This window comes from Rousettus aegyptiacus, unplaced genomic scaffold (assembly GCF_014176215.1).
Source record: "Rousettus aegyptiacus isolate mRouAeg1 unplaced genomic scaffold, mRouAeg1.p scaffold_m13_p_11, whole genome shotgun sequence".
NCBI lineage: Eukaryota > Metazoa > Chordata > Mammalia > Chiroptera > Pteropodidae > Rousettus > Rousettus aegyptiacus.
Genome location: NW_023416286.1, coordinates 37,273,589 through 37,417,767, shown reverse-complemented (window position 1 = coordinate 37,417,767; position 144,179 = coordinate 37,273,589). Strand labels below are relative to the sequence as shown.

At 35.0% G+C, this 144,179-nt stretch overlaps 2 protein-coding genes and 1 pseudogene across 3 annotated transcripts; 2 read left to right on the top strand and 1 right to left on the bottom strand.

Moving 5' to 3' along the window:
- Nucleotides 1–28,576: 28,576 nt before the first annotated feature.
- TEX15 (testis expressed 15, meiosis and synapsis associated) lies at nucleotides 28,577–92,976 on the top strand. 2 transcript variants are annotated; one of them, XM_016136150.2, is made up of 11 exons: nucleotides 28,577–28,688; nucleotides 40,581–40,656; nucleotides 51,047–51,197; nucleotides 57,212–57,377; nucleotides 70,543–70,780; nucleotides 72,802–72,948; nucleotides 74,466–74,628; nucleotides 77,906–85,266; nucleotides 87,032–87,090; nucleotides 89,102–90,363; nucleotides 92,832–92,976. In XM_016136150.2, exons 3-11 carry the CDS (start codon nucleotides 51,059–51,061, stop codon nucleotides 92,870–92,872), a joined length of 9,576 nt encoding a protein of 3,191 aa, XP_015991636.2. In that variant the 5' UTR covers nucleotides 28,577–28,688; nucleotides 40,581–40,656; nucleotides 51,047–51,058; the 3' UTR covers nucleotides 92,873–92,976. The 2 variants fall into 2 exon arrangements, with proteins under 2 accessions (XP_015991636.2, XP_015991637.2); XM_016136151.2 differs by lacking the exon at nucleotides 28,577–28,688 and adding an exon at nucleotides 29,370–29,465.
- A 2,955-nt stretch (nucleotides 92,977–95,931) lies between these two features.
- On the bottom strand, nucleotides 95,932–96,051 carry LOC118609782 (annotated as a pseudogene).
- A 12,417-nt stretch (nucleotides 96,052–108,468) lies between these two features.
- On the top strand, nucleotides 108,469–141,200 carry PPP2CB (protein phosphatase 2 catalytic subunit beta). The gene is made up of 7 exons (XM_016136149.2): nucleotides 108,469–108,916; nucleotides 124,632–124,841; nucleotides 126,514–126,687; nucleotides 133,977–134,066; nucleotides 134,171–134,332; nucleotides 136,016–136,134; nucleotides 140,543–141,200. Exons 1-7 carry the CDS (start codon nucleotides 108,815–108,817, stop codon nucleotides 140,613–140,615), a joined length of 930 nt encoding a protein of 309 aa, XP_015991635.1. The 5' UTR covers nucleotides 108,469–108,814; the 3' UTR covers nucleotides 140,616–141,200.
- Nucleotides 141,201–144,179: the final 2,979 nt, after the last annotated feature.

The following is a 144,179-nucleotide window of genomic DNA, read 5'->3' as shown; positions in this document are numbered from 1 at the left end:
GTACAGCTGTAAAGCATGTTCATATGATCCCAATTATATTACTGATGACCTAGGCCTATAATATTACAATTACTTTTGCATGTTACCATAATTTTTCTCTCCCAAAATTTAGCTGGAGAGAACAGGAAAGTGTTTGTAAAGGAGGTTGCTCCCTATCTGTCCCTGTTCCCCCAGCATCTTGCTACAAAAGCAAATAAATACTTGTTGGTGGTGATTGCAATAGCTCCTCCAAGAGTTAACATGTAGTTAAGTTGTCTTCTCCTCTTTGTCATAATCAAGGCTATGTGATTGAGTTGTATTCTCCTTTGTGTCATAATCAAGGCTTGGGAGGCTGTCAGAAGTAGATGCAACAAAATATTCCCACCACATCTCAGGTAAGGGAGAAACCAGAGACTGTGTGCTTCTACGTCTATAATTTTTAATCATGATATTCCTGAGGCTGAAGCATACTCTACCAGCTTTATTCTATATCTTGTTTTAACCTGTATATTTCTACAACCAGCACAACTATATATTATATATGTATATGTTCACATTATGTAACTATATACTGGTATGCTTTTTCCACTAATTTATAAGCTCAAAGAGGATCGTGTCTTATGTATCATTGTATGTTTCTCCCCTAATAAAATACCTGACCTATAATAGGTGTGCAACATATATTTGCTGAATAAATGAATGTCACTTAGTTAACCTTGCTCTGTTCCTAAAAGTTCTCATTCTGGATAACTTCTAAGAGTTGAATATTTTTTAAACCTATGGTTATGTGTGCAACTATCTCAGGTGCCTATAAATCAGGCTTTAAACTGGTGCTCATTAATTCTCAGATCTATATCTACTATTCTATTTGTCTTGTGTTTCTATAAATAGACATGATATGGAAGTTTATCCACAGTGAAGCAAAAGACAGGAATATCTATACCCTTCTTATATACCACTAATATTAGAATATGGACACATTAAACCTGCTGGCAATTAAATAGTAAAGAATACAGCATGTGTCAGAAGACGCCTGCCACCACTGAGGAGTCACATACCACAAAACACGCGCGCATGCACACACACAAGAGAGAACATTCTCATCACTCCAATTCAATAACAAAGACACAACGCAAAGACCTACTGGCTTGGTCCCGCTGTTGTCCAAATGCCTGTGGTTTGCTCTCCTCCCTCACCCAGTGATCCAACTATTCACATAATCAAGAAAGTCTCTTGGAATAGCTGAAATATCACTGTGCCTCTTTGATCAGCGTAATGAACATTTTGTGGGGCTCCACCAAGATCCCTTCAGGTTCTTTTTACTGTTCCTGAGGGCCCTCCCCCCAGCTTGTGTGTTTTTCTTTTAACAGCCTATGCCAGTGACCCTCTTCAGAGTACTGCCCAAGCACTACCAGAGCCGATCTGCCCATACTTACAGGGAGGCAGAACTGCCTAGGAGTTTGCCTCTCCTGGAGGGACTCTTAGGCAACAGCTGACTTGTATGAGTACAGGAAGCCCATCTCTCTTGTCTCCAGTGAGTCTAACTTCAAGGGCAATCTACAGTTCAGAGGTACCAACAGGACTTGCTGAAGTTAACACTTTGCACACTTGCTTCACCCTCCTGCTTTCTTCATTCATTTCCAGAAGTTTCTCCTAGAAGCACCTCATTATCAAACCACATATTCACAAATCCTTGCCTTGGTGATTGATTTTGGGGAACTGAGCCTAAGATAGTCAGTTCTGAAAGGGGTCCTGGGAAGCTCACTCTAAGAAAGAACCTCTAGAGTTGAGTCACTTGCCAGCTAGAAGGCAACCAGGACTTCCTCACTGGCATGAGTGAAGTACTGATAGCCCTAGTCATGCTGTGGAATTGCAATCACTAAGACTTTCACCTGTGGTGAATCTGGATAGGACACAATAAAAGGAAAGGCAGTGACTTGTGCAATTTCTCGGAGAAGCAGGAAGGAAATGGTAATGATAAGAACTGTGAAATTGGTTATTTTTGGGCATCGCTGATGCATTGAAGAGAAAATGACAGGCTCAGGTATAAAAGTCAAAAGGCCTCCTTAGCAACACTTAAGACACTTTGAATTCCAGAAACCAAAAGACATAGCATGTTAAAGAACAGACCAAGACCTAGTGTGAGAGTAGCAGAACTTCAGAGAAGGCTGAATTTACAGTCTCCTAGACCAGAGTCTAAAGCCTTGTTGGGGAAGGGATGTGAACCTGAGACTTGTAATGGTTATAACTAGATAGACGCACTAGAGAACTGGAAGCCTTTGAGTCTGCTGAAATGGCCTTTTGCTCCTGGCTAGAATTGAAAACTACATAAGGCCTCAAGTGAGGAAATGCCTTGTTCTCCTCAAGACATATTTGCCCTCTTCAAGTTTGGCAACCTTCTCCACTCCTGGCCACTAGACCAACAACAAGAGACAATTCTCACTGTGGCCTGATTACTGCCCTTGCCATGAAGAGAGTATTCACTAAAGGAGCTTCAAGCCCTGGCTAACAAGTCTAGGATTTGATCTTGAGGGTGCCGGACCTGATTTGGGGATAGTATAGTGGGTGAAGGAGAGTTTGTTAATATGAGAGCACTATCCTATCTGTCAGGATTTAAAGTCTTTCCAATAGAACCAGACGTAATGTGCTGTTGAGATGGCTTTCAGGAGTTTGTGGAGAGAAATGACCCACATTAATAGAAGTGGTGAGTCAAAAATGCTTTGGCAAAGAGTTAAGAATGGTATTTAAAGGCTTAGAGATAAGAACATGTCAGAATGAATCAATTATTCAAGACTCAAGGACCCACTATGTTCCTGGTGAGGGCCCAGAGGACACTCCTTTTACTTACAAAATAAGGAAAGTACTAATGAAGGGGACACAGCACCCGAGACATTTAGTTGTGGGGTCATCCATTGCCCAGAGACACTGGTTCCAGATGGTATTATGGAACCGTTCTCCTTAATGACAATGGGAATGGTAGGATTCCGGAATAGTAGAGGCTATGTGGCAGATCTTAGTAACCAGAGACAAGGTGAACTTAATTATTATAATATTTGATGAGGCTGGAATGGTTCATGGACGTCAATTTATTGGAGAGAGCCACAGATGAAGTGGGCTGCGCTACAGCCCCATGCAGGAGTTCTTAAAAGACAGTGGTGAGGGAAAATCCTCCTAGTGGGCTGAGTTTCAGGCGGCACACCTAATCATCCATTTGTCTGAAGAAAAAAAAAGATCTGGAGTAAGGATATCATGGACTGTTAGGCAGATCATGTTGGGAGATACCACATTGCAGGGAGGACCAGTTAAATCAGTCACAGTGATCATTAAAAATGAGATTAGGCATTTTTATTATTTGTAAATTCTCTACAGACAACACATACTCCTCTTGCCTGCCCAGGAGTGGACCAGTTCTGCCGCTGTCCCCCTAGTCCATCATTGCTTATAAGCTGTGATGAATGATTAGATTAGTTGGTCAGAGATCTATGAGGAGTAAAACTGGGGAAGTGACAGTTGGGGGGGCCGATAAGAGTGGGCCTAATTGTGAGGATCTTTGTATCTCCTGTGAATGTCCACCAGAGTGGATCCACTACAGAAGAGGCATTAAATGCTAAGGATTTGTCCAAAATGTCAGATTTTTAATGCCAGCTACCTAAACAAATATGGCCAAGACGGATGCTATGTAAGGCCCCATAGCATAGACTCTCTCTCACTGGGCTAATTTAGCTATTGTTGCTAAATGTCTGGTCTGTTACTAGCAGGCACTGACACTTAGCCCTCAATATGGCACTTTCCCTCAAGGAGGCCAATCAGCCCCATAGTGGCAAGCTGATTGCATTGAATTTCTGCCTCCTCGGAAGGAGCAGTGATTGATCTAGACTGGGATCAATATGTTTTCTTAGTCTGACTTCCTTGCCCACAATATATTGGGGTCCTGCATAACAAAGCCTCACTTTGCATAACAAAAGGAACCAATTAAGAGCAAAGGAGTCACAGCATAGGCCGATGACCACAAGATTAACTGGTCATAATACAGACTGCAGCACCCAGTCCCAGCTTGTCTGCCTGCTAGAGAGCTGGAGTGATCTTAAAAATGCTTTTAAAGATGCAGCTATGGCACTAGTTTAGAGATGACTCTCTGCAAGTTCAGGCCACTGTCCTTCAGGATGTTACACCAGTGGCCTTTATACAGTGCCGTGCCCTTCATAAATAGAACACAGGGGCCCAGAAACCAAGGAATGGAAATAGAAATGGCACCATTCATTGTCATTTCTAGTGACCCACTTGGAGAATTTATCCTTCTTGTCTCCGTAAGTATAGGTTCCGTGAGTCTACAGATCTTGATTGCCAGAGAAATGCTTCTACCATAGTGCACCTTAAGAGTACTAACAGACTTAAAGCTACAGCTGCTACATAGTCATTTAGGGTTCTTCTTGCCAGTAGAATGAAAGGCAAAGAAGAGTTACCACTCAGCTGAGGCAATTTACACCGTTCATTATGGAGACAGAGCTGATGCTACAGAATGGAACAGGAAAAATGCTCTTGGGACTCAAGGGATCTGCTGAAGCAAGTCTTCTCGTGCCCAGTTTTAACTCTAAATGGAAAAATGAAACAAAATGGCATGATAAGGATCTGGTAACCAGGGGCTCAGACTCCTCAAGGATGAGGGTCTGGGTCCCTTCATAAAGTAAGCCATCTTATTTTGACCTCAAGACTAACTGCAGCAACGGGACTTGAATGGATGATCTTGCCAATGTTCCTTTGGTAACTTTACCCTGAGAAATGGAACCAACCACCATCTTGAAGGAAGCTGACAGGATATAGTAAACTTAAAATGAGACTCAAGTAGATCTGAGTGTTAGAATGAGTGGACGATAGTGACTCCTGTTGGAACTATACTAGGATCGCTTACAATTCTTTAATTCTTTCTGTGCGCCCTTTCTTATTTTCCATGCCCTCTTGTTTTTAATGGCTTGTACATGCAACTTTCTTCATATGACTGCTTGAGAGCTACTCGGGCCTCTGCCCATACTTTCCGAGAGCCCAAAATACCTGAGAGTTTACATCCCATGGAAAGGCCTTTAACCAGTGACCGAAAGGTGAAAGAATATGAAAGTCAAGCTTCCTTGCCTCAAGTTTCCGCATACTCTGATGTAATTTATACTCCAAAGCTCCCCACAGAATCATGCTGAGTCTAGTAACATACCTGTGGTAGGCAGAAATCTGTGAAGGCCACCAATGACCCTCGCTCTTGTATAATTGCTTCTCTTTGCGTGTATTACAGGACCTGCGTCTATGCTGAAATATCTCCCCCACTCCCCCCACCGTGATTATGTTGCTTTATATGGCAAAGGTGAAGGGATTCTGCAGTTGTAATTAAGGTCCCTAATCAATTGGCTTCAAATTAATAAAAAAGGTTATCTGAGGTGGCCCTGGCCTAATCAGGTAAGCTTTTCAAAGAGAATTTAGGCCTTTCCTGAGAAATAGAGCCCAGTGAGGAAGTGACCACAGTGGGCCAGGCAGGAGGTGATGGCAGCTGGACCCTAGAAAAGGGCTAGGAGAAAGTGATCAGATTGCAGGAAGACTTATGGTCAGAGCTGACCAGCTTGCTGACAGCTTAGACAGGAAGTCCCTCAGTAGCATCCCTCACAAATCTCCGGACAACTTCAATTCGACTAACACTTAAGTGAGAAAAAATTTGTTTTTGAACAGCTTGAATTAACAGAACCTTCTTTTCTTTGGTGACCTAAGTCAACCTCATTTGACTCTGCCATTTGATCCTAATACCAGTGTAGAGTAAGCCACTGACAGTTGGTCTTTTTGATTGCAATGTAAGTGCCTTACATTAAGTTTCTGATTGCTGAGGCATCCACTTCAAAGCATCCACTTCAAAGACTGTTATCACAAATAAACAGCATTGCCAGCTATGTGACTAGATGAATAACCAGGCCACACCCTGAAGTTTCCTCTGTTTTAAAGATCTCTGATTGACTTAGATAACTGACTCATTATTTCCCCCTTCCCGCTCTTATGTTTCAAATTGACCAATAAAGAGTAAACTTAAGAAACCCTAGGTACCCAACCCTTGACCTCATGCCATGTGCTCTGCACTGACCTGTGAGTGATAAACTTTCCAAGTACATTGATGGTTGTTGCTGAGGTGCATCTTGCAATCATAATAAGAATCACAAAGGCCAGTCCAGCAGCAACATTTGTTCCAAAGGGGATATGTCTGTGGGAGCTCATCTGGGCCCAGGTGAGTGCCCTGGGCATTTCAACCCAATAGGCTGAGACTGGCACAGAACATCCAGTCTCTGAAATAACTCTAAAAAAGGTTGTCCCCTGTTCCACTGGCCGAATGTCAGCCATTGTTTGCTCATGTCCTACACTTTACTTACTGGCTCAGCTCTACCCATTTTTCAATCCCATGAAAACCTAGTCTGGCAAGAAATAAGAAGCTCTCCCTAATAGTGAATGGGAGTATGGCTACAGAGACAGTCCTAACTTACAATGGTGCAAAAGTGATATGCATTCAGTAGAAAGCATACTTTGAATTTAAAATTTTTGTCTTTCCCAGGCTAACAATATGCAGTACAACAGAGATCTCCAACCCTGGACCACGAACCAGAGTTCATGGCCTGTTAGGAACTGGGCCACACAGCAGGAAGTGTATGGCAAGCAAGCTTCACCTGTATTCGCATCTGCTCCCCAGTGCTAACATCGCCACCTCAGCTCCACCTCAGACCATCAGGCATTAGATTCTCATAGGAACACTGGTTGCTGGTGTCAAAAAGTTTGGGGGCTACTGCAATATGATATTCTCTCATAATGCTGGGCAGCAGCAGCGAGCCACAGCTCCCAGTTAGCTACATGATCACAAAGGTAAACAACCAATACTCTACGGTGTAGTATTAAATGCACTTTTGATGTACAATGCTTTCAAGTTATCAGGGCATAACCCTATCATAAGTCAAATAACATCTGTAGTTAATATACTAAAAGTGCAGAGTGTCCTGGATGCCTGTGTGAGAACTGAGAGCATCCTGCCTATAATCTTCATGTCCAGCAAACAAACAGGTACCCTCCTACATGCTTACTGCTTCCAGGTATAATTAGTACGTCTGATTTGTCTACTTGAGTTCTCTTCCCCCATGCAGTTTCCCTGTTGGAAATAAAGCTTGGCTCTGAATCCCAGATTGGTAGACTATAACCCAAAAGCCCTTCACTGAGTTTATTCCACCTCCACCCCTCTGAGACTCTTAGTATTCCTTGTAATAACTCTATTCCGAGTCCTCCCTACTTAGGAAATCACTGCTGTCCAGAAATCCTGCACACAGTACTGTGCCCATTGCTCTAAGAATCAAATTTCCCCTTCTGGAGAGCACTGCTGACCTAGAATCACCTGGAGACTGCTGTATGCCCATGGACTTGTTGATACAATTGCACACATTTTTTTTTCAGGAGGAGTCAATGCCCCTGTTGGTTTCTCTTCATACTGCCACTTTCTGGCCCTGGTTTCCTGATCCTGCTGGTTAGAATGTCCCAGCATGCTATGCAGTTCTGAGTGTGAATTATGACATAAGATTTAACAGTGTTAGAACTCAAGGGAATCTTAAAGCATCTTATTCAGTGCTTCTCAAACTCTTCTCTAAACCACACCTCTGAGGGGAAAAACACAAATAATAGTGATATTTTCTCTTTATAGACAAATACAGAGGCTAAACACCTTGACAAAGGTCCTACAGCAAATTATGATTAAGAAAATAACCATCTAGTATGACATCTAGTAGACCATTTTATTTATCATTAAAAGTCACATTCATTTTTTTTTCTGTTAACTTGAATGTATTGCCAACCGATGAGAATTGAGAAGATTAATGTGTGCAAAATTAAAACTAACTTAAAAAACATCTATTGATCTACATCTATCTGGGATCATGATAGATATTGAAACAATATGTAAGACAGAATTCTTTAAATTATTTTTTCCAGCTTTATTAAGATAAATTTGACATAGCATTGTATAAATTTAAGGTGTACAATGTGATGACTTGATACATATATATACTGTGAGATGCTTATCACAGTAAGGTTAATACACCTTTATGACATCAGAAACAAGGCAGAGTGAGAGACGTCCGCAGAAACGTGACAGAGTGAGAGACGTCTCAAGATCTCTCCCTTTGAAACAACACTAAGCTGAACATCTAAAACTCAACAAAAAACACCCAAACTGCACACCAGCACATGTGAGTGTGAGATCTGTGCATAAGAGCTACCACAGGTCAGAACCTTGGGTGTCAGGTGGTGGACTGGTAGAAACAAAGAAGCTGCCTCTCATAGCCACCAGAGCTCCCTGTTGGAGGAAAGGGAGAGGAGAAGTTGCGCCAACTGTCCTGAACAGCCCTGTCTGGGAGTGCTGTGAGCTCCACGTGGCCGGTGGCAGTGCCCAGTCATCAGGGCAGAAGGCAAAGAAATGGGGATGGCAGAGAAGCTGGGACAGCAGAGAAACAACAGTTGATTTTTATCAGCCACGGTTGCAAAACCAAGGCTGAGCCACAGTCCCTATCCCCCAACCCAGAGGGCCCCTCCCACAAAACCCTCCAAGACAGAACACTCCGGAGCCCCGGAGGAATCTGAGCAAACACTACAAAATCTGTCACTAACACTGACAGGAACTGAAACTGAGGGTAGTAAGCATCATTAAACATCTGTAAGAAAAAAAGAGACATTATTAAGACTTTATATAAAGCAGAGATCCAAGAGACTTAGACACCAACTACTGGAAACCAAAAGAAAAACACCTTTGCAACAGGTACGGACCATTGTATAATAAATCTTCTTTCTGGAAAAAAAGTCAGAATACACTTCCATTAATGCCCAGGCAGAGAAATAGTCCATTAAACACCATGAACAACCAAGGTGACAAGGCATCTCAGAAAGAGTAAAATCTCCAGAAAATAAGCTTACAGATATAGAAATATGTGACTTAAATGACAGAGAATTCAGGATGGTGCTTCTGAAAAAAAACTCAGTGAGGTCCAAAATGAATCATATCAACAATTTCAGGAATTGAAAAAAACAACTAGATGAGCAGAATGAGTTCTTTAGCAAAGAGATTGAAACCCTCAAAAAGAACAGAATAGATCTTCTGGAGATAAAGAACACACTGCAAGAGTTGAAAACTGAAATAACAAGCTTGAGAAATAGAGTGGACCAAATGGAAGAAAGGATCGGTGATATCAAAGACAGAAATCTAGAAATAATTCAGAAGGAAGAAGAGAGAAACCAAAGAATGAAAAATAATGAAAGAGAAATACAAGAACTAGCTGATATCATCCGCAGAGGAAACATAAGAATAATGGGAATTCTCGAAGGGGAGGAAAAGGAGCAGGGTCTAGAAAGCATTTTCAGACAAATAGTTGACAGGAATTTCCCAAATCTAAGGAATGAGCTGGAGCTGGGAATTCAAGAAGTCAACAGAACAGCCAATTATCTGATCCCAAAAAGGCCTTCACCAAGACACATTGGATTAAAATTATCAAAAATCAATGACATAAACAGAATTCTCAGGGCAGCCATGAGAAGAAAATGGTAACTTACAAAGGAAAACCCATTAGATTGTCATCGGACTTCTCAGCACAAACCTTATGAATCAGAAAGGAGTGGAATCAAATATTTAAACTATTAGGTGAAAGGAATTACCAGCCTAGAATAAAGTATCCAGCTAAGCTCTCCCTTAGATATGAAGGAGAAATTAAGACCTTTCCAGACATACAAAACTTGAGGAAATTCTCCATTACAAGGCCTGTACTACAGAAAATACTGAAAGGGGTCAGTTCACCTAAAACAAAATGACAAAAAAAAAATACATAATTAAGAGTAAGGAGACTAGCAGGCAGATAGCAGAGGAGTGCAACCTTTACTAGGAACAGGACATTATAAGCTTAAAAATAAAAAGAGATTTCCTATAAAAAGAAAAAAATGAACATTGAGCATATCCAGGGACAAACTGAGATAACAATGACTGAAAAGGCAGGGATTCAAAGATCCAAATTCACAAAGGGGAATGGAGATAAGACACGCACAGAAGAAAATGGATGACCATATACATATATAACTATCCTTTACATATTCGTTATGGTAACCACACACCAAAGATTCAGAACTGAAGTTTATAACATAAAACAAGAGAACCAGAGGCAAAACCCACAAAAGCCAACCAAAATAAAGAAAACAGAAACAAAGGACAAGGAAGCAATGGAAACACCGAGCTACCAGAAAGAAAAAGATAAAATGGCTATAAGAAGACCTCATATTTGAATAATCACCCTAAGTATAAATGGACTGAACTCACCAATAAAAAAAGCACAGAGTTGCAGAATGGATCAAAAAGCATAACTCAACCATATGCTGCCTCCATGAGACACATCTCAGCTCCAAAGACAAATATAGACTCAAAATGAAAGGGTAGAAAATGATATTTCAAGCAAATGGCATTCAGAGAACAGCAGGAGTAGCAGTACTAATATCGGACAAAATAGACTTCAAAATAAAAAAGGTAAAGAAAGATACTGAGAGATACTTCATAATGATAAAGGGAATCATGTACCAAAAAGACATAACACTTATTAATTAATATCTATGCTCCCAATCGGGGAGCCCCGAAGTGCATAAAGCAATTACTATCAGAGCTAAAAGGAGAAACAGACCAAAACACTACCATAGTAGGGGACCTAAATACTCCACTGTTGGATATGGACAAATCATCCAAACAGAAAATCAATAAGGAAATAACATCCTTAACTGACACATTTGACCAACTGGACATAATTGACATTTATAGAGCCTTCCATCCCAAAACAGCTGCTTATCCATTCTTCTTTACTGTGCATGAAATATTCTAAAGAATCGACCACATAATGGGACACAGAGATAGCCTCAACAAATATAAGAGGATTGAAATCATATCAACCGTATTCTCTGATCATAATGCTTTGAAACCGGAGATCAACTGCAAAAAGAAATTGGGAAGAACCACAAATACATGGAGTTAAACAACATGCTACTAAAGAATAACTGGGTCAGAAAAGAAATAAAATAGAGATCAAGAGCTACATAGAAACAAATGATAATGATAATACAACATGTCAAAACTTTTGGGATGTGGCAAAAGCGGTCATAAGAGGAAAGTTCATATCATCACAGGCCTATCTCCAAAACCAAGAATGAGCCCGAAAAAACAACCTAACGATTCATCTTTAAAAAACTAGAAAAGGAAGAACAAATGAAGCCTAAAGTCAGCAGAAAGAAATAATAAAAATTAGAAGAGAAATAAATGAAATTGCAAACAAACAAAAAAATAGAAAAAAATAAATGCAACAAAGAGCTGATTCTTTGAGAAGGTTAATAAAATTGACAAACCCCTGGCAAGATACAATAAAGGAAAAAGAGAAAGGACACAAATAAACAAAATAAGGCATGAAAGAGGGGGAATTACCACAGACACTGCAGAAATACAAAGGATCATACAACAATACTATGAAAAAGTATATGACATCAAATTTAATAACCTAGAAGAAATGGATCAGTTCTTAGAAAAGTACTATCTTGGACTGAATCTAGAAGAGTGGGAAAATCTAAATAGACTGATCAGAAGTATGGAAATTAAAACAATCATCAAAAACCTACCAAAAAGTCAAAGTCCAGGACTAGATGTCTTCACCAATAAATTCTACCAAACATTCAAAGAAGATTTAATACCTGGTCTCCTCAAACTCTTCCAAAAAATTGAAGAGGAAGCAACATTTCCCAACTCATTTTATGAGACCAATATCACCCTGATACAAAAACCTGGTAAAGATAACACACAAAAAGAAAACTACAGACTAGTATCTCTCATGAACACAGATGCAAAAATTCTAAATAAGATACTAGCGAACCAAATACAGCAACATGTTAAAAAGATTATACACCACGACCAAATGGACTTCATCCTAGAGGCAAAAGGGTGGTTCAACATACGCAAATCAATTAATGTGATACACCACATAAACAAATTAAAGAATAAAAATCATATGATCATATCAATAGATGCAGAAAAAGCCTTCTACAAGATACAGCACCCATTTTCCTTTTATAGGTATAAAAGGAAAATACATTAATATAATAAAGGTGATATATGACAGGCCCTCAGACAACATTATACTTAATGGTGAAAAACTAAAAACCTTCCCTCTAAAATTAGAAATGAGACAAAGCTGTCCACTATCGCCACTGTTATTCAGTATAACATTGGAGGTCTTAGCGAGTGCAATCAGGCAAGAGGAAGATATAAAAGGCATCCAAAAAGAAAACGAAGAAGTCAAACTGTCACTATTTGTGGATGACACAATTCTCTATCTAGAAAACCCTAACACTCCACAAGAACACTACTAGAAACAATAAGCAAATAGAGTAAAGTTTCTGGGTACAAAATCAATGTTCAAAATTCATAGTGTTCCTCTACTCTAATAACAAGTGTCAGAAAAAGAAGTAGAAAAAATAATTCCTTTTGCAATTGCAACAAAAAGAATAAAATACCTAGGAATAAGTCTAACAAAACATGTGAAAGACCTATATAATGAAAACTATAAGGCCCTGTTAAAAGAAATCAAAGAACTTACTAAGAAATGTAAAGATATTCCATGTTCTTGGATTGGAACAATCAACATAGTTAAAATGACCATATTACCTGAAGCATTATACAGATTTAATGCAATCCCCATCAAAACCCCATTGGCATTTTTAAAGAAATCGAGCAAAAATCATAAGATTTGTATGGAAGCACAAAAGACTGAATTGCCAAAGCCCTCCTGAGAAAAAAGAACAAAGCTAGAGATATCAATCTGCCTGACTTCAAATTATACTACAGTGACAGTAATCAAAACAGTATGGCAATGGCAGAAAAACAGACACACGAACCAGTAGAACAGAATCAAGAGTCCAGAAGTAAACCCATAATTATATGGGCAAATAATTTTTGACAAAAAAGCCAAAAACATACAGTGGAGACAGGAAAGCCTCTTCAATAAATGGTGCTGTGAAAACTGGAAGGCCACCTGCAAAAGAATGAAACTAGACTGTTGTCTATCACCACACACCAAAATGAACTCCAAATGGATTAAGCACCTAAATATAAGACTGGAATCAATAAAATGCATAGAAGAAAACATAGGAACTAAACTCAAGGACCTTGGACTTGAAGAAGATTTTATGAATTTGACTTCAAAGGCAAGGGAAGTAAAAGCTAAAATTAATGAATGGGACTACATCAAACTAAAAAGCTGCTGCTCAGCAAAAGAAACCATCAACAACAATAAAAATATAATCCAATCAAAAAATAGGCAGAGGACCTGAACAGACACTTCTCTCTAGAAGACATACAAATGGCCAACAAACATGTGAAAAGATACTCAACATCACTAGCTATTAGGGAATTGCAAATCAAAACCACAATGAGATACCATCTCACACCTGTTAGAATAGCTATAATCAAAAAGACAAGTAATAACAAATGATGGAGAGGATGCAGAAAAATAGGAACCCGCATACACTGCTGGTAGGACTGCAAATTGGTATAGTCACTATGAAAAACAGTATGGAGTTTCCTCAAAAAACTAAGAATTGATCTACCATATGACCCAGCAATTCCTCTACTGGATATTTACTCCCAACAACTTGAAAACTCATATCTGAAAAGATATTTGCACACTGATGTTCATAACAACATTATTCACAGTGGCCAGGTCATGGAAGCAACAGAAGTGTCCTATTATAGATGACTGGCTAAAGAAGCTGTGGTACATATATACAATGGAATATTACTCAACCATAAGAAGAGATGAAATACTTGCAACAGCATGGATGGACCTTGATATAATCATATAAGCAAAATAAGCCAGACAGAAAAAGTTGAATATCACATGATATCACTTACATGTGGAATATAAACCTAAAAGCAACAAATGAACAGGATAAACAAACAGAGATTCATGGACATGGACAATGGATTAGTGGTTACCAGAGGGTAGGGGGGAGGTAGGAAGAGGGAGGTAGATGGGGGAAAAAAAATTTAAATCATTTCTTTAATTAAAAAGTAAATAAATAAATTGAATTGTAAAAGAAAAAATCTTTTCTTAAAACATCTTTTATCTCCCATAAATACTATTTGTTGTTGTTGTTATTGTGATATAAGACAGAATTCTTATGAGGTTTACAAAAAAAATGTTTAACAATTTTGCTTGAATAGAAATGGTAACTTCGATAAGCTGATAAGAAGGACCACCATTTTTCAAGTGGATTCAGATGAATTAAGTTAATATAGAGAGTATAAAGAAAATAATAAGAATGTGTATGGAAACGAAGGTAACCTGGCAATTTGTTTTAACCGAAGTGTATTTTTCTTAACTATTCTTTTTTTAAAAAAATCACGTTGTACTACATTTTCCTCAGTTTCTTATCTAAAGAGCAGAAGAGTACATTTTAATAAAAGCTTAGTAATACAAAAATGATAAGAAATGATTGAAAGAGAACAAGATTGAGAATAAAAGATAGAGATATGACTGGAAGGTTGAATAGAATTCCTTAAAAAAAGACAACAGGGGATCTTGATTGAATAAAAAAAGTCTTAAAGAAAGATATGAGGGCATTGTATTGGTCTGTCTGGCTGCTCTAATAGAGTATCAGAGACTAGATAGCTTGAACAACAGAAATTTATTATTTTACAGTTCTGGAGACCAGAAGTCCAAGATCAAGGTTTCGATCTTCAAATATATCATGAACAAAAGAAGGAGCTAGATGAAATGAGAACTGCAGAATATTGACAACTGTTGGAGCTGGATACATGAAGTTCCATTATTCTCTTTATTTGGGGCTTAAAAAAAATATTAGAAACATCTTTCAGAGTGAGTACAAAAAGATCTGATTATTTTTCATGATTTTGCAGTATTATACAATATAAATGTATTATACTTTTCTATATCCTACTAGTGATATTTAGTTTTTATTTCTTTTCTTCTTCTTACAAATTACACTGATTCATTTATTCATTTACCTATTCATTAATTCAAAAATATTTATTAAGAGCTTACAGAGTGTTAGGCTCTGGGATTTTCATTTATATTTTTCTGTATGTCCATGGAAATATTGCAGTCTTTACTCAATGAAGTATATTATTTAGTTTATATTTTGGTGCAATAGTAAGATAGATTCTCATTGGAAATACCACATAATCCAGGATTCCCACTTCTGGATACATATCCAAAAATAATTGAAATGAGGATCTCAAAGAGATATCTATACACTCACATTCACTGTAACATTATTCACAATAGCTAAGACACGGAAACAACCCAAATGTTCAATGACAAATGAATGGATAAAGAAAACATGGTACATACATACGACAATATTATTCAGTCTTAAAAAGTAGGAAATCCTACCATTTGTGACAACATGAATGAACCTGGAAGACATTATACTAAGTGAAATAAGTCAGTCACAGAAGGACAAATATTTATATGATTCCACTTACATATGCTACCTAAAATAGTCAAGCTTAAGAGGCAGAAAACTGAATGGTGATTGCCAAGAGATCAATCGTGTTGGATTTTCCAGATCTTTTAAAAATCTTTGTTCTGCCTGCTGTATTTGTTATTGTAGGGCCTATTCTACCTTGCAGGTCTAGTTCAAGGTCCATATAACCTCCCATCAAACTCTAGTCTGGACCCATTCAAATGGTCAAAAGACCATTCTCCACATCCCAGAGAATTTCATGTTTCTAAAAATGGAAAAATGTAAAGTAAGAGTTATTCTAAAGAGAGAGGAACCAGTAAGAATCAAATTACAGTAGTTCAGGTGAGACTGAGTAAGACCTGCTCTATGAATAGAGATAATGACTGGTGTGAGTGATCTCATAAGGATGGCCAAAGATGAGTTTTTCAGAATAAATGAAATTGTGTACAGATTAAAGGATCATACTCTCAATAAATAATAAATTATACAAAGAGAAAATCTCTGATGAACATAAAATAGAAGCTATCAATAAAAAGATAATTTTTTAAAAAAGCAATTGCCTGGTAATATTAAATGACACCTCTAAATTACACTTAGGTAAAAAAGAAATTAAAACTGAAATTAAGTAATAAAACTGGGGGAAAAAACCCTGAAATTACGGATTATTTAGAATATAGCAATAATGTTGCACTACTTATCAAAACGTTTGGGACATAGCTAAAACCATGTTCAGAGAAATGTTAAATGTTATAAATATTGATATTAAATAAATAAGAAATATTGATCAATTATATATTTATCTCAAGAAACAAAAAATCAAAAGTAAGTAAAATAAAGAAAAGTTCTAAGCAATACACTAAAATCAGAAGTCATAATGAAAAATAGTGACAAGTTTGACTATAAAACTTATTTTTAAACTTCTAAAGAAAAATAAGCCATAAGCAAAAATAAAAATTATAAATGACAAATTGGGAAAAATACATGCAACATGTGGCACAAATATAACTGATACACTTAGGATGTACAAATATCTTTTAAATCAATAAAAATAGATAAATATTTCATTAGGACAATAAGTGGAGATTTAGAAAATTCACAGAAACAGAAACCGAGAAGCTATTATACAGATGAAAAGGTACTAAATTCACTGACAAAGAAATATAAATAACGATAACAAATATTTTGAATCTATGAATCTAAGAAAAATTTAAAGGAGAGACTTTGCCAGCTGACATGGAAATGGGGAAACTGGCACTTTCGTTTACTGTTGATAAAAGTGTAAAATGGTGCAAATTTTATTTTGGAAGTTTGATTTTGTCAATATGTTTTGAAATTTAAAATCTGCATATTAACTTGCTCAAGATAGTGTCCTAAGCAAACACTTTATCTCTCATAGCTGCCAAAATCTCATCAAAGAAAATTGACATAATTCACATACCATAAAATTTACCCTTTTAAACCATACACTGAAACAGCTCTTCGTATATTCAATGTGTTGTGTAACTAGTACCAATATCCAATTCCAGAACATGTTTCAACAATCCCAAAGAAACTCTTAACCATTACCAACCTTCTTCTTCCCCAGGCCCTGGCAACCATTAATATACTTTCTATCTCTATAAATTTGTCTGTTCTGAGCATTTTATACAAATAGAATCATACAAATATGTGACCTTTTTGCATCTGGCTTCTTTTACCTAGTATGATGTTTTCCAGGTTCATCCATGTTGTAGCATGAATCAGAACATTACTTCCTTCTGTGCCTGAATAATATTCCATTGTATGCATATACTACACTTTGTTTATGCATTTATCGGTTGATGAATATTTGAGTTGTTTCCACTTTTTGGCTATTATGAGTAAGGCTGCTATGAACATTTGTGTACAGGTCTTTGCATAGACATATCTTTTTACTTCTTAGGTATATACCTAGCAGCGAAATTGCTAGATCAGATGCTAACTCTATATGTAACTTTTTGAGGAACCGACAGACCATTTTCCACAGCACCTGTACCATATTACACTCCCAACAACAATGTATGAGGGTTCTAATTTCTCCACATTCTTACCAACACTTATTTCCATTGTTTACCTAGAAATTTAACTTTACACATGTTGGATGAAAATTGAAGATGAAATCTGGAACTAGGACCATGCAAATGTTCTGCAGGTAGACACCACATTGCTCATGAAATGAGGTTTAGAAATAATGAACCCAAGCTGCTTAGAAGAGATTAGTTAACCCAATCTTCAAACTAACTTTGGAATTACTGGTCGTAACGAGAAAAATAACTTTTGAGAAAATAAGTTTTGAGAAAAGCATGTTTTTCTGAATTTCTGCCTACGCGTTTTATAGTAGGAAATGTACTTTATAGTAAGATAACCATGCTCACATCCAGAGTCTGGACATTAATAGGGCCTTGAATTTCCAATGCCCTCCATAAGTTCCCGCTTTGCTTTTAAAGGAGCACCTTTCAGAATTACCTCTTAAGAGTTAAGCCCACTGCCCAACCATCATGTACGTAATAGTGCTTGCTACCCAGCTCTCTACTGCCAGCTCATTCCGCTCCAGACCTGAAATGGAGGCCTGCCCTTCCCTTGCATGTCCCTCATTGTGCAACCTCCTCCTCTTCCCCTTTGTTTGGGGGTCTGTGAACAATAAGTCTTTGAACTCTACTCACTTTGTATGAGTATATTGAAACTGTGCCTTCAATCAAAACCACTCCATGGATTTTACTTCCCCAAAGTGGGAGCTCAAAGTTGGAGGGAGCTACTACTTCTGCATGTGTGTGGCTTGTGGCTCCTCATTGAGCAGGTCATAATCCGCATATTCTTAATTCAATATAACAGATCCAAAGACAAGGCTGTCCACTATCACCACTGTTATTCAATATAACATTGAAGTTCCTAGCAAGTGCAATCAGACAAGAGAAAGGTATAAAAGGTATTCAATAGGAAATGAAGAAGTCATACTGTCACTATTTATAGATGACACAATTCTCTATATAGAAAACCCTAAAGACTGCACAAGAACACTACTAGAAACAATAAACAAATACAATAAAGTTTCTGTATACAAAATCAATGTTCAAAAATCCAGAGCATTCCTATACTCTAATAACAAAGTGTCAGAAAAAGAAGTGGAAAAAATAATTCCTTTTGCAATTGTAACAAAAAGAATAAAATACCTAGGAATAAATCTCACAAAACATGTGAAGGACCTATATGATGAAAATTCTATGACCCTATTAAAAGAAATTGAATAAGATACAAAGAAATGTAAAGATATTCTGTGTTCTTGAATTGGAAGAATCAACATAGTTAAAATGACCTTATTACCTAAAGCATTATACAGATTTAATGCAATCTGCATCAAAATACAATCAGCATTTTTTAAAAAAATAGAATAAAAAATTATCAGATTTGTATGGAAACACAAAAGACCCCAAATCGCCAAAGCCATCCTGAAGAAAAAGAATGAGTCTGAAAGCATCACTCTGCCTGACTTCAAATTATACTACAAAGCAACAGTAATCAAAAAAGCATGGCATTGACAGAAAAACAGACAAACAGACCAGTGGAACAGAATTGACAGCCTAAGAGTAAACCCATGTTTAAACGGGCAAATAATTTTCAACAGAAGAGCCAGAAACATGTAGTGGAGAAAGGAAAGCTTCTTCAATAAATGGTGCTGGGAAACCTGGAAAGCCACCTGAAAAAAAAAAAATGAGACTAGACTACTGTCTATCACCAAAATTAACTCAAAATGGATTAAGGACCTGAATATAAGACCAGAAACAATAAATTATGTAGAAGAAAACATAGGAAACTACACTCATGGAGCTTGGACTTAAAGAGGATTTTATGAATTTGACCTCAAAAGCAAGGGAAGTAAAAGCTAAAATAAATGAATGGAACTACATCAAACTAAAAAGCTTCTGCTCAGCAAAAGAAACCATCAACAAGGTAAAGGGACAACCATCCTAATGGGAAAATATATTTGCAAGCAACACCTCCAATAAGGGTCTAATATCCAAAATATATAAAGAACTCATACAACTCAATAACAACAAAAACAAACAATCCAAATAAAAAATGGGTAGAGCACCTGAACAGATACTTCTCCCAAGAAGACATACAAATGGCCAACAAACATGTGAAAAGATACTCAACATCACTAGCTATTAGGGAAATGCAAATCAAAACCACAATAGGATGTCATCTCATACCTGTTAGAACAGCTATAATCAAAAGGACAAGTAATAACAATGTTGGAGAGGATGCAGAGAAATAGGAACTCACATACACTGCTGGTGGGACTGCAGATTGGTACAGCCACTATGAAAACCAGTATGGAGGTTTCTCAAAAAACTAATAATTGATCTACCATATGACCCAGCAATTCCTCTATTGGGTATTTACCTCGAAGACTTGAAAACCCATATCTGAAAAGGTATTTTCACAACGATGTTCATAGCAGCGCTATTCACGGTGGCCAGGACATGGAAGCAACCGAAGTATCCTACAGTAGATGACTGACTAAAGAAGCTGTGGTACATATATACAATAGAATATTACTCAGCCATAAGAAGATAGGAAATACTGCCCTTCGCAACAATATGGATGGACCTGAGGTAATCGTGCTAAGAGAAATAAGTCAGACAGAAACAGTTGAAAATCACATGATATCACTTATATGTGGGATATAAATCTAAAAGCAACAAACAAATAGGACAAACAAACAGAGACTCATGGATGTGGACAGTAGACTAGTGGTTACCAGAGGGGACGGGGAAGAAAGAAGAAAGGAGGTAAATGGGGTCAAATATGTGGTGACAGAAAGAAATCTAACTATAGGAGATGAACACACACAATGCAATATATATATGCCTTACTGTTAAATTGTACACCTGAAACTTACTGGATTTCTTAACCAATGTCACCAAAAAAATAAGAAGAAGAGAGGAGGGAGGGAGGAGGATGGAGGAGGGAGTAGGGAGGAGGAGGAGGTAGGGGAGTAGGAGGCTTATGGGCTTACGGTTGCTTCCTTCTCCTCGGCGCCTCCTCCGGCCTCCTCACTACGCCTCCGCCTGCCTCCTTCCGCCTACTCCCATGACTCCTCCTCCTCCCTCATCGTCCTCCTCTCCTCCTACTCCGCATCCTCCCATCCTCCTCCCTCCTCCTCCTCCTCGCTCATTCCTTCCGCCTCCTCCTCCTCCTCCTCCTCCATCCTCCCTCCTCCCTCCTCCTCCTACCGTCCTCTCTTCCTCTTAAGAAGAAGAAATTTTGAAAAAATACAAGTTCTGGCTTCTCAACACACAGGTCTGAATTTGAACTCTTTCTGTGATCTGAGGTAACTCTCTGAACCTCAATTTTACTTATCTATTATGATAATAATAATTCATATTTCCAGATGAGAGCAAGGATATGGGGTCCTGAATCTTACACTGTTTTGAGGGAAAGATTAAAAATTATAAATACAAAATTAGGTATGAATAAGGAAAAAATCATAACAAAGTACATATTTAAAGAAATACCAGGACATCACGAAATCCAGAAAAATAACAAAATATTTTATTAACTACCTGGTACACCTCTAATATTTTTCCCTCTGTATTCAGGCTTCATTATCTCTGAATGCCTCTTTGTGTGATGTAAATGTCGTACTACCATCTTCTATAATGAGAACAGGAAAATAATTTAGTCTTTCATCTTGGTTAGCTGAGTTTTTATTTTATTATCATAGCTGGGATATTAAAAATGTGAATTCATACATATGTATTTGCTGTTTGAAGCTCTATTACTGATTTGTGTTCTGCAAACACAGGAATTCTGATATTGGTGCTGGGCACGATAGGACACGTATAAACCACGATATAACTTCTCAACGAATATTATACACAAAAGTGACTATAAAACACAAAAACATGTCATGTTAACTCAAACTGAAGTACTCCCAATTCCAAGATCCCCACAGCCACATCCTAATTTGCCCACAGCACTTTCAACACCACTCTGGAGGTAAAGGTAAGTGAAAAGGGGAAATGACGTTGATTCAGTGGTCTTAACCAATTGTCATTAAAATATCTTACTTTGCAAATTTTAACCAAAACATATGGTCATGCAAAGACATACTGCAGCTCCTTTCAGGATCTTGGGATGGATCATGCGAGCGAAGATCCTGAAACTTAAGTTTCACTGGCTTCGTGGTAAACCAGCCCCTGCCTATTCTACAGAACAGCTGTGAAGGTTAATGAGATAACAGGTTAGCTATTCATTTTTGTTACGTGCAGTACTTTATATAGAGTTCCAGTCACACCAGAATACCCCCTTTTTATTGTCATAGAAATCATTGCATCTCGGTGGGTATGTCTTTTTCTTAATAGAAAAACAAGAGTAATCATACTTTTCCCACCCCCGTATACTTCATAAAACTATAATGGAAATCTAACACCATTTATGTATATGTTACTTCTATTTTTTTTCTTCAATAGGCAGCTTAGTATAAAATATAAGCCAAAAAATCATGTGGAAATAATATTTTAAAAGATTATATTACTGTTATATATTAAAGGGTGGTGGCAACACCTAGAATATTTAGAATTCTATATAAATGTATTGAATTACTCTTGTTTTTTTAAAAAAGAGATCCATTACATGGATTTTTTTTCAAATGTTTTCAGGTAAGAGAGTTTCGCATTTCTAAAGAGACCACAGATTGAGATTTTGATTGAACTTTTCGATAGAACGGTAAGTGCTGTGCAGTGTGTATGAGGCTTTCCCACAGACTGATCTTGATTCTGCATGGAATGGCCCAGGCATGGGTGGGGTGGGAGTGGCTGGCACTACTGTAATTAGAGAGCTGGAGGCATAGAATTTTTTTAATTTCCTAAGGCTGATTTGCTCAGCCCTGATGTATGGATTACTCAGTACAGTACTATGTGCACTGCTTCCCTCTACTGGATAAAATGACGATTTGCCCAAGTTCATTGAAACTGGAATTAATTTACCCAAGTATTCATTTAGCATTTAACAAATATGACTATTCCAGGTATTTGGTTGATCTTCAGGGATACAGGATGGGGAAAACACAGTGCCTTCTCTCAAATAGCTTACAGAAAATTGGAGGAGACATTAGAAAATTGTGTTTATAATAATATTAAGTGCTATATAATAGTGGTAAGCACAGATACTATTAGATTACAGAGAAAATACTATATAGTCTCACTTGGCTTGTTAATTAGTATGACCCCTTGTTTGAGACCTCATCTGACAAAATTATCCAGAAATTCTGTCATTTTTACCTTGGAGGTATGGTTGACAGATAAAAAAACAAGACACCCAGTTAAATTTGAATTTCAGATAATTATACAGAACATACTTACAATAAAAACATTTTGCTGTTTATTGAAATTCAAATTTAACTGGGCATCCCATATTTTTATTGTTTATTCTTTGCTAACTCTGACAACCTCCTCAACCGTGATTTGTCCAAGAACTCCAGGGACTTAGTAAATACAAAGAGGCCTTGAAAAATTTTACTTTGGAAAGGCTAAGTGGTAAAAGAATCGAGTGACCGTCCACTAGTGGACTGTTTGTTCTGCAGCCAATGCATCTGTCACTGCCAGTGCTGTTGCTGCCACTCCATTTTACTACTGAAACGGCTGTTCTGCATTTACCTTTGTACCCTTGCTTATTCCTGTAATGGATCTACCAATCATCTAGTTTCTTGCAGAGGCCTTATCGATTCCTCAAGAGAAAAAGGTTTTTTTATCCAGTTTTGTTCCAAGCTTGTGCTCCTAAGGTTACACAGCACCATAGATTATGCATACTGGAGTGGTTGGTTCAAACTCAGCCTATGCTAAGTACTGATGCTGGCCACTGTCACTACACTTTCCCTTCCTTCTTAAGTGTTGTTCCTGGGGCCTCCTTCAGGGAGATATCCTACTGGCATATCGCAGTGGGGACCATCTCAATTCATCAGAGTTTTATATTGACCCTAAAGTTTGTTCAGCCTGATGTATGGATTACAGTGCTGTACGCACAGCTTCCCTCGGCTGGAGAGAATGACAATTTGTCTCACTGACATTGTCATCAAGGCCTCCCTCTCTTTGCTCTCAGGAAGCTCATTGGTTTTAAAGTAAATTCTACATTTTTTCCCTAGTGACAGGATTTTCACACCAAGAGTGTACTGGGAGATGCAGCCATTTTTAACTCATGGCAAAGTTACCACTATACACTTTCCCTAGGCAACTGGGTGCATATTTGCCTTTCGATTACAAAACTGCTCAAGTGATTCTTTCTATATCATTTACTATATGGAGAAGATGTTGGAAACTTTTATTTTTTGTTTTATTTTTATTGAGGTAAAATTAGTGTATAACAATATATTAGTTTCAGGTGTACAGCATAATAATCCGATCTTTATATACACTACAAAATGCTCACCACAACATGTCCAGTTACCATCAGCCTCCACACAATTGACCCCCTTCACTCATTTTGACCACCCCCATTCCTCTCCCTCTGTGATAACTGCCAATCTGTTCTCTGTATCTATGAGTTTTGTTTAGTTTTGCTTTTTAAATTCCACACATAAGTGAAATTATATGGCGTTTGTCTTTTTCTGTCTGACTTATTTCACTTGGCATAATACCCTCAAGGTCCATTCATGTTGTCACAAATGGCAAGATTTTCTTTTTAATAGCGGAGTAGTGGTCTATTGTATATATGTACCACAATTTATTCATTCATCATTGATGGACACTTAGATTGTTTCCATATCTTGGCTATTGTAAATAATGCTGCAATGAACATTTGAGGGCATATTTCTTTTCAAATTGGTGGGATTTTTTTTTTCCAGATAAATACCCAGAAGTGGAATAGCTGGATCATGTGGTAGTTCTATTTTTAATTTTTTGAAGAACCTCCACACTGTTTTCAATAGTGGCTGAATCAATTTACATTCACACCAATAGTATTTGAGGGGTCTCTTTTCTCCACATCCTCTCCAACACTTGTTATTTCTTGCCTTTTTGATGATAGCCATTTTAACAGGTGTGAGGTGATTTCTCATTATGGTTTTGATTTGTATTTCCCTAGTAATCAGTGATATTGAACATCTTTTTATATATCTGTTGGCCATGTCTTCTTTGAATAAATGTCTCTTTAAATCCTCTGCTCATTTTAAAATAAGATTGTTTGGTGTTTTTCTGTGAGCTTTTTGAGTTCTTTATGCTTTGTTTTTGGAGCCAGATCCAAAAATTCAAGGCCAAGACATGCTGAGAGTTTACAGCCTATGTTTACCTCCAAAAGTTTTATGTTTCAGGTCTTACTTTAAGTCTTTAATCCATTTTGAGTTAATCTTTGTGTACGGTGTTAGATAGTGATCTAGTTTCATTCTTTTGCATGTGTCTGTCTAGCTTTCCCAACACCATTTATTGAAGAGACTATCCTTTCCCATTGCATATTCTTGGCTCCTTTGTCATAAATTAATTGACAGTGTGGGTGGGTGATGCTGGAAACTTTTAAATGGTTGCTTTCTTGCCAGTAAGTTAATTATTAACTAGTCATTCAATAGAAGACATCATTTACTTGGATTTACATCAATAGCATTTGTTGAGCAGCCCTTTCATGGGCTCAACACTGCTCAAAAAATGTCAAAGACCTGAACTTATGAAGGTTATGACATTGTTAGAAGCTTAAAACTTTGAAAAATAAACTATCTCTACATTTGAAATTCTGCAAGAAAATTGTTCTTTGCAAGCTTTCACTTAGTGTAGTACAGTAGAAAGGAAGTGGGTTTTAGAGCCAAAGCTCTTAGGTTTGAATTCTCTACTGCTTATTTGCTGTTTGTGCTTAGGAAATGATTTTATCTGAGCCTCAGATCCTCCAACTGTAAAATGAAATTACTGCCACTTTGCAGGATCATCGTGAGAATTAATTGAGAATATATGTAAAGGGCACAGTGTCTGGTAACATATACGAAGTGGTGGTGTCCCTCCAAAAACATTACTAAAGCCTTAAAGGGCTAGATAATATTCCACAGAAAATCATCTCAATTCAGTCTTTCAAAGTATCATGAATCAGTGTTATCTTTATGGTGGATAGAGATGGGGTGTGGGGGGAGGGAATAGAGGGAAAAGGGGAGGGGGGAGAGAGAGAGAGAGAGAGAGAGCAAGTGACAATATGTAGTGATCCAAGGATGTTTAGTGTTAAAACCTAGTTAGACAAACCAACCAACCATGAAATATATCCAGAAAATGATACTGTCTTTCTGTATAGAAAGAAACTGGTGCTTTCTGTGGCCCATTCCTCTTTGATCTCATTTCAAATGGAGTGCAATGTATGGAGAGTAAGGAATTTCTTAATAGGAAGAAAGAAATATGATTTACTTATAAATATTTAATCAAGCTATGTGACTTCAGGGAAGTTACTTAACATCTGTGGACCTCAGTTTCAGAAACTCTTAGGTTCTTACCAACTCTAAAACGTGGGACTTTAAATGCCTGGGTTGTAGATTACACTTAAAGTTCACTATTGTCTTAGTAAAATTCTGCTCTAATTTTAAATCCTATAATCTTTTGATAAAAAAAAAAAATGCATTCACATTGGTGGCACCTGGAGGCCAGTTACATTTAAGAACAGGTATCAGAGTTAATTAATTTTTTAAAGTGTCATATTTAAAATTAAAATTGAATTTTAGAGTAGACAAGATTTCCACATTTAAGATTAAAAGTATTGAATAAATAAAAACTGTCATTCCAGTAAAATGGGAGGAAGAATGAGTGGACAATTTTGAGAGTTCCAAGCCAGAGCAGCATACCAACTCAGGAAATACAAAGGCTATAGATTTCAGGGAGGACAAGTCAGACTGAGAGAAAACATGAAATTCTCACCAGTAACCAGTGAAATTCAAGCAGAAAAAATTCAACAGGATATGTGTTGCTTTGGAAACTAGCCAAGAAGATTTGCCAAAAGAGCAGTTTCATGAGATGAAAGATGAATGGCAGAACAAATTTGATGAAACAATTATCAACTGTCACTAAGTATTATGATTCTTAAAAAGAAAAATCAAGGCTCAAGAAGCAGATTGCTGCCTTTGAAATTATTAAGAGGTGAAGATGTAAACTAAAATGATTAGAAAAAGAGACATTAAAGGGAATCACCAAATATAAATTAGTGGAAAACACCAAATATCAATGGAAAACAAAAACTCCACAGGTGTCTAACATGTAACACAAAATGCATTGACTTTATGTCAATATATTATAGTATTGCTAATTTTACAACATAGTTTTTAAGTTATTGGTTATCAAGGAGAAGCGGAAACATCACTCAAGGACTTTACTTCCTTTTCAGGGAAAGGGATTAGTGCATTTTTTAATGTACACAGGATAGTTGTATCATCTTACATTTAATTACGACCTTGTTATTGTCTTTATTTGGAAATTAAGTATGGTTTAAGGAGAGGGGTACAGATGTCAAGTTGACAGGAAGTGGGGTTATAATGATTAATTTCATGTGTCGACCTTACTGGATCTCACTTGGTTCCTAGACATTTGATCAAACATTATTCTGGGTATGTCTGGGGGGGTGTTTTCAGATGATTTAACATTTTAATCAGTAGTCTGAGGAAAGCAGATTGTCCTCCCTAACATGGGTGGATCTCATAAATGCAAATGTAGACCTAAACAGAACAAAAAGGTGGAATAAGAGGGAATTTCTCCTGCTTGACTGCCTTGAGCTGGGACTTTTCCTGTCTTGGGACTGGAACTGAAACATCAGTTATTCTTGGTTCTTGAGCCTGCCTACTTTGAAACTGGAATTATATCATTGGCTCTTCTCAGTCTCCAACTTGCCGATTGCACATCTGGAGATTTTTAAGCCTCCATAATCATGAGTCAATTCCTTAGCATTTCTCTCTCTCTCTCTGTCTCTCTGTCTCTCTCTCTCTCATATATATATATATATATATATATATATATATATATATACACACACACATATATACATATATACACACACACATTATAGTATGTTTGCCAACATTCAGAACCAATTAATTCTACCCATCTCTATCAACATTCTCAGAAAGTAGTGATAACAGCAGAAGCAATGCGAAATGTATTTCTAATGACTTATAGCTTGTGTGTGACATGCAGGAATTTGAGAGGACAGGAAATATATCAACCTCATCTTCTATTTGAAGGTCATGACTTTAGAAAGGAAAGGAGGCTAAGAGAAGTGAGCACCTAGCTACGTTGGTGATGTTGAAGAAATGCATTTGCATTTCTGGACCAGTTCTAATGAGGGGGCTATTTTTATGATGACTTTATAATTTAATTTAAAAAGTTTTAGAAGAACTTTGTATGTTCCACAGCTAATGCCCAACTTCCTTATCTAAGGCTTGAGCTCAGATACAGCGAACATATCGCAACAATTTTGGGGATCTGAAAATCAAGATTTTAAAGATTCCTTGCATTCAGAAAATTAATTCTTTATAGTATGGTCTGTTACAGCCCAATTCAGAGGCTATGTAGATGATAGAATTGAGGTACTACGTTTCAGTCTTTTAATTTCACAGTTGCAGGTCTGAATTTGCCTTATAATAAGTGATTATCAGGAAATGGAATGGGGTATCATCTTTACCTATAAATAGTGAAAAATGCGTCAGGCCTTCAGCGTACCAGAATGCCCCCTTCATAAGAACTGAAGATTCCTGGAGGCTTACTTAAGCAAGGCCCACCCTGTTCGATTCAGGGAAGAAAACACAGGCTTCCATTTGAGTCAAAAGGATGCCATTAGCAAGTATATTCCATTCATTTAGTCATTCAATTAAAAGTTTGTCGAGGACATACTATGTGCAATTATAGCATGCACTGTACACACATTTCAAGTCCAGACATTGAACCGGAATACGAAGTCCATTCCTACCCAGCCCCGAATTTCCAAGCTTCGGGTCTCCCCCTGCAGGGCCTCTTGCTCCGCCCATTGCGCAGGCGCACATGTAACTCGCTCCTGGCACAAAAACCTCCGCCTGCGGTGGGCATCTGCCCCTTTGTTCCTGAAGTTTCTCTGGGAGCCCGTGGGCGAAGTTCTGTTTCATTGTGAAGATTTAGATTGAGGAACTAACTGGGCAAAGAAGACAGCTCAAGGTTTGTGGGGAATGGAGAGGATGAGGCGATTTAGAAGCTAGCAAGGTTCTCCATAAATTAAAAAGGGAAAGAATATTAATTATCAGGAAGTTCGGGGATTCTTAACTTAGGCCCAGAGGTGGGCTTTCAAGGGGCCTGGGCCCTCTAACACTGGATGTGAAATATTAGCTTTTCTCAGATGAGCTAGTTCCCATGCTCGCGCCCTCTCTACCTCGGTGCTGAGAGCCGCAGAAATAGCCTGACGCCTCTATTATCAACCGGGGACACTGAGGCACCAGGAGGGGAAAGCACTACAGGTTGGAAATGGCCTTGTAATAAGTGATTATCAGGAAATGGAATGGCCTGACCCCTCGATCCTCGGCTCTCAGTTGCCGAAGTTAGAAGGAGCGTTCTGAATCTTCCGTGTTTCCTGCACGGAGTAGGGCGCGTCGAGCGTTCGACTCGGGTTCGTTCCGGGCCGCGGACGCCTGGGCGCGTTTCCTTGGGGAGCCAAGGCTGCGGCCGCGCCTGCAGGGGGCGAAGACTGGGCGTGGCTTCGTCGGGGCTCCGCCCACTCCGGGCCGCCACTTGGGCGCGCGCGGGACCTGCGACTCAGGAGCGTGGAGGCGAGGAACGCCGCCCGGGTGACGGCAGCTTTCGTGGCACTGAGCCGCCCGGGCCACCCGGGGCGTCCGCGCGCCGCGTCGCCACCGAGCTGAGCCCGCGCTCGGACGATGCCCGCCGGCGCTGGCCGCCCGCTGTCTCGCTGCAGGAGCGGGTGGACGTGGGGACGCTCGGGTAGGCGAGGGCGGCTCGGGAGGGGGGCGTGAAGGGCGTTGGGTCCCCGACGCGGGGTGCCCGACGGCAGACTTGGCGGGCGGGTGAACTTAAGTCCCCGGGATGCGGCCGCCGCGTGTCCGTGGCGCTTTGGCCGTTGTAAGGCTGAGTGGAGGTTTTGCGGGACTGCTTCGCCTTCGTAGTTCTTGACTGCCTTTGAACGTATTGAAACTTTTTGGGTCCCACAGTGGTGTGGGTGCACAAAAAGGCTCCTGACGGTCAGGTAATTTAATATGAGCCACTTCCTAAGCCCATCCACACTTAGATCTTTTAAAGCAGTTTCCACCCTTACCATGCTTTTGGTTGAATTTATTCCATTTAATTGGAATGCTCAGTTTGAAGTACATGGCCACTGTGTGGTTGTGTGGAAAAAACTTTTTAATAATAACGTTACAGAAAGTGGAAAGACTGAGGATTATTGGTAACTCCAAAGCTTTAAAAAAATACCACAGTTCCCCTAAGTTTTAAAAATTGTGAGCTCCGAGTGAAATGTGAAGCAGCCCCACACCATAAATGCATTGTTTGCTTTTTGTGATGAGGAATGAATATGGGGCTATTTCAAAGTACAAAGTCGTGGTGACACAAAATTATAATTTGCTTATTTAAGTTTTTGAATTATCTTTTTGACAGTTACGTGTTAAATGTGTATGTAGAGAGGGAATAGAAGTGATACAAAGCTTAAGAAAAGTGTAATTGAGTTCACACTTAGAAAATTTTTATTTATTAGATATTCTAAAAAGGTTTTAGGCTTCATTCAAAATATATTATTGCTGAATGGGAAGGATGACATTCGAGGCCGAGGGAACTGGAAGAGTAAAATCAATATTTAGGGATATTTCAAGTGCTCTGTCATTACTACCTTCAAAGCTTCTAATTTTAAAAAAATTGTTTTTACCTTATTACCCAGATATTTAAAATTCTGAACCTTCTGTAATCAAAAAGATGTCAGTATTTTTGAGAATGTCTAAGCATCTTGACTACCAATGCACATTTTTCTTTTTAAAAATGAATTGGAGAATTCACATGACTAGGGAAAAATAAGGAATTATCTGTAGAGGTCAGTGTGGACCTTTACGAAGAATATCAAGAAACTTTTATATACATTTTCTGTAATTTCAACGCTAGACCAGTGGCTAGTGATACTTTTAATTTTAGTATATAATTCAGCTGTATTTAATTTATATATTTTTATTTTAATACCTTAAATATTTTTATCAATATATACATATGGAATCATTAAATTGTACACGTGAAATTAATATAATGTTCTATGTTAATTATATCTCAATTAAAAATGTTTTACATAACTAGTAAGTAGAATTATAGTACTTTTATTAAAGAAATAGCATTATAGTATTTTAAGTCAATTGCAAGTGACCTGATGATCATTTTTTTACCTCAGTACACCTACTAGTGTACTTGAACACTTTTAAATTATAAAGTTATGTTTTACCATACTGAAGGATAACATACTGTACCTGGATTGCATGGTTTTTAAATTAGGGAAACCAGTTACTATTTTTAGAATAGTAAGGTGAATTTTAGAAAATTAGCAGTTATGATTTTTGGTACATGTATTACTTTGGTCTGCTTTCTCTGTGTTCTTGTTTCCTCCTGTTTGTTTCAAAATATCTTGATTTTCATGAAGGATGATTTAGATTTGAAGTGCCTGCTTGTGATGGAATCTGACTCTGCTAACCCTGAATGTGTTGCACAGTTGGGATTTGTTTTCACTTAACTTTTTCTAGTCCTATTTTTTTACTTATCTTTATCAAAAAGGAACTTTTTTCCCAGTTCAATTCAACAAATATTTCCAGAACATCAGTATTTTATTAATTGATTCATTTTATTAATTGATGCATTTATAAGTGATATTTTAGGGTGATTTATTTTGACTTTGTAACAATTTTAGTTTTATAAAGTTAGTCAAGTAGTAAGGTTAGATTGACAGAAATTAATTTTTAGAAACAGCTTTATATTACAAGGTAAAGTTGCATAATAAGCTGAGCAAAGTTCAGAAAATTTTAACTCCATATATAGAGTAAATTTGATGACTGCTTTAATGAGCAACTTTGCCTATTAAGATAGTCCCTGAAGTTTTGTAGGAACTCTATATCCTTGGAATGTATAATCCACATAATGCAAAGCCCTTGTAATTACTATTCTTTGAAATTAATGATAGCTGCTCCTGAGGGTCTATCTTTAATTACAACAGCTGAGACTTTGGCAAAGATGCAACTACTGCTTTCACCAGTGTGGCTATGAATATATGTGGACAATTAAATCCTAATCAGAACCTAATTTTCATTTTGGATAGCTTTGCTGCTGTTTAGTGGACCCTAGATATATAAGAAATATTTTGATTTTTAGGTTTCTCAGAGAAGTTTAACCCACTGTAACTCAACTTGAGGATTTTGAGGACAGTAGTGCAATAGAGAAAATCACTGATTTGAGTAGCTAGCTAGTCAGGATACAAATCTAAAACCTGCACAAGTGCATGTACAAAGGGTGTAAAACACTTTCCTTTTGCCAATGAAGATAAAACTTCATTTTTTTCTCACTTTAATAAAAAGTATAAGAGCATTGGTATATTTACAGGTTGAACAGCAAGACTGTAAAGTAAGAGAGCATTTGAGAGAGAGAGATAGGTAGATGGAGGGGGGTGGAGAATGAATAAGTAACATTTTTTTATATTAAATCAACAGGAACCGTTGTAATGTTGTCTAGAGGATCTTAACTTGGGATACATAGACTTCAATGATTACTTGAAGCCCCTAATCATTTACAAAAAAAAAAATGTGGATTTTGTTGACCTCATCTGTAAATGATGTGAGACACCCCTCCCCCAGAAATAAATTTAGCAATAATAAACTTGAGAAAGGTGGTTTTTAGGGAACACATTTTCAGTTTTATAAACTGCAAGCTAGATAGTAGGAGAGCTAAAACTCAAACCTGGGTTTTCGACTGCCAAACCTTTGCTTTTTCCCCTAGTCCATGTCTACTACACCTTGTTAGTGACCTCTCTCTTGATAGATGTGTTCTCTCCTCTGCTTTACAAGTAAAACCTTGTTCATTGAGACATTTCAAGCTCATGTAAGCATTTTAGTATAGCATCTTAGAAGAAACTATGACCAAAAAACAAATTACCTGTAAAGATATATACGGACAAATATTTTTAATATAAACGGATTAAAACATTGCTACAAATTTTGTGCAATTAATATAGTAGAACAAATCAAAAGGGACAAAACTTTTATAAAATCAACAATTTCTTTGTTAGTAGAATTACATATTATAGTGGTAGTTAGGGAAGTCTGTAAGCCCTTCGAGCTTGGCATGATAGTCTTACCTAAGGTTTATACATCTGTTACATTCTCTGTGGTGTGTTTTGTGTGAGAACATAATTAGCCAAGGAAGAGGAAACAAATTCAGCAAACAGCAAAAGAACAAATTTTAAAGAAAAGTTTCACAAATTCATCTTTATTTCTCTCTAGAAAACCCAGTTTTGTGTGTGTTTGCAAATGTCTGTCAAGCCCATTTCAATAAATTAAACCTAGTATTTTAGTTTTTCCAAACTATGCCTGCCCATCTGAGGTATTGTGCGCATACGAATACAAGCACTATTATATATGTTCTCTTTGAAGGCTAAAAAGAGTCTAGGCTTCACAGGTCAATAACTAGTGTAACTATTTGAAAAAGAATGGAGGAATATTAAATGATTAACATTAAGCTGAAAGGTTTGAAATATTACACCTCCTTATGTTATTAAACATGCACTAATAATCGCAAACACTTATGTAGCACTTTAGTATCAGTCATTGCTCTATAGATAGTGTCTATTCAGTTAATTAGTATAGCATGAGCATGTCATTTAACTAAATTAATTTACTAATTAGATATTTATTGATTTTTATATTTTTATGTATTGAGAAAGCAAGGCACAGAGAGATAAGGCAACTTGTTCAAACAGTAAGGGGCAAAACAGGATTTGGAATCAGTGATCTGACTTTATCAAACTGTCACTAAAAAGACTTCTCTCTGATCTATGGCATGCATGAGTCAAATAATTTTCTTTTAAAAACAATCTGAACTAAAGGAAAATTATTTACTACAAATTTGTTTTCTGAAAAAAAATCTAATAAATTATTCTGTTTTGGTCACCTTATATTTAATGTGACTGTCCAAAAGTAGGACTAAAATTTTTAGTCTAGTAGGAGCATAGTATCATAAAAACAGGGAAAATGATTAAAGTTTATTTCTCTGCATAAGGTGATAGGACCAGTATTCTGGTTACTTTTCTCCTTGGGACCCACTAATATTCAAGTTTTGCCTACAGGTTTCTTTGAAGTCCTTTAGGTCTCCAGTTTATCTAATGGGTGTAATCCCCACCAGGTTTATTTCAGTATTTTAGACATCACATGATTAAACTGCTTCTATAGAATTTTTGAGAACTGATTTTTATTAAAGTCAGGTAAAATGTGATGTTAGAAGTAGACAAATTAAAATCCATCCTTGATGGGAGAATTAGTAAGGAAGCACATTATTAGTTTGTTGTTGATATAAAAGAAGATTGAATAATTGCCAATTACTGCCTTCTCAAATTTTAATTTAAGTATGGAAAAAACTTCAATTTTTAAATGAATATTTTGCCTTTTCATGAGAAGGATGTATAATTAGATAAATTTATTTAAGAATTGTAATTGTGTATTAGTGTTTTCTGAGATGACTCCATTACAAATACACATTATCCAATATTAAAGTTATCTTTAAACATGTTTTTTTACCTTATCTTTCTGGGTCAGCCATGCCTTCCTTATTTTTAGATTTAGCTGATCACAATAATTGAATAATGATTTGTGGCTATATTTTCCACACTGAGATGTGTAGAAAATGAAACTGCTGTTGAATTCTTTGGACCAGCAGAAAAAGATAGCTTAATATTTTTAAATGAGAGGAACATCTTGAATAACAAGAATGATTCAGATCACAGTTCATTGAGATTAGAGGAAAATCTGAGGAATTCTGTTGGTTTTTAACAAGAAAAGAATCCAGCGCAGGAGGAAAAGTTGATTCAGTGTTGGTTCAGTCTTTGTTAGAAACTTATCAAGCAATGTGTCTTGTATTACCTGTATAGTTATTTTTTTCTACATTAATAGAAAATGAATTGTGTGGATTTTTAAATGTGATCAATTTTAGACATGATTTTGTTCTTGGGGAAGGTAACAGATTTTCCACAAGGATTAAATAAAGAGCTCTTCTTTTTCTTCCAAGAGTTTTGTTTTTAATTCCCTTGAAAATTATGCTATTATCTTCAATCAACTGATTATTCCTTTGCATTTCCCAAATGCTTTTTAAAAGTCTCATTGTCATAATAGATTAGCTACTAATTTTATCCCTGTGCTTTTACAACAATTCCCTAACTCCTTTTGTGTATAATTTCCATCGGCTGAGCAGAGAAGGCACTCACTTTTGGGATTATATTGATTGATTGACTTATTCCTCATCTTTCACAGCCTTGTAGTACAGTTAACTTCCATATTTTACACCTTTCTAGTAACATATCTAATTTCCAGGATGTTTACTAGGCACACACCTCTTTATTTATACCTGCATAGGGAAGACAAGATGTGGCTTTAAGCTGGCAAAGTGTTGACTTTCTTGCTGTTTTCATTTGCTTTTCTCTGTATTTACAATGCAGTAACTTAGAGGAATGCATTTTTTATACTTAATACTTAGGCTCACTAGTAGTAACAATTACCCTCTTATTGTGTTCATCTATAATTATTATAAAACAAGGTTGATATGTAGAGAAGGACAGGAAATCCAGTATAGTTTCCATGTTATGAAATAGGTTGCAAGTTATCCTTCACTACTTTACTCCATAGTAGAGTGGTTCTATTTCAGTCAAACCAGTGAGAACTTGGGCATTTAAGGCCGAAGAAAGGATTAGGACTGGAAGATTGAGTTAGTGAAGAGTTGAGCTGTTTTCTCACCTTTCTCTGTAGCCAGGATGACCTTGGCCTCTTTGTGGAACCTGATCTATTTTTACCAAGGCTCCTAGATTCCAAAGGGAGAGAAACCAGGGAATTCCTAACCTTTGGGGGGCCCTTAACTTTAATTATTCTCCTGATGAAAAGCAGCTGGGCTGGGACTACTCTCACATAGCTCAGACTCTTGGGATAGTCTTTAAAGCAGGTAAATTACTTTTAACTTTATTCTCATTTGACTGTGTATAATTAGATATACAGGATCTTCCTTGGGTCTGGAGGGAGAGCCTGCCCCAAATTTTTAGAGGAATCCATCCAAACAGTACAGGACAGTAAAGCAAAATTAGGACTTCTGAGTCACCACAAATTCATGGAAATCTTTGAGTACCAGTTTTTGCATCCAGTTTTGGAAACCTCTCATATTGGTTGTTGGTTGATCCAACATAGACAACTGAACCTGGGTTATTGTGATAAAATAGTTAAACCTCATAGTTTAAAAAATAATTCCTTGTTTGCCCATTTTCTTTGTCTTTAGGGCAACAAACTAAATGTCAGCAATAAATATAAATGAATAAGACTTAAGATATGCACTGGTAATCCTTAGACATTTCCTTTCTGGAGTGCCCAAATTTTATTGGTCACCATTATCTAGATTGGCGGTTCTCAAGTTGTGGTCCCCAGACCATCAGCATCACCTGGGAATTTATTAGAAATAAAAACTCTTTGGCCTCAACTTTTTCCAGAGGTGTCTGTTAAGATCTTTTTCAATACAAGACTTTTTTCTTTAGATTTCTTTAAAAACTGATTCAAAACTCACCTACCTACTGAATTGGACATACTGAATTGGAAACTCTGGAGGTGCGACCATAAGCTGTTCTAATAAATTCTCCAGGTGATTCTGATGTATGTTACAGTTTGAGAAACAGTAACCCTAGGTCATCAGGGATGAACCATGGTGTTTTACTTTGCTAGTCCATTGCTTTAATGTAAATACCTTATTATTGATATGGGTATTACTGCCTATGTGAACACCAGGAATAGGCATCCTGTGTTATTAGTATTACATTAAATGGTACCCAAGGTAAAATTATTGGTGCCTTGCACATTGCTTTTCTTCTTCCTTGTCTTCTTGCTGAGTGCCTGGAACAAGGTAGCTGCTTGGTAAATATTTAAGTGAATTCAGTGCCTGCCCCCATTTGCTCCTCAAAAAACAAAACCACATTCTTTTATTTCTTTTGGATTCTTTCTCTGCAGGAGTTGTTAAACCTGAAAGTGAAGTTCCCAGTTAAGAATATTTCTCCTACCAGTGACACTGGTTGAAAGATTGCTGATACTAAAAATAAAAAAGAAGAAAGGGAAAAAAGAAATGGTTTTTATGTAACTGGATGATTTCCTCAGAATTACTGCCTGTAGATCTCAAACTTAGCTTACATCAGAATCACCAGAATAGCTTGTCAGGTTACAGATTGCTGGGCCCAACTCCTAGAGTTTCCTATTCATTAGGCCTACAGTGGGACCACAGGATTTGCATTACTGACACGTTTCCAGGTATACTGATACTGCTGGTCTCGGGACCACAATTTAAGAACAGCTGCCCTTAGTTCACTAACACCAGAAATATAGGTAATTTCATGAATGTGAATGTTAGTTCCTGGTGCTTGCATAGCCAATGTTCTATAATTGGAAAGTTTAGTGTATGCCTAGATAGCAAACATACTGAATAATATTTTTTTCCAGAGGTGTCTGTTAAGATCTTTTTCAATACAAGACGTTTCTTTAGACTCTTTAAAAATTGATTCGAAACTCACCTACCTAAACAACTGAATTTAATTGAGTGGAATAGATTCTTTACCCAAATCTCGCCGCACTGATTACTTCATTTCTCTGTTTTTCCGCTGCTTTTAACCTCAGATTTGTCCAGAGTTTAGCTAAGCTACTCCATTGTATTGCTGCCTCAGCATTTATTCTCTTTAGCCAAGCAGCCTGCAGTGACCTTAAACAGACACTAGTCCTCTCATGTAAGTGCATGCCCTTGGTAGTAGCCCTCGGAGTCACAAGCAAATGGAAAATTCTGGTACGACTTCCCCAACAGCCCTTGTGATCAAATCTCCTCTGCCTTCCATTGCCTTCCCTTTATTCTCTCCTTGGATAAGTAAGACCCCACGGGGCTTACCAAACCCCTGCTCTTTTGGTTTGAATTGACCAGTCTGGCCTTAGCCCAGGAACCCCAAAGCACTCCACCTATAGACGCTAATACGGGCTTGTACCCCAGGTCCCACCTTTCTCTGCATTCTGCCTTAAATCTCCTCATATGGCCTCTTGAGGCATGTTAAGGACCTGTGAGTAATAAACTTCTCTTTTTCAATTTCTCTTGTGGTCTGTTGTTGAACTTTTGTTGTGCCGCGATCAAATCTAAGACCCACGGAGCCAATTGAGATTATTTATGAGCCTTTATTAGCCGGCCAGCGACTGATTCCCTCCACCACGCAGGGTCGTAGAATCAGCCCCGAGCTTCCAGGGGAGGCAGCTTATATAGCTTAAAACTGTGTCTTGGTGGGCTTTGATTATGCAAGCAAGCAGATTACAGAAGCAGATGTTAGCGGTTAGCACCTAATACAAAGAAATATGGTTTCTGGTGGACAGCTTTGTTATCTATACTCTGGCTGCGACATTGTTTTATTTTTCTTCTCGGGAGCCTTGGGAGCTATTTTCTCCTAGGCAGCTGGTGCCTAGAGATATCACTCTCTGTCGTGTCCTTGGGACTAACTTACTGACGAATTGATACCAATAACCCATAACAACATATTTTCCAAAGTGGTCATGGCCGGAATAAAGAGGGGAGATGTGAACAAGGAAAATGGTATTGAAATGCACTTTTACACTTTTACATTTTGCCTCACCATCTGGTACCCTGTACTCCACTTATAAGTGTTAATTTGACAAATTCATAACAAGCTTACTTAATTTTCCAGTATAATTTTATACCCAACATATGTTGTCTGTGTATCTTCTAAGTTGATACTTGCTTCTTTATTTTCTATTCTTAAATACAAGTTTCCTAAAGAATGAGAAAGTTGACATCTATTGTGGATTTTTTTTCTCCCAACGACTCCTTGTCATTTGAATTCTTACATATTCTTCGCATCTCCTGAAACAAGTTAAAATGAGGTAAAACTGAGGCTTTTTTCTCCTGAACCCTTTTATTACCCCTTTTAGCTTGCTAAATGGATGGTTTAAAGAAGAAAATCTGAAACATATCAGTGAATAAGAATTCTTATATTAAATTATAACAGTTGAATGTTTTCAACCATAGCCACACAAATACATACATCCCTCTGCAGATTAAATTCACAGTTGCTATACCAGACAGGTTCTGAACATAATTCTCAAGAAAAAAAGTCTTGAAGACAGTTTTAGTTTTTCTTTTAATGGAATATCACCCACAAATTTATGGAAAGACTTATCAAATTAGTACCTTTTTTGTTAAAATCGATGGTTGGTGTTACTCTGTAATTTCAGTGTTCCCATAACCATATTGTTTTTCCTATTCCAAGGGAAATATTCCACTGTTTTCCCATTCCAGAAAGTCTGGAACAGCCTTGTGGAAGTGTCTTTATATTAACATCCTTCCTTGAGTAATTTTTGTGATCAAATTAAGACAGTTGGTCACTTTTATGTTATTATATGTATGTTTGTTATACACACCAGTTGTGATAAATTTGCTTCAGATTCTTATTAATGTACTGACTTAACAAATATCTTTTAACTCACTATAATTGTAATAGACGTGCAATTGCCACTAATCAATTTCTAAATGTACATATTACCCATATAATTATTACTAAATATTTCATACTATTAGCGATGTTGCTATGTGAATGCCAGCTCACATCATGGGAATTTGTAAGGGGTATAGACCATCACTATCACCTTGCTCAGAATTTCTAGTTTCGAAATTATTTTGCACTTCACTTTTAGGTACCAGTCTCTTATCTTTATTACCCTGAGATTTAGTAGGTCTGATTACTATGCTTGTTTCTTTATAGTCTCTCCTTTTATTCTTTGTGTCTCTTGGGTAATGACACTTCATTAAACCACCTCAGTGATACATAGGCAAATAATAAATCATTAAGGGATAAAATGTTCCTTGGTGTATATCTGAGTTTTAAAATGTGTAGCAATGCTATTCCATTGTCAAAAATGTATTTACAGTGCTTATTTTAAATATCTTTTCTGAAAATTTCCTTGAATGCTTAACTTGGAGAAAAGAAAAAATCTAGAATTAGAGGCAGTCCCAAATTTTTCCAGATATTTCCTAATAAAAAATACTTTCTCTTAAAGGATGTTTAGCATTTTAATGTGTGGATTATTACTATATAGATATTACCATGTAATCAGTAGTAGTATCCTGAAATTAAGGCTTAAGTGATATTTTAGAATTATACTGAAATCAAGACATGAACATGAAGCTAGTTATAACAGGTCATTAAGATTTGGACAATTATAGTTTATTATTGTTTCCATTGTGCATATAATCAGAATTAAGATCTAAATGCCTCTAGAATTCAGATACCAAGGCCGGACTTGAAAAATAACCTAGCAGAAACTTGAGACAAGTTTCTTAAATTTTGTGCATCTCGATGTTTTCTCATCTGTAAAATGGGAAGAATACTACCAATCAGTGAAGATAAATGAGATACTGTATATAAAGTACCTGCACGGTATATAACATGTATTATATCTGTTTACAGTGCCTGTTAATTAAAATTTGGTATAAAACTAGCAAAATTTCATAGTTTTTTCTTTTGCAATATATAAAAATCCAAGAGCAATTCATCTGTGTCACAATGTCATTTTCTCCACTAGATGGCTGCTTAAGAGTTGTGAGCTAATTCTGAAAAGCAGATGAGAATGTACTGAAGGGAAGAGAAAGAGAGGGACTTAATGAAAAAAGAGAAATGAGAGAGGAGAAAAGAATGCAAGGATATGAGAGAGAAGGCACTAAGATACGTAGAAAACAGACCCCTCCCACCCACCCCTGAAATAAAACAGGAGTAAAAAGTACTTTTTTCTTTTTCTTTTTTTGTAGATATTCCTTTGTCATTTTTCATGCATGGACTGAGTTCTGATCATAATCATATGATGGTAAATTTCATTGAAGAGTGGTAAGTATTTGAAGTAATGGCTTTGCTGATGCTATTACTTATATTACTGTATTACTTTTTTAAACTCACTTTGGGTAAATGCTTCTACTTTATAATTGATTTATAAATAATTCGGCATTAAAAAATTATGTAAAATATATTTTTTCAAAGATTGGTATACTTTTAAAGTATGTACATATTTATGTTTACAGTAAATATTTATTGGGTACTTATTTTATAAAGAGCTGTGGTTGATGCAGGAGCTATGAAAATGGGTAAATCATAGTCCAGTGGAGAAGATTTGCCCATACAAAATTGACCTTCATTTCACATAAGTATTGAATCTTTGAATATCTAATTTGAAAAGTTAGGCCGACATGCAAATATTTCTTAGAAGATTGGTGTATTCAAGATTTAAAAATGCTTTTTCAATACTTAAGCAGGATAAGAAAGTTATTTTGTAGCCAAGTTTTTACATGTTTAATCAAAAGTAGTATTGCCATATTTGAACACCCGTACATTAATTATATGGATCTTAAATTATATTTGGTATATTCTAAAAACAAAACATCTCAGAGAATGGAAATTGGTCCACTGTTGACATTTAAAAAACAAAAGTTGCGTAGTCATAGACAGAAGTACTCTAGGCAAATAAGTTTTCCAAGTAGTTTGACAATTAGGAGCGGGATCTGGGCTGTTTAACTTACAAAGCTATCAGACTCTTAAGATATCAGCTTCCATACAGTGTACAGTTCCTTGCTTATACCTGTATGTGGAACCACAGAAAAGTTTTTAAAAAATAGATCCTGAAAGTACTAGAGAGAGGGCTAGGTATAGGAGACAAAATATTTTATACTTTGCAATACAGTTTTCAGCCTTACTGAAACACTGATGAAGAGTGATGCAGAGAAGCAGACATTTAGTGAATGACAGAATCAGAACAAGAAGCCCATGTCTGCTAATTTATTATATAACATCCTTTCTCTACTATTATAAGTATTTAAAAACTTCTTCCAGCCAATTTTATAATGACAATTTGGAAGGAAAATGAGAAGTTGTATTGTTAAATGACAAGAATATGAGAACTCTAGCCAGGTTGCCTTCAGCTGCTTATAACCAGGCCTGAGAATTTAGATTTTTTCCCCTGTCCAATGAACTCAAAAAGAATCTGGTGGCTTTGGCTAGAAATAAATGATAAAGATTTATTTAAGAGTTTTAGGGTTTACAAACCAGAAACACAACTAGGCACTACATAGTATTCCAAAGAAGGAAGAAAAGCTAAGAGTTCTTACAATCAAAAGTACATTCTTGACTGGAGTGATCGTGTGGTATGATGAGGGAGAAGATTGACTTGGCAGTGGTGAGTCAGAAAGGTACCTCCTAGTATATATTGGTTAATTGGTTTGTTTTCCTAATGTCTAGTACCCAAAGAAATGGGTGTTCTAAGGAATATGATGAGGGTATTGCGGTCTGAGAGAGAGGGAGAAATTAGAAAAGGTGCCTTTCAAAAAACCTGCTTCTTGTATTATGAGCTGGACTTATTCTCATCATAAGGAAAATAATAGTTTTTATTGTTTCTTTTTGTATATATATGAGATAATGTAACTAAACTTATTGTAATCATTTCACAATTTATGTAAGTCAAGTTATTATGCTATATACCTTAAACTTACTCAGTGCTATATGTTAAGTATTTCTCAATAAAACAAAAGGGGGGGCGGTGGAAGTACATTCTTGAGAAGAATCAGTCCTGTATTCTTAACCTCTGGGTTGGTCTGAGATGTTAATCCCTTAGGTCAGTGGTGCCCAACCTTTTCGGCACCAGGACTGGTACTCCTGAGAGAATCTAATGCTTGATGATCTGAAGTGGAGCTAAGGTGGTGATGCTAGTGCTGGGGAGCAGCTACAAATACAGATGAAGCTTTGCTCGCTCGCCCACCACTCACATTCTGCTTTACGGCCTGGCTCCTAACAGACTATGGACTGGTACTGATCCACAGCCTGAGGACCCCTGCTGTAGATTACTGGTGGTCTGGATAATGGATATCAGGTCATCTGGATATGTGAACAGGACTGGAAAGTTCAAAAGTTTAAATTCCCAGGCTAGTTAAGAATAGAATCATCTCTCCAAGCCTCAACCTATTTGATTTTAGTAATTTAACAGCTTGACTATAGTGACTCTATTTTATTTCTTCACTCTGTTCCTCATTGCTTTCTAACGTGAACGTGTCAGTTTATATAATTGCCAGAAGGAAATGAGAGTTCTTGTTGCTCTGCACCTTTACAGTATTTGATATTGTCAAATTTTAATAATTTGCTGATCTAAGAGGTATGGAAAAAATACCTCATTGTGGTATTTTTAGTTTTTGTTCTCTAATTGGACATCTTTTCATACACTTTTTGGCTATATGTGCTTTTTCTTCTCTTTAGCATTTTTTTTAGGTGTTTTGTCCATCGTTCTTATTGGGATGTGGATGTTTGGTCCAGTTTCATTTTTCAATATTTAAATGGTTGATCCGTTTCAGATCTGTTTTGGTATAAGAAGTAAAACAGAGCTACAGCTTTGTGTTTTTGTTTTTCAGTTGGCTAGGCACTTGTTTCAATACCATAGATTTACCGCTAATTTAAAATACCAAAATTAGCATCTTCAAAATACTGATTTTTTTTCCTCTTTTTCCTGACTCTGGTGTTCCATTGTTTATTTTTGTGTCAGTGTCACAGTTTTAAGTTATGAATTATTCATTATCCCCATTTTTTTTATTACTAGAACTTTAATTGAGTGGTAGTATAACCAACTAATTATAGTTGCTGTAGCTATTAAGTAAATTTTTCTCCTGTTACTCTCTCAGAATTTCCTTGATCATTGTTTCTTCTTCCATATGACTTTTACTATAATTTTTGTCAACTTGGAGATTGAATCAGTTTTGAAGGCTTAATGTAGGAAGATTCTGCGTATTCACAGTAATAAGCACTCCTCAAAAATAGAGTATGCATATTCCCACTTTAAGCAAATCTTCTGTGACCCTCAGAGATTTTTAGATATCTTCATACCTGCCCAATTAATTTCTTAAGTTTATTCTTAGGTATCTTATATTTTTAGTTGCTATAGTGAATGGAGTCTTCATTTTTAAGAGATTATACATTCACAAAGACAAAGGCTAGAAAGGTAAGATATAAACTGATAAATCGCTCTTTTCCTCATTCCTAAACCACCTAGTGTTCATTTCTCCATAGCAACTAACGTTATTGATTTCTTTTAGAGATAATTTATATCAATTTAATTAAACACTCATATTTTTATTATTTAAACATAAAAAATTCAAGCACATATGAAAATATAATGCTATAATGAACCCCTATCAAGCTTCAGCAGTTATAAATCAGATAATTTTTAAGCAAACCTAGATACCACATTAGCTCCCCCTGCTTTTTTAGTCTGTGTGTGTGTGTGTGTGTGTGTGTGTGTATAAAATCAAGTTTATTGAGCATGCAGCCTGCACTTCTTTTTCTAGGGAGAAGAGATGAAAGATATGAATCACGGGTTAAGAAATGTGAAACCTAAAGGTAGAAGTCTGAACATACATAACTATAAAAGTTTTATTCTAAGGAAATAGAACAATATTCAAAGATAAAGTTACTGAGAATTTCACATAACTGTCAAAGATACCAAACCTTAGATATAAGAAGTCCATCTAATACTTAGACTAGAAAATCATGATGAAAATGCAGAACACTAGAGATAAAGAAGATTTTAAAAGCTGCCAGAGAAAAAGGTTGCCCATAAATGAGTGAAAATTAAATTAGGGGCAATTTCTTAACAGAAGCAGTAAAATATTCCCTTTAAAAGAAGGGAAAAGACCAAGATGCCTGTTGTTAACACTTACATGGTCAGATCTCCATATCCACAGGTCGAACCAACCATGAATCAAAAATATGTTCTATTGTTGCTGTTAGGTACTCCATAGTTAGGCCTAGGATGGTCCTGGTCCGTTCTGAACATGTACAGCCTTTTTTTTTTTTGTCATTACTCCCTAGAGAATACAGTTTAACAACTATTTACATAACATTTACATTGTATTAGGTATTGTGAATAACCTAGAGATTAAAGTATATGGGAGGATATGTTTAGGTTATATACAAATACTATGCCATTTTATGTAAGGGACTTGTGCATCTACAAATTTTAGTGTATGCAGGGGTCCTGGAAGCAAACCCATGTGTATACAGGACGACAACTGTATTTCACAGATTTGACATATACTAGAAACCCTAGCCAGCACAATACAGCAAGCAAATGGTATAAAAAATGGAAAGGAAGAAACTAAATTATACGTCACTATTATCTATCTGACTTTGAATTTCAGTTTCAGCATTTCCTAGCTTTGTACACTTGGGCACATTATTTAATTTCCCTGCACATTTTTTTCTAATTTAAAATAAGGGCATCTTATAGGTATATTATAAGGATTAAATGGATCAGTATATATCTAATGCACTTAGATAAGTGTCTGGTGCCTAGTAAGTGTCGTAGATAAACGTTAGCCATTATTTTTATCATTATCATCATAGCATTTAAAACAGCAGTGAATGAAATGTAACTTTTAAAGATACCATGCATAATAATTTAAAAATTATTAAGTACCTTAGGATAAATTTTTTTTAAGTATAAAAACCTCATAGAAAAAAATTAAAAACTTTACGAAAAGATATTGACATGAATAAGTAGAGCGGTATATACCATGTTCACAGATAGACTAATGTAACAATGTCATTTTTCCCAAAATTGGTCAATAGAGTCAGTGAAATTCCAATTAAAAGCTAAATAAGATTTCTTATTAGACAAACGTATTTTCAAATGTGTATGTGAGAACAAAGATGCTTCAGAACAAGATTTGATTTTTCTTTTGGTTATGCTAAACACATATCAAGACCTATTATGGTATGGTGCTTGCAGGGATGCAGTAAAACAACCAGTAAAATAGAGCAGAGAGCCTAGAATTCATGCATATGTAGGAAGTTGATTTATATCAGAGATGGTATGATATTATAGGAAAATAGGGAAAGGGAAGATTATTAAAATAAATGCTAGCAAATTTTGAAAAAATTGAGCCCTCATTACTTACCTTAGACAAAAATGAATTTCAGGTAGATTAAAGACTCAAAGGTAAAAGGCAAAACTATAAACTTTTAGAAGAGAATACAGAGGATTATTTTTATGACCGTTAGGGAAATTATTTCTTAAAGTTGATCAAAAGCAAAAGAGAAAGCACAGAATGTAAAGGAAAAATTCATAATTTTTACTACATTAAAATTAAATATTTTGTTTCAAAAAGCTGAAATGACAAGTTTAAAAAGTGGAGGGATTATATACAATATGAATAATTTGTGAACAGTTAGTATCTCAAAAATATTTGTTGCAAATACACAGAATAAACAGCCTCATAGAAAAATGGGTATAACACTTGAACAAGCATTTCACAAATGTGAAAACACAAATCGTCAATAAATATACTCATATAGTAGATTATCAGTCTCATTAAAAATTAGAGAAAGGCAAACTAACTGCAATGAGATATCATTTGCACCTATCAGATTAGAAAAAATTAAGGTCTGCCAATATCAAGTGTTAGTCAGGATATGGAGCAGCTGGAACTCTCATACACTGTCGATGATAGTATAAAAATTCAATATAATAAAAGATTGAGAAATTAGACTACACAAAAGTTAAAGATTTTTTGTGGGAGAAAAATTCCATAAACATATTAAATGACAAATATTGCAACATTTACAACAGATAAAAACTAATTTCTATATAGAGTCCTTACAAATCATTTTAGACTAAGATAGCACAGCCTGAGAAGTAGCTGAAAAATCAGGATTGTGAAGTCACAAAAGTCAGGAGAAGAGTGTATTATGTTTCAAGAGCTGATTGGTCAAGAGTGTCAAATGTATAGAGGGCCAAGTGAGTTATGAGCCAGAAATGTACTAATGTGAATGAGAAACTGAAGTGGACATTGGTGACTGAAGATTGCTGTTTAAGTAGAGTAATGGAGGTGGCAATCCTAGATTGTTGGACAGGATAAAGAGAAGCAACGTGGGTAGGGATGGAATTCAGAATATAGTGGAGAGATCATTGAGACAATGGGAGTGTAGGAGAAAGAACTATGAAATGGAAATCACAAGACCTAGTTTTTGTTGTTTCAATTCTTTGATATTTAGTTCCTTCATTTATAACAGGAGTTGGCAAACTTTTTCTGTAAAAGGCTAGATAATAAATACTTTGTTCTTTATGGGCCATAGTGTTTCTGTCACCTATGCCCTTCTAATAGGAAAACAGCCATAGAAAAGTGAATGGGTGTGGCTGTGTTCCATTAAACTATAGACCTTTGAATTTCTTGGAATTTAACATGAAATAATATTCTTGATTTTTTTTTCAGTCATTATCGTGGGCCCTACAAAAAAAAAAAAACTAGTGGTAGGCTAGATTTGGCCTACAGGCTATACTTTGCCAACTCCTGATCTATCAAATGAAAATATGGACTAATATATATTTTTCTCTACATTGTATAGTCTTGACTGGGGGATTCTTAAGCTCACTAAGTGTATGTTTAGTTTATCAAATGTATGATCTGATTTAACCTGTTTATCAGAAGTATTTTTTAGTCTCAACTATTTAGAACTCTGCAGAACTTAGAATTTATGTATTTGTGACTAAATTTCTAAGAATATTATTTGTTCATCATTTATTCAGGTACTCTTTCCTGAGATTACTAAAAGTGAGATGATTTATGTTATATCTGTTTACTATCATTACAGTAATCTTTTCAGTATTTTAAAATACTCATTTGAAGTACATTTTGTGGTAGAAAATAAGTGGAAAATCAATATTATTTGTCACAAATAAAAGTAATAGTAAAAACAAGTTAGAACAGTATTATTTTCCAGAAAATCCTGAAAAGGAGGCATTGTTTTTTGTTGTTGTTGTTGTTGTTAAAAAGAGAGACTAGCAAATTTTTAGAGATGTTAAAGGTAAATTATCAGTAAACTGATTAATGTGCAAATTTGAAAGAACTGAAAAAAGTTTTCTCAGTAAGGCTTCATACATCTACAGTCATCTTGAGTTGCCCTATATTAGGAAATCTTTTTATAATTGATAGTAATTGAGTCTTATTAAAGGAACTCTAGGGCTCTCTAAGTTGCTCAACGCTAAGTATTGTTATTAATTAAAGGCTCTTTGATAGTAATTAGGTAAATATTTTGCAGGTTTATTTAGTAATCTCTATAACCAGTGGTCCCAAGCATTAAAGTCTTTAATGTTTAATGGTAGTCTTAGGAAACTCAGTACAAATAATTTTTTAAAATATACTTTGAGAGGATTAAGTCTTTAGACTTGGCTATTTGACATAGAAGGAATTTATTCTTTTGTCACTAAGATATGTCTGAAAAAAAAAATATCACCATACATAATTGCAGGCAGAGTAATGCACTACAAAGAAAGTTAGTGACTTACCCAAAGTTAATTAATTAATTGCAGAGCTAGAATTAAAACCAACATCACTTGATTTCTGACCTAGTTAACTTTACAATACTGTGCTTCTTGGCAAAACTATCACCTGGTACCATAGTACAGTATTCAAGATTACACTGGTGGGTTAATTGTGTGCAGTTATTGTGTACTAGGTTCTGCAACCATGTTAGGTATTTGATGCCATTAGCCTCAAAGAAGTTAAGCATTTTGCCTAATATATAACATTGTTAACTAATGGTAGAACCAAAATTTGAACATTATGATTTTTTGCTTTTCTAAGTAACATTCATTCTTAATCTGTCCAGTATTTGGATCTAAGCTTTCTCTTAAAAGTTGAGACACTCTCTTTCACTCCCAATAATTGCCAAGTCCCTTTCATTTCCCCTTTAGCTTTTTAGTTCCTTTATACCCTTTTTCCTCATTTCTGCCCTTGTGAGCACCTCCACCACACTATTAAAGGAAACACAGTGATAGTAGGTATCCTGGTTTTATTCTTAATTTAAGAAATAGTGTTTCTGACATTTACCAATTTGCTGTAAATTTTCCATAGATATCTGTCATCAAGTTATGAATGTTTCTGTCTATTCCTCTTTACTAAGGCTTTTTTTTTAAAGTCATACATGAATTTTAATTTGATTAGATTTTTTATGCATCTTTTGAGTTAATCACTTATTTTTCTCCTTTAAAAGGTTATGTAGTAGATGAAATATATATATTTCCTAATGTTAAATCTCCTTGGCATTTATGGGATGTTCTCAGCTTGTTTATGTTATATTTATATCATTTTTATTTTTAGAATCAGTTTGTAACTACTGACTTAATTTTTTTTAGTAGTAATAGGATGGTGATATTTTTCTTGTAATGTATTATTTAGTATCACCTTTAAATGTATTGGCTTAAAGTTGTTCATAATATAGATACACGTAAGACATGTATACATAGATATTTTAGTTGTTGGAGAACACTTCTTTTTTTGTTTTCTATGTTTGATCTTTAGTTCATATTCATTCATTTGAATATCTGTTAAGGACCTGCCATGTGTAGCATCCTGTGGATTAACTGTTCTTAAAAGTTTTAGAATTTTTTTCTTGACTCTCCACTGCTCACTTAGAATAATCCAGGATCCCATAGGACACCTCAGCATGAACCTTCAGGATACAAACTACCAGATTTTATTTTTACATATAGAAAAATAAATAATATGTAAATACATAATGTTTACAAGATTATTGTGTGTATTTTTCAATATATAATGTGAAATATTTTTGCATATATATTTTAAAAATATAAGTAAATGTGGTTATGGAACTGATATATGAATACAAAGAAACATGTGAATTTATTATCACTTTAATGGAGCTGATTTGTTTGAGCTGAAGTTAAAGGGGTATTATTATTGTTCCTACTTGAAAAGTTACAACTGAAAAATTGCTGGGTGCAACTTATTTAATGAAGGATATTGAATACCATCGTGTCCTGAATATTCATCTTTCGTCAGTTTTTAACTTAGCTACATTGTAGCTAAATGTTCTTCTAAGCACTGAGGAAACAATTCAGTGAATTTCAGAAGTCTTTATTAGTAACTTCTACTAGAGAAACATTTTAGAAACCATACAGCTGAAATAACTCCTTTTTTCTTGAAAATGTAATCTGTTTAAAGGCAATATTGAGGGTTGTCGCAGCACTTGGCTCTTCAAGCAAAGTATATCTTCAGCTGATGATTGTATACCTTTGTGAGGAATAGATTTAGATCATGATGAATTGAAGAAATTTTTTTTGTAATATGTCATTCTAAATAAATTATTCTCCCTTTTTCTCCTTAATTTCTCAGCAAAATTGACCACTGGCAGCTCTCTCTGGAGCTCTGATATATTTTAAGGGTATTTTTATTAGGAGACAACACCATTAGTGTCTCTTGGTGGGACTGGATAAGAAGAGGTTGATTTTCTTTCTAGAGGTCTCTGTCCATTCCCTATTCTGATTGACATTTGATCAGGAGATTGCAAGATCAACTTTCATAAAGAGAGGAGGATTGAGGACTAGGGGGACCATCCTTTGTGAACCTTCTGTAAAAGCTTATCCTTTGTGATCCTTCTGTAGAATTTTGACAGCTCTTAATTTATATTGTGACCTCATTTTTTAGCTAAGCAGTTATAGAGATCAGGAGGCCCATGAACCATATTATTTAAGTGTTATGAAAAATACATGTTTACATGTATGTGGGCTCCATTGCTTTCCTTCGATATCCAGTATGAATTCTATTTGAAAGGTTAAGAATCAGGGTGTGGGTGGGGAAGGAGGGCTAGGGAGAGAAGGGAAGAGGGAATAAAAGGAATTTATTATTACTGCTATGACAATATATGATGTCTTAAACTATCTGTAGAGTGATACTAAGGAACGATAGTCAATGAATGATTGTTTTAGGCCATCAGTTGTAGGGATAGCCATGCAATTGGTTTACAACTTTACTGTTTCTCCTAAAACCAAAGATTGTGATTTAGAGAACATCATGTATCCACAGAAGTGTCTAGGAAAAATACTCCTAGAGTATGTGGCAAGAATGTTGCCCAATAGTAAAAATTGGTGCTTGGACGTTATTAAGCTTTTCAAGAATACAGAAGCTTTGGATTATGCAATTATAGTTACATGAATTACAAGGAAAAAGTATTAAAAACTAGAAAATAAATATTTTTAATATTATATAAAAGTCAAAGTTGTTCATTCATATTCTATTTTGAGCAACTTGGAAAATTGAGATTGAAACCTGTTATGAATGTGAACAAGAATCTTTTTTTAATTCCATGTAAGAACTTTTAAATGATTTTAGTGCCAATGCTTCTTATGTATTTAATGACCTTTTGCTTAATTTGGGGTCGATTTTAGGCCACCAAGAAAATGGAAATGAAAGCGATTGCTAAGCACAAGACACTATGGAAAATGAACTCAACTAGTGAACCTTTATTAGTGACTGGTGTAGAAGTTAATCCTTTGAAGAAATTCACCATTCCCAAGATCAGGAGGACAGCTGGGAAAGGTAATATTTCTATGGAAGATGGGGTTATTTCATAACTATTACTGCATTTCTCTGATTCTTATTTTATGTTTATCTTTTATTTTGACTGTATAAAATTAGATTAAGTCAGGACTTTAATTCCTTAAATACACATGTACTTTTGGTTCCACACAAAATGGAAGAGACACATGTCTCATATTCTTCTCACTAAATACACCTAAAAATGCTGGACATCATATATAAAATGAATATGAGACGACTTTGAAAAGTGGAGAGAAGATAGCAGACCAGTTATGGACCCTGGGACTCAAGGAATGACGTAGTAAGTTCTCTGGATTTTCATTTTTCCTCCATATCTCGGATGGAATGCTCACAACTCAGGAATGCCAATTGGTATAGACACAAAAAGCCCCAAGAAAAGTCTCTACTCTCTTGCCAAGAACTGGGAAAGGGACATCCTAGAAAGACAGAAGCCTATTTGACAATAAACACCCTAGTCCTGCAAAACACTAGGGGGGGAAAAAAAAAAAACATAGCCCCTACGTTTTTGTCAGCAAAGACTAAGTGGAGGCCTAGACCTATCCCTCTTCCCTTCATGGCAGTAACTAGTACTCCTCCCTCTTCTGCAGTGTCAGTGTATTTCTAACTGCCCTGTGGTGATGAGTTGCCCCTTCTCACTGGGAGTAGAGTTGGTAAAGACCTAAGTGGAGAACATAGAATTCTGTCATACCCACTAGGAACAAGGCACCCATCCCCCTCCCATTGTGTCACCAGAGGCCGAGTAAGAATGTAGATTTCCACCCCTTTATCACAGTAACAAGGCATCCCCCCAGGGTGTCAGTGGAGGCCCTGTGGAGAGAGACAGGACTTCACGTATGCCTAATGGTGAAGAGTTGGTACTCCACCTTTTCCTACTGGCACCCTTTCCCCTAGCATCTCAGTTATAGTAGAGACTTGTTAAAGCACAAGATTAGATGTGATCCAGAGTCTCTTAACAATACTCTAAATGACTAAGATGTAATAAAATTATCTTAATATCACCCAGGAAAATCTCAGCTTAAATAAGAAAAGATAATCAACAGATGCCAACACCATGATGAATTACCTGACAAGGCTTTTAAAACAGTTAAGATGATGATGTTTCAACAAACAGTTATAAATAATCTTGAAACAAATTAAAAAATAGAAAATCTCAGGAAAGACATGGAAAAAGGAATAAAGAACCAAGTAGAAGTTTTGGAACTAAAAAAATATAATAATTAAAATATAAACTCATTTAGATAGATTCGAGAGAGGAATTGAGAAAGAAGCAGTGAATTTGAAGCTATAGCAATAGAAATTACCCAACCTGAATAATATAAACAGAAAAAATTAACAGCCTTAGGGAGCTGCGGAACAATAATAAAGGATCTAACATTTTTGTACTTGGAGTCCCAGAAGTAGAAGAGTGGAGCTGGAAAAGTATTTGAAGAAATATTGGCTGAAAATATCCCAAATTTGGCAAAAGGTGTAAACCTATACATTCAGAAGGCCGAATAAATCCTAAACAGGAAAATACAAAGAAGTGCATGCCAAGGCATATCATAAACTTCTGAAAACTAAGTACAGAAAAAATCTTGAAACTAGAAAGAAACCACATGTTATCTAAGGACAAACATTGTTAGACTGACAATCGGTATCTCATTAGAAACTATGGAGCCCAGAGGAAGTGGTACAACATTTTTCAAGTGCAGGAATAGTCAACCCAGAATTCTGTCCCCAGAAAAAATATTCTTCAGGAGTAGAGGTGAAATAGACATTCTCAGATGAAGTAAAATGAAGAATTTTTCATTAGCAAATCCACCCTAAAAGAATGGCTAAACGAAGTTTTAAACAGAAAATAACAAAAGAAGCTGGGAACATTAGGAAGGAAGGAAGGACGATGAAAAGAGTAAATGTATAGAGAAATACGGTAGAGCATCCTCTTGAGGTTTCTAATTATGTTCAACAGTTGGAGCAAAAATGATAACATTCTCTGATCGATTCTCAGTGTATATAGAGGATATATTTAAGACAAATATAAAGCAAGCTGTAAGGAAGGAACCGTGTAAATGGGATATAAGATATTTATTATATATTAAAATTTCATGTGAACCTATAGTTATCTCAGAATTGAAACTTTTTTATAAAATATAGAATTTTAAAAATGTTTAAGTAACACACAAAAATGCAGGAAAAATGAAATAAGAGAATCGAACAGCTGAAAGAAATAGAAAGAGTTAAATGGCAGGCTTAAGCCCTAATATAACAATTAAATTAAATGTAAATTATCTAAATATACTATTAAAAGACAGAGGTTGACACAATGGATAAAAAACGTGACCCAACTATATACTGTCAATAAATTCACTTCAAATATAGTGATATAAGTTGGTTGAAGATCAACACATGGAGAAAGATAAGCTATGCGAACAATCAAAATTAAACAATAGTGGCTATATTAGAATCAGATAAAGTAGACTTCAAAGAAGATTTTCAGGAACAAAGAGGGATATTACATAATGATAAAAGGGTCAGTCCACCAATAATAGCAATTTTAAATGTGTATTCACCAAACAACGGAGCTTCAAAATACATGAAGCAAAATTGATAGAACTAAAAGGAGAAATGGACAAATGCAGAATTATAGTTAGTGACTTTAGCATACCTCTCTCAACGATTGGTAGAACAAAGACAGAAACTCAGCAAAGATATAGAACTAAACACTCAAACCAACAGGATCTAAAAGACATTTATATATTGCCCAACAATAGCAAAATAGACATTCTTTTTAAGCTCCCATTTGACACTCAAGATAGTATGGTTGGCCATGAGACACATCTCAACATATTAACAGGAATTGAAGTCATGAGAATATGTTCTCTGACCACATGCAAACAAAAGTTAATAATAGAAAGTAGCGTTTCCAAATGCATGGAAAGTAAACAATACATTTTTAAATATTCATAAGATTTCAAAGGAAATTTAAAATAACACTGAACCGAGTAAAAATGAAAATACAGTTTCAAAATTTGAAGGACACAGCTAAAGCACTGCTAACAAATTTTATAATACTCAATACTTATAGAGAATAGAAAGGGTTTCAAACCACTTATCTAAACTTCCACTTTAAGAAATTAGAAAAGGAATAACATGATAAGCCCAAAACAAGCAGAAGAAAGGAAAATCATTGAAACAAAACAGCTGGTTGATTGAAAATATCGAAAAAGTTGACATACCTTTAGCAAGACTGAAAGGAAAAAATGATACAAACCACAAATTACTACCATCAGGAATGAAATAGGACATCACTGTTGAGTCTCTCAGTGCCATTTTCCTACATTTATTTCATATGTCACATTTTGAGTAATTCTTTCAATATTTCACATTTTTCATTATTATTATATTTGTTATTATCTGCAATGAGTGATCTTTGATGTTACTAGTGTAATCATTTTGGAGTGCCACAAACCAAGCCTGTTTAAGACAGTGAACTTAATGAATGTTGCGTGTGTTGACTGCTCCACCAGCTGGCTGTTCCTCTCCTATTCCTTTCTTCAGGCCTCTGTATTCCCTAAGACATAACAATATTGAAATTAGGCCAACTAATAACCCTATAATGACCTCTTAAGTATTCAGATGAAAGGAAGAGCTGCACACCTCTCAGTTTAAATCAAAAGTTAGAAACCACCAAGCTTAGTGGGGAAGCTGCATCGAAAGCCGAGAGAGGCTAAATGCTAAGCCTCTTGGGTTAAACAGTGATCCAAGTTTTGAATGTAAAGGAAAAGTTCTTGGAGGAAATTAAAAGTGCACCCCAGTGAACACGCAGATGACAAGAAAGTGAAACAACTGTGTTGCTGATATAGAGAAAGTTTGAGTGGTCTTGATAAATCAAACCAGCCACAATAGCCCCTTAAGCCTAAGGCTAAACCAGAGCAAAGCCCTGACTCTTCAGTATTATGATGGCTGAGAGAAATGAGGAAGATAAAGAAGAAAAGTTTGAAACCAGCAGATGTTGGTTCATGAAGCTGAAAGAAATAAAATGTCTCTATAACATGAAGGTACAGAGTAAAGCATCAAGTGCTGATATAGAAACTACAGCAAGTTATCCAGAAGATCTAGCTAAGATAATTAATGAAGGTGGCTACACTAAACAACAGATTCTCATTGTGGATGAAACAGCCTCATATTGGAAAAGGGTACCATTTAGGACTGTCACAGCTAGAAAAAAAGTCATTGCCTGGCTTCAGAGATTCAAAGGACAGCATAACACTTGTTAGGAGCTAATGCATCTGGCTTTAAGTTGAAGCAGTGCTCATTTACCATTAAGAATTATGCTAAATCTGCTGTACCTATATTCTATAAATAAAACAACAGAACCTGGATTATAGCACATGCATTTACAATATACTGAATATTTTAAGCCCACTGTTGAGACTTGCTCAGAAAAATAGATTTCTTTCAAAATATCACTGCTCATTCGCAACGAACCTGGTCACATAAGAGCTCTGATGGAAATATGCAATGATATTAATGTTGTTTTTATTCCTGCTAATCCAACATCCATAAATTGAAAATCTTCTGGAAAGGATTCATTATTCTAGATGCCACCAATACATTCATGATTCATAAAAAGAGGTCAAAATAACAACATTAGCAGGAGTTTGGAAGAAATTGGTTCCAACCTTCATGGATGACTGAGGGGTTTGACAGTGGTGGAAATAGCAGAAAGAACTAGAATTAGAAATGGAACCTGAAGATGTGACTAGGTTGCTACAGTCTCACAATTAAACTTTAATGGATAAGGTGTTGCTTTTATTAGATGAGCAAAGTGGTTTTTTGAGGTGGAATCTACTGGTGAAGATACTGTGAATATTGTTGAAATGACAACAGGATTTAGAATATTATGTAAATTTAGTTGGTAAAGCAGCAGCAGGGTTTGAGAGGATTGACTCCAATTGTGAAGGAAGTTCTGTAGATAAAAAAAAAAAATGCTATCAAACATCATCACATGCTACAGAGAAATCCTTCCTTAAGGGAAGAGTCAACTCAATGCAGCAAACTTGATTGCATTGTTTTAAGAAATTGCCATAGCCACCCCAACCTTCAGCAATCACCACCCGGACCAGTCACTGGCCACCAGCAACCCTTCACCAGCATAAAGATTACAACTTGCTTAAGGTTCAGATAACAATTAGTATTTTTTAGCAATAAAGTATTTTTAAGGTATGTACATTGTTTTTTAGACATAATGTTATTACACACTTAATAGATTTACAATACAATATAATCATAACTTTTACATGCACTAGGAAAACAGGAACATTGTGTGACTCCCTTTATTGTGACATTGGCTTTATTGCAGTAGTTTGGAACTGAACCTGCAGTATCTCCAAGTTATGCCTGTATTCACTAATTCAGTTATGGCAGCAACTTTAATAGACCATAACTACCACAGATAACAAGAATCAACTATATGTGTTCCCTGAAGGGTTTTGATCCTTTTGTGTGTACACTAAATATAGCAATGCTTAAAACATCGCTCATTTTCTTGAGGTCTGTTACCTTCCATTCATGCCACTGTGTCAGTCAATCTGGTTTACAGAGATGTTTTGGTATTTTTGCAAGTCAAAGTAACCAAATAGTTTACTAGTATATAGATTCCCTGCTAACGGTAGCTACCAGTTATATGCATAACAATGCATGTTGTAGAGTCTGTACATCTTAAGGTTAAAAATGAGTTACCTCAATGCTAGTACTGCCTACTATATCTGTGTCAACTTTCAGGAACTCCAGTAGATTTTTGAAGAAAAACAAGGTTCATATTTTCATTTATATCAGGTGTGGGAAATCTGTATTACTGTAAATATAAAATTGTTGCTTCCAGATATTAATGAAAAATTTCAAGTATTCGGTTTATTTTGTGTCTTATGTCAGATATATGGTTATCATTGTACAGATATACAATGATTTGATTTTAAACACAAATAACCACTTGGGCTTTTCTTTATCTTTAGTTTACTTGTCATCTTGTTGCACCAATACTAGAGAGTATAGTTTCATACACGATACTCTTAACCAGTGTCGGCTTGATATAAGCTATGATCTACAGTCATCATGGCAGTTTGGGGATACAAAACTGGTTCATAATGAGGATCTGGAAAAAAATTTTACTTCTAAGAGGTGAGTAACTATAACCTAAAGAAGATTGAGATTTTGTTTGGTTTTTATTATAAAGTCTTATACGAATTGTTTCTACTATTTGAGATTTGACAAGTATTTCTAAGAAAATAAGTGGAGATTGTTTGTTCATTATTTTGTTGCCTTATGGCCTTTTGTAATAGTGAAAAGCTAAGCGTGATTTTCGTTTAGCAAGTTTTATACATTAACGTAGCCAGATTTCAGACACTCCTACTTTTTTAATCTTGTTAAAAGTTTCAGAAGCATACATTAGCACATTTATTAAACAGTCATTTTGTAGGTCCTTTGTTCCTCCTGCAATATAGAAGAACAGTTGAAGTATTTAGAAGTTAACATTAGAGACTGAGTTGATTTTTTCATTTGGCAGTATTGTATCTGGCTATTTTCAACTATAACTAGAAGCACTGTTTGTGACAATTTTTCAAAAGTATCTCTTCTGCTTTTTGACAAGGCACATTCCATTTTGTTATTTAGATAAGAACAAATCAGAGCATTCGAAAAGTTCTCATAGTAAACATTTTGTTCTTACAAGTGTAGATCTTGTGAACAAAATTTAGTTTGCTTTTTCATTATCTGAACTTGCCTCCTTCACTGATTTGCTTATCTTTAAAGCTGATAAAGCCACACTTAGAACTCATTTCAGAATAATTTTGGTTCCTTTTTTGTTTGTTTTAGAATTAATTCCTCTTGACCCACACATGCTATCCCACATAGTGTTATTTTAGGAGAATTGGTGGGAAGGAAAGAATTAGTCAATGGCATATTTTGTTCATCTAAACAACAGTTTTGAGCAAAAGTAGAATGGAGTGGCTATATCCTGCCCCTTCCAAATTGAAATAACAGTTTGATCAAAGATGAATTCCTGGCATTGTTCTTTGATTTTTGGTTCTTTGAGTCATTTAAAAATTTTTTCCTTTTTCATAGTGCTCCCCTACTGTATAACTCTTAATTTTAAACGTTGTTTCTCCCTGTTAGTGTAGAGAAAAGTTTGAACAACTACCCAGCAATATAAGACATATTAGAACATGCTAAATGGCCAATAGGTATAGGATATGTTGGTTTCTTTGGTATTTGCCTAATTAGGCAAACTCACTTGTTTCCCATAATACTTTATTCTGGTTTTTTAGGATTAACCACAATATATTGGTTTTGTCCGATTCCCCTACTGCATTATGAATTTTATTTGTTTTTGTGTCCATAGTATGAAACTGAGTCTGGCAAAAACAGTGGGTTCTTAATTATTAAATTAGGTTAAATTTTTACTTACCCTAATTTTATGTGTTTAAAAATTCATGATGGCAGAATGAACCTTAAGGCACAGGTAGAAAAGAAAAATAAAAGGGAAAATAGATAAGAATCATTAGCAGAATAATGGAGTAATAGAATAAAAAGAGAATATTAATAACATTGATTGCCTCTGGCTTTTCTTTTTATCACTCCCCTTTGAGGAATGTATAAATCTGTGGTCTCAGCAAAAGCAAGTAGCTCCAAGAAAATACCAATCTCTACTTCTAATCTACATTCCATCTACCACTTCTTAAGTATAAAAGCAGCAAAGACACATTAATCTAAACATCTATCTGTTCGATCATTCATTAAACATTTGAGTGTCTACTGTGTCAAATATTAGTCGACCCTTGGAAAATGCAGTTAGGAGTGCCAATCTCCTGTACAGTCGAAAATCCAGGTATGACTACAATCAGCCCTCTGCATATACGGATTTCCAGCTGCGAGTCAACAATTACTTATTTGATACCCTCAAAGGAAAATGTTTTCTCCTGAGCCTTAAATAGTAGAGAAGCTGTGAAGCTATTTATAAAATATAATGTTATAATAAAATTAGAGGTACAGCTGAGGGATTGATTATTCTTCCTAAGAGTCTTGAGAGATGTTTTTAGGAAACTTGAGATGGCCTTAATGGGTAAAAGAGAAACAGAATTCTTAAGTCCATTGCCTTGTCTGTATCATTTTGATCCTTTTTTGTTTTAAGATAACTTAATTTTAAAGATTTTAAATTCATATAAAAGGATATCATTTTAAAGATTTTCAGATACTATGGTTGAATTTGTACTTGAGATCTCAATTTATGTTCTACCCCAGATGAATACTCTAAGCCATCCATGGTTAATGTCATCTACTTTGTCTATGATTGATTTTAAGGGTTGGCAAAACTTAATCAGTTTGGGCCAATGACATACTGAGGACAGATTGACTTGTGGCAAGGTGGGGAGGGTTGTGGGTGTGTGTCTCTGGGAATAGAAGCCAATCTGATGTGAACAAGGAAGCAGGTTGCTCAAGCTACTGATAATACTCTTGGGATCATAAAGAGAGACCGATGTTCGGATACCCGAGAACTAAGGACAGCAGATCAGAAACAGAAAAACCTGGATCCTTAATGATGTCTGGAGCTGTGGAATCCATCAACCTTGATAAAGAATTTCTCATTTCTGAATTTCTTGTTATAAGAAGTTATTTTTAAGCCAGTTTGAATGAGTTTCTGTATTTGAAATCAATAGCATTTCAACTGATACTGAATTTGGTGCTAGGAAAGGGGTACTTATACAGATGATTCTAAAATACAGATTTAATCTGGAAAGACAGAAATAAGGACCGCCACTGTTTGCAGATGGGAAGTTGGTGATATTCCCTTCTACTTTGGGGGCATAACAATGTGCTTTATGAGGCTGTGATTTGGAGCAAATTGTACAGAAAATTGAGGATATTGAAGTGCTTTGACCATTTTCTTCTTGGATCCAAGAAACCTTTAAAATTCAGAATTGAATTCTGTTTATGGCCTAAATTTCACAGATCAGCTTTGCAAGATTACCTTGAAGTAAACAATCTTTTTCAAAGTTAATGTAAATAAGGGGTTAAAAGGAAGGAAATTTAACGGAGATAAGTAAATTCCATGAAGCACAAATGTATTGCCTTCTACCTTTCCCAGATACCTCCTTTTAAGCATTTTCTACCTGGTAAATGGAACTACTCAAGTTTATATAATAAAGATATATTTTAAATACAGTTTGGGGGTCAAACTGATAGTATCAAGTTGGAGCGCAATAAATAAAGGCCATTTCAAATTCAGGGCCTTGGGAGATGGAAGAGTTTTAGAGGCTTGTTGCTAGGAGACTGAAATTCCTAATGTAACCATTGTCTAAACAAGATCTTGCTGTGGTTACTAGCTTTTGGAATTTTGAAGGATCCTAGCTGCTGCTTTTTAGAAGGATGTATTTTATTCTAAGGGCCAGTTAACACTGACCATTTTTGTGTCATTCTACACTTTTTCTGAGTTTAATTGTAATCCTGTTTTTTTTCCACCAAAATAGCTTAATTTTGTTTCCATATTGATTGGATGATTTATCCAGTGATGAATAATATCCATTATTATTGTACTGTTGTCTATGACTTTCTTCAGATCTGTTATTTATTTGCTTAATATATTTTGGTGCTTTGGTATTGTATGCATATAAATTTACAATCATATTCTCGAATTGACCTTTTAATCATTATATAATGATCTTTGTCTCTTCTTACAGTTTTTGACTTAAAGTCTGTTTTGTCTGATTTTAAGTATAGCTGCACTTGCTCTCTTTTGATTTCCATTTTTGTGGAATGATTTTTTATTCTTCCACTTTGAGCTTTTTGTGTGTTTCCTGAAGCTGAAATGAGTCTCCTATAGGCAGTATATAGTTAGATCTTGTTTCTTTTATCCATTTACCCTTTTTGTGCCTTTTGGCAGGAGGATTTAAAACATTCTCATTTAAACTAATTATTGATAGGACTTATTATTACAATCTTGTTAATTGTTTTGTCTGTTTTATGTTCATTTCTTCCTTCCTGTCTTTCTGTCTTCCTTTGTGAATGGATGATTTTTCATAGCGATACGCTTTGATTCCTTTCTCTGTGTCTTCTGTAAATCTACTGAAGGTTTTCATTTTGTGTTTACCCTCTGGATTACTTCAAACAGTATATAAATATAGCAGTCTATTTTAAGCTTATGACAATCAAATTTTGATTATATACAAAAATTCTGCCATTTGATCCCCCCCACAAATATTTTTATCTTTTTGATATACATCTTTTGTATTGTATATCATTAACAAATTATTGTAGCTGTAGCTATTTTTAATACATTTGTTCTTCACCTTTATACTAAAGTTGTAGTCAAAACACTACTATAAGAGTAATCTGAATTTAACTATATACTTATATTTACCAGAGTGTTATTTAATGTTTTCATGTTAATAGTTACTGTCCTTTTGTTTCAGCTTGAAGAACTCCTTTTAGCATTTCTTGTAAAGCAGGTCTAGTGGCGATGAACTCACTCAGCTTTTGTTTGGAAAAGTTTTTATCTTGCCATCATTTCTGCAGGATAACTTGGATAAAGTATTCTTGGTTAGCAGTCTCTTTCTTTCAACACTCTGTGAGTGTACCATCATATTTTTTCCTAGCCTGCAAGATCTCTGCTGAGAAATCTGCTTATAGCCTTAAGGGGGTTTCTCTTGTATAAGAGAACTTTTTTTTCTCTCACTACTTTTAAAATATTTTTATTTTGTTTTTTATTTTAGACAATTTTGTTACAATGTCTTGGAGATCATTTTGGATTTATATTTTGGGATGACCTGTCAGCTTCATGCACTTGGATGTCCATATCTTTCCCCAGTTGGGGGAAGTTCTTAGCTATTATTTCTTTAAACAAGGTTTCTGTCCCCTTTCTCCCTCTCTCCTCCTCTTGGGACTCCAGCGATGTGTAGATTGTTTTCATAACAGTGTCCCATAAGACATGTAGGCTTTTTTAATTCCTTTTCATTCTTTTTTCTTTTTGCTCCTCTGACTGGATAATTTCAAATAATCTATCTTTGAGTTCACTGATTCTTCTTATTGACCTGGTCTGTTATTGAATCTCCCTATTGAATTCTTCAGTTCATTCATTGTATTCTTCACCTCCACATTTTCTGTATGGTTCTTTTTTATGTTTTCTATCTCTTTGTTGAAGTTCTCATTTTGTTTTTGTATTGTTTTCCTGATATTGTCAAATCGTTTATCTCTGTTTCCTTGTAGCTTCCTGATTTAAAAGAATTTTGAATGTAGTAGGGCATATCCTATATCTTTATACCTTTGGGACAGGTTACTGAATATTTACTTTATTCTTTTGGTGAAGTCATGTCTCCCTAATTGTTCATGATCCTCATAACCTTGTGTAGGTATCTGCACACTTGAAGAAGTGATCACCTCTTCCAGACTTAATGAATTGACTGTATGTAGTATGGAGAGACTATCATCTGTGGATGAGGGCATGCTGGAGTGTGCTGCGACCGCAGATTATTAGTGCAGGGCACTAAGTCAGGGCATGTGGTAGCTCCAGATTTGATGGGAGTATGGCGACACATTGGATCAGGCCTTGGGGTTGCACAGCACTGACAATCATGGTCTTTGGCAAGTTCCTCCAGGGTTTCACAGAAGCTGCAAGAACTGTGGGGATTCTCAGCAGCTCCTAGGGTAAGCAGAAGTTGTGGCCCAAGCCAGTGGTGTATACACACTCAGCTGTGGGGTCCAGTTTTAGGTACCTGTGTCTGGGGCCAGTTGCAAATACATATATAATCATAAGACAGCAAGGGCCAGGGCCAGTGGAAGATGCACTGGCAGCTTTGGGAGTCCTGGCTATTGGTGTGTACTACTATCCCTGCTGGATCTTGCCTTGGATGTATGTCAGTGGAGGCCAGTGACAGAGGTCAGGCCAGGGGTGTGCAGGTATATAGCTGGAGAGGCTAGCTGCAGGTAAGCCTAGTGGTACAAGACATTAACAGAAGACAGGGCTGGATCTGGGTGAACATGCAGCCTTAGCTATTGGTGTGGTCTTACTTGATTGCAAGATCTTTCCACCCTATGTGCGCACACACCAATTGAAGCTGGTGACAGGTGTTTAGCTGGTGGCATGTAAATGCACAGCTTGAGAGGCTGCACATCAGTGGATGTTAGCTGCAGGAGTGTAGGGTGGTGTGTTGCATTCATGTAGCTGCAGAAGCATTGGCTGACTGCTGGTAGAAAGTCCCAGTCTGCCATGGGAGCAATGGTAGGGGGAGTGGACAGGAACTCAGGCAGATGGAGTCAGCAAACACAAATAGCTGTGGGGCACAAACTAGTGAAATTTTCAGGGATATGCAGTAGCTGTGCTGGCCATTGGTGTCTTTAGTGGTGAAAGCTGCTGGGGTTATTTGTAGAGCAGGTCACTGGGTATTATGATCACTGCTGATACATGGCTGATATTGGTAGCCCCTGCTTTTTTCCTTATTCTTAGCAGTCTATATGTCTCTTCTTTGCTGGTCTCTGGTTGGGGTGAAACCAAAAGCAGGTCCCTCATGTGGTACCCAGAAAAGCTGGGGAAGCTGGTCACTCATACTGCTCTCACTTTCCCAGCGATGGAAAATCTCTCTACCTGGGGTTTTCCCTCCTGGCACTGAGCTATGCCGACGTGGTGGGGAGGGACTGGGATGATGCGAGCAAAGTGAAGCTGTTTATCCTTTTTTTGGTGCAGTTATTCTCAAGTTTTTTGTGACTCTGTATTAGTGAAATTTCTGAGCCACAACCCCCATCCTCCAACCCAGAGGGCACCTCCCTACCATATCCTCCAAGGCCAAACACTGCAGAGCCTCAGGAGAATCTGAGCAAATGCTACCAAAATCGTCACTAATATTGACAGGGTCTGAGACTGAAAGTTGCAAGTGACTGAATATTTATAAGAAAAGAAAGGCATTACTAAAGCTTTACATAAAGCAGGGATCCAAAAGACTTAGATGCCACCTACAGAAAACCAAAAGAAAACGCCTTTTTAGCAACGGGCTAAAGAGAGACCTGTATATAATAAATCTTTCTGGGAAAAAAAAGCAGAATATACTTACATTAATGCCCAGGCAGAGAAATAGTCCATTAAACACTGTGAACAACCAAGGTGACAAGGCAGCTTACGGGGGGGGGGGGGGGGGGGGGGGGGGGGGGGGGAGGGGCAACTCCAGAAAATAAGCTTAAAGACATAGAAATATGCAACTTAGATGACAAATAATTCAGAATGATACTTCTGAAAAAAACTCAATGAGAGCCAAAGTAATTCATATCAACAGTTCCAGGAATTGAAAAAAACAACTATATCAGCAGAATGAGTTTTTTAGGAAGGAAATTGAAACTCTAAAAAAGAACCAAATAGAACTTCTGGAGATGAAGAACACAACTAAAATAAATGAAGAATGAAATAGCAAGCTTGGAACATAGTGTCATCCAAATGGAGGAAACGATCTGTGGTGTCGAAGACAAATCTAGAAATCAAAAGGAAAAAGAGAGAGACCGAAGAATAAAAAATAATGAAAGAGAAATACAAGAACTAGCTGATACCATCAGGAAAGGAAACAATAATGGGTAGTCCCAAAGGGGAGGAAAAGGAGCAGGAATCAGAAAGCATTTTCAGACAAATACTTGATGAGAATTTCCCAAATCTAAGGAATGAGCTGGAGCTTGAAATTCAAGAAGTCAATAGAACACCCAATTATCTCAACCCAAAAAGGCTTTCTTCAAGATACATTATATTAAAATTATCAAAAATTAATGACAAAAAAATTCTCAGGGCAGACAAGGAAAAGAAGACGGTAACCTGTAAAGAAAAACCCATTAGATTATTGTTGGACTTCTCAGCACAAACCTTACAAACAAAGAAAGGAGTGAAATCAAGTATTCAAACTATTAAATGAAAGGGATTACCCACCAAGAGTAGTGTATCCAGCAAAACTCTCCTTTAGATCAGTTCACCTAAAACAAAATGACAAAAAATGCGTAACTATGAGTAAGGAAACTAGCAGGCTAATAGGAACAGCGTATTAAGAATAGGGCATTATAAGCTTAAACAATAAGAAATTTGGTATTGCAAAGTAGTAATGAACGTTCAGCATACATAGGGACAAATTGAGGCAACAATTACAGAAAAGGGGAAGATTCAAAGGTCCAAATTCACAAAGGAGAATGGAGATAAGGCACATGCAAAAGAAAATGGACTACTGTGTAAAACTATTCTTTACAAAGTTGTAGTGGTAATCACAAGCCAAAGATACAGGATCGAAGTATATAACATAAAACAGGAAAAACCAGAGGGAAAAAATCCACAAAACCCAACCAAAAAAGAAAAAAGAAAAAGAAAAAAAAAACACAAAGACAAGGAAGCAATGGAAACACCGAGCTACCAGAAAGCAAAAGATAAAATGGCTATAGAGAAACCTCATATGTCAGTAATCACCCTAAATGTAAATGGACTGAATTCACCAATAAAAAAGGTTCAGAGTTTAAGATTGTATTAAAAAACAAAACCCCACCATATGCTGCCTCCAGGAGACAAATCTCAGTTTCAAAGAGAAATATCGACCCAAAGTGAATGAGTAAAAAATGATATTTCAAGCAATTAGCATTCAAAGAAAAGTGGGAGTAGCGGAAAGTGGGAGTTAGTGGAAATGGGCAGATCGTCCAAACAGAAAATCAATAAGGAAAAAACAGTAAGGAAAAATGACACATCGGAAGAACTGGATATAATTGATATTTACAAAGCCTTTCATCCCAAAACAATTGCTTGCTTATACATTCTTCTCTAGTGCACATGGAACATTCTCAAGGATTGCACATGCTGGGACACAGAGTTAGCCTCAACAAATAAAAGAGGGTTACAATCATACCAACTATTCTCTGATCATAATGCTTTGAAGCTGGAGATCAACAGTTAAGAGTAGGAAGAACCACATGGAGATTAAACAATGTGCTACTAAAGAATGACTGGGTTAGAGAAATAAAAAGAATGATCAAGAGATACATAGAAACAAATGGTAATGATAGTACAATATGTTAAATCTTTGGGAAAATGGCAAAAGTGGTAATAAGAGGAAAATTCATATTATTACAGGCCTATCTCAAAAAACTACTTAACGGATCATCTTTAAAAACTAGAAAAGGAAGAATAAAATGAAACCTAAACTCAGCAGAAGGAAAGAAATAATCAAAATTAGAGCAGAATTAAGTGAAATTGAAAACAAACAAAAAATAGAAAAAAATAAATGCAATAAAGTGCTGGTTCTTTGAGAAGTTTAATAAAATTGACAAACCCCTGTCTAGACTCACTAAACAAAAAGAGAAAGGACACAAATAAACTCGGGTGAAAGAGGAGAAATTACGACAGACTCCACAGAAATACAAAGGATCATACAAGAATACTATGAAAAAGTATAACACCAAATTTAATAACCTAGATGGAATAGACAATGCTTTAAAAGATACATCATCTTAAACAGAATCAAGAGAACTGGAAAATCTAAATAGACCGATCAGCAGTATAGAAATTGAAACAATCATCAAAAACCTACCAAAAGTAAAAGTAGAAGATCAGATGGCTTCACCAGTGAGTTCTACCAACCATTCAAAGAAGATTTGATACCTATTCTCAAACTCTTCCAAAAAATCGAAGAGGAGGCAATACTTTCCAACTCATTTTATGAGGCCATTATTATCCTGATACCTAAACATGCTAAAGATAACACTCTAAAAGAAAACTATAGACTGCTTTCTCTCATGGACACAGATGCAGAAGTCCTAAATAAGGTACTAGGGAACTGAATACAGCAACATGTTAAAAAGATTATACACCACGATCAAGTGGGTTTCATCCCAGGTGGGGGGGGGGGCACAGGGATGGTTCAACATACACAAATCGATTAATGTGATACACCACATAAACAAAAAATAAGAATCATATGATCTTATCAATTGATACAGAAAAAGCCTTTGACAAGATACAACATCCATTTATGATCAAAACACTTAATTAAATAGGTATAGAAGGAAAGTACTTTAACATAATAAAGGCTATATATAACTAACCCTCAGTCAACATTATACAAAAACTAAAAACCTTCCCTCTAAGATCAAGAAGAAGACAAGGCTGTCCACTATCACCATTATTATTCGAAATAACATTGGAAGTCCTAGTAAGTGCAGACAAGAGAAAAATATAAAAGGCATCCAAATAGGAAACAAAGAAGTCATACTGTCACTATTTGCAGATGACATGATTCTCTATATAGAAAACCCTAAAGACTGCACAAGAATACTACTAGAAACAATAAGCAAATACAGTAAAGTCTCTGGACACAAAATCAACATTCAAAAATTCATAGCATCCGAATACTGTAATAATGAAGCATCAGAAAAAGAAGTGGAAAAAATAATTCCTTTTGCAATTGCAACAAAAAGAATAAAATACCTAGGAATAAATTTAACAAAACATGTGAAGGACCTGTATGATGAGAACTACAAGACCCTATTAAAAGAAATTGAAGAAGATACAAAGAAATGGAAAGTTTTCCGGTTCTTGGATTGGAAGAGTCAACATAGTTAAAATGAACATGTTACCTAAAGCATTATACAGATTTAATGCAATCCCCATCAAAATGCTGTCAGCATTTTTTAAAGATAGAACAAAAACCATCAGATTTTTATGGAAGCACAAAAGACCCTGAATCGCCAAAGCCGTCCTGAGAAAAAGAACAAGGCTGGAGGCATCACTCTGAGTTCAAATTATACTACAAAGTGACAGTAATCAAAGTGGCATGGCATTGGCAGGAAAACGGACACATAGACCAGTGGAACAGAATCGAGAGTTCAGAAGTAAACTCATGTTCATATGGGCAAATAATTTTCGACAGAGGAGCCAAAAATATACAGTGGAGGAAGGAAAGCCTCTTCAATAAATGATGCTGGGAAAACTGGAAAGCCATCTGTAAAAAGAATGAAACTAGACTATTGTCTATCACCACACACCAGAATTAACTCAAAGTGGATTAAAGACCGGAATATAAGACCAAATATAATACATTGCATAGTAGAAAATATAGGAATTCAACTCATGGACCTTAGACTTAAAAGAGGATTTTATGAATTGATCTCAAAAGTAAGGGAAATAAAAGCAAAATAAATGAATGGGATTACATCAAACTTAAAAGCTTTTGCTCAGCTAAAGAAACAGTCAACAAAGTAAAGGGACAACCATCCTAATGGGAAAATATATTTGCAAGCAAGCCTCCAATAAGGGTCTATTATCCAAAATGTACAAAGAACTCATACAACTCAATAACAACAGCAACAACAAAAAATGATTCAATTAAAAAATGGGCAGAGGACCTGAACAGACATTTCTCCCAAGAAGACATGCAAATGGCCACGAAGCATATGAAAGAATGCTAAACATCACTAGCTATTAGAGAAATGCAAATCAAAACCACAATGAGATACCATCTCACACCTGTTAGAATAGCCGTTATCAACAGGACAAATAACAAATGTTGGAAAGGATGTGGAGAAAAAGGACCCCTCATACACTGCTGGTGGGACTGCAGATTAGTACAGCGACTATGGAAAACAATATGGAGGTTCCTCAAACAACTAAGAATTGATCTATCAGATGATCCAGCAATCCCTCTACTGGGTATTTACCCCAAAGACTTGAAAACATTAATCCGAAAAGATATTTGTACACCAATGTTTTTAGCAGCAATATTTATCATAACCAGGACGTGGAAGCAGCTGAAGTGTCCTACAGTAAGTGATTGGCTAAAGAAGCTGTGGTACATATATACAATGGAATATTACTCAGCTATAAGATGGGATGAAATACTGCCATTTGTGACAACATGGATAGACCTTAAGATAATCATGGTAAGTGAAATAATCCAGAAAGAAAAAAGTGAAAACCACGTGATATCATTTATATGTGGGATATAAACCTAAAAGCAACAAGCAAACATGACAGACAGACTCATGGACATGGACTATAGATAGACTAGTGGTTACCAGAGGGAAGGGAGGAGGCAGGAAGGTAGATGGGGCGAAAGGGATCAAATATGTGGTGACAGAAGGAAATCTAAGTGTCAGTGAGCATACAGTGCAAAATATATATAATTTACTGTTGAATTGTACATTTGAAATTTACTTGATTTCGTTAACCAATGTCACCATAACAATAAAAAAAAAGATAAAGTTAAGGTTGATATTCCCAGGAACTGAGAAAAGTGGTCATGATTTAATCAGTCAGTTTTGATTGTAATTGTTGCCATGTGTTTTGAGACACTGTGTACTGTTAATGGTAAGTCATTCATGCAAATAAAACAAATAGTACACTAATGTGAATAGTATACTTTATACAAATTCTCCAAGTAGTGTTCAGAAAATAATGGTAGCATGTGGTTTTCAAGAACAATTTTCTTTTGTGGTATACACGTTACTTTTAGGTTCTGTGGGTTCTCCATTGCTGATAATCATTTGGAATCACATTTCTGCCATGTTGTTTGCTAGTGCTGCCACTCCTGAGCAAGCCATATAGAACTCCCTCTCTAATCTGCCATTTTCGTGGGGATGGGGGGAGCAATATATGCTTTATATTTTTAAGTAGTTCTTGAATGTAGTCAACATTTCATGAGTATCTATCTACACTTTAGGTATAATCTTTTCTAAGCATGATTTATAATTTGTTTACTATTAAGATAGTGTGTAATCAAATACTCGCTTCTTTCTCCAGCTGCTATCAGAGTTCCGGAAGAATGGAGAATGTCCCTAATAATTGACCATATATATGTATATATATTTAAGAAATGCATGTCCCTTCCTCCATAACACAAATAAGAACTTAAGCTCTGGACTATTTCCAACTCTATCACTTTGCTACTTTGGCAAGTTTTAACTGAATATCATATTCCTTTATTCATTTTAAAAATGGTGCAACAAAAACAATAATAATAACAATAGCAACTCAGTTTGGGGGGAGTTGAAAACAAAATACATGTAGAGGTTAAGCCTTAACAGTGTTGGGCATATTAGCAACATTTAGGAAATTTTACTACTTATTATCACTGTCCTATACAGTTCATAATTCTGGACAGGTAGTTATCTAACCACTTCTTGAATTCTTTCTTTGGATAATTTTCAGCCTAACTTGTTTCCATAAGATAATAACACTTCTGAATGTCATCAGTAATTGTCTTGTTTCTAACTGTTGTATGCGGAAATATTTCTCTTCTTGAAAATTCTGTTGGTATTCTCATTTAACTACATGCCTTTTGTTTTACTTTAGGGCGGAGATGCGTGAGAGTGGAAGACATGGCAGAGAACTTGAAGAACATTTCTGCTTTTTAGCACTTCCTCAGAGTGATGTGGCTGAGATATATCAGAATGGGATAAGTACCAAAACATCTACATTGAAGATATTAGGAAATCCTCTTCTTGGAATTTATATATTTAGACATGTTGATATTGCCTTGAATTATGCTCATACTAGAAGCATTACTGTAGAAAGTATTATAATTTTTAAGGTAGGTAGCATAATACAAATATTAAATTATGCTGTTTGTTTTAAATTGACCTGAACACATCTTCCTTTGAATATGAATTATTAATGTTTTAAGTTACATAAAATAAGTAATATATTTATCATCATCATCATCATCACTATTCAAAATTTTCTCCAATTTCTGATTCTTATTGGGTGTGAAGTATAAAACAAAAATTCAAGTAAGCGAAGGCAACCTTTATTGTCTTTGTCTTCCCAATGTATATTTTTTCTGTCTTAATTGACTCTCCTTTCTTTTGTTCAGACTCTAATTAATGCCAGAGTATTTTAAGTATCCTTTTTCAAAACATTGGTATTAAGTATCCTTTTTCAAAACATTTTTCAAAACATTATTGTGGCTTAAGCTAAAATTACTAAACTCTTACTGTTTAATTTAGTTAAAAATATTGTACAATGTTAATTTCTTAATTTTAATAATTTTACCATGCTTATGTAGTATGTCAATATTAGGAAAAACTGGATACAGGTATATGGGGCCTCTGAACAGTTTTTGCAACTAGTAGTAATTGACATTTCTATCCACAATGTGTTGGAGTGCTTGTTATCTCACACCCTCACTAACTTTGTATATTATACTTAAAAAAAAAAAAAGTCGCCAGTCTAATAAGTGATAGTTTCTCATTGGCTCAGTTCTGTTTCTTTTTTTATAGTTATTGCTGAGTTTAAAGATTCTGCATATATATATAGACAATATTTAGTGAATTCACTATAAATATCCTTTGATCGTTTGGCAGTTTCTTGTTTTTATCTTTTTTCCTTTTTTTTTTTTTGGTTATTTGTAACTCATTAATGTGTATCTTGAGAGCTATGCTTTTGTCTGTAACATTTCATATAACTATGGCACATTTACCAAAACTAAGAAATTAATATTGTACATGTCAATTATATCTCAATAAAAAAATAAATAGAAATTTAAAAATTATAAAATAAAATGAAAAGAAGGTAATATTGATTAAGAGTACTATTAACTAAACTACAGACTTCGTTCAGTTTTTGTTAGTTTTTCCACTAATGCTTTTTTCTCTTTCAGTATCCAAATGTAAGATTCCACATTACATTTAGTACTGTTTTTAATTTTGAATGAATACATTAGCATATTAAAAAACAATAATAGAATAGCTGACTTTAAATAAAATGTGTACTTGTTTTCATATTAATTCCATTTTCTTCCTCATTGTCTTTTATCAAGTAGTCATGTTCATGTTCCTTTTTAAGTTTTATATTCATTTATTTTTGATGTACAGAAGTTTTTAAATATTTTACAGTGAAGTCTATGTTTTTAGTTCATGGTTTCTTGGCACACATGCTTAGATAAGAATTCTCACTTTGAGATCAGATAAAGATTTGCTGATAGTTTTTCTACAATGCTTGCATTATAAATATATAGCTCGTATGTTATTTATTTTGTTATTTATAGATTAAGGAAGGAGCTTTTTTTTTTTCAGTTGTTTCATAGCACTTACTGAATAATCTGTTTTTGTTTCACTTATTTGAAATGGTACTTTTAATATTATACTGTGTTTTTACAGATGAGTAGACTTGCTAGGTTTTTTATTTTGTCCAGTTCCCCACCACCCGCATCTTTTCTACTGGTAAAATCATCCTTTTAAAATTTATTAAATATCTGGAAGTACAAGTCACCTGTCCTGATCCATCATTCTCTATATCTGACCTAAAATTTTTCCCCTGAATTTTTTTTCCAAAATTTTCTGAGGTATTCTTATTTGTTTAGTCTTCTAGATAAGTTTTTAGCCTAAAACTCATTTCTGAAAATATATTTGCTGAAATTTTTATTGGGATTACTATAGTTGTAGAGTTTAATTTGGAGGGAATTGACATAATTACAATGTCCTTTCATCTGGGACATGGATTTATTTCCATTCATATTTCTTTCTTTAAAAAAAGCTAGCTTCACTCTTCAATTATGAGAGTTTAAAGTGTTTCAGTCTATTTTTATGGACCTCCTTTTTGCCTTTTTTTAAGGTTCTCTTTGGAAAAGTGAAGAAAATTCAGCCTTCAGTGGATAAAAACAAAGTTTCTTTGGATCCCTCTCCTAACTTTGATTGCCATATGTCAAGAAGTACACCTTCTCTGAAAGATACCATTGAGCTACAAGCCTACAGTTCAGCAGTATGTTAACTTTTTAGTCCAGTTGACTACTTGAAAGTCACATGCCTCACATTGTATGATACAGAACTTAAAACAACTTTCTGAAATATTAAAGGAAAATCTTTTAAGTCATTTAATATAATATGACCTTAAATAAATGGATAGTGAAAGATGTTTTAATATTTGTGATGGGAGAATGTCAGTAGTTTTCGAATTTATATTTAACTTTGTTCAAAGTAAAGTGGCTACTTGTATTTAGATGTTCCATAGATTAATTCCTATCTTGCAAAACATGCCAATTTTTTTTAAACAAGGCTATTTTGAATAATGTTATTGATCTTTTTTAACTTTGCAAAAGAGGCTTTTGTATCAGTCATTACATGTGAAACAATAATTTTCTTTCATATGTTGCTGAGATAGGCCTTTAATCTTCTACAGAAGAGTAAATTATATATAATAATCATGTATGATTAAATAAAGATAACCTTCTAGAAGTATATATATGCTCCCACCTATAAAATGTATTAAGCTATGGTTATTTTCCTAATTAACTTTTCCAATTAAATAAACTATAGTATAGTGGTTCACAGCACATGCAAAAACACTGGCGTTTTAATAGAAAAATACTTTTTAAATTTAAATATAGATTGTATCTGCTCCCATCAGCATTTTCCAACCAAGGAAAAAATATATGGTAGGGAAAAGATATATATATCTTCAAAAAAAATTAGAATTAAGAGACAAAGAAGGACCTAGTAATCCCACTTCTGGGTATTTATCCGAAGAAACCTAAAATACAACTTCAAAGGGATGTGTATATCTATATGTTTATTGCAGCACTATTTACAATAGCTAAGATGTGGAGGCAACCTGGGCGTTCCATCACTGGATGAATGAATAAAGAAGAGGTGATATGTATATACAATGGCGTATTACTTAGCCATAAAAAAGAATGAAATCTTGCCATTCATAACAATATGAACAGACCTAGAGGGTATTTTGCTCAGTGGAGTAAGACAAAGACAGACAAGTGTCACCTGATTTCACTTACATGTGGAATCTAGAGAGCAGGAATGAATAGACAAAACAAAAACAAGTTCATATATACAGAGACCATTTTGATGGTTGCCAGATTGAGGGAAGGGCTAGAGAAATGGGTGAAGTGGGAAGGGGATTAATATAAACTGATAGTTACAAAATAGTCATGGATATGTATAGTAATATTGTAGTAGCTATGCAGGGTGTCAGATGGGTACTGGATTTACTTCATAAGTTACAGAAATGTATAATCAATGTGTTGTACACTTGAGACTAATATTGAATGTGAACTGTAATTGAAAAAATAAATATGTATATGTATATACACACACATATATATGTAAACTAGGGTTAAAAAAGGTGGGGAGAGGGGTGGGTAAATGGAAACAGATGAATAAATCCATCATGCAGTTATATTAGTTTTTTTTTAAAATATGGGCTTTTATTCAAGGTAAAATTAATCAGCATAAAAATATTCTTTTTTCTTCTTCATCTTTCAGGTATACTTCTATGAATACAATGTTTTTTCAAAGCCAGTAGATAAACCTAGACAGTGTCTTCCATATGCAATCGTAACAGTAAAATTTATTGGTCAAAAAGTAGATAATGGGCACCTTATGACATCCTTGAGATTCCTCTCAACAGGATTTCCTAAGAGGGCTGGTGAGATAAATATATTATTCTACTTCAGTAATATTTTCGCTAGTGTTACAACTTCTGGATATTATTCTATAATACATTCTGAATCTCTAAGCAAAATAGTTATGCTTTACCTATTTTAAATTTTCTATCTCTAAAATTACATTGTAGATATATTTGTGACGTATTTAGTTCAATGTATTTGTTTGATTCTTCCATGTATAACTGTAGCTTCTTCATTTTCATTCATACATATGTGTACATATACACACATGGCGTTCCATTTTGTGACTGGGGATATTTGGACACATTCCAGTTTTATTCATATTCCAGACATTGCTATTTTAAACATTCATGTAAGTGTCTCAATGCCTATGTGCAAGAGTTTTTCAGTAGAGTGTATATCCACATGAGGAATGTACAATGCAATCCAAAGACGATGTCAACATACTTTTCAAAAACGGCTACATCAGGTTACATAATCTATATCCTTGTCAACGCATATACTTTTTAGAAATGTTTATTTCTGCCAGCCTAGTGAGGGTGATAAGCAATCGATATCATCTCTAAAATAAACTTTATCATATCCATTTCCCGTCAGTCTCTCCACCCCCCAAGCAATCACTAATCTGCTTTCTATTTCTACGTATTTGTCTGTTCTGAGCATGTCGTGTAAGTGAAGTCAAATATGTGGCCTTTCATGACTGATGACTTTCACTTAACAGTATTTTCTAGATTCTTACAAGTTACAGCATGTATCAGTACTTCATTCTTTTTTATGGAATAATGTTTCATTGTATAGATACATTACATTATATTTGTCCATCATTAGTTGATGGACATTTGGGTTGTTTCCACTTTTTTGGCAATTATGAATAATTCTGCTATGAACATTCTTGTACAAGTTTTGGTATAGACATGTGTTTTCATTTCTCTTGGGTAAATAGGTGGATGTAAAAGTGCTGGGTTAATTTCTCAGTTACACCAGGCATATTTCAAGTGCTCAGTAACCACATGTGTCTGTTGGCTACTGTATTGGATAGCACTGATAAGGAATATTTTCATCACCACAGAATATATGGTGCTTATAACTATTTATTAGTTTGTTTTGTTAATTGAAATATCATCTCGTTACAACTTCTTATATTGTTGAAGATGTTGGGTTCTCCACTTTTCATGTATTATTTAATGAAAATGCCCAAAATAATAAATTTAAAATGACTTTATTAAGTTTAAACAACATAACATCCTAGGCAAATCACTCTTAACTTCACTTCTCATCAATAAAATGGAAATGTTATAAAGATTAAATGAGCAAATAAGCATAAGGTGCTTAGAAAAACCATCCTTGGCAGCCACACAAAGTACTTTATAAATCATCCACATTATATTTTAATATGCATTTACCATACATTTATGAAATTGAGATTATTAAATAAATTTAAGCGATTAGGTTTCTCTTCACATGTTGGTTTGTCTTTATCTTAATATTTGTAATAACTGCATAACATTCTTTTTCTAGGACATTTTTTTATAGCATGTACACATGGTACTTTTACTTTTATAATGATCGATATGTCATATTTATTTAACTAGTCCCATATTGATAAGTTTCTAGCTTTCAGCTGTCTTGAATTAGACTACTAAAAAATTTTTGTACATATATCAGAAGTATTAATGCAAGTAAAAGTGCTAGGTATAGATGATTATACATTACATTTTGATGACTACTGTAGATTTACTTTTCCAGGAGATTAGTACCAATTTATACTCCCATAAACAGTATAAACGAATGCTTACATATGTACAGTATTAATTATCCTTCAAAATCTTTGCCAAGTAAAACGTTTTTAGATATAAATCATATTGTTTATTTAGTGGGATTGAACATCTTTTTGTTTGTTGACAGTTTTTATTTAACTGTGATTCTTTTGTTCATATACTTTGTCCACTTTTCTATTGTGTTCTTTTTATTAATCTTTTGAATATTCCTATGTACTCTTTATGTATTCTAACATATCCAGTGATGTACTAAGTTGTCTCATTCGAAATATACTTTCTATAAGTTTTTTTCTCCTGAGTTTTGTTGATTGCGTATTTTGGCTATTAAAATATTTAATTTATATGTAACTCTCATCATATTTTAATTTTTGGTTTTCGGATTTCTAGTCATGCTTAAAAAGTACTTTCCTATCCCAAGATTGTAAAACTATTCCTCCATATTTCCTTCTAATATTTTTATGGTTTTTATGTATTAACAATGAATTTTATTTTATTTTTGTATAAGGAGGTATCTGAATCTACCTTTCATTTTTTCTGTTTACTACAGCTCCCTCTCAAGAACTACATCTCTATTTGTGGTCATATTTCTACTATAGCTTACTGTGATTAAAAAATATAATCACAAATGGTTATAGAATTTAAAAATCTTCAACAAATCGATCTTTTACTATATTATGGGGGAAAAACCTCATGCTACTTACTAATGTATTGTGAAAAAGAACCTTTAGAGTACTTCCTGGTGATATGATTATAACTTTATGTATGTCATAAATCTCACAAGCAATTTCTCATCATTAATTTCTGTTTTAATAAAGGTGTTTTATGGTATTCTTAGCTATGAATGCTTTCTGAATATTTTACTTGCTAAATATGTGTTTTGATAAGTCCCTTTATTATAACATGAAGTTATTTCTGAAATTTTAAAAGAATACATTTTTATGAATTATAAAAGAAAATTTGCTTTTATATTTCGGTGTTTTATTTACATAAACTATTTGCAGGAATATTGTTTCACTGTGCAGCAGGGGTAGTGGTTTGCTTTGGCTGCTGGGAAGGATTTTGTGGAACCTTCCCTTTCCTTTCAGTTTTTTGTTCTCCAGCAAGATAACAGTAGTTAGAGGGAGACAGTTTTACCTACTAACATGTAGATTCTATTATTAAATATTCGAATATAGGAAATTATGAGAAGTACCTAGCCTATGATCAACATTTTTTTATTCCTATTTAATTTTTCTGTTTCTTAATATTTGACAGAATCCAATTTTTTTTATGGCAAATAACTTTCTTTAGTAAAGTCTCCAGGACAGAGTTTCATGCTCCATCATTTACACTGTATTGGTTTGTAATTCATCCTCTTCTCTCCTTGCTTTTTCTGCTGAGAACATACTCTATTCATCATTAGGATATTTGATGAATTTTTAGTTAAAATCACTCATGACAGTTTATTTGTATTAATAGAGTTGTCTGTTGAAGTACTTTTTCTTCCTGTTTTTTTCTAATTTTATTATTATTTCCACAGAAAGAACATGCTCTCTGAATAACTGTACAGTGGCCAAAAGGATTGGAAAAGGAAAAGATGCTACAGTCATCTTTGAGCATTTCAGGAAACCTGTAGATCCATTTGTTCAGGAAAACTGTTCATGCAAAGCACTGAATTTAGAGATAAATCCTTCCAGCTCAAATATTTCTAATTCCTATGGAAATGTGCAAAATGGGAACATTTCTGCACTTGAAACATGCAATGGACACATGGAGTACAATTTAACAGAATGTAGAGACACTTCTCAAGTACATACATATGACTCAGGTCTTTCACTTATTCCCAGTGATACCAGAGAAAGTGTTACTGATGATCTCTTGTTAAATTGGACATATCTTAAAAATATTTTAAGTGGTCTTGCTGGTGCTTTTCCCCTTTATAATAATACTGGCTCGAACACAGTTATTACTTCAAAACTCATCAAAGACCCAAGACTGATGAGGAGAGAAGAAAGCGTGAGAAAACATAATGTGACAGCTTTAAATGAGCTTTTACCATTTGGGAAGAATTTAGATTTTGTTAATCCAGAAATAAACCTGTCTGTGTCAACTAATTCTGCCTCCCCATCTGAAGTCATGCCTGGTGACCATGCTATTCTTAGGAATTGTTTGGATGCCTCTTGCTTCAAAATTTCTTTTGATGATTCACAATCTCAGACTCACAAAGTGGGCTCTAAGAACTGTGATTATACAACTTCCAATAAAATTACCATGGAAGGACATTGTCAGGGCCAAGACAATTTTCCATTTCCAATGTGTTTGTCAAATGTCATTTCAGAAGTTGAGAACCAAAAACACAGTGAGGAAAAAGCCCAGAGATCTCAACAAAGAAACAACATCCCACTTTTAATGGAACAAAATAGTGAGCCATTTAACTCTTATGAATCAGTGAATACTTGTACAAAAGGGTATAATAGTCACATTTCTCAGGAAGCACAGTCTTCTCATTTAAAAACTATATGTCAGACTGGTGACCAAATGTCTACAGTTTTTTCATTCCAAGGGAAAGAAAGCATGCCTGAGTACATTCAAAATATTGGAAAAGTGAGAAGCTTCACTGGTCCAGAAGACAATTCCAGATATGGAGGAGAGCAAAATTTGTGGAAAGAAATTCATAATCATTGTGCTAATGAAACAAAAACCAGTCTAGTAGATAGTTATATTTCTTTGCACCAAGAATACAAAGAGGATGAGAGTCTTCATTCTTTTGGGAAAAACTACGATCAAATATTAATCACTCGGGATTTAGAAATATCAAAACCTTCTGCATCTACTACAAAGGAAAAGTATGAGTTAGATTGTCGAGCATTGGAGTTACAAAATAATCCTACTGCAAGAGTGGAGAGCCTTTCACAAAAGCATCCTCAACACTCTTTGGCATATGAAGGTAACATTTATACAGGTTTTGCCATTTCTCAGAAACTAATGGAACAGAAGTTGGAAAAGCCAAATCAGAAGAACTGTGTTAGCATTGTAACCGATGCTTTCCAGGAAGCAAAAGACATTCCCAAGACCAAAGAATTGCCCCTTGGTACAGTTACTTCATCTCATGACATTAAAACAGCTCATGACAATTCGAATTGCAACATAGCTAGAGAAAATACATATGTCTATAGGAAAAATGAAAATGATCCAGTGTCATTAGAGAACATTCAGAGAGACAGCAATGGAATCCCTCAAATTGATGATAAAGGTCAGGATTATACTCTGTTCTGTAATGCACAGTTGAATAATATACACCTGAATACTGATTTCAAAGAACAAAGAAATAATAAAGAAAACCAAACTGAGGCTAAAGAGAAAGATACTGTTTCATCTACAGAAAACAATATAGCAAATATATGCAGAAATGAGCAGAGTTTTCATATAAACAAAAATGTCACCAATATGGATGAAAGGAGTGAGAATACAAATTACAATAGTGTAGAAATTCTGAATTCTGAAGAGTTTTCTACCATGTTTAATATGACTTGGAAAAAATATGCATCACCAGAAACTGCATTACTAGAAACTGAAGATACTTTCGCTGCCATAAAACAAGAAGATACTCAAAATACCAGGAGGAATATAAAGCCTTTGGCTTCCATATTTCCCAAAATTGCAGGTTCTTCAGTACATGTAGACTCAAATGCTCTAGTAGAGATAGCTGGTACTATGGTCCCCTCAGACACAAATCATGAATACCAAAGATACCAGTTTAAAGAAACTTGTCCTTCTGAGAGTCCAGAGTTCCATTTGTTAGTAAAACACACGGTTTCTGATTGTGAAATGGATATAGATAAAGATAAATTAAATGAGTCTTTTCATCAATCATTAAGTGACAACTTAGTTCTTCAAAGTTTTGAATTGGAAAATGAGATTGAAGTAGGATCAGAACAGTGTGATGATGCTACTCTGTTTCAACAAGATGTTCATAGCCATGGAAATACACTATATGAAGAATTCAGGGCCTCATATGAGGCTCTGAAGTCTCGTATTAATTGGGAGGGTCTTCTAGGAAGCAGTAATGGGGAGAAGGAAGTTTTGAAAAGCACCGCAAGAAGGGAGAACAGTGATCAGCATTACTCTGAAGAAAGTAGTTGTTTTTATCCCTCTGTACAAAAAAACAAAACAGAGTTCTTCAACCCAATTTTACTTCCAGATCTACAAGTTAGAATTACTAATATAGTTATGCCAGAATTCAGTGCCACTATTGAATCCCTTGCAATGAAAGATAATTTTGGTAATTATGTAACTGAAGCCAGAAATACAGAAATAAATGAGGAGGGGAAAGTTCCGGGATTTGAAATTTATTCCCAGTGTTCTGGTGAAAATTCGGATTATCCTTGTGAAGATGAATTTGGCAATATAAGGCAAGAATTGAGACTAGTGAATAAATCTGAAATCTCACTTCCTTTCGACTTGAGTCATAATACATACATGAATCACACGTCTGAAGAACTAAACAGTGGAACTTTGCTTACTGAATCTTCTAATGCCACAACAATAAGTAACCAAAGCGGATGTCCCCTTACAAAGTCAAAAACCGATTATAATGATGCTAGAAGTAAAAAGGGCACAGAATCAAGAATTAGCAAAAGAAAGGCACATACACCTTTTAGGGATGAGAACATACCACGTAATGACTTAAGACATCATGAAATTTGTGAGAAGAGGAGGCGGCTAACCGCTCAAGATGCATTTGAATGTTTTTCTTCATTATCCGAAGGACGAATTAAAACCTTTTCAAGGTCAGAAAAACACATTAGGAGTGTTTTGGATATTCTGAACAGTGAAGCATCTTTATGTAAAAGCAAACGTCTTTCCAAAAAACTTGACAGAGCTGTTCTTCACTTGAAAAAAGCTCATAGAAGAGTTCACACGTCTTTGCAGCTTATAGCTAAAGTGGGAGAGAAAAGAAAGAGTCCATTACCAAAAGCATATGCAATAATATGCAATAATTTTTGGGAAAGTTGTGACCTCCAAGGTTATAGTTCTTTTTCTGAAAGAAGATATTATTCCACTAAGCATTTTTTGTCAAAAAGAAAAAACGACAAACCTGGAGAGAGAAGAGCTTTGGAATTTGACGTTGATAAATCATTAACTCATGTATCAAAGTGCAAGACTTACAAAAAAAATGGACAGAGAATCACAAAGTGCTTTTCTAAGAAAAATATATCCAGCAGTGTCTCAAGTCACACCACTATTCATGTGACAGAATTTTGTGATCAAGAATATCCTGAGTCACAGTTATCCCTGTGCTCCACATCCCAAAGTACAAGCCATTTGGCTTATGACACTAGCAGTAAGAGAAATCCAATATCATCTGAACTTCAACCCTCTTCTGGAAACATTGGGTGCCTCTTATCCCCAGACTGTCCAGATGAGAAGCTAACTGAGAAAGAAAATCAAATTGACATAAAGTCTTTGTCTAACATTAGTAAATACGAAAAGTTTGAGAACCATTCAGAACATAATAAAGATGCAATGAAAGACAATGCTGAGGCTAATGGAATAATAAACAAAAGTAATTCAGTATCTTTAAGATGCATAAATGAAAACAATTTAAGTTTTAGCACAGACAAAAATTATGATGCAAGTTGTATAGCTCACACAGAGGTGAAAACTGACATAGTCATTTCAGTCTTAGAATCAAATGTGAAGCACTTTTTAAATGTTGATATCTACAAACCAGATAACCTTATTTCATCTGGTTATAAAAGAAACCTGGAAGTAGATTTTACTGCTGAAAAATGGACAGCTCCAAATGAGAGCTCCAAACCAGGCACTACTACAGGAAGCATCCTTATGGACCCATTAAATCTAACTCCAATGTCAAGCAGAAAGAGTTACAGTATTCCTCAATTGTTGTCAACTGCTCCAGTGACAGATAGTGAAGGAGAATCTTCAAAGTCTTATTTGGAGGAACAGAGAAGTTTTGCTGTAGATTCTTTTGCAACATCCACCAATGTACCACACTGTCAGCAAGGATGTGGTGGAAAGGAGCAGGAGCTTCTAAAGACAGAACAGTCCTCTCCGAGTAGTTGTTTCCACATAGATGGGAATGAAACAAATGTTATGGAGAATTCTGAGTCGGATCCCAAACCCATAACTGAAGAAAGTAAAACTCATGGGGAAAATGTAATGAATAGACTATTCTCCAGTGATAGTTCTCTGCTCTTGAAAGGTGATGTAAAGAATTCTTCAAAAAAATGTATTGCAAAGAAAAACAGTCAAGACAGAAAAATGTGGAAAGTTAAACAGCCAGAAAAAGCAAAAGATTCAGTTCACAAAAAAAGCATGACTGAAGGATCAACTGTTAAGACTGAGTACAGAAATCAAAAGAATAAGATTTTAGAAGAAAGTTACTTAAGTGAGAAAACAGGTAAAAAGAACTTGATTGATTCTCACCTAACCATTAAAAATAGTACTGAGGCAATCTCTTTGAATAACACAGTTTCTAATCAGTTTAACAAACGAGAGAAAGAGGAAAGAGTTAAAGTTAGTAATGGCTCTCAGTCTGACTCTACCTTACATTCCGAAATAGCCTGTAATTCCAAAACAGACATAGGAATAAATCATATGCCTGTTTCACATGCTCCCTCTGAAAACTCCGAAGTCACTACTCAAAAGAAGCCTATATTAGACATGAATGAATTAAAAGAAAAACATTGCTCAGCTGATCATTTGGGTCTTATAGGTAGGCTAGACCAAATTTTGAGGAGGGCAGATGAAGCATCATCTTTGCAGAGTCTACAAGAAGAAACCAAGGTTTGTCAAAACATTCTCCCTTTATTTGTTGAAGCTTTTGAAAGAAAGCAAGAATGTTCACTTGAACAAATCTTGATTTCAAGAGAACTGTTGGTAGAACAAAACCTGTGGAATAATTGCAAACACATATTAAACCCATGTGCTGTTGACTCCTTGGTAGAACTCCAAATGATGATGGAAACCATTCAATTCATTGAAAACAAAAAAAGGCTCTTAAGAGGTGAACCCACATTCCGAAGCTTGCTTTGGTATGATGAGACATTGTACAGTGAGCTGCTTGGCAAGCCACGTGGATTTCAACAACAATCCAATTTCTATCCTGCTTTTCAAGGAAGGTTAAAATATAACGCATTCTGTGAGTTGCAGAACTATCACGATCAATTAATTGAACTGTTTGAAGAAACCAAAAGGGAAAACCATTCATACTATGCAGTCTTAAAATACAAACGACAGATTAATGAATGTGAGGCAATATTGAAGCATTGTTATGATTGCTTTGACTTTTCTCTTTCCGTTCCATTTACCTGTGGAGTTAACTTCGGAGATAGTTTAGGAGACCTAGAAACCTTAAGAAAAAGTACTTTAAAGGTGATCAGTATGTATGGGCACTCTCCTAAAGTTGATTCCTGTCCAGGAAAAAAAGACCATCTGTGGATTATCATTGAAATGATCTCCTCAAAAGTTAATTTTATCAAGAGCAGTGAGGCAGTAGGTATTAAAATATCTCTTTATGGTCTGGAACATATCTTTTTTGATGCTGCGAAAAGTCTTGTTTGGAAAGAGAAGAGACAGTCTTTCAGCAAAAAATACTCAGGACAGAAGAACAAAGTAACACTACTCAGAATGAACCAACATTCTTTTTCTAAGTTGCAAAAAATATGTGATACATTGTCTAAAGATTTAAGCAGTGAACAAGTTTCCAACATTGGACTTGAGAATACTGTGATTGCTTCCAGAAAGTCAGATGATCTAATAAACAAAGCAACAATTAACATAGAAAACTGTAAATTTAACAGTTTGTTGCTTTCGCACCCAGATATTTGTTGTATTAGTGAAATGTTGGATCTAGCTGAATTTGCAGACTTTGAAAAATTACAAGAACTCACTTTGAAGTGTACTGATCACTTAGAAAATTTAAAAAAGTACTTTCATGTGCTGCAAGAAGATAACTTAGATAATATTTTCATCACAGAAGAAAACGTTTTGGATGTGGTAAAAAGTCACAACCACGAGGCTGTAAGTTTAAAACCTGAAGCTATTGAAACCTATATCGAAATTGCCATGCTCTCTGAAACAGTTCATTTTCTTAAAAACTCAATGGCAAAGAAACTAGACAAACAGAGATTTCGAGGTATGCTTTGGTTTGATTTGTCACTTCTTCCTGATCTGGTTCAATGCCAAGAAAAAATGGCTTCCTTTTCATTTCTTAAAGATAACTCAAAAGATTGCCTTTGGAAAGTGATAGAGACTGCTATTTCTGAATGTAAAAAAGATTTGGATATTATCTACAAATATAATGAAGCTGTTAATTGCTCATATGCTGTTCATTTGTTCTCAAGAGAACTTGAAGAACTTGAAGAAATAAAAAAACTTCTAAAGAAGTCTAAGTATTCAATTTCCACATATATTGACTTTGTGCCATGTATAGCATCCATAAATTTTGGAAGTACTGTGATGGAGTTAGAATATAACCACAGTCAGTTTTCTACGTTGCTCAAAAATTTAATGGCTGCCCCTCGGAAAGATGTAGGGAAAATGGCCCATGTTATGAAAGTCATGAAAAGTATTGAACATATGAAGATAATATGTACTAAAAATGCTGAATTAACCATTTCCTTTATCCTATGTCAAATGCTGCATAATAGAAAGAAGACTTTCCAACTGAAGAGAAAAGAAAAAGTGAATGTTCCTGTAAAACCTAGGAAGAACATCAGTAAATCCAGTACTTGTATGAAGGTAGCCTCAGTTTCAGAGTGTGTAATGAAAAATGTTTCAAATTCTTCTAAAAAACGACCTATTACTTTAGACAGATGTAAAGACTCTCAGAAACAAGAAAAAAGCACTACTGTTTCCAGCTATAAAAAACAAAAGGTAATGAATGTTTCAAAATGAAACCTATGTAGTAGTCTTTTTGAGAGCAAGTCTAGTCTAAGCAAATAAGTAGTTTGCAGAACTGTAAAAATCGAGAATGCTTTAAATATTGCCTTGCAAAATCAATACTAAAGTATCGAATTCAACAATTTATATTATCTATTAAGATATGAATGATTATATGAGAGATACCTTGCAAATGTCTGTTAAACTTACAAACTAAATTATTTAGCTTAGAAACTATTTCTTGGAAGGATGTGAATTTTAATGACTTGTTAAGGGAAAGTCCAGTATCATGAATGTGAGTTAAACGAATGACCAAGTATTTACTGAATAGCTTCTATATAACAAGGCTATACTTAATGTAATAATATTAAAAACTGGCTAATAGAGCCTCTGTTTTTGACCGTTATCATCTACAAGGGGAAATAGAACAGATATTTTTAAATAGATTATGAAAGAGTGAGAAGAAGTCCTATGTAAACACATTTTAAGAAAATTTATTCAGCATTTATTGTGTGCTTGGCACTGTTCTAATGATTGCACAAATATTAATTCTTTTTATTTTCAAAAGACCGATAATATAGGCACTGTAATTGTCTTAAAGGTCTGGAAAATGAGACATAGAAAGGTTAAATAACTTTCCCAAGGTCACAGAGTTAGTAATGGGAGAGCCCAGGTGTAAAACCAGGTGGTCTGACTTCAGAGCCCATTCTGACAGTTGCCCTTACTTTTTGAGGATTTCTCAGTTTAGAGGTAAAGAAAGAAAAACCTATATGCAATATGAAAAGTAGACTTCTTTCTCAGCTTACTCTAGTTGTGTCTATTAGTTTAAACATAGTTCTAGAGACTAGAAAGCTAATCATTTATTATACTGCATTTATAGGAAAATGCTTAATAAATTTCCAGTTTATAAACATTTCCAGAACACAAGAACACAAGTTGTATACTCCACTTTGAGTAAAATGAGGGTAATACTAAAACAGTATTGTAAATATTGAGAAGAAAAGCCAAAAAAAATTAGAGAAGGTTTATTTGTTGATTTAATGGAAGAATACAAACCAAAGCTTTGCTCTGTAGGGGAAAAAAAACAATATTGATGAATGTAAGAATGAAGGAGGGTATCTAAGTTACAGAAAATAAAATATGAGTAAGGACACAATGCTTTTTGACCTTTTTTGATAAATGAGTTTAAAATTGAGCCTGGAACAAAAATGAAACTTAGTGGACAAGAGTAAGCTAAGGATGGAGATGAACATTGTTTCAGATTGTCAAATTTCTTACATATAGGCCTAAGGAGTTTGAACTTTATATATATTGAAGGATGGTGTCCTGTGAAATACGTTTTTTTCCCCAATGATTTAAAGGTGGGGATTCTGAGTACAGTTAGAAGTAGTATAGTAAGCCATCTAGGGCTTAAAACTATTATACAGAATAAGAAAGGAAAATTCATTTGACATTACTTTTAATGGGGCTTAGTGACTGGTTTACTAAAAGGTATAAAAGGGGGAGCAGTGTTATAAAATATGGAAATAAAAAGAATTTTGCAAATGTCTTTTTTAAAAGGTGTCTCTAAAAATTGGAAAGTCCAGCGGAGTCCTTGTGTTTTTGAAGGGAAGGATTATTAGTGAACGTAGTTTTAAACAGTACATTTTAGATGATGACAGAACAAGCTATTGCAAATATCTGATATTAAAATAATAAATATTCATATTTTATTTTAAACCATCACCATGTATGTTTACCTTGTATCTTTTAAACATAGGTTAACATGAAAGATGTCACAAAAATCCACAGAGAAAAGGCAGCGTTCAAGCATCCAAGGTAGGAGTTGCCATCAGCCCTAGCTGAAGAAAAACAAATCAATTGAGCACATATTAAGGAACAAGACTAAAACATTTATTTATGCACCTCTGTTGGATCATGCATGTAACTTAGGGGACAAGAGTAAGCTAAGGAGGGAGAAGAATGTTTCAGATTATGTAGTATCTTAAGTAAGGTCTAAAGAGTTTGAACGTCATTCTTTAAGTGTTGAAGGATAGTGTCCTGTGAAATGTGTTTTTTCAATGATGTAAAGGGTAAGGAGATTCTAAGTACAGTAAGAAGTAGTAAGTCAGCCAGGGCTTAGAAAAGAGTGATGTTTTACATAACAAAAAGTAAAATTCGTATTTGATAGACATTACTTAAAGAATTGATGGGGCTTAGTGACTGGTTTACTAAAAAGGGCATAAAAGAATTAGACAAGTGATTAGACTGAGTTTTTAAAACCTTGTATACTTTACAAAAGAGTCACATTTCAAAATTGGTTAAAAAGATACAAATTACCAACTTATATTGCTAGTCATTGACAAACACACGTATTATAAATAAACCAGTGTTTCATAAAAGGTTTATCACCATACCGTAGGAAGAATATGACTTCAAAATAAAGGGTAGCTCTTTAAACTGAGTTTATTTTTATGAAAAGGTACATTACTTACGTTTTTCTCATTTTGACATGAAGTGGCACCGCTACACTTGCTGACCATCTCTCATTTCATTCAACTGTAAGATTGTCAATTTATGATAAGCTTTTTTTTCTTCCATCATTCCTTCCATTTTATGAAGGTGAATGAGTAATATAGAATAAAATAGATAAGCACCTTCATTTCTGTGATACTTAATTTTGCTTCTTTAAATACAGCATTTTATTTACTACATTTCTAGAATCCTTTTCCTGGCACATATGACTCTTTGAATAGTTGTGTAGTGACATAAAGATGAATAGGCTATTAGAAGTATAACATAAACCAGTTCTATAATCATCTTAGTCTTGGTAACTAAGTATAGTTATTTGCTGCTCAAAGGATCAAACTTTGTCTCACTTAGCAGGAAAATGAATTATAATATAAGTTAATATAAGGTGCTATCTTAGAAGAATATCCTCTAAAGAACAAACCATAGAGGCAGCTGTTAATCTATAAGGTCAGAACATCACTGAAATACATTGCAAGTGTGATAAAGTTAGAATTGTACTTTCCAGAAACTCTGTCAAAGTATTATATGAGGTTGGATGATGCTGTAGGATATCATTAAAGAGTCTTTTAAGGAAGCTGAGTTAAATAAAGGGCTTTTAGTTTCATAAGTGGAATATAGAAATTTGAAGCTAAAGTAATTTGTCTGTGGAGGAGTGGTTATTTTTTTCTTTTCAACATGGTCTTTTCCATGTGTCATTAAAAGAATTCAATTAGATATAAAGATATAATTACCTCAGAGACCTGTATTAACTGTTTGGCTCTATAAATTCCTATAATAGATGCTTCCTTCAGCCTGCTTGAGACTGTCTAAATTTAGGTAGGAATGCAAGGATATTGAAGTGGCAAGGATTTTGGAGGTCTGCTTTTCCTATTCTTAACTTTGAACAGACAAAATATCTTAGTAGTTTGTGATAACAGAAAATGACCTTTTAGTGGGGAGGGGTACATCTGATTGTTTCAAGTAAAGAAGATTGTCTCTGGGTTGGAGGTATATGAATTAGAAATTATACCACAAATTTTCTACTTCTAAGGCTCCTATCAGGAAATGACCAAAGCATAAAATAATTTTTTTTAGCATATTGCAGCACTGTATGTTTCCAAAATATCTTTTTGAAATGTGGAGTATATCACTTTCCGCAGGAAAAATGTCTAGATTCAAACAAAGGTAGTAAGACTGGGGAAATATGTTACTTGTATACTGCTAATAGAAAGTGTAAATCCTTAAGATGTCTTGAATAAAAATTTCAAATATATATTTATACTAAAATTTTGCAACTGTACATTTAAAATTGTTTGTATATATGTGTTAAACCTAATAGGACCACAAGATCTCATCCCAGAAGTGAAAGTGAAATAGGACCAAGTTCGTGTGACAATCTGAAAAGAAACCACATATCTCCAAAAAAGGTTGAAATGCAAAGATCACTACCTGGCTCATCTTTTCCTTTAAAGAACCTAAAAGACAGTTGCATGTTGAATTTGGAAGGAAAAATAGATTTAACTAATATTTCATCTGATACTTCAGAAGATTTCACTCGACAACAGGAAAACTTAAATAGCATAAAGAGAAGAGATGTGACTTTTATTGCCACTGAAACAAAAAGTGATAAGAAAGATTGTCCTTTTGTAATTTGTGACCAAAAAAGTGTAGATGGCACACTTTCAAAAGATGATGAAACACCTTCCCAAAACTTTCTTAAGAAATTTTCAGATCCTGCAGAGAAATCTTGTCCCTCAGACAGAGAACCAGGAACTGATGCTTCTCTTCTACCTCATACATCAGTGCTTGTAAAGCCTATTTTTCATTTTGTGACAGATATCCATGCCAATTTAGAAATGAATGACACTGTCTTTGAAAGTCAGGATAACGAAACATTAAATTCATCTATTAAAAATTCTACATGCACCAATTCTTCAGAACCCATATTTATCCAGAACAAAATTCCTGTTCTGCAAATAAATGAAACACGACCTGCAAAAACCGAATCAAAAGACAAATATGTGAAAGATACATTGAAACCCAGTACTGTACCTGTTGAAGAGAACATAACTGATAATGTTGATCAAACAGCAGAATACTCTTTTAATGAGCAACGGAATAATGAAAATTCAAAAATCATAACTCAGAATGCTGCCACATGTTGGAATGAACTTCCACAGCCTGCATGTACCCCAGTATATAATTCTCCTGCACACTCATTTGGAACTTCATATCCTTACTATGCTTGGTGTGTTTATCATTACAGTAGCAGCAGTGGCAATTCCATTACCCAGACTTACCAAGGAGTAACGTCGTGTGAAGTACAGCCACCTTCTTCTGAGATGTTGACTGCGGTTCCAAGTACTGTACAAAATACACATTCTAATCTTTTGTACTCTCAATATTTTGGTTATTTTGCTGGACAGCCACAAGCATATAACTTGGTGCCAGCGAGTGGATATTTTCAAACTCGAATGCCTATTTCTTTCAATTTTCAGCAGCCAGCTTTTTCACAGTATGCTTCCTATCATCCATTACCACAAGCTGCATACCCTTACCCTCCGGACTCAGCTGTGCTTCCAGAAGTTCCTTGGACTTATGGTTAGTTTCAAAAGTTTTAATGCTTGCTTCATTGGGGTTTTGCTTTTGTCTGTGTATATGTATGTAGATGGAATTTACAAATGATGATTCATAGCAGTCATTTTTCTGTGCAGATTGTGGAATAATTCAAATATCAGACAGTTGAATTATATTGCCAAGTGGATATCTAGTTGTTAAAGATGGAATAAAAAGAATTGTTACTATCACTAATAAAACAAAACCCAACTCTAGGGAATAATTAAGAAAATTAGTTAATTCATACTATGAAATATGATACAACCATTAAAGAGTTTATAAAAGTTTTTAATGACAGTTTTTAAAACTATCATATAAATGGATTTATGTAAGCAAAGAAATACATAGACATATTGACATGAAGTACACTAACATTTTAACTTGTCTGCCTCTGGGTGATAAAATTGGGGGTGTGTGGAAAGTGTTTTTCTGTATTTTCTAAGATTTCCTACTGGGAACATATATTATTTTGATAAATAGAGGGGAAAAAGTAAAGTCAAAAACCAGGGTAGAAAAGAGATTTCAGTCGGATAAAGCAAAATTTCTCTTTCTCTCTGTATTCTATTATATCTTCTTGGCAGTAATGAAAATGAAGTTAATTGAGATGTGTTGATAGAACAACTTGGTAGTTTGGCACCGGAACTTGAAAATTTTTCCTTTAAACATAAGTCTATTTGTAAAAATTATTATTAGAATATAGATTTTAAAATTAAATTGAAATGTGTTTCACCAGAGTTAAAGAAAAATTTAAAACAATTATTCATAATTTTGCAAAAACTGCAGTTACCTGCTAACATCCAAATAGTCTACTTTTAGAGGTAAAGTGTAAATAAAGTTAATCTCAATGTCTTAAACAGAGAAATATAAGAGAATTTCTTTTCAATTCAAGTTGTTTCTCTGTCCTACATTGTCTTAAAAATTAATAAGTAGAAAAAATTAATTGAATTAATTTATTCATTTGTCTGAATTGATAAGAAGCAGCCTGTTAACATAGTTCTATTCCTAATTAAGAAAAATGATCAGGGCAGCATAGGGAATATAGGTAATAATATTGCAATAACTATGTGTGGTGACAGATAGTGACTTAGACTTGTCATGATGATCACTTCATTAAGTACATAAATGGCTAATCATTATATTATACACTTGAAACTAACATAACATTCTATGTCAACTAATTTTAAAATGAATTAAGAGAAAAGAAATAACCCATGACCTAATGGAGTTTCACAAAAAGGGGAAAAGGAATCCGATCACAGGAGGAGCTCTGCATTGGAACTGTCACTGGAATTATCCTATCACCTATAGGATAAAATTCAAATTAACTTGGAATGGGAGACCCTTCACGGTCCTGTATATACAGCCTCATCTCCCACTACTTCCACCTTTGTATTCAAGCCACAATGAATGTCTTTCTGTTCTCCCATGTGACAATTCCTGGGGTATTTCCATGGTACTTTCTGTGTGCATTTCTCATGTGATAAGGCATGTAAGAATTGTGTGGTATTGTGATTATCGGTGTATCTTTCCCTTCCCTGCGTCCCCATCAAATGATTTTAAACTGGACTGGAATTTTTCACCAAAAATGGAACCTGAAAAATAACTCTAAAGGAGGGGAGAACAAAGCAGGAGGTGGGGTGAGGGAGTAAATGACTGTGCTTTTTCCTTTGTGGTTAATTCGATACAGTGCTGCTGCTTCTGTAATGGTAAACACATCAAGCATAGATGTGGCACACCTGTATATTAAAGTAGACATTTTAATTTCTGGAATGGGAAACCTCGAATGTAGTTGTTTTATAAAGATTCTCATAGAGCTTTCTTGTGTTCTTAATGATTGAGCTGTTCATAATGCTAAAAAAGATATCTATAGAATCAAGTCCATCTTTGATTCTCAAAAATTTCAATAGTTACCTCCTTTGTTATATTAGTCAAGTGAAAATCAAAGGTAAAAACAAATATCTACTTGTTACAGTATCCACTAGTAACTCTAAAAATTAGGAGCAATATAAGCACATCTTTTAGTTTTTGTGAGTGCAAATAATCCATGGAGATCCAGTGGCACAGTTACAGGAACTATGTCCTTCTAAAGATAAGAAAATCCCTATGACCCGTTTACTACTGTTTTGTTCATGATGCTCATGTTCAACACCATAAGTGGAAGTAAAGGAAGGGCCTAAATGAGCCCTATGTGCTAGGCACATTACTTCCTTTTTTTCCTTTTAATTCTCACAAGATACCTGTGAGAGATTTAGGTACTATTGTTCTTTTACAGATGAGGAAGCATCTCCTTGGAGAGCCTTAAATCACTTTCTCAGGATTCCATGGCTAGTAAAGGGCAGATGTGCAGTCTGAACTTTGATCTATTGAGCTCTAACGCAGTTCAGGTCTTTCTATAATGCCATTAGTCTGCATCATTAACTTATCTCAAATCATTGTGCTTTTTTCTCTTCCAGTTCCATGGCCACGTCAAGAACACTTTCAGCCAGGACATTGAAAATGGTCTTCTGTTTACTGAAAAATAAAGGAGATTTGCAAGTTTTTCCAAGTTTATTTTACTTATATATTTTTTATTTTAACATTTTAAATATATGTAAATGTGGTAGGAAATATATACCATATAGCCTTTTATAAAAATTTTAAATGCAACAGCATATCATATAACGTGATGGGAAATCAATTTCTGACATCTGAAATACCAAAATTATTTCCATGCAGTTATTTTAGTGAAATCTTTACTAGGCTATTTTCAGTATCCACCTAGCCATCAGAAACATTTACTATATTTTTTGTAATTTACTTTTTGAAATATTGCTATCACAGCTATTATAGTTATGTAAAGATTTTTGAGTTAATAAGGTGAATAAATGTAACATTTAATAAGATTAAGCAAAGTAGTAAAATCTTTAAAATAAGAATTTTGTTTCTGATATTTTTGATACATTGTTTATGGCAGTGTTGTGCCATTTAGGTTAAAATAGGATTTTTCTTTACTTGGATTGGTTGTTAGAACAATAATTTTATAATTCTTGACACTTTATGTAATTTATAATTTTGTTGTGTCTAATATGACAAATTCCTTTAATTTCAATTTTTTATTTTCAGTGTTTATCCTTGAGTAAGATTAAAATTTTTATGTTTGAAGCAGTTTTAGTTAATTATATTAAAATTAAAGCACATTCAATACCTTTTTCTATAAGAGCCCTTTTTACAATATTATTTCTTTTATATTTGTATCATAATTTAAAGTTTCTAATGATTTTGTAGCAAATAATAGGAAATAATGTCTTTAGCTGATGCCATTAGAGTAGTGATATTTCAGTAATTTAAGTAATGCAGCACAAATACAAGTTTTTTAATGCTGTGGTCACGGATTTTTCCCCCCTTTTCAACATTCCACAAAAGTAAAAAATGCATTGGTAATTATCATTGTAGAATAGGGTGTAGTATGTAACTATGGTCTTCAGCAACCTCTCTGCTCACCCACAACTATAACTGTTTTCTATAAGATCACAGTCAGAAAGGTTCCTCACAACTAAGGCCTTTTTCAAGTACTTACTAGTGGTCTCTAACATGTGGTGAGATTTGCGTTGACTAAATCTAAACAGATAGTTAACCATCAGTGTTTTCTCAAACTCTTTAAGTCAGCCAATTATGTGATCTAGCACAAGCCTCCAAAGAGGGTGTAATTCAGCCATATTTATTGAAGGGTAATTAATTTTTCAATTTAGCAAAACACTAACACCTGGGATAAGCTTCTTTATTCACATTAACCAAATAGACTAGAATTCAGAATACTTTGGTTTCTTCTCTAACAAATAGGTCTTTAAAAGGGGAAAGTCAAGCAAAGAACTGCAACTGAGAGGAATAAGGAATTTGAAAAAGACTATATAATAAAGCAATATCAAGATAATGTATATTTTTTATCCATCTAGTTTCATTGAAAATATTCCATAAAAATCAGAACTCCTAATTAGGCATTAAAACAATAATATTACTTGTTATTCAAACACTAACTTCGCCTCAGCCATTTGATTGATATTTGGTTATAAAAAGATGTTACAGATTAATTATTAAAAATGTTCCTTTTAGGTAAACCAAAAGTTTACCTTAATCTAATTAAGGATGCTTTCTTTAAATAATTTTCAGATTCCATTGATATTTGTGATGTTTTTATTTCATCAGTGAATTTCTTCAAAAAAAGGAAAACAAAAACTAAATATTCAGTTAAATTTTGAAATCTGTTCTTTGAAACATGAAAAAATAGAGTATTTTTCCCTTCATGTATGTGTTTTGGTTCTGAAAATAAAAATAGAATTAAAATTAGAGCAAACATTATAAACAAAAGAAAATCCTGCTTGTTTGTATATTATTGTTTTGGAACTTAAAGAAAAATTATTTGAATAATTCAATTGAATAAATTGAATTCATTTTTCTTTCAGGGTTTTTTTTTTTTTCCTTTTGTTTCTGAAATAATGAGCAAATAGTGGTCTGTGGTTTATACAAACCCATTACATGAAAAACAACCCACAAAGAACTGACTTCATTAGATGACTAAATAAACTGATGGGCACTCCTTTCACTTCAGCTACTTTTGCTTTCACCTCCTTCCTTCCCCCCCACTGTCACCCTTACAAATTTCATTACTACCTGGAGTTTCACAGGACAAGCCAAAGTCCCTGGCCTCATGCAGTTCTCATTGAGTTGTAATTGATACCACATCATGAAAAGTGATACGTAAAAAACAAAACAAAGTAAAGGAATAAAGAATGACTGAATAATACATAAGCCGAGATGTTCAGGGATGGCCTTGTTAAAGAGGTAGTTAACCTAACTTAAATATTCTTATATCTTAATTATATCACTCCGCCTTCCATCAATACACATACTGTAAAAGTGCCTCCAAAACTTGAGTTCTGTAGCCAAATAAAAAGCTAGGCCCCCATTTCCCCAATGACAACATTTGCCAAAGAAAAGATGTTTGGTAAACTTAAATATAAGCTTTTAGAGATACAGATGAAATGTTTAAATGTTCATTGTATATTAAAATATTATTTTTTAATTTTAACTCATTTTTGTAGAACAGTTTCCGTTTCCTCTCATGCATCTTTGACATCAGTATCTTTGTCATCATTAGAGCTTTTTTGAGCCCTATAACAAAGTTTTCTAACACATATCATCCTTACTTATAAGTTGTGATCTATGCTTTTTAAATGTGTACACTATGGCCATGCTTCCCTGAATGCGTCTGATCTCGTCTGATCTTGGAAGCTAAGAGGGTCGAGCCTGGTTAGTACTTGGATGGGAGACCACCAAGAAATACCAGGTGCTTTAGGTGTTAAAAAAAAAAAAATCTATGTACACATCCAAAATTACATTTGATTGTGAGGTCATTTCTTACTCAAAGACATACCTTAAAATAATGACTTAAGTCTTCAAATTAGAGTAAAGCCCCATATTGTTTTGTTTTTTAGGGGAGGCAACCCTTGGTTGACCTCACAGATTACAAGGACTTTGTCAGTTTACAATCCCTTATTTTTTAAAAAAAAATGTTTATGCCTACAAGCACCTAGTCTTCCTAGCTGATCTCCCATCCAAGTACTAACCAGGCCCAACCCTGCTTAGCTTCCAAAATCAGATAGGATCAGACGTATTCAGGGTAGCCTGCCTGTAGACTCCATATTGCTTTCAATGGGGGTAATTTTAAGGGAAAAGATAACTTACATTAAGGCATATGTGGTATTTTAAAACTATTAAATTTTTTTTATGGACACAGTTTAATTCATATAATATTATTTTGAGTACCGTGATAAACCCCCAATTATCCATGCAGTCTGAAAATAGGATCATGGAAGAATAAAATTAAATTATTCTTATAAAATAAACATCTTTTAAATTAGTTCTAATGAATATAATTCTAAGAGTAGTGACTATGGATTATTTAGCAGTTGCTAATGAAAAGAAACCAAGAAGGTAAGGGGTTGATTAGTAATGCAATGTGGAAATAAGATTTAAAAGAATTGATAGAGATTAAGACAGGAAAATTTTGTAAGGATATAAATCCTTCTAATTTCTTGGGGGTGTAAGCTCTACTGTCTACTTTATTGTTACCATCTTATTTTTGAATCATCTAACCATTGAAGAATCCCTCTGGTTTCCTTCGAATATCTTATGGAACCCGTGATCTCAAAATGCACTGCATTCTAATTCGTTGTCATGGGAAACTGCATTTATCTTAGAATTTGTAACTTTCATTTAAAAGTCTTTTTTTTTTTTTAATTAGGTAAGAATAATTTAGGTCTGTGACTGAATCATTTCTTTTTTTAAAATGTGAGAATCTATGTTTTGGGAAAGCTGATCTGGTCAACTGACCATGTGTTTGTTCATTAAAGATTGTATTTATATTCTGTCAGCAATTATTGAACATCTGACTTGTGCTGAAAGTATGCTATGCTATTTATATGTGTGTGTATCAACTAATCATCCCCATAAAGGGAAGTTTTATTTTCGTAATTTATAAATGCACTCATTCCCAAGACCCTTTAGGATATTTTTGCATCTCAAGTCATATTTGTGAACATCAGTTAAGAACTTCCAGTATTTTTGATTGGAAAAGAATATAAGATCTATCCTAAATCTCTCTCCTTTGACATGTTACTTGCTTTTTTAATTCTAAACATCGATTTATGTACCTAATACATAATTCCCTCTTTTAAAAACTTGAATGTGCAAAGAGCAATTCAGTAACATGAGATTTTTGCATGTTGATTAAGAAACAATCACTCATGTGTATACAAATTATTCTAGTACTTTGGCTAAAATTATTAAGTTACATTAAGAAGTGGATGTAGACTGGCTTCTGGTCAAGACAGTAGAGTAGGTAAACGCTATGCTTACATCCTCTTACAACCACATCAGAATTAAACTAAACTACAGAACAGTTATCATTGGGAGTCACCTGAAGTCTACCTGAACAGAAGTCCTACAACTGGAGACAAATAGAAGAGGCCACCTCGATACTGGTAGGAAAGTCAGTGATGCAGAATGGGCGGGTCCCACACCCAGGGTGGAGCAGTTCAGAATCAGGAGGGATATCTTAGCTGTGGAGATTCACCCCAGGGAAGCATGGGGTTCTGGCCCCACACCAGGCTCCCCAACTCAGGGTTCCAGTGCTGGGAAGAGAAGTCCCCACAATTTCTGGCTCTAAAAACCAGAGATTGTGGCTTAGTGAAACAGAGGGCTGCTGAAGTCGCAAATGTTCCTCTTAAGGGGCCCGTGTGTGGACTTACTCGCTGATGGACTCATTCACTCTGAGCTCCAGGGCTGGGGTAGCAGCTCAAAAGGCATCTGGGACAAAGAGAAACTGATTTATCTAGCATTAGGACAAGGGCTGGAGAGGTAGCTTTCTCCTAGATAGAAGTGCTGGCAGAGGCCATTGTTCCTTTGTTGCATCCTGGCAAGCAGACACTGGCAGCCACCATATCTGAATCTCCATCAGCCTGGCTAACACAGGTCACACAGCCCAAGTGATTCCCTGAGACTTTGCCACACCCAACTTGCAGGCCCACTGAAGCCATTTCCAGTGGATGTTTTCATATAAATGTTCTGTCTTGGTTCATGCTTCAAACTCTCCTAAAACCTCTCAAAGTTTCACAAAACCTAAACAAGCATCTGGCCTCAGCATGCCCCATACCACTTGCTGAGTAGCCCCAACCCCAGCACTAGTTGAAGCTGGTGTTGGTTTGTGGTTTGGCCTCTCAAGGCACATTCAAGCCCAGCAGAGGTGGTGGCCATCTGCAGATTGGTTGGTGGCTCATGCTAGATGGCCCCAGCTAGGTACAATCTGTGGCTGAACTTGGTCTGTGGCAGGGCCCCTCCCAGGAGGCCCAGGGCAGGCATATATTTGGTGGTTGACTTTGGTCTGAGCCAGAGCACAACCCAGGGCCACATCTTAGCACAATACACCAAAAGAGCTGACTAGGCAGGCATTGGAGTCCTGCTAAAATGAATTTTGCTCTGTAGGGTCAGCCCCTGTACAATAGTTCCTCCACTGCGGTCACTGGCCAGTCCTCAGAACAAATCAGCACAAGGTCAGTCCCTCCAGTTGACATGCAGATAGCAACCAGGGCTCAGCTACAGCAGGAGGGCACACACAACCCGTACGAGGGACACACCTGGATTACCCGGATCAGGTGACCAAGGAGACTGCGCCTTTGGCCCCACAGGACACCTACTACATAAGGCCTCTCTACTAGGACCAGGAGACATAGCAGCTCTACCTAATACATAGAAACAAACACGGGGAGGCAGCCAAAATGGGGAGGTAAACATATCCCAAGTGAAAGAACAGAGCTCCAGAATACTAAACAAAATGGACATTCTACCAGATACAGAGTTCAGACCACTGGTTATAAAGATTATCAGTGAATTTAGGGGAAGAAGATAAACTTAGACCTTTAACAAAGAAAAAACAAAAATGGAGATAGAAAACAAAAAGGAACTAGTCAGAACTGAAGAATACAATAAATGAAATGAAGACTACCTTAGGAGGAATCTATAGTAGATGAAGTGAGGACTGAATCAGTGATTTAGAAAATAAGGCAGAAAACACCCAATCAGAACAACAAGAAAAAAAAATCCAAAAAAATGAGAATAGTTTAAGGGACCTCTGGAACAACATCAAGCATACCAACATTTGCATCATATTGATACCAGAAGGAGAAAAGAGAGCAAGGAATTGGAAACCTATTTCAAAAAATAATGAAGGGAAATTTTCCTAACCTGGCAAAGGAAATAGTGCAGTCTCCTAAACAAGATAAACCCAACGAGGCCCACACCAAGACATATCATAATTAAAATGCCAAAGCTTAAAAACAAAGAATCTTAAAAGCAGCGAGAGAAAAGCAGTTACCTACAAGAAAGCTCCCATAAGACTGTCAGTTGATTTCTTAACAGAAACTTTACAGACCAGAAGGATTGGCAGGAAATATTCAAAGTGATAAAAAGGGCCTGCAACCAAGATTACCCAGCAAAGCTATCATTTTGCTGCCCAGACAAGAAAAAGCTAAAGGAGTTCAATACCACAAAATATTACAGGAAATGATGGAAGGACTTCTTTAAAAAGGTAAAAGATAAATATGAAAAATAAAAACAATAACTATATATCTATCAACAGTTACTTTCAATGTAAGTGGATTAAATGTTCCAATCAAAAGATAAGGTGGCTTAAAAAGCAAGAAAACAAGACCCTTACATATACTGCCTACAGGAGACCACTACAGATTGAAAGACAGACTGAAAGTAAAGGAATGGAAAAAGATGTTTCATAAAAATGGAAGCAAAGCTGGAGTAGCGATGCTTATACCAGACAAAATAGACTTTAAAACAAAGGGTGTAACAAGAGACAAAGACAGACCCAATAATCCCACTTCTGGATATTTATCTAAAGAAATTCAAAGCACCACTTTAAAGGAACATAATCCATATGTTCATTGCAGCATTATTTACAATTGTCAAGATATGGTGATAACCTAGATGTCCATAGGAAGAGGTGGTGCATATATGCAATGGGATGTTACTCAACCATAAAAAATAATGAAATCTTGCCATCTGCAACAGCACGGATAGACCTAGAGGGTATTGTGCTGACTGTATTAAGTCAGACAGAGAAAGGCAAATGCTATAGGATTTTGCTTACATGCGGAATCTAAAGAACAAAATAAAACAGAAACTCATATATACAGAGAACATTTTGAGGTTGCCAGATGGAAGTGGGTTTTTGGGGTAGGTCAAAAAGATGAAAGAATTTAGAATTACAGATCAGTAGTTACAAAACAGTCATGGCGATGTATAGCATAAGGAATGTAGTTAATACTGTAGTAACCGTGTGTGGTGTCAAATACTTATCGGGGTGATCACTTTAAATTACATAAATATCTTATCACTGTGTTGTACACCTGAAACTAATATTGTATGCCAACTAATTTTAAAATTTTTTTAATAAGAACGGAATGTATTTTTCTTATTGGAGGTCATGCTAAGTCAATAACTAATGACTCCTAATCCACTGATTTCCAACCAAGGTGTTTCTAAAACTGTCTGAATATTAACAAAATCATCACTTTCTTCAAAATAGATTCTATCTCCACATTATCTCTTCAGATGCTATCCTGAAGCTTATTCTGCTCCATATCCCTTAGGAGAGGCAGGCTCTCTTCTTTCCATTCCTCATTATTTTCAGAACTATCCCAAGACCATTCACTTTTTTGACAGTTTCCTAGAATTACACACACCCCCACTTAACCTTTCTTACAGCTGAACTATACAAAATACTGTTTCAAATATGCCATCTATTGAAAATGCACACATAGGACCTGCTGAATCAGCGATGTTACTTTTGTGGTCTTGCACCAATTTTTCAGGGCAAAATATTGAGACAGACTAAAAGCGAATTTTCTTATCCTGCTTTCTGAGTTCTTGATCCAGGAACCTACAATAATGAAAAAGTTTCTCTTATAATCTGCTGGTACCCAATCAACAGGCAAAGTAAAAATAATGTTAAGGAAAGATATTTTATCAGGAGTGAAAATCCAAAAAAGATTTGAGGTTGGCAATGGTAATGGGTGCTTGTTTTCATAAAGACAATGAAAATTCATTTCATTCAATGTAAATACACTTCCAAGGTATAAACAGCAAACATTTATAGAGCATCTTCTATTGCTGAGCTCAGCAGTGTGATAGATATTTGGGACTGAAAAATCAATAATACATTTCTGGCATGAAAGAAGTTTATAGTCTGTGTAGAGAGGGAGAGGCATGCAAGAAACTGACCATTGAAATAAAGTGAGGGAAATAGTATGATGTATTCTGTGCTTGGTATTAGAAGTCTTAAAAGGAAAACTCTGTAATTCCTCCTACTGGATTTAGGCATACTTACAAGAGTAAGACAATCCTAAAATGAATCTTGAACAATCTGTTTGAGTTATATATGCTGAAAAGGTCAGTGTAAGGTCTTTAGGTGAAGGAGACACATATGAATATAACTTAAAACATTCCACTGATATTGTGTGTGTGGGTGTATGTATTATCAGGAAATAAAAGGGACATGTGTTACACCCCATTTCCCATGGAATGATTTAAGTTGATAAAGGAGAAATAGATCTTACATTCTTGAGAAAAATAACAGTCTAGCACAGTGATTTGGCAATATCTCTTGGCATAACTGGTTTTGCCCCAGAAGTGAAAGGATATAGTCATCCCTCAGTATCCGAAAGGGATTGGTTCCAGGAACCCCTACAGATATCAAAATCTTCAGTGCTCAAGTCCTTTCTATAAAATGGTATATTTGCATACAACCAATGCTCATCTTCCTCTGTGCTTTAAGTCATTTCTAGATTACTTATAATACCTAATACAATGTAAATGTTGTGTAAAGAGTTGTTTTATTCATTTAGGGAATAATGACAAGATAAAAATGTCTATACATGTTCGGTACAGGCATAACCATCATCGACGTAACTACATAGTACATGTCAGTAACGTAACATTTTTTCCAAATATTTTTCATCAGTAGTTGGTTGAATCCACAGACATGGAACCCACAGATACCGAGAGCCAACTATATAAGTACCTCCCACAGAACATATCCCGATTAAAGTATTCCTAGTAAAACTTTTTTTTTTTAATTGTGGTGATATATACATAACAAAATTTACCATCTTAACTATTTTTAAATGTACACTTCAGTTAAGTATATTCACATTATTGTGCCACCAATTTCCAGAACTTTTACATTTTTCAGAACTGAAATTAAATTCATTAAACAACTCTCCTTTTCCCCACTCCCCAGTCACCAGCAATCACCATTCTACTTTCTGTCCCTATGATTTTGACTATTCTAGATACCTCATTAAATTAAGTATTTGTCTTTTTATGTCTGGCATATTTCACTTGGATAATGGCCTCAAGGTTTATTCATGTCATAGAATGTATCAGATTTTCCTTTTTAAGGTTGAACAATATTCCATTGTATGTATATACCACATTTTGTTTAATCTAGCCAATCCCTTGATAGACATTTAGGTTGCTTCCACCTCTTGGCTATTACAAATAATGCTGCTGTGATTATTGGTGCAAAAATAGCTTCTCAAGATCCTGCTTTCAATTCTTCTAGATATATACCCAGAAATGATATTGCCAAATCGAATGATAATTCTATTTTTAATTTTTTGAGGAACTACCATACTGTTTTCCATAGCAGCTCCACTATTTTACATTCCCACCAACAGTACTCAAGGGTTCCAGTTTCTCCATATCCCCACCAACACTTATTTTTTTTATAGTAGTTATCCTAATCAATATGAGATGATATATCATTAATAATGATTCTTCTTGACTTTTAATACTTGAAGCTCATATAATATATATCCCTTGATGTATATTCAGCCAGCTTAAAATTGGAAAAAATATTTATGTCCCCCAAACTTTATGTAATATTTTAACATCATGATGTATAGGAAGTCTTGCTAATTTCAAATACATAGAACATTAGAATGTCATCTTTTTAAAGTGCCTGAGTGTCAAAAACAAGGGAGGTGTCTTGATATCACACCTAATACTCAATGCAAACTTTCTCAGTTATTGTATGATTGTCTTAAAGGCTTCTTTCCACCTTTAACCTTTCATATGTGGCCCTTGGTTTCCCTGGTATGTTATGATTCCCGTACCAGATGAGAACACATTGAATAAAATTGTGGAGAAAGAAGCAAAGCAAGACTGACTTTGATAGACCAGAAGATACTACTATACAGAAAGCTACTATTTATTAAAACCATATTGTTTGGTGATCAGAAAGCTATGTTTTAAGCATTTTACCTTCAAACATGATAGCTCTTTATTTGTATAGAGATGACATGTTTTTGTTACATTTTAAGAAATTTGTTGGAAATTTGAAGTTGACGTCCATTATAATTTTTCCTATTAAAAAAAAAATGGGAAGTGGGCTCCTGTTAATCAGAATTACTAGTTTTCAGTAAAGGGTTCCTGATTTTACCTCTATTTGGATCTGAAGAAGTAAAAATATCTTTGAAACAGTCACAAACTTACAGAAACGCTGGAAAAACTTTAAGCCGTTTAAGAGTAAGTTGCTGACTTGATGCCTCACTGCTCCTGAATACTTTTTAACTTCTGTTAAAAAACAAAATGTGTTTCCTACAAAGAAGGAAATTCTCCTACATAACAATACAATCATCAAAATCAGGAAATTAACACCAACACATTACTACCATCAAATCCTCAGATTCCCATACAATTTTCATCATTTGTTCCAATAATGGGCCTTACAGCAAAAGGACCCAGATTAGAATCTCGTGTCTTTCATTACTAGGTCTCTTTAGTCTGGAATGTTTTCTCAGTCTTTCCTTGATTTTTATACTTTTGAATTTATAAGGTCAGGGTTGTATGATGTTTTCTTATGATTATTTCTTTGGCCGGATCTCTACTTTTTTCACAGAGAATAAATACATACTAAAATCCAATAAAACTGAAATGTAAACCTAGGAGTAGGAAATGATTTAAGACCCAAAAAGCACAAAAAAGAAAATGGATTTGACATTTTATTCAAAAAACAAAGAGATGACCGAGAAGTTATTTACCACAAATAAAACTGACCAGGAATTAACATATAAAACATATTGCTGGAAATCAACAAACAAAAATATTGAGCATCCTGTAATTTGAATGTGCAAATCACAGAAAAGGAAGCACAAATGGTCGACAAATGTATAACAAGGTGATTAATAGGAAATTAAATTATAATGAGATACCACTTTACACTCATCAGAACAGCAAAAAATATCAGGTAGATAATATCATTAGGTAAGTGAATAAAATATAGTGGATTCATACAGTGGAACAGTATACATCAGAGTGTTTAAGAAAAAACCACAGGCTCAAAATGGGTGTCGCTTGTGCTAAAATCTCAATACCAAACAGCATTTAATATCTGATCTATTTGCTATAGAACAATGACTGCATATTGAAGTTACAGGAGCCTCAAACTGGACTCAGATTGGTGGGGGTCAATATATCTACTGAGAAAAAAAGAGATTTAGAGATTTCACATTCTTAAATCCCCGTCAGTGACTAGTTGTTTAGTCATCTACTTCTTGCCTCGCACCTCCTCCCTTCCCTTGACATAAAAGACACTTGAATTTGGGGTGCTCTTAAAATGGATTGCCAAAGTAGTAAGATCCCCATCTTCTAGAGCTAGGGCCTTCTCTATCGATAAAACTTTCCTTATTCCAAACTCTGATGTTTTGAATATTGGACTGTGAGGCATCTGGCACACGAACCTTGAATCGGTAAACAAAACTATTTAGAAGTTAGAAGCCAAACACTAAATACAGTAATGATCACCATTTAGTGAAAGAAATGAGAAATAATGAAATGTACAGCACAGTGCTGTTACAGAACTAAAGGAGGTTTGCTTGCTTGTGTGTATCAAAGCCCAATGAGACTAATGAGTTTTCAGGAAAGTAAAAGTCTACTTAAAGAAATGGTGTCAAGCCCGGAAACAGGTGAGCTAGCTCTCAAAGACCTGGCTCTCCGATGGCCTCAAGGTATATGAAAAATAGGGGAAAGATCATTAGTTATGGTTGAATCAAGGAGAAAGAGAAGAGAAAAAGTCATTTTAAAGAAAAAGATTTGGACAGTTACAATACCAATATATTTACAGGCATATGAAACACATAATCCTATATATTAAGTTACATAGCTAACTTAAGGACGTATGCCATATGCATTAGAGGATGCTTTTCTAGAGGAGGAAATTGTGTATTAAGGGTAAAGGGGAAAAACAAGGATTTTTGCACAGACATGTTTGATAATGTGCCTTTAAATAATAGGATTAATTATAGCTTTTTGAGATCCAAAAGAAAGTAGGAAGTTAATTTCCATAGCAAACTGAAAGGATATAAATTATATCCATGCATTTAAAAATTTTTCATGTAACTACAGCAACTTAAAATTTAACTTTTTAAAAGTGTTAAGATGCATAGCAGCCTTATTCACAGTGCCCAGGACATGGAAGTAACCAATCATCTATTGTAGGACAATAGAAGCAATCATCTATTGTCCTACAATAGATGACTGGCTAAAGAAGCTGTGGCACATATATACAATGGAATATTACTCGGCCATAAGAAGAGATGAAATACTGCCATTTGCGACAACCTAGATGGACCTTGAGATAATCATGCTAAGCAAAATAAGCTGGACAAAAAGTTGAAAATCACACGATATCACTTATATGTGGAATATAAACCTAAAAGCAATAAATGAACAGAACAAACAGAGGCTCATGGATATGGACAATGGACTAGTGGTTACCAGAGAGTAGGGGGTGGAGGGGGAGAAAAGAGGTAGCAGGGTAAAGGGGGTCAAATATAGTGGGACTGAGGGAGGGTGAAGTGGGTAAAGGGGATCAAATATATGGTAGCTAAAGGAAACGGGACTCTGGGTGGTAATCACACAATAGAATATATAGATGTTAAATTATAATGTACATCTGAAAGTTATATAATTGTATTAACCAATGTTACTCCAATAAACTTAATTTTTTTTAAATTAAGATAACAATAAGCTAGATATAGTTTATTGCAAATGTCGTAAGTTCAATTGTTAAAAGATGTATTAAGATACATTCCTGCTGCAGACCTAGGGGATTAGTCATAATTTAGCTAGTCACAGTAATCTAGTTTTGGAGAAAAACGAAAAAAGCATAAGTGCAAATTAAAACTACACCAAGATATTATGTTTCACCTATCATATTGGCACAATTTTAAAAGTTCGAATATATACTCTGTTGGAGAACTCGTGGGGAAACAGACACTCATACATTGCTTGTGGGAATATTAGTTTGTACAATATCTATAGAACAAAAATTATCAATATCTGTCGAAACTGCATATGCCTTTACTGTCTGATCCGGTAAACATACTTCTAGGCATTTATTGTGATGATAAATCTCTTCAATAATATAAAAATATAAATGTATCATTTTCAAATGCATAATCTTGAAAATTACATAAGGGCCCAAATATTTAGCTATAATTGAGTAAACTATATTATATATACCATGGAGAACAATGCAGTTGCAAACAGAATGAAGACAACCTATATGAACCAATGAGTGTATTATGTGAAGTATTTAATTAAAAAATAGCAGAATATAAGATTTTATATACTATGTTACCTTTTATGTAAGAAAGAAGGGGAAATACATGTGCATATTTTTGCATAAAAGAATACAGGAAAAAACAAAACAACCAAGCTGGTTACCTACAAAGAGTAGGGGAGAACAGGGTGAAGGGATGAGGGCAAGAATGACATTTTTCTGAATTCACCTTTTTGGATAAATTTTACTTTTGGAAGCTTGGATAATGTTCTATTTATTAAGAAAACGAAAGGACGGGAGTAACAAATTATATGCAAGCGGAAACAAATTTAACTATTAAATGAATACAATCACCACTCACTGAAATGAAGGGTGGGGAGAGACCAAAATAAACTTGAACATAGCACTTTGGCTATAAACCCTCATTCTCAGGGGATTTGATTGAATCTACAATGCTAATTGTAAGCTAGGACTCGATTTCAAAGATGTTAAGTTGTGTAAAAAATGTTATCTTAGAGTCAATGGAATATGATATAATATGGGAAAATGCAAATTAGAATTAAATCAACAATCCAGATAAAAATGTAAGAATAAGCACCAAACGCATCTTTAGAATATCAGGGAAAGGGCTCTTCTGAGATTTATGATAAATAATATATAAAGGAATATATATTGGAAGAATGACAATTATTGTTTAATTGGCACAGAGTTTGGGATTATAAAAAAGTTCTGGAGATCATTCAGGTGAGGGTTGCGCCACATTGTGAATGTTTTAAATGCTATTGAGTTAGATGCTTTAAAATGGTTAAAATAGTAAAATTTATGTTTTACCACCAAAAGAAAAATCACCAAAAAAAAGTATTGCAAGGAGATTTTAGTAGAAAATCATGGGCTTTCACACATTTGTCCTCTGCCTCAAAACAAAATAAAACAAAACAAATTCCTTAGAACTTCTTTGCTCTACTCCAGGCAACTTCCAAGGTTTTGCCTGGGGATAAAGTTCAAAATTCAGTTCAAACCGACCTTTCTGTAGCTGTTGCCTGGGGGAAACGATACTGTACTATTGGATAGTCACTTGTAAAATTTAATTTTCACAATCTGAAAAAGTTAGCCTTACTGAGCCCTTTTAACAGATAGATGAAGAATCCGAGGCTTGGGGAGATTTTTTTTTTTTTTTTTGATTGTTCATAAACACAGCTAGGAATTTGACAAAGCAAGATTGGAAGGAACCCTTGCCTTTTCATACAGGATGTTGCCTCCCTCTAGGGTTCAGCAGCAGTTGTACGTACCTCAAATCGAGGAAGTATTGTTTAGTTACTTGCTCTTCAAGGAATCAGGCAACAGTTACTAGGTAAATATCTGGTGAGTGAACGAATTATTAGAACATTGCGTAAACACTGGTAAACGCAGTGAAGAATGCTGGAGCTGGTAGGGCCACAGAAACAAGGTGCAGAACAATCACCTCATTTTTCTAATGCTTAAAGGGGAGATTCGAGCTGTTAGGGCCACACAGCTAGTTAGTGGCAAAGATAAGGCTAGAAAGAACTCATTTATTCACTCAATATTGAATGCTTCCTGTGGGAGAATGCTAGACTCTGGGAAGACAATGTTGTTGAGGAAAGGCACACGCTTCCCCAATCCTCCAACAGAGCGCTGAAAAAGCACAGCAGGAGACTAAGGTGGGGACAAGGTTCCCAGAGAAAGGGGCGTGAAGAAAGAACTGGGAGAGCTTGGTCTGCACCCGAAGTAGGGGAGAACTCAAAGGGGAGAGAGCAAGTGGTGGACCGTTTCTCCGCCGAGCCACACGGAGGCGCAACACCCCTGCTCGCGTCCTTCGCCCTGGCGGCGGCGCAGCCTGCTCGCCCTTTCCCGGCGGAAATGCCGGGGCGATGACGGAAACCTGGAGGGAGGGAAGAGAGAGGGCGAGAGACAAGGGGCGAGAGAGGCCAGCGGGTGGCAGGAGGCAGCGAGCAGCCATCGTCGGGTGGGAGCTGCGCCGCAGTCCCGCGCCGCGCCCCCGCACGCCTCCCCGCGCCCTTCACCGACTCCCGGGGCGCGCGGCCGGGCGGCCGGGGGTCTGCTGGAGGCCGCGCGCCCGGAGCCGCCCGCTGGGCTTGGGCGGGGCGCGGTGCCAGCGGCCGCGCTCCCCGGCTGTCTCTGGTCCCGCTGGGAGCTGGCGGCGGCGGCGGGAGAGGGGAGCAGCGTCCGGGGCGGGGGTGGGTGGGGGCGGGGAGGGGGGCGGGCGGCGGCGGGGACGCGGCCGCCATGGACGACAAGGCGTTCACCAAGGAGCTGGACCAGTGGGTCGAGCAGCTGAACGAGTGTAAACAGCTGAACGAGAACCAAGTGCGGACGCTGTGCGAAAAGGTAAAAGGAAAGAGATGTCGGAGCGGGGCTGGTTGGGGCGGGCCACGGTGGCCCCCTCCCGGGCCCGGCCGCTCTGTGCCGGGCGGAGCTGGGCGGGTCCAGACCCCGGGGCGTTGAACTGGCGTGTCCGGGCTCCTCCGCCTCCCCTCCGGACCCACGCCCTGGCCCCGCCGTGTGCTCACGTTACTGGCCTAAGGGGTCCGAGTAGATGGGCGGGAGAAAGGTGGCAACCAGAATCCACGTCCTGGGTTTGATTGGGGTCACTGACACTCTTTGGGGAGTTATTGACACTCATTTCATGTGTGGACGAGCAGTCTCGGAGCTTTATAATGCTGGCCAATTAGTTTAATGCAATCTCTTATTAGAAAATGCACCGAAGATCGACCTGGATGTTGTTAATATTAACGACCTTGTTAATAAACGGAGGATTTTTCATAGGTGAATCGGGCCTTTCAAAAATCGCTAACTTGGAATGTGAAACATTTGTAGAAATCTGGGTGTGATAGACTGATTTCTAAAATAGAGGTAGACTTTAGTTGTAACTAACAAATGGAGACTGGTCTTCACGTAGAGAGACTCTTGGAAGCAAAATGTGTTTTTTTTTTTCCAGAAAGAGCACATCTTAAATTTGGCAACAGTGCTTTCTTGAAATGATAAATGAATTATGTGTTTTTCATGTAGGGTAGCACTTTTCAGAAAGTTCTTTACTTTTTTGTGATATATTAAGGTTTTTTTGTCCTTCCTGTTCCAAAGTGTAATACAGTGTGCGGGTGGTGGAATTGTTTACAGTCGTTCTTGATTGTGGGATCTTTGACAACTTTCTGAATTCTTTATCTGTCGCTTTCTTAACTACTGGAATTATTTTGGACTCCATCTACTTTAGAGTTTTTCTCATTTATCTTTAATAATCGCGGACAAAGTTTTTATACATTTTTACATAAAAACATCTTCTATAAAGGAGTAACGAGGTTATTTATTCTTTAATGCTGTTGAGTTGCTTTGTATTTTTAAGCCATAACTTATAAGGCTTGATCATTATGTTGGGAAGTCAGGATGCCTCACAAACACCCTAAAGAACGAAAGATTTCGTCAGTGTTATTAAGAAGGGACTCAAAATTAAACAGCTTTATTAGGGATGGAGGAGTAATAGCTAATATTAAGTTAAACTAGTGTTGTAACAACTGTAGTGTTGCATAGGAACTTTATATATTAACTATTTGTTAACACAATTTATTTCTGTAAATAGAACTGCCAAGCAAGTGGTATTTTTCTTTTTGTGAAACAAACTGTTAATTTGTAGCTTAAAGTAGACATTCAGTTTTTGTTGTGTGATAACCTATAATTTTATGAGTCTTAAAATTTACATTTTAAATCTCTCTCAAGCTCTAGTGTCAAGTGAAATGTTGCGTGTGTGTGTGTGTGTGTGTGTGTGTGTACACACACTTGAGGTTATGGACAAAGGTGGAAGTTGCATCTGTTTTTCCTTTGACTCTAATAATTTTAAGATGTTTTCCTAAAGAAGACTAGTGCACCACTACTCAATGACAGTTGGGTTTTAATCATTCTAGGAAGCTATCTGTGTTTGTCAAGAACGGTTATTTTTACTTCGACTCCTAAACCCACTGAAAGTCCCTAGGACCTCATAGGTGTATATATAAGCTTATATCTTAATCCACTTTTATCTTTGAATATTTATACTTATGCAGTAAACATGAATTTGTAAGTGAAATTCCTCATTTATCATTGTCCTCCACCCCTTTGGTGGGATTGGCAATGAGATGGAGAGGTGTGGTAGTATCCCTTTTTCTATACCCTTCTGCAGAATGTTTAGTTTTGCTGCCCTCTTCTAGCAACTGTGGTATGTGTATTTTTTTGAGGTATATGTATTTTTTTATCATCTAACCTTAGTCTCTAGTTCTATTTTATATCTCTACCCCATCCTCTTTTTTTTCCCGGCAAGTGTAGTGTTATGTATCACGAACTCAAGTAGTCAGCTTGAGTTCACCCTGGCTCCACAAATTGATATCTGCCAGTGTCTTTGTGCATCTGATTCCTTATCTGTAAGACAGGGATAATATTTGCGCACCTCCTGGATTGGTTGTGAATATTGAGATACTACCTGCATAAAGTCCTGAAGCACTCAATGAAAAAATAAGAAAAACTAAAACTAAATATAGCTGTTTTATCTTATTTTAAATCTGTCGCCCCATTTTGTTTTAGAAAAAAGAATCAGAATAAATAGATGGGTTGATAGCTTCTCTCTGGTATGTACTTCAAAAGAAGTTTTTTATATAGTGGCTAGAGAATTCTGAAAATACAGTTTCAGTATTTCTTGTGATCCCTGTTATGTGAAGCACAAAGTACTAGGGTTGGTAGCAATTTTGTGAAGTAACTTCACTCCTCATTTGGTCTACTTAATACTCCCTCAACCCTTCCAGGGTCAGAATGTCAGGCTTATAAAAAGAAGATAAGAGAAAAATGAAAAGTTAAGCCCAATTTTATAAATCATCTTTCTCTTTATATCTTTGTGTCTAGATTTTAAATTTTTTTATTGGCATGATTTTTGGGGTCTGTTGGAAATACTACCTTAGAAAGTTACTTTATATGATAGTGGTTTTTCCTAAAAATTGTTTCTATTTTAACTTCACTTGCCTAAAAAATGAGTCACCTGAAATTCAGACCAAAGTGGTACTGATAAAAGCCCTATTTTGGGGTAGCGGCAAAAATGAAATCCATCCTAATGCCAATTGGAGAATAACAACAACAAAAATGAGTGTAAACGGTTGTGGTGTGTCTGGCCTTCAAGGTGAATTTCTGTCTAGAGAACAGTTTTTTGCATAAAATAGTAAGGCATATCTTCTGAGAAGACTAGCTCAACATTAAATTAGTAGTCCAACTTTTGAAGCTAATTGTAAATTTGACTTGTGTATAGAGAAATTATTTCTGCTACTCATTCCTGCAATAGCAGTATGCACAGTAATTTTAAAAGATGGTGTGCCTAGAGAGCCAGTCTGGCACTGTTCAGAACGTTCTGTGACTAGAACTATATTTAACTCCTGGTAGATTCTCAGGAAGATATTTTTTAGGCTCTTTGACCTGATGAACTTTTTTTTATACTACAGAACTTCAGTGATGATACGCACGCTGGGAAGGGAAATTGAGTCCGTTGGTGTATTATCTGATTTTTATTCTGATTGTACGGTGCCTACTTAGAAAAATTTTGATGCTTGTATAGAAGGATAAATATGTTAATTTTATATTGGACTAATGGATATATTTCTTGGTCCTGGCCTCAGCCTTACAATAAGCAGAAATATCTGTAGGATGTTACTTCAATAATGTAAAACAGCAGGCTTAAATTCCCAAATACCTAAAACCATCTTGATGAAAATTAGATCCTGATAAAAATGAATGATTTTTGTGAGTTGAGAAAAATCTCTTGGATTACTTTTCTTTGATAGACTATAACTAACTAACTAACTAACTAACTAAATAATAAAGTCTTAACAGACAAAAATCTTAACTGGTGCTTTCATTTTAACTTCCCTTGAGCAAGGAGTAGTACTAGCTTTGGTGGTCCATTGATACAGTTTAAAATACAGTGATGTAAAAAGTAGTTCCTTCTTTCTTATTATAACAAAGAATGACATGATTATAGTGGAGTCTGAGATTAAAACCCAAATCTACTGACTGAACAAATTGTCATTTTCTAAGCCAACCTCATAGCAGACAGATAAAGAAACTAAACCAAACCAGACTAGCATGAACTATTGCCGATGACTAGAAAGCAGACTTTTTAAAAATCAATTAATATTTTCTTGACTGCATATGTATGTTAAATTATGTCCATAGATAGATAAAATGAAGATATTTATATTATAAATTTTCTTTTCACATGGAGTAGTTTTATTTGCAACAGATGCCTTTTATTCTAATTTGTAAATTTTGCAGAAATTTTCCCTTCACAAGCTTTTCAGGATAAATGCTATGAAGTCTTTTGGTAAAAGGAAACTAAAGTCAGACATTGAAGATAAAGTTCATACCAGAACGATGACTGCCTTTTAAACTGTATAAATTCACTATTTTCTGAGCTTAATTTTTCTAAGAATGGCATTAAAATCAGACATACTCTAATGTGTGTGAAAAATTTGAGTCTACATTAGGTTAAATGGGAATTTTTAATTGTGTTGAACTGATTTCCTTATAATAATTATAAATGTAGTGAAATGTAAACCTAATCCTGGTTCTTTAACTTGCATGAATAAATTTTTTCTTTCATACTAACCCTTTATTAATGACCAGATGTTGTAGAATACTCTCTGTATGTTGCTTTTCAAGTCTGAATTTCCTTAATAATCATAATTAGGGAAAGAGGCCTGTGCATTAACAGATAACAGTTTCCTTTCTTGGGAATGGAGGAGTTCAAGCTTATACTTCCTTTGCGGCCTCTTGTAGTCTGGGACAGTTTATTGCCCCTTGCAGGCTGTCCTTTGACTGAAATACTTTTGTGATTAAAAAGAAGTAAAGGACAAACTTGAGGTACATGCATCCCGATATTACTAACTTGTACTGTAATAGCACTATGATACAGTTCAACAAAAATGTGCTAAATTCTATTCAAGATCTATTAAAATTTAAGATTGTATACAAAGAGTCGTTTTGAGAGTGGGATGGCAGGTGAAATTAAATGTCCTTCCCTGTTCAATCTTAGCTGAAACTTTATTTGAACTGACTTCTTAGCATAAAATTGTTTTTTTTTTAATGTGCAAGATTATAGTTTAATTTTGCTCTTCCCATTTCTAGAGAGGAAAATAATTAGAAAGTTTCTTCTACCTTTGAAAGATTTCCGCATGTTATTTATGTCCTGAGTAAGGTGCAGTGCAGTCTTGCCATTGCTTTAGTTGCAAAAGAGGCCCTTGTTCTGAGGAAGAAAAGAGGAGTGGTTGAATAAATGCTGCCACTGTGTATTTACACTGTACATTTAATTAATTTTAGTTGGCGCTTCTATGTGCTGGACCCTGTTTAAGGTGCTGGAGATTCAGCTACGAACAGAAGAGGGGACAGATTATAAGAAAATTCAATAGTATGTTGTGTAATGATTCTTGCTGGGAAGAAAAAGTAGAGGATGGGGAGAGTGACGGGTTTGAGTTTAGGAGGTTCTTTTAATAGAGTGGTCAGAGACTATAACTATGACAAATTCTTCGTAATATGGTTTACTTTTGTGATTTAAAAAGATATTGCGGAGTTAGAGGGCACAGTTCCCAAGACTGCACACACTTCTGACAGCAATTGCAAGTTCAGAGGGTTCCAAAACAACTCTCGGTTTCAGTAATTCACAGGAAGGACTTACAGAACTAACTCTGAGAGCTGTTAAATTCATGATGACAGTTTATTAGAAAGAATACAGATTAAAATCAGCCAAGGGAGGAGATGCATAGTGCAGAATTCAGGAGAGGCTGACATTATTAATCTCCAGGTCCTCTACAGGCAGAACTGATACCAGGTCACCCAAATCCCCCAGCATAAATCACATCGTTATGCTGTGCAGTGGTCAAAGCGTGCAGGCAAAGATACTCTCATCAAGCATCCCATGGTGACCAACTCCCAGAACCCAGGAGCAAAGGCCAGACCTCTCTTCAGGTGAGGTTAATTCTCACTACACAAGTTTTTACTTCTTAACAAATTTTAGATGACAAGAACTTTAATAAACAATAAATAAATGAAAATACCAAAATACATCAGGAAAACATGGATAGATGTGTCAGAATAGAGTGGGTAGGATGTAAATTTCTAAATTTCATAACATCGTATCTTTTCTCGATTCTGTAAACTCTTTGAAAATGAAGAAAATTAGCCATTTTAAAATGTTTACAATATTTCCCAGTTTTTAAATTTTTACTGTACATTTTAACATTTTCCTCTAGTCAGAATCACTTGTCTAGTCTAGCTTTTCCTTAAACTTCGTGTGTACCCAAGAATCACTTGAAAAGCAAATTTAAAAATTCAGATTTCTTGACTCCATCTCTGAGACTGATTTATTATGTTGGGCAAGGCCAAGAATGTGTATTTTTTAAAAGAGCATCACAGGTATTCTGATACAGAAATTCCATATTGGATTTTTAAAAATCTTACTTTGTGGAATATGCTAAGATTTCAATAAATTTACCTTTTAAGGTTTGGATTGCCTTCCAACATTTTCTCCTTTGTGCTTTCAGTGTTGTGGATGGAATATGTCTGAGAGTTTGTTTGATGAGATTTTTGCCAGCATCACTTCCTCTTGGATAGCTTCATCCTTTTCTTCACATCTGCTTTCCTCATTTATGTCACCAAGTCTACTTATTTATTTTCTGGCTGCGTATCTAGAGTCTCTCCAGTGGCAGCAGCGCCAGCATTCCCACAGTCAGCTATTTTTCTAATAAATTTTTTATTCGAATTTAATTTCCAGCATTACCACTTTTTATTTCTTTGCTGCAATTTCATCATTGTTGACCAAATCTCTCTTTTGAGTATCTACTTTTGTAACATGTCACATGAGTTTTTTGCTGGAAGATAAGGAGGCAACACAACTATTACACACTTTGGTGACAGGGTGTGAACAGATGTGCAGTGAAAGACTTGGAAAGAAAGAGTTTCGATTGGTCATTGTTCATGCCTGATCATGATACTGCACCTGTTGTTTAGTGATTTACATACTAGCAGCAAACTTTTTACTTTATGTAATTATAGTAAATATACTGTAGCAATTTACGTTTGAACCACGTTCTGGGCCTGATGTTATTTAACTAAACCATGGTAATTGAAATTGATTTACATAGGGATTATGTGAAGTGAGAACTGCCTTTGTTAAAGAGAAAGGACTGGGTAGAATTCAAATCCACTAGATAATTTTATTTTAACTCCATTGGGCTACAACAATATTTCACATTTAGTTTTGGTGTTTTTCTCATACAATTTTTTATTGAGATATAATTCACATACCATAAAAGTCATCTTTCAAAGAACACAATTAAGTGTTTTTAGTATATTCATAAAGTTTTTCAGTCATCATCACAATTTAATTCCAGAACATTTTCATCACTCCAAAAAATAAGTAAATAAGAAACCCTGTACCCATTAGCAGTCACTCCCCCCAAACCATGGAATCCACTAATCTACATTTTGTCTCTATGGATTTGCCTATTCTAGACATTTTATATAAGTGGAACCATACAATATGCAGTCTTCTGTGTCTGGCTTCTTTCACTTAGAATATTTTCAAGATTCTTCCATGTTGTTGCATGTAGCAATAAAATTCCATGATACGGATATGGCACTGCAATTGTTTCATAATCTATTGACATCTGGAATTTGTTTTGAGGTTTAAAAAGTTCTTTTTTTTAGATTTAAAAGGTAATATATATATATTTTTTTTTAATTCAAGCGTCTCAGAAATGGAGGAAAAGCAAATACTCCACTGTGACACCCACCTTGCCCATCCACTGCCCTCCTACCTCAGAGACAACAATTTTCCAGGCTTTGTTCTCAAAGTGTAAAAAAACGTGTGTTGGAGAAGGGATGGGTGTTTGTGGTGTATTGTTTTTTTTTTTTTTAAATGAGGTCATAGGTATAATATCCTAAAACTTTTCACAGCAATATATCTTGGCCTATGTACATACACATACTTCATTCTTTTTAAATTTCAACAGTATATAATTTATTCTTGCATTTCCAAGCTCGACATTAGCCTACAGACACTTGATTATTGTTTAACTAAAAGGAAAGGTTTATTTTATTGTATTATTATTATTATTTTTAAAGGTCAACAAAGGAGGACAAGCCGCCCTGCTTATATTAACCTAGCCCTGTGGAATTTTTTACTTCATTTAATCTCATCTGTTTGAGACATCAGTGTGTTCTGTGGATTTTTGTAGATTAATTTGCCTAGAGAGTAAGAGATAACCTTTAATGTTTTATATTTGCTAAATAGAGGTGGAAAGAAAATTTGTATATTGACTGCCAAAACCAAATACAGTGGCTTTTTAATGTGACTCTGGCAGTGTGCCCCAACACAAAAATAGAATGTCATCTGTTGGGAGGTGGAGGAGACTTGAGTCTGTTTACCTATTCTGCACTTCTAAAACATGGCTAGCAGGGAAAATATTTTGTTCATTTTATTATATGTGAATGTCATCCCCAATCTTCATTTTCTCAATTTTCTAAGATTGATTTGATTTATAGCATCAAGAAAGACTGTGTCTTAAATGGGTACGAAAGGAAACAGGTTTAAATGGATAGGTGTATCAGTGTCGCAGCATTAATAACAGCGATTTGCCTGTATGTATGTCTGTGAAGTGGCACTTAATCACCACCACAGTCCTTCACTTCACAAGTTTAAACTTGGTCTTATCCATGTCTTAAAGATAATTAAACTTTGGCTGCTAAGTCACATTAGAGAACACTTATGAAATTACCTATAGAATCGCAAGGTGTACAGAAAGTCCTCATTTCAAAGTTGCTCTTGGCCGGTGTCTGGAAACTGGATTTGGGCAGGGTTCCCACCATTCCCTGTTAAGAATGGCTCATTGTGCCTAAACCATTTATGGAAATCATGTAATTTATGCTGACACGTGCTTTCCTTCTGACAGTTAGAAATGTTGGTACATGCTAGGCAGAAGGTATCTATATGACCAGCTCCCAGTTACAAATCTTGGGCACTGGGTCTGTTAATGAGCTTTCCTAGTAGACAGCATTTCAAGTGTGTTGTCACAACTCACGTTGCTGCTGGCCTTAAGTGTACTTTGGGCAACAAGAATGGGAGAGGACTCTTGGAAGCTTGCAGCTGATCTACTCAGGACTTTGCCCCATTCACCTTTTCCCTTTGCTGATTTTGCTTCATATCCTTTTCCTGTAACAAGTCACAGCCATGAGTATGACTATGTGCTGAGTTCTGTGAGTCTTCTTTGCAAAACACCCACCAAACCTAGGAATGGCCTTGGGAACTCCAGACACACAAAGGTTTTTACATTGAGAATTCTAAGTATCAGGTGAACTATGTATTTCTACCTGTCCAATACATTCTTTCTTTGAAGGCAAGCCAAAGTGATGTTACAGTAAGATCACTTGGTTAGCTAGGAATCCAAATAAAGGGTGTGAGTTATAAATCAAGTGTTTAAAAACTCAGGAGATCTGTGGAGTGGAGATAAAATAAGGGGTGGGGGTGGCTCACACCGGCCTGCCAGGTATTTTCTTCACTATACTATGTAGATAAAAACTGAGGAAATATTATAAAACATACACACATGTACATACTCTCATATGCAGTAGTCCCCCCCTTATCTGCAGGGGATACATTCCAGCACCTCAGTGGAGGCCTGAGACCTTGGACAGTACCATACTCTATATACAATATGTTTCCCCTATACATACCTATGATAAAATTTACTTTATAAGTTAGGCAAGGTGAGAGGTTAACAACATTAATAATAATATAGAACAGTTTTAACAATATACTGTAATAAAAGTTATTTGAATGGCTTTGGGGCCATTAGTAAATAAAATAAGGGTTACTTGAACACAGCACTGCAATAACCCATCAGTCAATCTGATCACCAAGCCAATTACTAAGTGACTGACTAATGGGTGGCCAAGTGTATACAGCATGGGTATACTGGACAAAGGGATGAGTCAGGCCCTGAGGCAGGTCGCACGAGATTTCATCATACTGCTTAGAATGGCGTGCAATTTAAACAGGAATTGTTTATTTCTGGAATTTTCTATATAGTATTTTCAGACCTTGGTTGACCTAAAGTAACTGAAATCACAGATAAGAGGGGACTACTATATCTTAACCCATCCAGTAGTTTTATAAAACCCGTGTTGGGTTAATATATTATTAAAATAACAATCGGATAATTACATTTTGGTGCTGCTTATTTCTAAATTTAAGACAGTAAGATAGTCATACATGAAGCATATTTTCTTTTCAGAGTTGGAACCATCAGCCAGATACTGATTTAAAAGAAAAAATAATAAATAGATGACATAAGCTCTGATTGAACTTCCTAATGATTTGTGCTGTTCCACTTGATTATTTTTCAGAACAAAATTAAGAACTGTCTTATGGAATAAGTTTGGTTAAAATATTGTGTCCTATCTAATCTTAGACATTTCTGAGCCATTTGTAAGACCCTTTAGGAGATGCTTGATCATTTCTAAAATTCCCTTCACTTCTAAGTGGAATTATACCTTTAGTGACTCTACCCTCATTCTAACAGAAAATCACATTTATGATTGGTTGGAGCAGTAGGGAGCATGTGTCTTTAATGGCCAGTGAGATGCGATGAGTGGCTGAGGGAGAATTCTGGGAAAGCTTTGTAAAGTGGATAGACTAGGCTGGCATGTACCCTTTGGTCTTTGCCCATTCCGCCTTCTTGCTGAATAGGGTACCAGATACAGTGCCAAGAGGTGCACCACTATTTTGTGACCATGAGATGGCATTCTATTTATTAAGGGTGGCAAAGAAGGTAGGTGGAAAGAGTCTGCTGCCCCGATGGCCCTTGAGAAGCTGTGCCAATCCAGGGCTGCCTACCTCCAGTCTTCTTATGTGAAAAAAATTAACTCACAGTTTGTCTTCTCCCCTCCACCAAAAAAATAAAAATAATAACATCAGTGACAGAATGATAATAAAATACTATCGTTTGCCATGCAGCTAAGAATCATTCCTTAAAGAATTTCTGTTTGGAAAAGAATAGCTATTTCTAGAGTATGCATATGGAAAATAAGACTTCCTATTTTAAAGATACAGACTCATAAATACCTAGTCTGAAGAAACTGAAGGGTATATAGGTCTTAAGGTTACATAGTTAGAGTTGAACTAGGAGGAGAACCCATATTTTTGGAAGACTGCTATACATTCTAACAAATTATAGGCAAAGAGAAGAAAAAATAAGGGCTATATAGCTCGTAACTCGGGAAGTCTACCAGGCTGATTTAAGCAGAAGCAGACAGTGTTTATTGGAAGAATATTTGGTAGCCTAGAATCAAAAGGAAAGCTGGCGAACCAAGTTTGGAAATTTTGTATAAATGAAGAAAAATTGGAGCCATGGTCAAAATCATATGTTAGAAATGTTTTAGAAACCTGAAGAAAACACTTCTGTTATACTAGAACTTGCCATTGTCCCTTCTGCTTAGAATCACTTGAAATTAAGTCGGCTGGGTGCATCTAGTTGGCATAGGTGACTCTGAAGATCAACTTTCTTTGTGATTCCTACAATGTGTATGCAAACTTTCATTGTAATTTTGTTTTATTTATTCTAACATTAGTCCCTTGGATTAATGTAATAGAATGCTAATAGTCATTGAAAACAAGTTGAAGTGACTAAGATACAAGTCTTTGTAGAAATGTGAACCTACTTACCCTTTGCTTGGTCTGTTTCATGTCACATGTAGGTCAACAAAACAGATGCATTAATAGCAATCTTTAAGCTTTTAAGTCTCATGACCCTTTATACTCTTAACACTTAAGGACTGCAGAGGGCTTGTGTTTATCTTGGTTGTATTGATTGCTGTATTGGCAATTAAAACAGACATTTCAAAAAGTTTATTATTAAAACAACAATAGTAAATCTGTTACCTCTGAACAACCCCTTGGGTCATACTTTGAGAATTGCTACATTAATTTTTCCTATATTAAGTGAATAAACATTTTTCAATAAAAGCTAATAGTATCAATATTATAAGTCATGGAACTATTAAAAAGTCATTACTAGAAAACCTCTTTAGATGTAAAAATTAACTTTCTGATAGTAATATGCAAAAAAATATAAATTACATTTTAAGTCAATTAGTATAAATGTAGTCATAGGCCTTTTTCCATATAACATTTTAAACAAAGATGGCTAATTCAGAACTTCATATTCTCAAATGTTCTTTTTCAAAAATATATAGTTTCTTAGGAATTCTCGGAAAAGGGACCTCTTAAGATTGACAGAATCAGTGATTTTTAAGACAAATTGTGATTTATTCTGCAAATATCTTTATGTGACACATGTCAGTGTGTTTCTGTTATCTCGTGTACTATAAATATTTTCCCAGGCTTCTCTTTTTTTAACCCTTTTTGTATACAGATGTTCTTATTTTGTTTGGTTGAGTGTGTTGAGAAGGTTTACCTATTTCTCTTTTTATCTCTTGGTGCCTGGCCTACAACAGACACATATTTGTTTCATGAATACATGAACCTTACTCTTCAGGAATATTTCGATGTGTCGTGTGATTGCTGGGTATGGTGTACATCAGAGTGAATGGTTTGTCAACCTAATAAATGTTGTCCAGTACAGGTACTATGTATTAAATAATCTTTCTTTGTTTTTGATAATGTTTCCTTTAGTGGATTTTTAACTTGTTAAAAATAGCATTAACTTGTTAAATCTTAATGTTATGTGACTTGAGGAGTCAATTTTATTTATTTTATAACTGGAAATTTGAACCTCTTGTTCCCTTTCACCTTCTCCCTCCCTTTAAAAAATTTTTCAATTATAGTTGACACTCAGTATTATTTTAAATTAGTTTCATGTGTCATAGCATAGTGGTTAGAGAGCAAAGCAGTTCAAGAAACAGGCAGCTCCTCCAGTAAGTAATGTTAAGGGGAATCTGAGAGTGTATATAAGGTTGTTTCTAGTTCTAAGAAATCAGGAAACAGACATGGGTCTTTATGAAAGCCTGATGGAGGCATTATAAATTAATGAAGAAAGGATGGCACTGTATAGTAAATAATTCTGAGCCAGTTGGCTAAACATCAGGAATAATAAAATGAATCCCTACATTATACCATGTAACAAATTCCAGCTCTGGATTAAAAACTTGTTAAAATAATAAAATGAATCCCTACATTATACCATGTAACAAATTCCAGCTCTGGATTAAAAACTTGTTAAATGTGAAAGTAAGACCATTCATGTATAAAAATACAGGAATGCCTTTCTGATCGCTGTATAGGAAACAGTTTCTAAAACAAGACCCAAATATCCATAAAGGGGGAAAAGCAATAAATTTGGCTATCTTAAAGTTTAGAAACAAGTACAAAAAAACCCTTTAGTAACACTTAAACAAAATGAAAACACCATCCCCAGACTGTGAGAAGATATTTAAAATGCATAAAACCAATAAAGGGTAAATGTTTATAATACTAAAAAAAAAAACAAAACTGGTACAAACCAATAGGGAAAGTATAAACAACCTAATAGAAAAATTAGGCTAATTTTGTGAGTAAATATTTCACAACAAGAAATCCAATGACCAGTAAACACGAAAAGCTGCTTTCTAAGAAGTATCAGAAGTACAAATTAAAAGAAACTATTTTACACCCAGGAATCGGCAAGAATATTAAAAGTCTGTTGACAAAGATGCAGAAAAATAGGAACTTACATTATGTATAGAGAAACCCTAATCTGTGTTTTTAAATGCTCTTTAGAGTATCAGATCCCTGGAGGGTCAGAGAAGTCTTTGCCCCTAAACTCCCACTCCCGTCACCCCACGCCCGCAGTCTTAGCTCTCCTCCCTGGGCCCTACGTGAATCTTCAAATGACTTTTGTTGCCCATTGTCATTTTTGCTACCATTATTTTCGCTATGGGGTTGTTTCTTACTCTTAGTTTATATGTCTGTATTAGTCCTAGTTCTTACCACTTATCCTTCATGGTTTTCTGTTTGTGAGCTCTCATAGACCTGGAAATGCGATAAATAGCTTATTAGAATTTTGTACATAACAAGTAAAGAGGTCTAAAATAAGCCCTAATAATCTCTTCTGGAGTGTTGGTGGGAAGGTACATATACTCTGATCATATCTATTTTATTATAGGCCTTCAGAGGCATTTTTGTTTTCTTTTTGATTCTGGGATCTTTTTCCTATTAGGCAGAGTTGCAAAATAGCCAGTAAATAAGATTTTTTTAAAAAAAGCTTTATAGAGATACAATTCCTATACCATACAATGAACCTATTTAGAGTGCACAGTTCAGTGGCTTTTAGTACATTTACAGATATGGGTCCATCACCACAATTTTAGAAAGTTTTTATTACTCCCAGAAGAAACTCTACACCCCTTTGGCATTACCTCCCAGATCTCCCAGCCCTAGAGAGCCACTAATCTACTTTCTGTAGATTTGCCTATTATGGACATTTAATGTAAATGGAATCATACAATATATGGAAATTTGTGACTGCCTGCTTTCATTTAATACAGTAGTCCCCCATTATCTATAGTTTCAATTACCTAAGGTTAGCCACTGTCTGAAAATATTAAATGGAAAAGACCAGAAATAAACCATTCATAGTTTTAAATTGTACACCATTCTGAGTAATAAGATGAAATCTTGCTGTCCTGCTCTGTCTCCCCCAAGACGTGACTCATCCATTTGTCCAGAGTCTCCCTTGCTCTTAGTTACTTCATAGCCATCTCAGTTAACAAATCAACTGTGCACTATTGCAGTGCTTGTGTTCAGGTAACTCTTATTTTACTTCATAATGGCCTCAAAGCATAGATTAGTTATGCAGGCCTTCAGATGTACCAAAGAGAAGCCATAAAGTACTTCCATTAAGCAAAAGCTAAAAGTTCCTGACTTAATAAGGAAAGAAAGAAAATCATGTGCTAAGGTCTCTAAGTTCTACAATAAGAATGAATCTTCCATCCATGAAATTGTGAAGAAGGAAAGAGAAAGCTGTGTTAGTTTTGTTGTTGCACCTCAAACTGCAAAAGTTATGGTCCCAGTGTGTGATAAGTGTTTAGTTGTGATGGAAAATGCATTAAATTTGTGGGAGAACATGAAAGAAAACATGTTCTAATCGATGGCAAAATGTTATGCCAGAAAGCATTGAGCCTGTATAAAGACTTCTGCAAGGAATCCCCTGAAATGAGTAACCACATTCACTAACTTTATTATTACAGTATTTCGTTATCATTGTTCTATTTTATTATTAGGTATTATTAAATCTATTACTGAGCCTCATTTATAAATTAAACTTCATCGTAGTTTTATATGTATAGAAAAAAAACTGTTTATAGGGTTCAGTACTCTGGCAGTTTCAGGCATCCACGGAGAGTCTTAGAACTTAAGCCCCATGGGTAAAGGGGGACTGCTGCATAGTTTTTAACGTTTGTAGCATATAGCAATACTTCATTTCTTATTGCTGAATAATACCCATTAAACAGATATGCCACATTTTATTTATCCCTCCATCAGTTAATGGATATTTGGGTGGTTTCCACTTTTTGGCTGTTGTAAACGATGTTGCCTTGAACAGATGTAAACATAAGTGTTCATTTCTCTTAAGTGAGTGGCTAAGAATGGAATTGCTGTACCCTGTGGTAATTCTGTCTTTGACTTATGGAAGATCTGCCAGACTCTTTTCCACAGTGGGTGCACCATTTTACATTCCCCCCACAATGTTGAGAGTCCCAATTTCTCCATATCCTTACAAAATTTGCTATTATCTGTCTTTTTAATTTAGCCATCCTATAGGTGTAAAGTGGTATCTCATTGTGGCTTTAACTTTATGATTTTATAAGGTACATTTTAGGTTTTGTTTTCCCAGATTTTCTTTTAATACACAAGGAATGATACTTTTTAAATTTGCGATAGAATTGGGCCTCAGGACCCCTTTACCAATTAAAAATTATTGAGAACCCCAAGTGAAAAAAATTTTGTGATAGAATCTTTTTTCAATTGTTTTCATTTTTCTAACAGGCTAAAGAAATTTTAACAAAAGAATCAAATGTGCAAGAGGTTCGCTGTCCTGTTACCGTCTGTGGAGATGTGCACGGTCAATTCCATGATCTTATGGAACTCTTTAGAATTGGAGGAAAATCACCAGATACAAACTATCTATTCATGGGTGACTATGTAGACAGAGGTTATTATTCAGTGGAGACTGTGACTCTTCTTGTGGCATTAAAGGTATGATTAGTGAAATTCACTTTCTTTTTTTTTTTTTAAGTTTTAAACCAACAGAAGGCAAAATGGCATTATTGTATATCATCTGTTCTATTTAATGATCCATTCAGTTTATAACCCCTTAAAATAATAGTTGATTTTGCATCTTTTTAGAGAGAAGTGAGGGGGTGGGGAAAAGAGAGAGATGAGAATACTACATTAAAACTCTCCTGCTTGCTTCTGGTAAATCATTCTCTTGGGGGAATCCATAGCCGAAACCTTGGAATCATTTTTGATCTAGTCAGTTATCCCTCATATTTAGTCAATTAACAAGTCTCTTTTTAAAAAACAAGGTCTTTTAAAATTCTTGCCTTGAAGAGTCTGTTATTCTTGTGTCTGTTTTTACTATCCACACCCAATCTGAATTTTTATCACTTCACACTTTGATTAATGTAATAGCATGGTAACTAATATTTCTGCCTCCAAGATCAGACCTCTCCAGCTCAGCTTGCACCTTGCAATATGTTGCCAGATTAAATTTCTTTAACACTTTTATCTTGTTACTTCTCCACTCCCAAATTCTTCAGTGATTTCATGTCACCCATAAACTTATGTTGCCAAGCGCAAACTCCTTGACTGGCCCTCTTATAGTCTAACCTAAATTTGCCCGCCAGTGGTTGGTAGCATAAACACTTTGCCTCAAATCAAAGCATTTCAGTGCTCAGTCTCTCTCCATATATTTTCTTATCTAATTTCTCAATAAGATTGCTCTGTGATTTCTTACCCCTTCTGCCTAGATGCAGCTCGAGTTCTTCAATGAAGTCCAACCATTTTAAGCCTTATTCCTTCTATTCTAAATTACCATGAAACGTATTATCCCACCCCTTATTTATGTTAATAGTAGTTTATTGCCTTGTATTATTTCACATACTTCTTTAGTGAGATTAGTTCCTAAAGAGTAGATATTATCTTGTGTAGACCTCACCTAGCTTTAAGCACTGAGTTCAGTGTTGAACATAATAATGGATACTTAGTGAATATGTATGAATTGAGGTATGTATTTGCAGCTTTTAATTAATTTGGTTTACAGAAACCAGTATATTTTGTAACTTCTTATCAGACATACTCCTAACTAAATTCTACACTATAAGGTATGTCTCTGTATTTTGTTACGGAAAAGAGACATTTAATACATTCAAAGTCTTGCTTAGATTTGGCAAGGGCCTTTTTTTTGTAGTTTTGTTGGTAAACACAATCTTCCCCTGGAAAGTAAAAATCGAAAAGGGACAGAGATGTTAGTCTGTAGAGGAGTTTGTCTTAGGTTCAAATTTCTGATCTTCAGTAATGAGAAGTTGTCATGTTCAGGGAATATTCAGAAGACCTGGTGATAGTTTGAAGATGAAGATATTCGAGACTACAAATCAGATCCAAGTTTATTATAGTATTACAGGTATCAGTTAAGAAGGATTTCAGTGAGGATTGTATAAATGGTAATGAAGGATAACTATAAAAACATTTTAAAGTTTACCAGTAGGACCTAGTTATGAATGAAAACATTTTTATTCAGAAAAAGGTTTAAAATTTAATTTACTAGCAGACAAAAGAGCCTTTTAAAATGGGTCAGAGGTTAATGTGCTTAACATGTCACTAGTAAAAATATAGTTTGTACCATGGATTTCTTCTGCTTTTCCTCCAGGTGCGTTATCCAGAACGCATTACAATATTGAGAGGAAACCATGAAAGCCGACAAATTACCCAAGTATATGGCTTTTATGATGAATGTCTACGGAAGTATGGAAATGCCAATGTTTGGAAATATTTTACAGATCTATTTGATTATCTTCCTCTTACAGCTTTAGTAGATGGACAGGTGTGTATGTGTGTGCTTACGTGGTGGGTATGGGTTTGCAAAGGGATGGAAGTAAGAAAACACTTTCTCCTAGTAATTTAGGGTCTAGATTTATGACATGTGTTTCTTCACTTCCTTGGCCTTTTCTGCCTCTTTTCCTTATACTTAAGATTTCAGAACAGGGAATTGGATCAGTTTTATGCATATTGAGATCAGCAAATGTTCATGCTGTTCTCAGGTATATATTAAATCTTTCGACTGGAGAATATGCAAATATGCTTTTTTATTATAGATAAAATATTGTAAGTAAATGCTTAAGACCCAGGGTCTTAAGAAAAGAAAGTTCTTTTTAAAAACTATCTTCATTTATATACATAGTATCTGCTGGTTACCATTAATAATTTTTTATTCCCCTTTTCCTGGTAATTTCAAGTGATAATGTCTTGTATTGCACCATCTTTACTAATAAGTGAATGCTTTGTTTCCACTTTTAACAAGTATTACGAATATACTATAAAAATATGTAAAAATTAAAATTCAAAACTGTAAAAAATTTACAGATTTCCTATTATCTCAGTTTACAGAGGTAATCTCTGTAAGAACTGATTTTAATTTAAATATAAAACTTACTATATAACTACAATTCTTAAACTATAAGAGTCCAGAGTCGTCAGTCAGAATCATGGCAGAGTGAGAGATGTCCCCAGATCTCTCCCCTTGAAATAACAGTAAGCTGAACATCGAAAACTCAACAAATAACACACAGCCTGCACATAAACACGTATGAGTGAGTGATCTGTGAATAAAAGCTACCACAAGTCAGAACCACGGGAGTGGGCAGTAGATTGGGAGAAACAAAGAAGCTGCCGCTCGCAGCTGGAGTTCCATGCAAGAAGAAGGGGAGGGGAGAAGCTGCAGCAGGTTCCCTGAACTGGCAGGCCTGAGAGAGCTATGAGCCCCACTCAGCAGCAGTGCCCAGGGATCAGGGCAGAAAGCAGAGAATTGGGGACAGCAGAGAAGCAACAGCTGATCATTACTTGCTGTGGTTGCAGAATGCGAGGCTGAGCCATGACCCCCATCCTCCAACCCAGAAGGCACCCTCCATTATATCCTCCAAGATCAAATGCCACAAGCCCCAGAGGAATCTGAGCAAATGCTACCAAAACTCTTGCTAACACTGACAGGGAATGAGACTGAGGATAGTGATCATTACTGAGTATTTATTTATAAGAAACAAAAGGTATTATTAAGGCTTTATACAAAGCAGGGATCCAAGAGGCTTAGATGCCACCTACAGGAAACCAAAAGAAAAACTCCTTCTTAGCAACAGGCTAGAGAGAGACCTTTATATAATCTTTCTGGAAAAAGAGCAGAATACACTTCCATTAATGCTCAGGCAGAGAAATAGCCCATTACAACCCATGAACAACCAAGGGTGACAAGGCAGCTCAGTAAAAAAGAAAAATCTCCAGAAAATAAACTGAAAGACATAAAAATATGCAACTTAAATTCAGAGAATTCAGGTTGGTACTTCTGAAAAAACTCAATGAGAGCCAAAGGAATTTATATCAACAGTTCCAGGAATTCAACAACTGTATCAGCAGAATGAGTTTTTTAGCAAGGAGATCGAAACTAAAAAAGAACCAAATAGAACTTCTGGAGATGAAGAACACATTAAAAGAGATGGAAAATGAAATAGCAAGCTTGGGAAATAGAGTCGACCAAATGGAGGAAAGTGTCAGTGATATTGAAGACAAATCTAGAAGTAAATCAGAAGGAAGAAGAGAGAGGCTGAAGAATGAAAAATAATGAAAGAAATACAAGAACTAGCTGATACCCAGATAAAGAAACATTAGAATAATGTATTCCCAAAGGGAAGGAAAAGGAGCAGGGATCAGAAAGCATTTTCAGACAAATAGTTGATGAGAATTTCCCAAATCTAAGGAATGAGCTGGAGCTTGGAATTCAAGAAGTCAACAGAACAGCCAGTTATCTCAACCCAAAAGGCCTTTTCCAAGACACATTATATATATTAAAATTATGAAAAATTAATAACAGAATTCTCAGGGAAGCCAGGGGAAAGAAGACGGTAACCTATAAAGGAAAACCCATCAGATGGTTGTCAGACTTCTCAGCACAAACCTTAAAATCAAGAAAGGAGTGAAATCACGTATTCAGATTATTAAATGAAAAGAATTACCAGCCAAGAATAATGTGTCCAGCAAAGCTCTCCTTTAGCTATGAAGGAGAAATAAAGACCTTTCCAGACATATAAAATTTGAGGGAATTCTCTACTTCAAGGCTTGTATTACAGGAAATACTTAAAAGGGTCAGCTCACCTAAAACAAAATGACCAAAAAAAAATAGTTAGGAGTAAGGTGATTAGCAGGCTGATAGGAGAAGAGTAGTGTAACCCTTATTAACAACAGGGTTTAAAAGCTAACAATAAGAAGAAATTTGCTATTGCAAGATAGTGATGAACATTCAGCATACATAGGGACAAATCGAGACAACAGAAAAGGAGAGGATTCAGAGATCCAAATTCGCAAAGGGGAGTGGAGATAAGGCACACGCAGAAGAAAATGGACTAATATATATATATATATATATATATATATATATATATATATATATATATATATAAAACTATCCTTTTCATATTCGTAATGGTAACCACACACCAAAGATTCAGAACTGAAGTACATAACAGAGAGGACTAGAGGGAAAATCTACGAAACCCAACCAAAATGAAAAAAACAGAAACACAAGGAAAGGAAGCAGTGGAAACACCAAGCTACCAGCAAGCAGAAGATAAAATGGCTATAGGAAAACCTCATGTTTCAGTAATTACCCTTAATGTAAATGGACTGAACTCACCAAGAAAAGGTACAGTGCTGCAGATGGGATCAGAAAACAAAACAAAACCATATCCTACGTTGCCTCCAGGAGACACATCTCAGTTTTAAAGACAAATACAAATTCAAAGTGGAAGGGTGGAAAATGATATGTTAGGCAAATGACATTCAGAGAAAAGTGGGAGTAGCGGTACTAATACCGGATGAAATAGACTTCAAAATAAAAAAGGTAAAGACACTGAGAGACACTTCATAATGATAAAGAGAATCATATACCAAGAAGACATAACACTTTTTAATTAACATCTGTGCTCCCATTCAGGGAGCCCTGAAATGCATAAAACAGTTACTATCAGAACTAAAGGGAAAAAGAGACCAAAGCATTATAGTAGGGGAGCTAAATACCCCATTAAAAATACAGTAAAATTTCTACATAAAAATCAATGTTCAAAAATCCAAAGTGTTCCTTTAATAATGAATTGTCAGAAAAAGAAGTGGAAAAAATAATTCCTTTTACAATTGCAACAAAAAGAATAAGATACCTAAAAATAAATCTTAACAAAATGTGAAGGACCTGTATATTGAAAACTACAGGACCTTATTAAAAGAAATCAAACAAAAAGAAATGGAAGCACAAGGTTCAGATTTAATGCAATCCTCATCAGAATCCCATTGGTATTTTTTAAAGAGAGCAAAGATCAACAGAATTGTATGGAAGCACAAATCACCCTGAATCACCAAAGCCACCCTGAGAAAAAAGAACAAGGCTTAACTTCAGATTATACTACAAAGCGACAATAAACAGCATGGTATTGGCAGAAAAACAGACACACAGACCAATGGAACAGAATTGAGAGTTTAGAAGTAAACCTATGTTTATATGGGCAAATAATTTTCGGTAGAGGAGCCAAAAACATACAGTGGAGAAAGGAAAGCCTATTCAGTAAATGGTGCTGGGAAAACTGGAAAGCCACCTGCAAAAAAATGGAAACTTTCACCACATACCAAAATTAACTCAAAATGGATTAAGGACCTGAATACAAGATTGGAAACGATAAGTTGCACGGGAGAAAACATAAGAACTAAACTTATGGACTTTTTTATAATTTAGACCTCAAATGCAAGGGAAGTAAAAGCAAAAAGAAATGAATGAGAAGACTATGTCAAACTAAAAACCGCACAGCAGAAGAAGCCATCAACAAGGTAAAGAGACACCCGTCTGCATGGGAAAATATGTTTGCAAGCAATGCCTCTGATAAGAGCCTGATAGCCAAAATATACAAAGAACTTATATGATTCAATAACAACAAAGAAACGATCAATCAAAAAATGGGCAGAGGACCTGAGGAGATACTTCTCCCAAGAAGACATACAAATGGCCAACAAACATATGAAAGAATGCTCAGCATCACTAGGGAAATGCAAATCCAAACCAAAATGAGATACTGTCTTACACCTGTTAGAATATCTGTTATCAACAGGACCATAACAATTGTTGGAGAGGATATGGAGAAAAAGGAACCTTCATACACTGCTGGTGAGACTCTAAATTGGTACAGCCACTATGGAAAACAGTATTGAGGTTCCTCAAAAAACTAAGAATTGATCTACTTTATCATCCAGCAATCCCTCTACTGGGTATTTACCCCAAAGACTTGAAAATTCATATCTGAAAAAATATTTGCACACTGATGTTCATAGCAGCATTATTCACAGTGGCCAGGACATGGGAAGCAACCGATGATTGGATAAAGAAGCTGTGATACATATATACAATGGAAAGTTACTCAGCTGTAGAAGGGATGAAATATGCCATTTGTGACATGGATGAACCTTGAGATAATCATGCTAAGCGAAATAAGGCAGAAAGAAAAAGGTTAAAACCACATGATATCACTTATATGCATGATATGAACCTAAAAACAACAAACAAACAGACAGATTCATGGACATGGACAATAGGCTAGTGGTTACCAGAGGGGAGGGGGTAGGGGAAGGTTAAATGGGATAAAAGGGGTCAAATATGTGGTGACAGCAATCTATGGGCAGTGAGCACACAGTGCAAAGTATATATGACTTACTGTTGAATTGTACACTTGTAACTTACTGGATTTTGTTAACCAGTGTCACCATAAAAAAAAAAAAAAATCCAGATTTGTCAAGGGTGTAATAAGATGTGCTCTTGGATTCCTGGTGGGAATTTTGTTATGACCTTTCCTGTGTGATCCTGATAGTCCACGTTTATGAGCCATGATTTTGGACTGCAGTAATTAATTTACAAGGATAATATTTTTCCTAGGCATACTAAAATGGAAGAAAACAATTAATTAAAGGGTGTTAATTTTTTAATTAGAGTTTTTTAATTTTAAAAAAATCAATATTTATTAACATAACAATTAATGGACAAAATTATTTTAGAAGGACAGTCTTTCTGCCTTGATGGTGAATCTTGTTTTTTAAATGGATTCATTAGAAGAGCCCTTTATTTACTGAATATGTTCAAGTTAAATTGTATATACTTGCCCTCAACCTCTCACCTTCAACGGGCCATTGATATTTCCTGTCATGGTACCTTTAAAGAACAAAATAACCAGTACCACACACCATTAGTGACAGGCTGTTATTTATAAAATGTTGTTATGGATAGATTTTCTATACCTCAGAAGTCAAGTAGATAAAAATTAAATAAGTATTATATTGGAACATTGGGACAGCTTACCTAGCATACAAAAAGTATATCGCCTTTGATATATTAGGTACCCAATAAACAAACCAGATCATCTTTCCACATACTCATTCTTTCCTATTCATTCCTTCCTTCCTCCTTTCCCTTCTTTCCCCTCCCTCTCTCTACCCTCCCGTTCCGCCCCCCAGTCCTTTCCATTCTTTCCCTCCTTCCTTCCTTTCCTTCCTTTTCCCCCCCACTTTATTCCCTTCTATTTTTCTTTTTATCCATTCGTCTATTTTTATATTGTATTAAGTGATAGTAAGTAGTAGGAGAAAACTCAGACTAGAAATTAAATAGAAAAGGGTAAAAGAAGGATCTGCTTGCTTGGCAACCATTACAACTTCTAACACTCAAAAGATGAGAATACAAATCATTTCTTAAAGACAGTGGAAGTACTTTGTAGACCAGAACATTTAGATGTAAACAAGGGATGAAATATAAGGAAGTGCATATTCTTACATTTTGTTTTGTAGAAAAATAGAAAGGAGATAATGTTATATAAACATTTCGCTAAAGAATGAAACAATAAAGGAATCGTTAAAGATAAAAACAAGGATAAAAAAATACAGATTTGATCAATGTAGCCAAAAGTAAATTTTGAAAAGTCTACTAAAAATTTTATAATAGTCAAAACTGATCTAGGAAAAAAGGGAAATCAGGTCACATAAAAAACTAGGAATGTGATATAACATTGCTATAAATATGGAGGCACTTATATACTACGGTAACAGGTACAAGTTTCTAATAAACTTGAAAAGACGGGTGAAATTTATCATAGTAAAATATTATTAAAAATTGTTTTTGAAGTTGGATCAACGTAAATAGACTACTAGACTTAATAGAAATAAGAAAAGTAGCCAGGTCTAGATAATTTTATAGACATTCTAGCAAACCTTTAAGGAACATACATTTCTGTGTTCTGGAGCTTAGACTCTGGACAGCTAGAATAAACCTGATAACAAACTAGACGTGACCAGCACAGAAGAAATCAAACCAGAACGTTTGAAAAAAGTCCTGTATCACTCATTTAAAATTTCATTATTAAGGGGTGAACTAAAATAACATTAATTGAGTAAAGAATCTCTGACTCTACTTATCAGCAAAACATCAGAAACCTCATCAACATCAGAAAAGTGCCCTCTATAACTTGTATTATTCTTTCTTACAATCCCTAGATGATGAGTGTGGAAATAGGTGTTTTACCAAAAAATCAAAACAAAACAAAACAAAAAAACCCACTAACGTATTTTTCAGTTTTGTTTTGGAAGTTCTAGCCAGTGCACTGAGCAATAAAAAGAATTAAAAGTTGTGAACATTGAGAAGAAAAAACAAATATTTTTTTGCAAACATGATTATATAATCAGAAAAATCCAAGCAAGCAAAAACTACTGGAACCAATAACAGGAAATCAGTAGGAGAAAAAAAATTTATGTATCACCCACCACCAATAAAATAACGATAAGTCACAAGGATAGAGATCTCAGTCACCAGAGAAAAAGTAAACACTATAAAATATACGTGGAATTAGAAAACACAAAAAAATACATCGAAACATTATATAAGCTCTCTGATGTGATTTTTGTTTTCCTTTTCATTGTATTTTATAAATTCTACACAGTGTTTTTAAACTATTTTGAAAAGCTATTAGGATTGGCATTTGTAATTATTTACTTTCTATTAACATTTGGCAATTAATGAATTCATTTTCTTTTTAAATTTGTAAACAGATATTTTGCCTCCATGGTGGCCTCTCTCCGTCCATAGATACACTGGATCATATAAGAGCCCTGGATCGTTTGCAGGAAGTTCCACATGAGGTAAACGCAATTTTAATTAAAAGGAAAATTACAACATTGTAAAGCTAAATTAGTAAAATATGATTGCTAATAATATATAACATGTACCTGATTTTCTTGGCCAGGGCCCAATGTGTGATCTGTTATGGTCAGATCCAGATGATCGTGGCGGGTGGGGTATTTCACCACGCGGTGCTGGCTACACATTTGGACAAGACATTTCTGAAACATTTAACCACGCCAATGGTCTCACACTGGTTTCTCGTGCTCACCAACTTGTAATGGAGGTAGGTCCTTTTCCTACAGAATGATGATCTTTATTTCAAATAAATACATATGTCTGTAATAAAGCCTTCATGACTTAGAATTTCAGAAACATTCCTCACCGTTACCTAAGTGAAAGGAAAACTTGGCTGGTTTTAGCAAATAGGGAAAGTACTAGTTGGCTAAAGCAAAATTATAACTCACTTTTGAAGTTAATTTAGACTTAGAGAAAAGTTGCAAAAATAGTACCAAAAAAACTCCCATGTAGCCCACTGTCAGATTCCTCAAGTATAAGTATTTCAGTATTTGCTTTGTCATTCTCTCCCTTCCTGCTCCCCTTCCCCCACACGTTACTTTCTTTTGAACCGTTTAAATGTCCATTGTAGATATGTTCCTTTACTCCCAAATTTCATGTGTATTTTATAGCTATAAGAACTTTTATGCAACCACAGTGTCGTTATCACAGTCAGGAAATGTGCATTGATGTGGTACTATTATCTAAACACTTTATTCAGATTTTGTTTATCTCACTAATGCCCTTTATGGCAAAATTTAATTGAGTGTATATTATCTAATCCAGGATCATGCTGTATTCATTCTCCTTTATTATGGAAATAATTCCTCAGATTTTCTTTGTTTTGCATAATATTGACATTTTTTAAGTGTATAAGCAATTTTATTTTGTAGAAACGTCCTTTTTTAATGGTTTGATGTTTCCTTATGATAATAGTTTCAGGATATGCATTTTTGGCAGGCATACCACATAATGATGATGTGTTCTTTTCCGTGCATCGTATCAGAGATCATAAAATTTATTTATTCTGCTGTTGGTGGCTTTAACGTGGATCAGTTAGTTAAGGTAGTGCCTGCTAGATTTCTCCACTGTGATGCAACTATTTTGTAAATACTAAAGGAATATAAATAGAATAAAATCCTTCTAAACTAGTTTAGAGTGGCTTCAAAATGTTAGGGAAAACTTCACAAACCTAGTAGAGGCAAGAGGAGGGGTGAGAACATAATAAATAAACGTAAATTCTTACAGTAAAGATATATCAGTAATCATAAGAAACATTAAATGGATGAAAATGTTTACTTTCTTAAAAGACAGATACTCTAAAATAAAACAATCAAAATTCAGCTATTTTGGGGGGAAATGTATCTTAAACATAATGACATTACAGAATAGAAGTAGAGGGAAGGAAAATGATGACCAATTAGATAATTAACCTAAATACAGCTAATAATATGAATCAAAATAGGCTCTAAGAGAAAAAGTATAATTTTAAATATAAAAAGGTCATTACTGACGAAAACTGGCCCAGTTCTCTGGGAGGCAATAATTCTAAATTTATACTTACCTAATAATAGATTTAAAATATATAAAGTAAAAATTGACACAATTTACAAGGGAAAAACTGAGAAATCTATCATCATGGTGGGAGAAATTTGAGTACACATCCTACTCACGGTCTCAAGCATTGATTAAGCTGAAACAAAGCAGTTATTGAGCTTAATGTAATAAAATGTGCCCTGCAGTTGAATATTCAGTGCAGGTGTACGATGTTAAAGATAGATACTGTATAAGATAACTTAGAAGACTGAATTTCCCCAAAATATACTTATAATTTTTAGGTTTAGTTTTCTAAACTTCTCTGTGTTAAGATTACAATTTTATACTGAAGTACTGATTTTTTTTAATGCTGCAGGGATACAATTGGTGTCATGATCGGAATGTGGTGACCATTTTCAGTGCACCCAATTACTGTTATCGTTGTGGGAACCAGGCTGCTATCATGGAATTAGATGACACTTTAAAATATTCCTTGTAAGTAACTTTAAACTTAAATTGTGTGTGATGACCTTTAGAAGGAAAATTTAAAATGTAGATTATTAAAATGAGAGGTAGAGCATTTCTGCTTCTGGAATAACAGAATGAGGAATGTGGCAAACCCTCTCCCCAACAAAAATAACTGGAGAAAATTATTTTAAACAAATATTTCAAGTTTTTGAAATTGTGCTAAGTATATATACAGCAAATAGGAAGGTTCGTATTCTAGAAAATCTATTAAATCTTAATAATAACAGCCAGACTGTGGAATTTGATCCACAATGTACTCCCTCTAGTCCTAGATCCCTTGTATGGAAACTACTCCAGGCACTGTACACTGGGTGGGTGTGGACAAGAAGGTAGGGCTTTTCTTTTTTCCCTGCTCCCAATCTAGGGCTATGGTATCACCCCCGGGGGGTCAGGTGCTAGCATATCTTAAGCAGGCTGAGATTCTCTTCCCTTAACTAGCTCCTAGGGTGGAAGCTCTCTACTCCTTGCCTGCATGTCAGCAGAGAATGCTGGGTTCGCATTGTTCTTACCCCAGTGTCTGCTCATAGAATGGGGTGTCACTAACGAGTGGGTAAAAGTAGTCAAAATTACAAATTTCTAGTTATAAAATAAATTATGGGGATGTGTAATGTTCAATATGACGACTATAGTTAATAATACTGTATTGTATATTTGAAAGTTGCTGAGAGGATAGATCTTAAAAGTTCTCATCATAAGAGAAAAATTTATAACTATGGTGATGGATATTAATTAGAAATAATGTGCTGGTTGTTTCACAGTGTATACATTTATCAAATCATGTTGTACACCTGAAAATAATATATGTCAATTTTATCTCAAAAAGAAAACAAATTGCAGGACCTCGCTCACACTAGCTCAGCAAGAAAAAATAAATTAATTAATAGGGAAAAATAGCTGGTTCACTAAACCAACCCACAGCGCCAGAACTGTGGCATAGAAGTTCAACTCAGGGTGAGAGGCAGAACAAAAGCTTTTCAGCTCTGCCTGAGGGGACTGATCTTACTTAGAACAGAGGGTGGAGAATTCCAAGCCTAAGTATTTTGTTGAAAACAGTGGGTATCAGGGTAGAGACCAATTAAGAGGGTTCACATAGCTTCTGTGATACTAGTAACAACAAGCAAAAGATCAGAGCAAGGAGAATTTTAACAGATAAAGACAATGAAGAAAAATGAGCAAAGCCTTAAGAAATATTGGACAGCTTTAAGTATACCGATACAAGTGTAATGGGAGTTCCAGAAGGAAAGGAGAGTGAGAAGGAGACAAAGTATTTGAAGAAATCATGGCTGAAAACGTCTCAAATTTTATGGTAAGTATTAATTTGCACACCCAGGAAGCTCCATAAGCTCTTAACTTACATAAATTCAAAGCTTTCAAAGCTGTCCATATCCAGACACATACATCATGGTCAAGATGCTGAAAGTCTAAAAGAAGAAACCTTCAAAGCAGTAAGAGAAAACTGACTTACAAAAGGGAACTTGAATAAAATAAGCTGACATCAGAAAGGCAGTGCAACAGAATATTCATTCAAAGTGCTGAAAACAGAAAACTCAACCAAGAATCTTACATCCAGCAAAACTTGAAAATGAATGCGAAAGAACAATGACCTCAGACTAAAAAATTGAGAAAATTCAATGCTAACAGACCTTCCATAGAAGAAATAATAGAGACTGACTACTTTGGGCTGTAAGCAAATAACATAAGAAAGTACATCAGCTGAGCTCGCACGTGTGAGCACACAGTGGTAATTCTAAGAGTGCAACTGCATCTTCTTAACTGATTTAAAAACCAGTTGCATAACACAATATGTATATATTAGTAGTATAGTTGAACTTACTGGAAATGTAATACATAGAGATGTAGTATATTCGACAGTAACAAAACAGAGGAGGTGGGTGGGAAATGAAGTAAGGAAATGACACCAAATGATAACTTGAATCCTAAGGAAGAATATGAAGAAAATAAAAAGGTTAATATAGTAAAATCTATAAATATATACTTGGTCTCCTTTCAGCTTTTTTAAGGTCATGAGGTTATGTAAAGTAATTACGATGATTATAATTTTAGGTTTTTAACGTGGATATGTGTATAATATCAGTAGCAAAAGAAGGATGGAGAATGGAAAGGAGTTAAACTTATATTGGAGTAAATTTCTATAATGCACTAGAAGTAAGTTAGTATAAATCAAGAAGAATTTCATGTTGTGTATTGTAAGCCCTAGAGCAACCAATAATAAAATAATTGTAAAGTTATTAAAGGAGTTTAAATGGTGCACTGGACAATATCCCTTTAACAAAAGAAAGCAGTTAAAGCAGGACAAATATTTTTTTAAATGGCAGGTTTAAATTCAGTTATATCCATAATATTAAATGTGAGTGGTTTAAGCAATAAAGTCAAAAGGCAGATATTATCAGATTGCATTTTTTTTAATGTATAGTTTTATGATATCTACAGGAAACATAATTTAGGTTCAAAAATACAAATAGGTTAGAAGTAAAATGGTGAAAAAAGATAGCCCATACAAGCAGCAAACCACAAGAGTACTGACTAGACTGGATGCACTAATATCAGAATGGATTTCAAAACAAAAATTGCTACTAGGCATAAAGAACATTTCATAATGATAAATGAGCCACACCATTAGGATGATATATCAATTATGAATATATGCACTTAACAGATCCCTAAAATATACGGAGTAAAACAAACAGAATTGAAGGGAGGCATAGACAGTTCAACAATAATAGTTGAAGACTTTATTATGCCACTCTCAATAATAGAACTATACAGAAGATTGGCAAAGAAATAGAAGACTTGAGGAACACTATTAACTATATCTAACATCTACAGAACACTGTACCCAACAACAGCAGAATAGAGAGTCTTCTCAAATACATGTGGAACATTCTCCAAGATTGACTATATGCTGGGCAATAAACCAAATCTCAATACATTTAAGAAGATTGGATTTGCAAAGTATATGTTCTGTAAACACAATGTAGTAAAATTAGAAATCAACAGGAGGAAAACTGGAAAATTTATAAATATCTGGAAGTTAACATTCTTCAATAACCTGTGGATCAAAGAAGAAATCACAAAGGAAATAAGAAAATACTTAGAGGTGAATGAAAGTAAAAACACAGTGTACCAAAACAGGAGATACAGTGAAAGCAGTGTTTACAAGAAAATTTATAGCTGTAAATTCCTATATTAAAAATCAAGAAAAATCTTGATAACTTTATACTTACTAGAAAAAAGAAAAGCAAACTAAACCCGGTGCAAGCACGTGGAAGGAAAGTATTGTGTGGAAATAAAATGAAATAGTAGAAAAACAATGAAGAAAATCAACATCCAAAAGTTGAAAAGCCTGAACTAGACTGGCCAAGAAAAAAGAGTGAAGACATGTTACCAAAATAACTACAGACCTTACTGAAATAAAAAGAATTATGAGGGGATATAGTGAATAACTATATGGCAACATATAGTTATTAGGTAACTTGAATGAAATGGAAAAATTTTTAAAAAGACAAAAACTACCACAACTGACTCAATTAGAAATAGAATATCTGAGGACTTGTAGTAAGTAAAGAAATTGAATTCATAATTTTAAAACTTACCCACAAAGAAAAGTCCAGGCCCAGTTGGCTTCTCTGGTGAATTAATCAAATGTTTAAAAAGGAGTTGATACCAGTCCTTTCACAAACACCTGCAAAAGACAGAAGAGGAGAGATTACTTACCAGTTCATTCTTTGAGGCCTGTATACTACAGACCAATACTCTTTATGTAGTTGCAAACATCTGCAACAAAATATTAGCAAACCAAATTCAGCTACGTATAAAAAGGATGATATACTGTGGTCAAGTGGGATTTATCCCAGGAATGCAAAGTTGGTTCAAAATATGAAAGTCAGTGTAGAAAACCATATTAATAAATAAAGGACACAAACAACAGGATCATCTCAGTAAAGCAAGAAAAAGTGCTGTAACAATTCATCAACCTTTTATGATAAAAATACTCAACAAACTAGTCAAAGGGGGAGTGTCTTCATCCTGATAAAGAGCATCTATAAAAAACCCATAGCTAACATCATTCTTAGTAGTGAAAAACTGAACACTTTCCCTGTAAAATCTATACTAAAACAAGCATGTCTACTCTCATCACCTCCATTTAACTGATAATACTGTAAACCTTTATGCCAGGCACTGAATCAGACATTTTATCTGCTTATTTTAACCATAGCTCTGCGAGGTAATTTCATGGAGAATACCTGCAATGACTTGTCCAGAGTCATTCCAATCAACATTGATTTGCTTGCTTGCAAATTCAAATCCTTTAACTATTTGGGTTTTGTTTTTGTTTTGTTTTTGCTATATATAGCCTTCAGTTTGACCCAGCACCTCGTCGTGGAGAGCCTCATGTTACCCGGCGCACCCCAGACTACTTCCTGTAAATTCCTTCAAGGAAAACCTGCCTTTGTATGTGGAAGTATACCTGGCTTTTTAAATATATATTTAGAAACAAAACAAAAAGCAACAGTAATCTGTGTGTTTCTGTAACAAAATGAGATCTATCTTGGCATTAAACTGTATCATGGACCAAAATGTGCCATACTAATGACAAGCATTTAGCACAATTTGAGACTGTACAACACTATGTTCTAGATCAGTCAGTCTTAACAGTTTGCCTGCTGTGTTTGTAGTAACCATTTTCCTCTGGACTATTCAAGCAAAAAAGGTAACTAACTCCTTCATCTCCTTTTGCACTTATTTGGAAATTTTAGTTATAGTGTTTAACTGGCATGGATTAATGGAGTTTTATTTTTAAAAATTCACAAGCTCGTTTTCACTTAGTCCATTACCTTTTATTTTATTGAAATGTATAACTGAAGAAAAGATTCTTCTTGGGAGTATGTTGTCATAACATTTAAACTAAATTACTGTTTATGTTGATCTGCATATTTCTGTATATTTGTCATGACAATGCTTGCATTCTGTTTGGTGTACTGAGCAAATAAACTTTCCATTTTAAACAAAAATGTAGATTTATTGTGGTATACTTGAAAGTTTTACTGTTTTGACATGATATAAAATCTCTTGACTTGTAATAAACAATTGTGTTGAGGTTATTTAAATTAATGTTCTTTGTATAGGGCTTATTTTCATAAGAAAATGATTCAAATAGTACCTGTTAGCTTTTAGACCATTATAAAAGCCATTCTTTTTTCTAAACATCATTTTATTAGGTAATTAGTATTAATGTATTCATGTTGTTACCTATGAATTATATACTAAAACTAGAATATTATATAGCTGGGAAGAATCTTTTAAAAACACAAATAGATGTTATTTTTTCTTTACCTTTTGATCTAGAAATGAGAATAAATTAATCTCTGAGTTTAATAGGAATAGTAGTATTCAAATATATGTACAACATAAATTCCAAATAGTAGATAAGAAAATACGGAATCAGTGTGGGGAGTAAAGGTAGAGTGGAAGACATGAGAAAAAACTAAAATTTTTAAGTCTTTACATAAGAAAATGAGATGGTAGAAATAAGTATAAATATCTCAAAATTATAGTAAATATAAATGGATTGAATTCTCTAGTTAAAAGAGAAAGGGTCAGATTTAATTAAATTTTTTCTTTTTTAATTTTTTAAGCCCAGCTATACACTGATTACAAGACACACACCAGAAATAAAGTGACTTGGATAGGTCGAAAATAAAAAGACTGGGCCAAGAAGATACTGAACAAAGGAAACCTGGAGTAGTTTTATTATTAAAATAGACTTTGGGACAGAATTTAAAAACAAGGTCAATACAAACAAAGTTAGACTTAACTCACAATTTTAAACCCCCATGCATATACCAAAATAGCTTTCATATGTTAAAAACAATCCTTAGAAATGCAGAGGCAAGTTGACAAGTTTTCATTACAGGGGCAGATTTCAACTTGCTTCTCTATTAAGTCAAAAGATGTAGATTTAAATAATACATTCTAAGTAGATTGACATAAAGAACATGTATTGTTGCTTGTACCCTAGCAACACACATTCTTGTTGAGTTTATATGTTGACATTAAAATTTGCAATTATTAAGTCTCAAAAACTGTCAAAAAATTGATATGCAACACCATATTCTCTGACTACAATGTATTTAATTTAGAGGTCAATAGCAAAATTAATTTTTAGAAATACCTATCTAGAAATTAACTTGAGGGTCAAAGATGAAATAAAGGACATTTAAATTATATTAAATAGAATTTAGAAACACCTAATGGTTATGAAACTACATATAAAAATGTGTGAACAAAACATCTAGAGTAACGAAATTTTGAAAAATAACAGAATACATTCACTTCCCTATGTCAAAACTTAATATACAACTAGTTTTCAAGATAGTATAGTACTGGTATAAACATAAACATAGATCAATGGACAGAATTAAGAGCCCAGAAGTAAATGCTTAACATTTATAATCGTCCTTCAAAAAAGTGGCAATTTAGGTGAACACACAATGTAAGTATATATATATATATATATATATGCCTTACTGTTAAAATGTACAACTGAAACTTACCAGATTTCGTTAACTAATGTCACCATTAAAAAAAAAAAGTGGCAGTTCATTGAGAGAGGATTGTCTGTTCAACAAATGGTGTTAGGACAGTTACATATCCACATGCAAAAGGATGAACTTAAGTACTTAACTCCTACCATACAAAAATAGTCGCTAAAAAGATCATAGACGTAAACATAAAAGCTAATACAAACTTTTACAAGAAAACATAACCCCTTTGAGACCATGGATTAGGCAAAGACTTCTTAGATAATACCAAAAGAATGGTCTGTGAAATTTAAAAATTGATAAATTGAACTTCATTAAAATTTAAAACTTTTATACTTCGAAGGATAGAATTAAATGAAAAGTATATTGCAAGAAAGTATTTGCAAAACATCTGATAAAGGACTGTATCCAGATTTAAAAAAAAACTCATCAGTCAATAAGAACCAAAAAAACATGAGCAGAAGGTGAGAATAGACGTTTCACTAAAGACATACAAATGGGTAAATAAGTACATGAAAAGATCAACATTGTTAGTCATTAGAGAAATGTAAACTAAAATCACAATTGAGATATTTCACACATTTTAGAAAGTCTATAATAAATAAGCCCTTATTAACATGAATGTGGAGAAACGGGAGCCTTCATACATTGCTATCAAAAAATGTAAAATGGTACAGCCTCTTAGGGAAACTGTTGGCAACTTCTTAAATGTAAATAACCTTATGATGCAACAATTCCACTCCTATATATCTACCCAAGAGGAATTAAAATACATGTTCACATAAAGACATGCATGCAAGTATTTATAGCAACATTAACTATAGCCAAAAGGTGGAAACGACCTAAAGTAACAGCTGTAGAATAAATAAAATGTTATATTCATACAGTTGTAAACTACCATTAATAAAAAGGAATGAAATGAAACATATTACAACACAGATGAATTTCAAAGCATGCTAGTGAAAGAAGCCAAACAGGAGAAATTATTTTATTTGATTCCATTTATATGGATTGTCCAGAAAAGGGGAATTTCTAGATGGAAGTACATTAGTGGTTGCCTGGGGCTGACTTGGGGGGAATGGAATTTAATTGTAAATGGGCATTAGGGATCTCCCTGGAATGATGTTCTAAAACTTATGGCCATGGTTGCCCCATTTGGTAAATTTGCCAAATATCTTTGAGTTGTACTCTTTTATATGTAAAATATACCCTAGTGAAACTGTTTAAAAAACAAAACGTGTACAATGCAACCAAGCCAGTCTTTAGAGGGAAATTTATAACTAATTGCTTGTTTTGTAATAGAAAAAGCTAAAGATGAGCAAATTGCTTACTATTTCATAAAAGTTAAAAGATTAAGAAGAAATGACAAAAGATGGTACTTGAAAAGACTAATAAAAACATTTAGAAGGCACAACTAAAAGTGTGAATTAAGAAGATACTATGAATAAC

Bases quoted from the DNA above. Each gene is read 5' to 3' on its own strand.
- TEX15 (XM_016136150.2), top strand. From the start codon at position 51,059: ATGGAAATGAAAGCGATTGCTAAGCACAAGACACTATGGAAAATGAAC. The intron at 70,781-72,801 runs GTAGGTAGCATA...CCTTTTTTTAAG, and splicing joins AAAGTATTATAATTTTTAAG to GTTCTCTTTGGAAAAGTGAA. The intron at 72,949-74,465 runs GTATGTTAACTT...TTCATCTTTCAG, and splicing joins TACAAGCCTACAGTTCAGCA to GTATACTTCTATGAATACAA.
- PPP2CB (XM_016136149.2), top strand. From the start codon at position 108,815: ATGGACGACAAGGCGTTCACCAAGGAGCTGGACCAGTGGGTCGAGCAG. The intron at 108,917-124,631 runs GTAAAAGGAAAG...TTTTTCTAACAG, and splicing joins TGCGGACGCTGTGCGAAAAG to GCTAAAGAAATTTTAACAAA. The intron at 134,333-136,015 runs GTAGGTCCTTTT...TTAATGCTGCAG, and splicing joins CTCACCAACTTGTAATGGAG to GGATACAATTGGTGTCATGA.